Source organism: Anarhichas minor, unplaced genomic scaffold, assembly GCF_050575085.1.
Source record: "Anarhichas minor isolate MPS153535 unplaced genomic scaffold, ASM5057508v1 ptg000012l, whole genome shotgun sequence".
In the NCBI taxonomy this organism is placed as follows: domain Eukaryota; kingdom Metazoa; phylum Chordata; class Actinopteri; order Perciformes; family Anarhichadidae; genus Anarhichas; species Anarhichas minor.
In genome coordinates, this window is record NW_027466458.1 from 2,208,975 (window position 1) to 2,340,000 (window position 131,026).

Sequence of the window (131,026 nt, forward strand, 5' to 3'; positions counted from 1 at the left end):
ATACTCTGTTCTGCTCTATTGTCTTCTGTCTATTCTCGAGGTCACGCTCCACTTTTAGTGCCCGTGGTGACGCTCTCATCAGTCAGCTGCTCCATGAAGACCAGAAGCCTACAACAATACCGGAAACTGAGCGGTTTCCTTTTCAAAATAAAATAAATCACTTGCTGCTTTTTGCTAAAGGACCCGCTGTTTGTCTAAATAACTACGTTTACTTGTTACGTGGTGTATTTTGGAGTCACGTTCCTTCTTCCGTGCTTAATTGTACAAAAATATCTTGTAATTGACGTTAGCGCCTAACCATTTTATTTTGAAGGGTTTGACCGGAAGAGATGTTGGATTAAAGGCTAACTGCCAAATAGCAACGTCCGACTTTGTATCTGTCAGGAATAAACCCGGCTTCTTATAAAGAACATATTCCATCACGCCAGCAACCGCAGGACGGATGTTCATCATCATCATCACCTTCATCCTCTCATTAACATCTGACACCCGGGGGTGAGTCTTGAGTCCGTCAGTAAATGTCATCGCAGTTTGATTTCTGCGTCCAACATAAATATCCCGTATGCTTCCTCGTTTCCCTTAAACCGGTGCACTGCAGATTCTGAGTTTACTGATCTCATGAGACCAAAGTGTCTGAGCACGAGAAGCCAGTTCAGTACTACTGGACCACGTTTATTGATACCGAAATGACGTCAGCATGTGTTGATTGTAGAGAGAGAGACGTTTGCATCTGAGAGAGAGAGAGAGAGGAATTAAGGCAGAAAGACACTCAAAGTTATTGCATCTGTTGCTAAAGCAGGTAAATAAACACATCATACGTTATTTTAAAATGACAAGCAACAAGTGTTGCATTTACATTTTTTTTACTCAAAGTATTCTCAGCAAAAAATAAGTAAAAGCCCCTAGAATAACAGCTTTCAGTAAAAACCTTTGATTTACTTTTGAAGCCAGTCTCTACTGTAAGGGCACCCTAAACGGCACTTTGTAACCTTTTCTCCACGAGAACATTAAAGCAGTGTTTCACAAACTAAATGAGATTTAATGTTATAAGTAGGCTACAATTATCAGAACAATACAAAAGACCGTGCAAGAAATTCTGCAAATGTATTTGGCGACCCAAATGACATCACCTGCGACCCACCTGTGGGCCCTGACCCATGTCTTTGGGAAGGACTGCTTTAGAGGGCACTTCATCATCTTTTCTCCGTCAGAAGGGCACACTAGACTAGGACACCAAAAGTACTGTACCTAATGTACTTCTGGGTGAACTCAATCAAATGGCAACTGTAATATGACTCGAATCACAGAAGCATTGTTTTAATTGCATTACTGAATGTCATCGCAGAAAGTATAAAGACGTTTTTTTTTTATTTACTCATCCCACAGACAGATTAGCAGTAATTTGGAGCTCATGAATATTTTGTGATCGGTTCATGCTTGTAGACGTGTAACTGTGATTGCTATTTTGGAGGCTATCAGTCTGCCCACACAGTGCTCTCTCCTCCCTGCACCATGTGTCACCCTCTTCTCTCTCTCTGTGTGCAGTGCAGTGGGGCCAATAAGCAGCGGATGCGGCTGGCGCCCGGCTGCGGGCGGCCCTCTCAATGGTCTCTCCCACCATGAAAGCGTTGGTGGATGCCGCATGGTTGGTGTGGAGCATCGGGGCCTCCGTCTATGACTACATCCACACCAACGCCATGGAGGAGCGCATCCACGCCCTGGAGGACGTCATCACCATCCACCAATGTGCGATTGGACTTCTGTCCGCAGGCGTTTTGGTCCTCTTCACCTACATCCTCTTCAAGAAGCTCTGAAAGCAGACACTGACCAGACAGACCAGGGGGGAGGATTTTTACACATTCGGTACATGTTCTTAACACATTTTAATATTTTTTCTCAGGTTCGACACAAAAAAGTGCCAAACACACCATTATAGCAGCAGTAAACCGGTCAATTTGCTTCTTTTTTCTTTTTAATAGCCCAATAATATATCAGCAAACCAGTACACACACTGTACACTACAGCAGTATTTCAAACTCCATTTTCACGAAGAAGCTGATGGTATGTGTCTTGGTAATTCCCCAATTTGCTAAAGGGATCATTATTTGTCATAACAAATTCTGCCTTTATTTGTCGTCTTCATGTTTGCACTGATTTCCTCAAAGCCTGACAGATTTCGTGAAAAGCTTATTCCCCCTGAAACTCGTATCTTCAGTGTAGAGTAACTTTAATATCTCAGAGGTCATTTCTAAAAATGCCAAATCCCAGGAACAACTCGAGCTAATTTCTTCAAATTTGGCACAAATGTCCACTTGGACTCAAGGTTGAACTGATTAGTTTGGTGGTCAAAAGTCAAGGTGATTGTGGCCATAATTCAGTAATTAATATGCACATTATGTAAATTCCCCACAAATGTCAAATAGGATAAAATGACATTGTGACATTTTTGACAGACATGGATGTAAACTGTTACTTGACTGGCCGGTGGACAACCGTGAGGCGGTGATTCTACTTCCTTTTGTCTTGGAGTGTCGGATGAAAGAAAACATCCTAAAATCCATTGTGATAGAATATTATGGGTGTATTATTCATATTATTAGACTTCATGATCTATTTATATAATGCTTTCTAAATAAACCTCTTATATACCTCACAGTTGATACGTTACTGTAGGTGCCACTGCTGGCACACACACTACAATTTGAAGTACCGTATTTTCCGCACTATAAAGCGCACCGGATTATAAGGCGCACCTTCAATGAATGGCCTATTTTAGAACTGTTTTTATATATAGGGCGCACCGGATTATAAGGCGCATAGAATAGAAGCTACTACAGTCAAACGTTTGACTGGGGTTGCGTTATGCATCCACTAGATGGAGCTGTGCTAAAGGGAATGTCAACAAAACAGTCAGATAAATCATTCAGTCAAACTTTATTGATTTTTGATTTCATTCACAATACGGTAACTTAAACGTAGAGGGGAACTTTTCCCTGATTCAGTAAACACGTAAAAGAAACAGTCTGATAGTCTGAATTCTCTAGCTGCTGCTCTATTCCCATGTTCGGCTGTGTAGCTGACAGCCTTGAGTTTGAACTCAGCGTCGTAAGCGTGTCTCTTGAAAGGTGCCATTTTGGGGTCTTTATACACACAAGTGGTGTTGGACTAGGAGTAAGCACAGTACCGGTGTTTACCGCGGTGCGGCTTTGTAGTTTACCAGTCGTACTGAAACATTTTGACAGAGCGCCGTGTACAACCAGTATGGATCAACCAATTAACCAATTGATCCATATATAAGGCGCTCCGGATTACAAGGCGCACTGTCGTTTTTTGAGAAAATTAAAGGCTTTTAAGTGCGCCTTATAGTGCGGAAAATACGGTACATGGAAAGTATTTTCGTAAGCTGGCCATTGAAATGTTTCAGAGATGTTGAACTATCCCAGAGTGCTGCTGCTTGATGTTTATGGATATGTTGTTTTTAAGGCAGCATTTTGTACCATGAAAGTGGATCTAATTAATTTTAGAGTACAAAGAGTTTTTTTTTGTTACAGGAACTTAAATTAACTTCCCTAACCTGCAAAGAGAAGCCGTTTAAAGAAGTAGTGCCTCATTGAGATCTAATGCCGCGTGCTGTGTTTATCTGTGTACATTTGTAATGTCACTGCCTCAGAGGGACCACAACAGAGAAACACCCCACAATGAAAGACTGTTTTAATATCGCCACAAGAGCATCACAGCGTGTCCTCTCCAAAGGTCAAATAAATGTGGAATTCAAATAAAACGGGACATCTTTACGATACATGTGACCAACATCAGTCTGGTGTCGAATGCAGCGCCAACGACTGTAAATGAAAAGTTATGAATTACAGCTGTAGAATACGGCCGCTTAAAAGCTGCAAATATCAGAGGCAGCTCAATCAAGAACACTCCCCCCCCCAAACATTTTTTTTTTTCTTAATGGACAGCAAACTTCAGAAACTGCAATACTGGCATAATAATAATAATAATAATTCATGGATGGGCACAGCTCCAATGGTCTACAGGACCGGGAGGAACACCCGCTTCTTCGGCTGATGAACTTCTACCTACTACGCTCTATACTTGGACACTTCGTGGCGACTCATAAGTGTCCGGTCTGCATCAGCGTGTACTTGGAAGTGAAGCTCTCCACGCTCTCCCCCTCCAGGAACTTCATGGCTCTCCAGTGGATCTTGCCGCAGTTCTCTGGCTGTCCGAGGGGCCCCAGCTCCTCCTGGATGTACTGCAGCCACAGATCTTCGGGGGAAATAAAAACAGAAAATATTTAAAAAAAGAAAAAGGCAGTGCTGTTTGCTCGATGGAAACTTGGTATTTCCTCGATACTTGATTGAGAGGATATTGTGAATAAATATTTTTCAACTAATGCTACTTTTCCTTTTCGACTCCTGTTCCTTTAAGGCTTTTAAACTCTGCTCACCGTCATCTGAGGTACCAAACTCCTGCAGGGCTCTCTCATAGTAGTCTCTCAGACTGTTCATCTTTGGAGTCTCCTGGAAGAACAGACCAAAGTGTTAACACAGCTCAGGATCGTCTCGGCTTATCGCTAATCCAAACAATATCAAAGTCCACCATCTGCCCCTGCAATCTCTTCTTTTTTGGCAGAGTTTAAAGTCTTCTGAAACATTCAGAAGGGTTCAAACTAGAGTCAATATTATCTGTTCTGCACCAAAATCCGAAAGACTGAGGTGCAGTTTACGCAAGAGCTTTCACGTGTGACATACATTAGGCGCTATACGTACTTGTTCCTTCTCGATCGCAAGCATTCTGGTGAAAAAGGCCTTGGACAAGGGACGGTTTTCTTGTAAGCTACAGAAGAAGAATAAAGTTGTTTTCTGTACAGCTTCGTCACAAGACACTTCTCAGGACTTTATTTTGCATTCCTCTCATGCTATTTATCATTTAAATACACAACAACATGAGCAAAGTGATTCTGTTGTTTTTCTTACCTCGTAAAGGTCGTCCTTGCTTTCTTGTAGCCTCCAGTGGAGTACGACCAATCAAGGTAGCTCTCTTTAATCTCCATGGAAACTGCCGCCACTGCAGACAGCAGACCTCTCTGGGAACAAACAGGAGAACAAACGGTCTCATTTCGGAGGCCAAAACAACCGTGCGGGGCGTGAGGGGCTATTCAATATTTTCTAATTCATCTAGTATTCACCTGCAAGTATTTGTCTCGAGCGCCAGCTGACTTCAGCTGATCTGAACGCAGCGCTTTACATTACCGACCAGAGACGTCACATGACTTCTGCATGCTAACTAATAACGACCGTTGGTTGTCATTTAAGAAATACATAACTGTAAATGCCGTCAGAAGGATTTGGTTTGTTGCAGTGTTGGTGCACAGAGTGGTAGTGGACTACCTTGAAGACGGCTTCCGTCTCCTCGGGACTCTGGTGGGCCACGCTCCACTGGAACTGCAGCTGCCACAGAGGTAGACTCTCCTGCCGAGACAGAACAGAAAGGACTTCGCTATCAGTATGTTTGCTAATCAGTATCGGGCTCAGCCGGTTATTATATACAGACGTTATACACAGACCGCTGTTATTAAATACAGACGTTATACACAGACCGCTGTTATTAAATACAGACGTTATACACAGACCGCTGTTATTAAATACAGACATTCTAACAATGAGTGTATCCTCCTTGTAGCATCTGAGAGACAAACTACCGTGCGCAGGTCAAAATGTCTGTGGAAAGTGCATGAGCGTCAAACATGGCGCTGCACCAGGAGAGCACGTCCACATTCTCTTCATTAATCCATCTTCTGCGCCGCATCGTTATGGAAACATTGAATTGTTTGACGTAGCCCGAGGGTTTACACTCTTTCCCAACACTTCGGGAGAGTGTTTATCTCGAGACAAAAGACCTGCCTAATGAGCAGCGTGTAGTAATCCTCCTCACACGGCTACTTCTCAGGGCCACGGTCTTGTGAACACCCCCCCATCACCACCACCACCCCAACAACAACCAGTTATTCTGCTCATTACTGTAAAGGCTGTGTGTCAAAAGTGTATTCATAGAAATACCGCATTGTATATTACTGCGATGTACTGTGCGACGACGTGAAGGGTGTCAGGGTGACGCAAAGTCAAGGAAAGAAATGTGTGGCTCACTGTTTTAGTTTGTTTTTTGTATTAAGCCACACATTTCTAAGGATTAGGTTATTATCCATCCATAGCTTATAATTATATTAAGAGTATGGACTTAAACAGTAAGCCTGCCAATTTACCTGCCATGTTAAATTAAGGTAACACGCGAGTGTGACCTCAAATGATAAATAATTACACAAACTATTCATCTCTGGGCTTCGTCTTGCAAGGTTGCTTTAAGTGCCTGAAGCTCTCCTCACATAGAAGGGGGAGGAGGCCATTTGTGGATCTTTAATATCATGAGACTAATTGGGCCACTGAGATGGCCCACTTATACAGCAGTGCTGGTGGCTTTCATGCGTCTGTGTGTGTGTGTGTGTCCGTCCAAGTGTGTCCATCCTCCAAGGAGAACGATTCGACTGCCGTATGTGCTCAGTGTAAGCAGAGAAGATTGCAAAACTTGATGTGATTGAGAGAAAATGATGTAGAGTCAAATTGTGTGTGTGTGTGTGTGTGTGTGTGTGTGTTCGGTGTACCTTGGGATGGACGTGTGTGAGAGCCTCCTGGAATAGCCTGCCCACATCTGCACTCCCCAGCTGCGTTAGCGTCTGCAGACGCAGGCTCCACACTGACACCGATTGGCTGTAGCGCTGCGTGGCTGCCATGGCAACGCTGGCCGCTCCCTCAGCATCTCCAGTGGAGAGCAGGATGTGCAACTTTATTTGAAAACCAAAGAGAAAGTTAGTACATCAACATGAGATTTCCTCCCGCTTCCATTCACCTTTTTTAATTTATATTATCATTTCAGCTTTACCTCTGCAGTTAAATACATACAGAGTAATTAAACAATAGAGATCAACAGGAGATGTGGTCTGGCATGCATAAAAAAATAACTAGTTTGAAAACCAAGATGGCTGCATGGTATTAGACTTTTCGCACTCTCTTCTTATCGACCGTCTCCGATCTTGAACATCACTGCAGACGGCCGTCTGGTTGCATTTCGTTACGCTCGGACTTCCAAGAACGAGTAACTACAGACTCACGGCTTCCGATGTAAACATTGATCTCCCCGAGCTGATCCCACCTTGTGTTTTGAGTACTATTAAGGCTTGAGGGCCCCTATGATTGCATTTAAATGAAGCAATTATCTTACCCAGTTCTTGTAATAATCCTCCTTCAGCAGTGAGGAGTCGTGGGCGCGCTGCAGCACTCCCAGCAGCCTCTGCTGCCTCTGACACACACACACACACACACACACGTGTAAACATACACCTCCAGGAACACTGAAGCCTGTGACATTTTTTCCGTTGTACACTCACTTACCTTTTCCTTCAGTTCTTCGACGTTGGTCTTTCTCTTCAGCCTTTCCAAGCAGAAGGTCACATAGCAAGACCACATGGGCTCTAGAGAGCACAGCACAGGTTTCTTATATATATATAGACACACATATATAGGAATGTATAAGCAGTGTAATAATGCAGGGCACCCGTAGATTTTTAGAATGCCAGATTTTAGATGTTTAAAAACTTGATAGGCTACCTGAATCGGATTATTATTATTTTTAACTTAAACTCCTTATTCTAAGGCACATGCAACGGGAAGAAATGTGTCATTGCATCGTGATAAAACCTCAACTGTAATTCAAATTTGTACTGCTGCTAATACTCAAGTAGTGATTTTTGCCTTTTTGAAAATAGCCCAAGTAGCATGTGTGTCTGAGCACCTACCGGTGTTGAGGCTCTTGACCCCCTCCTCGTAGACCTGGCAGCAGCGCTCCTCTCTGCGGTTGATGTCCGAGGCTCGGCCTTTTGCGGTCTGCAGCTCCTCCCCGGCCCCCGGAGCCTCCAGCTCCCTCTTAGCCATGAAATCCCACGTCAAGCTGTCTGCTGTGTAGTTAGCCTGTAAACTGCAACACAACAGGGGGGGTACATTCATGCTTAGCAGTGAAGTCCTGTTTGAGTTGAAAAATAGGTGCACAAGCTGGTGCCTTACTCTTGCAGGATGGAGTCCTGGAGCTCTTTGGTGAAGTCGAAGATAGCTGCTACGTTCAGAAGTGAGATGACAAACTCGGCTTCTGTTGGACAAAAAAAACAAAAAGAGCAGTGATACAAAAGTTAAAGGGACCAGATCTGGGGAATAGTCGGACATTTGGCAGAGAGTCGTTCTCATGTCTGCTTCATAAATACGACGCTGCAGTCCGGTTAGCTTATCTTAGCATATAAAACGGCTCGCCTGGCTCTGTCCAAAAGTCAACAAAAACACATTTGTATAAATCCCTAAAAAAGACAATAGTTTGTGGTTTCACGAGAAGGGTATGTGTGATATCTTTGCCAAGTGAAAAAGAAAGATGCATCAGTTACTAAATGTAGAAATAAACCATATAAATTGAATTCTTGTTTAAATGAGGAAATACAATTACTGGTATTTTTGCCTACCTTTGAGTTTCCCTGAAGCAGCGCTGTACACAACCTCAGCCAGTTTGCCACTGAGGATCTCTGGAGAAAACTCATATTCACCCTGGAAGCAGTGAAGAGCGGAGTATTCAGGCACCGAACACAAAGCCAGAGCTTCTGTGCATGTACGTATTGACTTTGTTATTATTATTATTACTTTCCACTGTTCAATTTTACAACACACTCACCAGGTCCATTTCGGCCTTCTCCAGCTCTTCCTTCTGCTTCCTCAGTTTCTCGCAATGCAGCAGCTCCATACGAAAGTACTGACACAGAAGAAGTTGTTGGGAGACAATTGGAAGTAAATATTTGACGAATACACAACCATCGCTCTTCCAACAGCGGCTACCGCTCCTTTTAGACTGAATTTCGTTTGAACAGGTTTCATTGTTTGAAATGGCGCATTGCTTCTTTTACCTCCTGGTAGACTTTCTTGTTGTCGGGATGGAAGCGCAGAGCCCTCAGAAACAGGTGTCTGGCACTTTCAGAGGAGCTTCGATCCTCCAGCTCACTCTTGGCCGCCATGATCCACAGGGCTTAAAGAGGGAGGGGGGGGGGGGGGGGGGGTCACCGTTAGTTACAGTTAATATTGACTTTGTTACAACATATTGAAAAGCACAATCCTGTGTACCTGGTTTGTCGGGGTGTATAGCAAGCATGGATGAGAACACTTTGCTGATTTGGCCTTTGGTCGCCTGGCGAGAGAAACCCAGACCGGAGATCATTATTAGAACGAGAACACGCGGTGTTGGGTCCAAGTTGTACTTAAAGCAAACGGTGAGATAATTACATACCCATTTCTTACAGAAAGCCACATGTGAGAGCCAAAGCTGCACATCGTCCTGTGGGGAAAGAAGACATGTCGCTCACATATGATTCAGTAAGTTAAAGCTAACTATAAAGTATTTATATCTCATTATGTTTAGATTTTATGTGGAGGGAAACAAAATAGATAAGAAGAGATTCTTCAAAAGTCATGATTAGTTTGATTGATAAACTCCAACGGTACAATATAAATGCTTTGTACAGTACCTTCCACTTATTTGTTGCTCTTCTGAAGACGCTATTTATTCGATGGATGACGGCGAACTCAATCTCGTCTCTTTTGAAATGGTAATGTATGTGCTGCAAAAGCAAAGTGAGTCGCGGTCAAATGGTGCAACATCACCTCAAAGTAAACGGTTAGGCATGTACGTTCCACAGTTTACGGCAAGAGTATAAACTGAAACGAGTCTGCCGTCGAATGAATCCCATCTAAAGTGAATATTAGCATCACTTACCGCTCTTCTCTTCTTGATCAGCTCTAAAACGTTGATTTCATACTGTAAAAAAAAAGAAGTACGTCAGTGTTCATAGCTTGTATTTATTTATTAATTAAAAATAGAAAGCAATACATGTGTAACATGATTAAAGCACCCTACCTGAATGTATGCAATGAAGTCCTCTTTGTTTACGATCAACCTGTGAAGCTTGTATTCCAGAGCCGTTGCCCTCTTAATTATGGATCTGAAATATTAATAATAATAATTAAATCTCACGAATCAAAACTGGGCTGTACAGTTTTATGTATTTGTCATTAGACCCACTAACATCAATGACACAGTAATCGTGTTTTTGTCAGGTTTCTCTCCGTATTTCTGCCAGATGTCGTCTTACTTGACTTCTTTCTTGGTGAACAGTCCCACTCTCTCCAGCTGCTCCAACTCGGGGATTCTCTCCTCAATCCGGTGCTGAACGACCTCCGCCATCTCGACGACGCGGCCGTTACGGGTTCAGGTCCGACTGTTATTTGGTGTTGTTAAATGTATTAATGTCAACGTTGTACTGAAATACAATAAGACTGTAGGCAACTAGCGTGAGTCTCTCCCCCACACATGTGTGGAAGTTGTGATTGGCCGCGTTTCCGGTTCCGTCTGCAAATAGCTCCGACGGGAAACACGATCAAGCGTGAGTGACGAAGAAACAAATTCTTAGCTGCTACTGATTCAGGACTCACATAATAGACACGCGCCATCTCTACTGGTTTTAAATGGCACGAAATAACTAATATATTAGTTAGTATATTAGTGAATGTATTAGTTAATATTTTAGTGTAGCACTTAAAAGTAAATACAAAATTGTTGATGGGGGGGGGGGCTAATGGAGATTCGAAAACAGCTGAGTTAATTCAGAAAATTAATTTCGAAATTGTTATTGAACCTAATCAAAGGTATAGGAAAATGAAGAGGCTGCTAAACGAGCGCATACGTATATCTGAAGAACCTGAGAACAAATAAATGCTTTACTTTTACATGACGAATATAAATATTATGTTTTCAATCACCATGTAGCCTGTACTGTACTGATGTACGTACAGTGTCTTCATTTATTCTGCTGTAAAGTTCAGTGTTAATGAGAACGTGATTGTATAAGATATTAATATGATGCAGTTAAGCTGCATTATTATTTCTGGTTTGGAGGTGATGGAGAACATTGACTATATTGTGAAATGCGGCTTAAGAAGATGTTGCAAGCTGAAAAAAGTGTGTTAGACTGTAGTATTAACACTAGTGTGAACCCTGGACATCGGGGCTTGTTTTTGTGAGACATTGGGTATTCTATTCACTCAATACATCCTTGTTGATGTATGCGTGTTCGCTGTCTTGCAGCTATGGTACTGGTGCATTGTTTTTTTGTGTTAGCAATGGCACTGGTATAAGTAAATGTCCTGCATTCAAAGTCTTACTTAAGTAAAAGTGTTGTCAGCAAGTATTCTCATCAAAATGTACTTTTACATTTACTGCACAATCAAAAGTATTGTGCAGTAAATGCAGACAAATGTAGTTAAAAATACAATATTTACCTCTGAGATGTAGGGGAGGAGAAGCGGAAAGTAGAACATAGAAATACTCATGTAAAGTACAGGTACCTTCGATTTTTACGTAAGTACAATAGTTGTGTAAATGTACTTATTTACATTGCTGGTAATGAAGATAATAAAGTTGTAAAAAGTGAGTATTAAAATATTTTGTTGACTTCATTTGTGTAAACATTGAATGTATTGAAAGTTAAGATACTAGTAATAGCTACTTAAGTATTTAACTAGATCAAACTTAATTTTTGTTTGTAGGACCTAAACCATTACATTTATCTGACTGTACAAAAACAAAAAAGGTAAATAGTAATTGAGGTTACTTAATACATTTGAGTATACTGAACATGAACATAGTGAGTAAACTTCACTCAAAAATAGTTGAGGTAAAATTATGAATACAAATTAAGTGAAGTCAACTTAAAATATATATCTGGATTTAGATACGTTTATTTCGTGCAACTGTAACGGACTTGGAATGGCGTGGAAGGAGACAACTCAGAGGGTAGCTTTCCAGCATTTATTCGCTGCAGAAAACAGTACAACACACATAAATTGACGTCTGGTCTCTCTCTGCACTTCTGCTCCCCTCAACAGTACGAAACACCACTGTCTGGGCAAGTCGGGACTAACAGCGACATCAAATGGACAAAACAAACAACTACATGAGGTGGAATGATTAACAGAACCCGCGAAAATTATAACAAACAAAGGAAAATACATACCTGCAGAAAACAGTACAACACACACATAAATTGACGTCTGGTCTCTCTCTGCACTTCTGCTCCCTAAACATGGAAAATAACAGAATTTACACCAGGAACGACCGTCGAAATCTGCGTTGCTACGTCTTTTTCTATATGACGGCGCTCTCTCTGTCTGCCTGACGTGAAAGCAAATAGCGCCTAAAAGGCTAAATTAAAATGGCCACAAAACTTATATTTTAACGGTCAAAATGACACGTAACAGCTAGATAAAGTGATCGTTTTAGCAGTTATTAAAGTGTGTAGCCTAAACAGTTTAATTTTAGGAGAATACGACAAAATAGTACAACAGCATTATTCCACACAATTTACCCTCAACAGTACGAAACACCACTGTGAGGGCAAATCGGGACTACGGGGGCTTTGGAGGTACAAAAGAGGCGAGACGCCGCTTCCGCAGGAAGCATTAACAAAATAAAATGCTAAATAAAAATAGCTCATAAAGATATAATTCACACATACTCAACAGAATAATTAAGTACATTTTTAACTCTGTTACACAACCACTTACATTTAAAAAATGTAGTAAATCCAACTAATCACATAAGCCACACTGTCGCTTTCCTACGTCATATTCTATAATTCGGGCATATCAATGAGGTGTGGGTATCAGATTTCCGTGAGTTCTGGCTGCTTAAAGCCTCAAACAAATATGTTGAAAGTGAAAGTCGGGTCAGTGCTGTTGGAATGAGACGGTTAAAGCGCAGCTGTTGTTCCAGTTTACTTTTCCTAACCCACATAACTGGATGACGATTTAATTTATGTTTGTATTGTAACCCTCACGGAGTTCTTTTCTTTTCCCTTTTTTGTTGTCTTTTCCAAATTGTCACGGTAGAGCGGAGGGACGAGGAGGATCTGCGTAACTGGTATATGAACTTTGAATCTTCTCACTCAGATTATTGGTAAAAAGCTACTTTCCTTTTATACTCATTTATATTTTACTATATATATACTATATAACTTTCTGAATTCAAAAGTTTTAATAGACTTTAAGTATTTTTGTTAACATTTTAGTTTATTTTTGAAAGAGCAAATATGTCATAATGACAGTTGACAATCAACAAGCTATTCTGCTGCTCTGCTCCTCTTCTGTGTGTTTGTTCACGGCGAAGATCGTGCGACAGAGTTTCCTCAGATATTGGTAGAGACGCCAATCCTTCTATTGGAGAACTTTTTCTTGGGGTTATGGTCTGACTTTATTCTCAGTATAACTGTAGAAGCAGATTTATTCTCTGAGGTGGGACAAAACTAAAACATTAATACAAGTTTTTTTTTATAAAAACCCAATCCTTACAGAAATAATGCATATGGTGATATTTCTTTTGTAATGGCAGCTGTATTCCCCTGATATCAATTGAGCTCTCCACTGCCAAAACTTATAAACAACCAAGGTTTGGCAACTCTGGCACTGTTCATACGGAAATGGATGAATTGTGACTGAACCAGTATTCTTCCTCTCGGTAGTCTTCGTGATTCTCCGTAAGGACCCACTGACCAGCAGCTCATGTTTATGCATCAACATTCTTTTATGAATCCTATACACACTGTTTTATAAATGAGACCCTTAGATACTGTGTGTGGAGCGGACCAACCCGGACTCCTTAGTTATTGTCCTTGGTGACTTTAACAAAGGAAACCTTAGTATGAATCCGATATGCACTGTTTCATAAATGAGACCAGATAGAAGTATCAAGTAGCATGAAATGGAAATGCTAAGTATCACAAATTGATTAAACCTACTTAGTTACATTCAACCACTGACTACACTCTCTTGTATTTGTATCTTTGTATCTTTTACTCTTGTGAATTCCACCACATGCTTTGTCTACAGGTTGCCTCCCTTTCACAAGCATCACACATCCAAGATGAAGTCAAAAGTGAGAATTCTCATTTTCCTGCTGGTTGTGATTGGCATCGGGTTTTGGAGAGGAGACATCTCACCATACTTCCCGCCTTGGGATGAAAGACCCTGTGCTTGTGACCGATGTTTATTTGAAAATGATATGTTGATTATGCAGCGTTTCAGCAAATTTGCTGAACCATTTTTGTCAGTAAACTACAATCTCTCAGAGGATAATTTCAACTGGTGGAAGGTAAGTTGTGACCTTGCAAGATAACAGTCTCTCAACCTGCAGTTCAAATCAGGATCAGTAAAATACAATCACATTCAACAGTTGCCATCACTGTGGTGGCTAAACTTCAGTTCTCAGTCTGGTCTTAAGTTAAGTTTGACCACTCTATCTCAATGTGGGCAGTAGAAGGGTGTGTCTGACAGAGAGGTGGTCATGGCATCAGCGGTTGATGTTTAGGGCTCTGTGTCCATGCAGCTCACCAGAGGTTGGATGATTTATACTAAGAAATAATTAATTAAATTAACCTTGATTCTTTATTCGTTCGAAGAAAGAAATATGAATTAGAAAATACAACATTCATGAATTTTACAATATAAAAAACATCTTTTGGCTTACAATCACTGTCAAGTTATTTTACCAAACATGTGCAGTTTCCCTACTTGAGAAGGACCGATGAGTCTACCCGAGGGATTTTAACTGGATTTCATTCAATGACTCAACAACTTTTCATTTTCCTCCTTTTATTTTGGTAGGTTCAGCATATCAGTTCGTTCAGTCACTAAGCCATTAAGCCATTTTAGCCATTTCAATCTTTTTAGGTGAAAAACCGGCTGCCTTTCAGGACTTGTAGACTCGTCAGTCCTGCAGAGTCTTATCTTCTTTACTGCGACACTCTGTCACTGCATATCTGCTTAGCTAGTGTTCCAGGCAGAGTGGTTCCGCCGCCCTGTTTCTTTTCAGAACACTCAGATTGTGTATATTGATTACTTTACTAATTGCTTTACTGATGATTTTATTTACAATTATCTTAAAGTCTTTTTCAATCCTTTATATTGCTTCTATTTACATAAAAGAAAAATCCTGTTTGACTTGACAATCACTGTGGTGACAGCGAATTGGTACAATTCATGTGGTCTAACAGTATGCAATGTTTGGTGTTTCTGACAGCGTCTACAGGCTGAAAAGGGTGATTTCAGTACCTACAGAAATAAAGTGGACAGGATGTTTCAGATGTTCCCAGCCAGTGCTTATGTTGAAGCATCCAGCCCTGAGCGCCGCAGGACTTGTGCTGTGGTGGGGAATTCTGGTAATTTGAAGAAATCACATTACGGACCTCTAATAGATTTCCAGGACGTTGTCATAAGGTAAAAGAGTCCAGACAAACATGAACGTTTTTTTCCCTCAATGTCACAAACTAAAAGTCAAAAATCACACCTTGTTTTTCCTGACAACTAGTGACATATGAAATATATCCCTTTGTACTTTTTAGAATGAACAGAGGTCGCACGAAAGGCTATGAAGCAGATGTTGGGACCAAAACAACTCATCATGTCATGTATCCAGAGAGTGCTGTGGATTTAGATAACACCACTCGTCTTGTGCTGTTTCCATTTAAGATTCTGGATCTTGACTGGATTACGAAGGCCCTCAGCACAGGATTTTCCGGAAGGTGAGTCATGTTTTTTATTTCAGTTCAAGTTGCTACGGTCCGTCCTCTGAAGCTGGCGTTCAATCCTGGTGAAGTCACCCAGCAGTAGGGAGTGAGGCGGACGGACCGCAGGGTGAAATTTAAACATAGCACGACTACAACTATACTGTTCTTACAGTTAGCCCTCTCGTTGGGCTGTATCCTATTAAGTTGTTAGGTTGCAGAGCAGGACTGTGCTAGCAATGGTACTTATTCTGATCCAAGGTCAATTGAGTAATATCAGTCTGGAGCTGCTGTGGAGGCTTTGGACTACATCTCTACAGGAGGACACCGGAATCATTTCAATGAATGCTGCTAACCTAGCATATTCCTCTGCATTCCCACCACCACTTTTGTGGTAATAGGCGTGAAATTCTACTTCAGCAGAGTATTCTCACTGAAGGGCTCTGTATACTTACAGGAGCAAAGGCACCGAAAGTGTCTGTGACAACTGATCTTCAGTTGCTAAAACACCTTGCACCTATCATGAAGCAGAGCTACCCTATTAAAATGTTAATCCATGAAAATTCTTGCAGCATAATTTACATAAAATGCAAACAAGCTATTTCATTATGTAAATTCCTAGTATATCATTGTACTGACAAAAAAACGTACATTTGACATCATTTGATGTTGACTTTAACATTTCATGCTTTTTTCAACAGCTCATATGCGCCAATAAAATCAAACATCAACGCCAACAAGGATTTGGTTTGTGTCATGTTTTTAATGCATTCATCGATAAACTTTATTGGCTCCAAAGGTAATGGTTCATAAAATATGTTTAAAGACTAATTCTGATTTCACAACAGGTGATGGTCCTTAACCCAGCGTTCATGAGGTACGTTCATGACGTGTGGCTGCAAAAGAAGGGCAGCTATCCATCCACTGGCTTCATGACTTTGGTTCTTGCCCTGCATATTTGTGACGAGGTAGGTTTATTTTTAAATTGAGTGAATGTCGTTACACACTGATGATTGACAAGAGGATGCTAATGACGATGAAGGAAAAAACATGTAATCTTGTGTCATTTAGCGAGATTTATTAAGGCTTTTACCACATTATCCGTTTCTAAAATAGTTTACCTCTGTTTTCCCAGATCCATGTGTTCGGTTTTGGAGCAGACAGTGATGGAAACTGGAGTCATTACTGGGAAAAACTCATGAACAATAAGTTAAAAACGGGATCACATCCTGGAGATGAAGAGTATAAAATTATCCTGGAGCTAGCTAAGCATCAAATACTCAAGTTTTACACGGGGTGATGATCTTTCTCTCAGCATTTAACGTATTCAAGCCTTGATAGTGAATCACTTACAAAGCAAAACAAGACGAAGAAGCCTTCAAGAGACATCTGTTCTCAGACTAACTCCCCTGCTGCACACGTTAACACTTTCCAAGATTAAAAATGTGAGTGATAAATCATCCATAATCTAATGGAGAGGGAACTAACACTACATGTATAGTTACTGATCCTGTTGATGTTGGGGTTTAACCTACCCAAACTGCTGCAGTGACATTAACCACAAATGCCTTCGAATTAAACATAATAATAATACATTTTATTTATATAGCGCTTTTCATAAAACTCAAAGACACTTTACATTAAAATCATCATATATAAAAGCAATACACTAAAAACATAAAATACACAATAGTGGTCACACATTAAAAGCAGTTTTGAACAGGTGGGTTTTGATCTGTGATTTGAATATGGAAAGTTCAGTGCAGTCTCGGATGTGTACAACATTACATCACAACTGTTCTATGCTGCTGTGTGTGTGTGTGTGTGTTTTTCTCTGTGAACATAAACAAAGTAGTGATCTCAGGGGGAAAAAAAAATGTTAATTGAAATTCGAACACGAGCGCATTTCACAATGCACAGAGCATTGATTGCCTCTGGAAAAGTTTACAACATCTTTTCATGTTATAATGTCTTTACGAAAAATGGTCTTTGGAAGGTTCTTAGAAGTAAAAGTACATGAAGTTAGTTTTTCCAAGGTTTAAACAAACAATGATCTTTGTGTTTATACATGAAATGTAAAAGTTTCATTCACGAGATGTCAATTTTGAAGTAGTGATTGATGGCTTGCCTATGTTACTGACGGTACAAACACTATGAAATTATAAATATCGATATACATGTATAGATGATATAGCCAACTGTAGAAGTGTCTTCTTGATTGTGACAAAAATATTCTAATAACTGAAGTAGACTAAAACACGTTGGGGTAATGGTGAAGTATACTGGACCTCATGAAATGTATTTAACTGATGTAATAACTGAAGATTTTGTGTATTTTTTGATTTTTTCTTTCCTGTATTTTACTTGTTATAATGTGTTACTTGTTGCCATATACGTTTCACTGTTAAAGGGACAGTTCATCCCAAAATCAACAATACAAATTTTTCCACATACCTGTGGTGCTATTTATCAATCTAGATTGTTTTCTTGTAAATTGAAATCGGCCATATTTCCATTAGTTCCTACACGAAACTGCTCACAAATTCTGTGGATTATCTTGATTAACCAGGTCATGATTTCTGAAAAGAGACATGGCTGTCAAGTCGAGCCGAGTGCCATATAATGTCATCATATTGCAGAGAAGGGAGACATCTAGACTAGAGCATTTAATAAACTGTCTGTATTTGGGGAGTCATGGCTGAGGTTTCCTTTGTTAAAGTCACCAAGGACAATAACTAAGGAGTCCGGGTTGGTCCGCTCCACAAACAGTATCTAAGGGTCTCATTTATAAAACAGTGTGTAGGATTCATAAAAGTGTATGTGCCAACAAAAAAATCGGACTTATAAAACCTTGCGTATGCCTGCCTCTGCGCAATTTCCTTTTATAAATCCCAAATCAACCTGTAAATGTGCACAGCTGGTTCAGCCTCACATCCCGCCCTCTACACGGCCACATTCAACCATAACTACCGAGAGGAAGAACGTTCACTCCCAATTCTCCCATTTACGTCTGAACAGTGCCAGAGTATCTATCGTGCAACATAACACTTCACGAGTGTCACCATAGTATTTATCTTTACAGCAGGCGGACTGATTGCTTCCAAAATGATCGCGACAATTGGTGTTATCCACCACTCATTTAAAAAAAGGAAGTTTGATAGGTGAACACAATTTATTTATTTACTTATGTTTCTTTCTGGCATTATGATCAGGACTGATAATGAGGATACGGTGTGATCGCATGAGAGCTGTCGCTGGCTTTGTTTCCACTCTTTACTTATTTGAATAGTCGTTATTTGCAGGTGGTGACGGTTTGCCAGGTGAGGTAACTGGAGAAGGTGTGTCACGTCACCGTGGTGACTCCTCTGATCCAGATAGCTGTTTACAGTTTGTTTGTGTACACAGTATGCTGTATCTGTCACTATGGAATACAAACCATAAATTAATCAATAAAGTCGTGTTCACTGCAGCGGTTTTACTCACAAACACTTAATGAAAACTAAAAATCGTACTTAGTAATATATCTGCACACTATAGAAGATTATTTGACGTTATAGCTGATGATAATTGTATCAGCTGACGAAGAGTGTAGGTATAGTGATCACATCACGAGAGAGTTGTGATGGTTTTTCCTCAGCAAGAACTTTACTGCAAATGTTTGTACAAAAATACAATCACTGACACAAGAGATTCACAGGAGAGTAGAGAGTGCATACCCTATTTACATTAAACATTACACAAAGTGATATTTCTTGAGCACAAAATAGCTTAATCTCAGTACTTTCAAAATAAAACTCTTCAGAACTCTCTTTAAGTGCATGGACGTATTATACAGATAAAACAAATACAATATCACTACTAAATATTACTGTCTGTGTTAAGCTCTTGACTATGTATTGCAGTGGTGGGCCGTTAGGGCTTGCAAGGCGTTCTCTGCTGGCCTAAACAGAATCACAAAGCTATATCTATTTTATAATTTAATAATTTTTCTTAAATACACTACATGTATTATAATATATAAAAATATTTTTCCCATTATCTTATTTTCTCATTGCACAGCTACTGTCTTCCTCAGTTGCTCTGCTTCCAGTGCAGCTTGTTTTAAGTAGAGCTTTTATCCAATCAGATTTCACCTCTGTGTCTCTAGGTAAGAACAGAGGCCAGAGGCCTGCAGACTCTCAAGTGCATCCTGGTGCAGTTTAAGGGAATGGGGACGATATTGTTGATTGTCATAGTGTTCAACCAATCAGATCTTTAGTTTGACATGTCAGCGCCTGCTAGCCGGCCTATAGCTACGTCAGCATTATTCCAGGTGCAGCTCTGCTCAGATTGGTCAGTGGGCGAGCACGTGACTAAAGTGAAACTTATGCTTGCTAGCAGAACTTAGGTTGTTAGCAGTCAGAGTTCAAGTGGAAAGATATGGAAGAAATTATGGCATTTTTAGTTTTTTTTAACCGAGCTTTGTTTTTTTAACATCAAATGGCGGAAGGAGGAGAAACTGATTTAGTGGCGGAGTTACTGGGAACGCCTTTCTCAAGAAGAATATTTCCGGACAAACTGGACATAGTAAGAAATGGCCGGTCAACCCCACAGCTAGCAGCCCTGACCCAGCCAGGAAAAGGATTTGTGCGCCACTTTCAGTCCGCAAACTATGAACGGTATTCCTGGCTGACAGGGTCAGAGAAGAGATGCAAATTGTATTGCTGGGAATGCTTGTTATTTGCGACTGAACGTCTTGGTGTATGGAGCCCTGCTGGATTTGGTAACCTGAGCTGCCTGAGCAAGACCGCTGCTCGACACCAAAGTACGGCAGGACACGTACAAGCTACGGTGCTCTTGAAAACGTTTGGAGGGACCCGAGTGGATCTCCAGATCAACGAACAAGTTCGCAGGGAAACGGAGCTCCACATTGAAAAAGTTAAGAAGAATAGGGAAATACTGAAAAGGACCTCTTGCTGGAACTGAAACGCACGGATGTACTGCACAGCCGAGTTATTGAACTCTTTGTGGCCATGTATGCGTATGCATACATGGAATTTGTCTCCGGTTTCCACTCCGCTCTCAATGTACATACAATACACTATTTTACAATAAACAAGGAAAAATATATAAGAATAAAAAAGGGCAGCAAAAAAGTAGAACAGATGTAGGTATAAACATTTAACAGTTATAGAAACATTTAACAGCTATTTTGCTCCCTGATGTAAATAATATTTGAATGGCCCTTGCTCTTTAGTGTGAGCGTTGCTGGATTGTTTTGTCATGCTTTGTTGTGAATATATGTGACGGTTCTTGTGAGTTGGCTCTTGTCATTGTGTTAATTACATCGATTTTGACCATATGCATTGTCCGTTAATTACGAAGCATACCGTCCTGCGTGGGTTTAGGGTCCGGATAATTGAATCAGATTGGGCTGTTTTCTTTTACAAACAAGAATTATGGTCTGGAGAAATGGGGATTGTGTGGCGATTGCTTTAGCCCTGTTTGAATCAGTAGGGAACAGCTAAACGCTGCGGGGAGAATGTAGCGCGAGTTTGTGTGTGTTGTTTTGCTTCCGGGGTCAGACGCTGACCCGGAAACTAAACAGACAGACAGACCGGTGTCCACCGAAAACGTTATATTTACCACAATTTAAGCTTCTGCATTTTCCAAATGCACCAGTATTATTGTTCGGTTTGTAAGCCTTGTACCGAACGGTTTAAAACGAATACGTGATGTTACACCCCTATAAACAAATAACCGTAGCTGTGGCGCCATCATGAAGGCCCAGGTATAAAATGCACGGCCCGCCACTGGTTTTTACTAGTAACGTATACATATAGCTAACACATAGCCCACTGAATCTGTCTCGACTGTGACCACCGTCGTCTAAAGGCAACGTAGCTAGTTGGCTAACATAAAAGTAGCTTAATTATACATTTAAAACTGCCCGAAGTTCGCTGCACTGCTTACACATCATGGAATGGATGCTCCTCCCCGAATTCCTTCAAGTGTTTCTTCTGTTTTTTAGTTAAATTAGTGAGAAGCTGCTTAGTCTGCCTCCTTTTCCCCATGTTGACAGTGGGTTGCACGTGCGATTCTTGAGCTTCTTCGGTGGTGGTGAGTCAGTAGCTGCATTACTGCCACCTATAGGTCCGGAGTGAATTTACATGTGTGCAGTTCGGTCCTGGTCGGTGACAAGGGTTGATGCTCTGTTGCTTCGTAGTCTTCTTAGATATACTGTATAATATGCTCATCTGTGATTTGAAGTCCTCCTCACGTGAGCTTGGCTTCACACAAGACAGGCACACGCTAGAGCTTTCAACAAAGTCTGGCCTTTGTCTTTAGTGTCCAGAGGGCTGGGTAGTGTAGCTGTCAAAGAAATGCCTCACACGTGTTAAAGCCACATGCGAGCCAAGCTGTCAAAGGACCATAACCTCATACTAGTGTGTTAGCTCTGGAAAATCCTACCCCTACAAATGGCAACCAAAATGACGTAATTTTTTGCCACAAAGCTATATCACAAAGGTGCCATTTTAATGGATAAGGGTCAAAGTCATTAAGGAAGTGCAAATGTGCATTTCAGATACAAAGTTACCTACATTTCAATGGTGTTCCTTGTTATAAACTGAATTTGTTTTAATATGACTTATTTATGACTTAATGAAGAACACAGTTCAGTACAAAATGGACGGCCCAAGGTACAGGGCAACAGTATGTGTATCAAGGCTGCATTGTTTCCAGTATAAGAGATGTATACACATGTATATTATCCACTATAATGACTTTAATGCCTACTTGCTGTTAAATCATGGTGCTGTATGTACAAATGTCCCTAAACCTGAAGGATTTATAAATAAATATATATAAATATAAATATATATATATATATATATATATAAATATAAATATAAATATATATATATACAAATGTCTTTGGTTTATTTCTTTGCAGAGTGGTATCCAAGAATAGCAATGTTTTTTTTCCCTCAATTTTTCATCCTTCAATGTTTTTTGTTTAATGATCATCACATCTTTACTGCCAGCATGGCCTGTTAGTTGTATGTGTGGAGAAAGCATTGTTTTTTCTGTCTAACAAACCAAACTTAATGCTTAATTACCTAATGAAATACTTAGTATTATTCCTGAAGTGTTTACAATCCGTCTTATGTGTTCATCTTCTTACCTCCCTGACCGTTGATGGTTTCTCAGAGCTGTTGGATATGTGGCAATGCTTTGATCTGTATATGGACTGATTTAAAATCCTGTGTTCTACAACGTAATCCTCATGACTCGGTGTAGCTGCTTGTTGACAGATGCAAAGCTGTTTTAAGCCACTATACATGTTATATTCACTATTTAAGAAGCTTCACATAAACTCAACATGACTGAAGTTGAACCAAAGAAAATCTCACAATACAAAAGTGTCACTTTAGATGACTTGAGTGTTTTATTGAATGCAACACAAAACCAGTGAAGTTGAGAAATGAGTCGGAGCAGTTCACACAATCCTGCAGAAGAATGACCAGGAAACATCTGTAAATAAAGAAACGTCCTCATTAATTATCTCAGTGTTTCTGTGTTTACACAATAACACACATTACTTTATATATAAATATATATATATATTTATTTATTTCACTAACAAGGACCACGGCAATAACAGTATGAGTTTCGAGAGGTTTATTGCTTAGTGGAATGATTGTTAGATTCAAGAAGCGGAAGGGGTCGAGGGATGAAGGGATGTGGGGTAGGGATGAAGAGATGAAGGGATGTCGGGTAGGGATGAAGAGATGAAGGGATGTCGGGTAGGGATGAAGAGATGAAGGGATGTAGGGTAGGGATGAAGAAATTAAGGGATGTAAGGAAGAAGAAACAAGGAGGGTTTGTAGAAAGGAGGTTAGGCGATCGATGGGGGACCGTTGATGTCCGGCGGCTGGCGGGAACGGGGGGAATGGAGACTGTAGGGTGGGGGCCGTCTCTTCGGAAGCTCCGGCGGTGCAGAGTCCCCTGTTGTTCCTGTAATCCTGCAAGAGAGAGAGAGAGAGAAATAGGAGGACAAAAACGGGGTTGGGGGGGAGGGATGTGAAGACAGAGTCGAAGAGGAAGTGAACGGGTTCGTTTGCACAGAGTATTTAAGCACGAGGAAATGAGCTGTGTTCTGGGCGTGGCCCTGTTCCTGAACTAAGTTTATAAAACTACATATAAGTATATATACATATAAGTATATATGCTCATACTCTTCTTTTAGTCCAGCGTGAAAGGTAGCGGCTCAGGAGGTGGAGTGAGAGAGAAAAATAAAAATAACGGTAAGACAAATAATATTGTATTGATTGAATCAAAGATACTAAATGATTCATATAGTAAGTAAGACGGACAAATAATCTTTGAATGATTTTCAAAATGAATGAAATTAATTATGAACAAATAGACGTAGCATACAGTTTGTAGGTATGTTACATAATATTACTTTGTTTTTATATTGTAGACTATTCTAGGTCACTTTCTCAACAAAACAGAAGCTCCTACTTACTTTTTCCGGCCAAAGGGAACACAATGTCAGCCCGTCCCATTGTAGAGTCAATCCGAGTCGCTCTCTTCGGACCACCTCGTCCTCTTCGCAGCAGCCTCCTCCTCGTCGTCGTCGCTCTCTTCCCTGCGTCGTTTTGTGGAGGAGTCGTCAAGGCCGACGACATCGATCTCAGGGTCCTCCTCCTCTTCAGGTAGCCCACACCTGTACCTGTCAATAATACACTCAAAAGCAGCATTAAAAGCATCACCATCATATGGGTCAGCGTTAGGGAAATCAGGGTCAGCGTGAATCAAAGACAGTAAATGATTAATATATTTTATAATATATTTTGACGCTATACCAACCTTTTTTGTCCACGGTGAACGGCAGCAGCTCAGGTGGTGGAGTATTGTAAAAGTTAAGTATGAGACAGAATGGTTAATAAAACAATATTTCAATTATAAAATAAACATACTAAAGGCATAAACAGATTAACATTATAATACATTGAGCTATTTCTAACTTTGCCTTCACATTATAGATTCTAAATCAGAAGCTCTGACTCACCTTTTCTGTCCACGGTGATGGAGTAAGAGAGGGAACAATAAATCATCGTAAGTAAGACGGACAAATAATCTTTGAATGACCAAATAAGAAATGAATTGTGAACAAATAGACGTAGCATACAGTTTGTAGGTATGTTACATAATATTACTTTGTTTTATATTGTAGACTATTCTAGGTCACTTTCTCAACAAAACAGAAGCTCCTACTTACTTTTTCCGGCCAAAGGGAAAACAAACATGGTTAGTAACAGAAATGATCTTTGAATTATTGAATTAAGAATTTAATATATTTTAAATGTTACTATACCTTTTTGGGCAATATTATTAAGGCAATTTCAACCCGCAGACTTTAACCAAACTGTCTTTGGGGAGTTTCCCTGGTCCCGTTTTCATGAGGTTTGCTCGTATTGGATGTTCTGTATTTAGGTGTCCAGCGCAGTGCCAGTCAATTTTCAAGCAAAGGTGGTAAGTTCCTCTTCTCACATAAGCTTTCAGTGATATCTTTAGTGTTGACCTGGAGAGGATTACAGACACTGAGGGGGATGCATGACGTGTGTGATTCAAGCACACCCCCCACTGTGCAGACTGCAGACCAACTACTATGAGCCACTGGTGCTGTGACAAGAAATATTGTGCTCATTGGAACACCGATCAAGCTAAAGGTTCCTTGCCCTGCCAGACGCAAAGGCCGACCCTCAGCGTTAAAGTGGGTCAATCCAACGGCCCCAGTGCAAGGCGCTACATGGGGTGTCATCAGCCCTGCCAGATGCAAAGGCTACCATGAGAACCACTGGTCCTGCTTCGAAGTGGACTCAGTGGTTGCTCCGATGACATTTCCGGGAGGATTGATCCATCCAGCATGCATATATGAGTAGATACTATAGAAAAGCCCCAGTGCAAGACACTACATGGGGTGTCACTAGCTCAGCCAGACGCAAAGGCCGGCCCTGAAGAATAAAGAAAGGTTGAGCTGTGAAAAAATGAAGAGATACTACAGAAAAGCCCCAGTGCAAGATCCTACATGGGCTTTCTCCAGTCTTGAAGACGCAAAGGCCAGCACTCAGGATGAAATAAAGGTTGATCGATCCAGCGTGCAGATATGAGGCCCTCAGGGTTAAAGTGGGTCAATCCAACGGCCCCAGTGCAAGGCGCTACATGGGGTGTCATCAGCCCTGCCAGATGCAAAGGCTACCATGAGAACCACTGGTCCTGCTTCAAAGTGGACTCAGTGGTTGCTCCGATGACGTTTCTGGGAGGATTGATCCATCCAGCATGCATATATGAGTAGATACTATAGAAAAGCCCCAGTGCAAGACGCTACATGGGGTGTCATCAGCCCTGCCAGATGCAAAGGCTACCATGAGAACCACTGGTCCTGCTTCGATGTGGACTCAGTGGTTGCTCCGATGACGTTTCTGGGAGGATTGTCAGCCCGTCCCATCGTAGAGTCAATCCGAGTCGCTGTCTTCGGACCACCTCGGTCTCTTCATAGCAGCCTCCTCCCCCTCGTCGCTCTCTTCCCTGCGTCGTTTTGTTGAGGAGCCGAGGCCAGAAGTTGAGGGAACTGCTGCATCCGTGAGCTCTTCTGAAGAATCTTCCAAGAAGAGTGGCCCGATGTCTTCAAGATCCAGTAGAGGGAGCTCAATTTCAAACTCAAAGTCCTCAAGTCCGACGACATCAATCTCAGGGTCCTCCTCCTCTTCAGGTAGCCCATACCTGTACATGTCAATAATATGCTCAAAAGCAGCATCAAAGGCATTATAATCAAAAGGTTCAGCGTCACGAAAAGCAGGGTCAGGGTCAGCGTGAGGGAAAGCAGGGTCAGCGTAAGGGTCAGCGTGAGGGAAAGCAGGGTCAGGGTCAGCGTGAGGGAAAGCAGGGTCAGCGTAAGGGTCAGCGTGAGGGAAAGCAGGGTCAGGGTCCGCGTGAGGGAAAGCAGGGTCAGCGTAAGGGTCAGCGTGAGGGAAAGCAGGGTCAGGGTCAGCGTGAGGGAAAGCAGGGTCAGGGTCAGCGTGAGGGAAAGCAGGTTCAGCGTAAGGGTCAGCGTGAGGGAAAGCAGGGTCAGCAAAAGCATAAGGAGCAGCGACAGGAACAGCGTAGTAAACAGGGTAGTAAACAGGGTAGTAAACAGGGTAGTAAACAGGAAGAAGAACATAGCCTTGTTGTTGTCCCTCCATCACAAAGTGTGGTGGTGGGAACTGCAGCTCACCCTCAGCCTCCTGAAGCCCGTCCACATGATCCGCACCAACGCCAACCTCTTCCTCCTCGTCATCAAGAAGGACCGGGTCGTCGGGCATAAGGGCGGCATCAGGGCGGACTGAGGTAGGAAGAAAAACATTTATTTAAAAAAAGTCACATCCACAAGCCACCAACTAACACAAAGCCACCGCTAGTCTGCTTCAAAAGGCAACTATTTCAGTATTTATCAGGAGCAAATTATGAAAATGCTATTTCCATGTGAGACCATAGCCACGGTCCAAACTTATTCTGTAGGGAAAGGCCAGTGTGCACATTATCACCAGCCGAGCACTTTTAAAAAACGCTCTTACATTTGGAACTGGATTCAGAAAAAGTCATTCACATACACTAATACAATCAGACAACATTTGCCCAAACTATTTTCCACTCCTTCATAGTGTATATGCAACCTTGTACTGTAAGAGATGTGTTGGTAAAAGCTTTTGTCCTCCATTGTACCATGCTGTACACACTGCAAAATACTACACACAAATACTCCATCATGCTCTTATAGCATCTGTTTCTTCACTTAAAGAACATATTGACTGGGGTGCTGTGCAATAAACACATGTTAAATTGTGATGAATGGATCCAAATCATATCCATTTGTTATTGTTTGTTTAAAGAGCACAGTAGCAGTAATGAAGGGCTAAAGAGCTAAAGTGATGTGGAGTTGTATTCAGTCAGATTTAGTTATTTGGCATACAGTACTTCTGTCTACTTGGTGAGGGAAGAATGGATCAGTTTAACCCTTGTTTGCACAACACAATTCTACATAACAACCCTGTTCACATTGTATAGCCATAATAAAAGTCAGACTACTATATTATAAGTCAAAACAAAGCGTGTTGCATCATAGTTTGGACCTTGTGGTGATTCTGACTCTATTCAGTGAGAGATGACACTGCCTCCAATACTATCTAAAGTTTCTAATAAACTGTGAAAAACACTGCGATGAAGCCAAAAGGTTTGATGCGCAGAGACCCGTGTGCGCAATTACGCACACAATTACACACGCCAAAACGTGGGTCCCTGCCATTAATTCAGGCGCTAGTAACAACATGGTTTCTGCAAAATATCCACAGTGAAATATGTGCGTCTTGGCACCTCAAACTAATTTATTTTATTTAGTCCGCCGCATGACAAACCACTTTACAGATAAAACTAGATGAACCACAAATCACAATGTTATGATGACACTAACATGACTGACAGATGACTGAACGCTTTGGTTTTTAGGTCCATTAACTGTCAGACATTTACGTTCACTAACGTTAACGCTACATCTCTTTCATTCAGGCTCGTAACAATATTGATCCGTTGGTGAATTTTAATGAATATCTTGAAGCTAGCTCTCAAATGCTCCTTCTTTTAGTTATATCCTTGCCATGGTGCTAGGAAGGTTCTATTTCTCAAAATGGTGGAGGCGCCATTTTGTTTCTGAGATTTTCAACACAAAAATCGACGATTTGATCCCCTCAAACAAAAATAACGGTGTTTTCATGTCCCTACACATGTGTTAACACATTCCACACCTATTTCGAAGAAGAAAGTCCAGTCTTAACATATAATTATTGTTTTACACCAGAAACTGTGAGTGGCCTGAAAATCTGAGTTTTTGTAATTAGCTAGCTTACAATTCTGAACATTCTTTAGCTTAATATTCAACAATTTAACGTAATTAAACGCACATTTTGTACTGAAATGACCTTTTATGGATTCAAGGAACATTAATAAACACATTTGGCATGAAATTTTAAAAAAAAATTATAATCTTTACCTGTAGGTCTGAAGATGCACACTGGTCTGCACGCCGGGGGTCCACTGGAAGCCATTGTATCCAACAGGTATTGTTTGCTGTAGGTATTCAACTCAGTTCTCCAACAGTTTGTTTTCGAGGTGATCAGATCTCTGAGAGCTCAATCTTTTAGGTGCTGCAGGTAAACTTGTTAGGTTGAAGTGCAACTCAGAAAGGCCGTTTTTCGATGACGTCACTATTATGTGGCCACGCCCCCTCCACTAACGCAGACATGCGTGTGTGAGAGAGATTTTATTTTATAGTAAATTGTGTAAATGTAAATAGTTTGGACTGTGTGTGTGTGTTTACAATAGGTGTTTCCATATATCCGTGATGTGTGTGATGATCTGTGATGATACACTTCACATCGTCTTGACCCAGAGCATACATACAAGGTTCAACCAAGAATGAAACATGTCAGCAGTTTCATTTGTGTTGTTGTTGATTTAGATATAAAATAATGAATAGAAAGGCAGTAGACATGAGTAGACATGAACTAAACTAAACTTGAATCACTGCATGCTTCCATCGACATCATGTAAAGATTGCACAATTCATGAATCCCAAATTTATCGCATTTAATTGAGTACCATGTGGGGCTTTTTATTTGTCACTGGGATGATACCGAGCAGCCCACGGTCTGTGATTTCATTGCTTTGTGAAGTAATACAAACACAGTTTTATTTTTGAATTGTTATTAATATTCAACTTTATATGCACATAGTGAGAAGATCACTTTGTGGTGCATTTTGCGACATATTTCTAAAAACAAGGGAAACTAATCATGCATGTATGTCATCTGGACAGACTCCACATGATGGCAGTATTGTAGCTTCATTCATTTTTATTCACTGATATATTTTTGCCAACAGATGGCACCACAGTCTCACTTGCAGTACTACAAGTAAGACGCCCTCTTTTCTTCTTCCAAACACAATCATCCCATCTCCCCAATTAAGCAAGACAACACTGTGCGGGGTGAAACTGTAACATTAACTCAGACTGCAGACTGTGTTGAAAGTAAGACAGTATTGTTCTCAGTCGTGACCTCATTTTACACGTTTAGTCTGTTGCTCATTATCAGTCGGTGGGATAAGTCTGGGAGCAGGAAGGGTGGGAGAGTCTTCCTCTCGCTTTACTGTCAAACTTCTGTGTGTGATCATAACAATCCAACTGAGAGCTGGACTGAGATTTCTATCCAGTAGATATCATGCAAATTGAACACTGATTTGAAACAGCGTCTCCCCCCTGAACCAAATGTATTTACAAAACTCTCAGTTTAACTGATGTGGTGTTATATTATGAGTTATGAAAATACTATAAGGTCACTAATGACTGTTGCTAATTGCAACAGTTAGTACCACAGTCACATTTATATCATATTAATACAATCAGTGATAGCTGAATACTTGAAATGCTACACATAAAGTGAGCCTATATGTGATAATGATAAATGCTAAAACAGTGAACATATCTATTTAAAGGTTACATTTAAACATTCGCCGCCCATAAACTACTGGTCATACCAGACCAAGTAAGCCTGTTGCAGAAAACCCCTGAATGTATTGAATTAATGGTGTCTTTTATTGGTAAATAATTTACTAATTTGTAAGGGATATAATGTTTTATTTCTTCATTCAAAAGCCTTATAGTCTGGCATGAAAATAGTTTGGAATCTTGGCCACTCATGTGGGTCGGTTTCTTATGCTCCTGTATTGTTCTTATTTATTTAGCACTCTTCTGTTGTTTTTAGACCTTACTAATCAAATTGTAAATACTCTTCAAAAAACATTGAGAAAAGAATCATCGGCATTAGTGACTTACGATTGTAAAACCAGCAATACATTCCAATGCAGAGAAACTGGTTTTAATGTATAGCTAGTATTTCTAAGGTTTCTCTGGAAACGGCCACAGTGAGAGGATGATTGATATGCATTTATCCAACATTCCAGATGTTGTACATAATTACCTGTTGTAGATCTGGAATAACTATAGTGTACAATATAATATGGTAATCCATTTTTTCTCTCTGTGAAAAGAAGAGTTTTAGCTGCACGGTCGTCTTCATGAGAACTCTGATCAACTTGATTTCCCGCAAAATCGCAGAGAGCGAGAGCGGGTTGTGTGTCATCTCCGGATGTCAGCAGCCAATCACAGCGCTGGATTCTCCGAGTCCGTCTCCTATTGGCTCACAACTGACTACTGCTCTGTTGTTCAGTACAAATTGAAGGAGTCCTCACCGACAATAAATTACAGATAGATAATCAATAATTACATCCAAAATACTCTTAGCAGCTCTGATATCGAACGATATTTGTGACTGTGATCGGTGAGCCTCAGGCAGACGGAGGTTTGTTTTCTAGTAAACAATGCTAGCATTGCTAGCTAACTAGCCAGCGTCTCGTCGCCTCCTCCTCATCTCCATGGGTCTCTCCCGTTGAGTCTGCCAGGCTTGAGCTGGAGGCAGCGAGGCTAACTAATTAATGCCATCGGCCAGGGTGGGTTGCCTTTATTTACGAAGTGTCGATTGTCGGATTTTTGTTAGTTCGTGGTCTGAATAAACGAATCGCTACTACGCTGAAATACCAAGCGAACTAGCTAAACATGTTAGCATTGTGCTTTTAGCAGAGCTAGCTAGCGCGACTGCTAACGCGAGTGTTTGCCAACTGGCTAACATGTATTGCCACCATTTGTCCTGTGATAATGTGTATGTATGTGTGTTAATATGTGCCGTTGTTTCTCGCGCAGAACTCAGGTCATATTATGAGTGGGGCGAGTTGCAAAGCGAACGGGGCCGTGTACCCCGCCTCATCCGCGATGATGAACTCTGTGAAGAAACCGAAGATGGAGCAGATTCAGGCCGACCATGAGCTCTTCCTGCAGGCCTTTGAAAGTGAGATTTTAACACTCTTCACTTTGTTATGCTACTTCTCCCCCCTCCCCCGTTTTTATAACACCAGAATAACTTTCCCCTGCAGGCAACAGGTGACCCGTTTAACTTTATGGTGACTTATTTTGTTTTCAATGATTGCTAATGGCTGACAGGCCTCCCTAGTTTATCTGGCACTCTGAAGGCAGCTCCTCATATTGTTTGTCTTTAACGAAACGGATCTCATGCTAACTGTATTTCAGTAGCCATTATCAGACTACAAAACACGTAAATTTCTTATATTTTCAAATCTTTTTTAATTGGTGGGTGTCAGCCACCACCTGTCAACACCCCTTTTTATTCGGTATGTATAATGCGATGATCTGGATTTATTTGTGACACAGAACAATCGACTGACAGCAGACTGCTGGAGGAGAGCACTTTGTAAACCCGAGACCAGACTGTTTCTTTTTTGCACTTACTCTCATGTGTCAGATTTTATTGGATTCATTGTAAAGTTATCCTGAAAACATAGTGACGTGATGTAAATATCACAATTACACTTTTTTCTTTTTCTATTTCCAGAACCAACTCAGATATACAGATTCCTCCGCACAAGGAATTTGATTGCAGTAAGTGAACAACTGTACTATATTTTCTTTTCAGTCAATATATTGATTAGCTAGCACACTGAAAATGAGTGATTTTAATGAATTCCTTTTTACTTCCCTTTTCAGCCCATATATTTGCATAGGACGCTCACCTTCATGTCTCACAGAAACGGCCGATCAAATGCCAGAAGGTATTCAGATGATGATGTTCTGAGTCAAATATTTGTTTTTCCACCACAGTATTAATGACTTCATTCTGAACCTGTCTGACTTGTAATCCTTCCTCCCAGGAAAACGTTCAAAGTGGATGATATGTTGCAGACAGTCGAGAGGATGAAAGGAGAGCAGGATTCTCTAAGGTAACACGGCTCCGCCTCTTTCTTTCTTTTTTTTAATTGGCTGGGTAGTTTTTAGGGACTAAGACATCAGAGAAACCACATTGACATAATTTATGACCATTCGTATTAATCACTTGGTATTACCCGACCTTCACCTGTGCATTTCTCTGTTGGTTCTTCAGTTTGTCATCACATCTACAGTTAACCTTCACTGGGTTCTTCCATAAGGATGGTAAGCAGATTCTACTCAAGTGCTTGTGTGTAGCATATCTGTGCAAAGGGAAATACTTACAAATGGATCAAAAATGGGCTGAGTAAATAAGTTTTTTTGTTTTTTTTAAACTTCTAGTCACACTGTTGTTGTTACCTGGATAAGACCTTATTCTAGTGTTGAGAATCCTGGATATGTTACCCGGAGTACTCTAATAGAAACCTGGATTATTGTGGCAGGACATTAAGGCCCTTATTCAAGTCCCTGATCCTGTTCCTGAGTGGCTGATGTGGTGAGAGGTCAAGGCCCGACTGCACACAGATGATCAGATGACTACGAAAGTCACGTGATGCTTTAGTTTGATGTTATCTAGGATTTTGTTGTGCAACAAAAATGGACACTAGGATTGACACCCTTTGTTTTTGTTTCTTGCCGTACAGAAAAGCCATCTCAGAATTCAGAAAATGAACAAAACTCTGTGTCCTTAGAGGTGCTACTTGTCAAAGTCTGCCATAAAAAACGCAAGGTAAAGTCAAATATTATCGAGACAGTCTGTCGCTTCAGCAGCAAGTAATGAAATCGTGCTTACTAGTGGTTCTGTTTTGTCAAATTTAAGATTGGTTGTATATATTTTTTCCAGGATGTCAGCTGCCCGATAAAGCAAGTGCCTACAGGTAAAAAGCAGGTGCCTTTGAATCCTGACAGTAACCAAACCAAGCATGGATCCTACCCTTCCTTACTGGTCTCCAGCAACGAGTTTGAGCCCAGCAACAGCCACATGGTCAAGTCCTACTCGCTGCTGTTCAGGGTGTCGCGCACGGGGCGGAGGGAAGCGAATGGTCTGGTCAATGGAGAGGCCAACGAGAACATTGGTAGGACAAGCCCCATCCAAGCCTTTTCTGTTCCGTTTTTGGGATAGTACAGTTTGGGATAGTTATTTAACAGTTTGTTATGAGATCAGAATAGGGAGACAAGGTGCTGGTTGCTGGTCTTCGTCTGGGCACAGCATCTGATCAATAATGTGAGATGTAACGGAAACGGTTGCTGGTTCTAAAATGAAATTTCTCACTCTATTTTGTGTATTTTCATTCTCTTTTTTTTTTTTTATGCAAAGATGTAATCGAGCCTCCGAGTAGAAAGAAGAGAAGTTCGTCCCACAGAGAGGCGGGAGAGACCACGGAGACCTTTGTTGCACAGATGACTGTCTTTGATAAGAACAGGTGAGGTTTCCATTCAAGTTTTAGGATCACTTCTTTGCCATTCCTTTGACTCGACCTGTAAAAGTCACTGCTCTTGATTTGCTCTCTGCAGGAGGTTGCAGCTGCTGGACGGGGAGTACGAGGTGTCGATGCAAGGGATGGAGGACAGCCCCGTCAGCAAGAAGCGAGCTACGTGGGAAACTATTCTGGATGGAAAAGTAAGGGGGGGGGGGGGGGGTTTGTTCATGTGTCTGCATGAAGCACCTGAGGATTTTTCCTTCTTCTTTTGGCCGCAGCTTTAGGCTCTCTTTCATATCTTCAGGATTCGTTGTCCTCACCACTGATCATTCCTCTTGTATGACGCTCCCACAGAGACTGCCACCATTTGAGACATTTTCTCAGGGACCCACATTGCAGTTCATGCTGCGTTGGACAGGCGATGCCAGCGGAAAGTCCACTGCCCCCGTGGCAAAACCCCTTGCTACGCGCAACTCGGACAGCTCCAGCCCCATGGAGACCCGAACCAGCAACCACCGAGCTGCCCTCATGAGTGAGTATGAAAACGGCACAGGGTAGCTTTGCCTTTTTAAATTAAAGACCAGGCTGAATTAGAAATATGCTGTGATGTGGGTGATTTCTGTCAATGTTCTTGTGTGGAAACTAAAGTCCTTATATTACATTTAGTCCTGTTTTACATTTAAGAGCAGGAGGCAGAAGCTCAATGGGTCATATATTGGTGTGGGATGATCTATTTTTATAACTGAATCTGTCAGAAGTCATCCAGTGAGTCACAGCTGTTGAGTCCTTTTTGAGACTTGCACTTGACTCCACGAATGTGCCGGCAACATGGCGGCCACTGTTTTGAACAAGGCCCCCCCCCCCCCGAGTCATGTTTCTGTGCAAGTCATGAAGTATGTATGAGCGTCAAGCAAAATGTTTGTACGCTGCATATGAGGATATAGGAATAGCATGAGTCGCTACCTAACGTCCTGTCATCTGAAAGTCTGTTTGGGCAGAATTCTTTAAAAACTACAGGGTTGCTTACTGTAGGCGTAAGTGAGAAGCGGGGTCAAGTCTCAGCTCTCACGATGCTTTGGTGGTCATTCATTGTGCAACAGATAGACATTCAATTCAACTGAAATATGTTTTTTAAATCCATCACTGATGCAGCCCATTTGTAAACACTCAAATACATAAAAACATGAAATCCCTCCTATTTCATTTCAACTGTCGTGGTAGGAGGGAGCCCAATACTTAAGACCTGTCCTGTTTGAATGCCAGAAAGTCATTAAATTAACAGGGTGTTGTAAATGTAGCATGTCTGAATAAGGGCTTTAGCAATAGTGGTGTGTGTGTGTGTCATTTCAAATGTTTGATGTACTGGGCGCAGCGGTGCAATTTCTAAGTTTTTCCCAAATACATGTTGAATGTATCAAATAGATTTTGGAGATTCTCCAAGAAATAACCTTTTTCCGTCTGTTCCCGTCAGCAGTGAAAGAGTCGGTGAGCACAGACGTTCAGACGAGGAAAGAGCAGGTCCTGTGTGAGCCGCGGCAGAAGCTCCGTATATTTTATCAGGTACGCCGCACCACAGTAAGAAACACAACTGGGCCTGGGGACACTGACTTACATGAATCCTCTGGTGAAGGGGCTGAAATGCAAAATGCAAAACATGTTTGGAATTACTGTCACATTTGTAGGCTGTAGGGAGAAAAAAATGTTCCTACATCTGCTTTGTGACTAATGTCGTCTGTCCATGTTCAGTTCTTGTACAACAATAACACGCGTCAGCAAACAGAGGCAAGAGATGATCTTCACTGTCCCTGGTGTACCCTGAATTGCAGCAAACTCTACAGCCTGCTCAAACACCTCAAACTCTCCCACTCCCGCTTCATCTTCAACTATGTGGTAAGGAACCGAGTGAGTCGCGTGTCTTTCATGCAATGTTTAAGTCTACAAACATAAAGTAGAGCGAGTGCAGGAGCTTTGGTCTCCATTGGGTGTGTGTGTGTATATAATGGAGATTTTCCAATACCAATTTATTTCCTTCCTGGTACCCATTGTGACTAACTTTGGCATTTAGTGCAGGGTTCCCCTTAATCTTAAAGTGTCTGGCCAATTTCCAGTAGAATTTCACTGATGTTTTTGTTTGTTTTCTTTTTAAATGTGCAGCCTCATCCCAAAGGAGCCAGGATAGACGTGTCCATCAATGAGTGCTATGACGGATCGTACGTTGGCAACCCTCAGGACATCCACAGCCAACCCGGCTTTGCTTTCAGCCGCAACGGCCCAGTTAAGAGGACCGCTGTAACTCACATACTGGTCTGCAGGTACGCCTGAACTCATTGCCAGACAACGTCATTAACTTGTTTTGAATGAACTTCAATGAAGCAGTGAGCGTGGTTAGAACTTATCGAGAATATACAAGAATATATCATGAAGAAAGCGGTATTGAGGTTATTGCCGCATCATTACATGTGACCTCTGACAAATGAGAGCAAGAAAGATTTGAGAATGCCAGCGTTCGTAGTGCACAAGCAGGATCTGTTGTCTGTCCCCCGTCCTCTAGGCCCAAGAGGACTAAACCGAGTCTGTCCGAGTTCCTGGAGACCGAGGACGGAGAGTTGGAGCAGCAGAGGACGTACGTCAGCGGACACAACCGCCTCTACTTCCACAGCGACAGCTGCATGCCGCTGCGGCCCCAGGAGATGGAGGAGGACAGCGAGGACGAGAGGGACCCGGAGTGGCTCCGAGAGAAGACCGGCACGGTGAGAGGCCCTTTGCTCGTTGCGTCGTCCTCTCTCTGGCTTCACTGTTGAATTAAGTTGTCCCACCACTCATGGAGACACCCTTAAAGGTCAATTCCTCAAGTTTCGTCTCCACTTAGTGAAGCAAACATAGAATCTCACCCTCTTTTATTGGGACTTGATGTTAAAGTTTAGTTGAGACTGACACGAGGAAGCATTGTGTGACATTTTTAAGGATAAGAGTTTACTTTACATCCTGTCTGTGTGCAAAAAGAGGCCTGAGTAGCTTCATTGGTTAGACAATACAGTTAACTTGGAACACAGCGTACACTTCAGCTTCCATTATAATGCAATGTGCCGAGATGTCCTGCTAGTGTCGTCTTAATATATATATTTTAACTACCTATAGTATATTTCTGGCACTCTGTAAATTGAATATGAACTCACTGTACTTTGTGGCATTTTATGTGCTGTTGTATCATTATAATAGTTTTATTTCTAAAGGTACCACAGGCTCATTATAAGTTCCCTTTAGAAATAGAAGTATTATAATGATGCAACAGCAGATAAAATACCACAAAGTACAGTAAGATGTATAGTGACCCTACTCTCCTTTTTACCATTTAGATCTACTATTGTTTTCTATCAGTTTAGACAGTATTGTAATATTCCTACAGTGAGTAATATTGGATCATGCTGTGTAGTTTATAGTGGCCATATTATTCCCATATAGTACCTTATTTGTTTTCAATGTATCTATTGCTTTAAGAGTCTCTTTATGCTGAAATATTTATGATTTTATATGTTTAATAATAATTGAGAAACTGTACTAACTGAGTGAGGCCAGGGAACTACCGCTATCAGGCTCTCGCAGTGTTTGAAATGGAGCATAAGTGGTTGTGTGAGTGAGTGTTTCTGCAGTGCCCAGAGAATGAAAAGGGGGGGGGGGGGGGGGGGGATTTAGCTTTGAGTACTGATTTTGGTGTTGGATTACCATGGCAACAAAGGGTCAAAAGCATTTGGGTCAGCCCTGCTCCCCATAAATAACTTAAAGCTACTAAGAACTGCTGCCAACTCGGTGCTCTTGTTCGGCTTCTTACAAACGTTCACAACACTTCTATCACTTCAGTATTGATTTCCTGCACCTGCTAACACAACCTGCTGTGTAGTGTCTGTCGGTATTACAGTGAAGTCACTCTCAGGGCCAACAGGAAATGCCTAAAAGGAATCGGTGGTCATTAAAATAGTTCCATCGCTCTCAAGACAAAAGGTTTTAAACATGACACGCATTGTACCGTTAGGCGCCACAGGGCCGTGCTAGTTGGCTCCTCTTCGGGGTTGCGGTAATACTGCGTCACCATAATTATATCTTAATTTGTAAATACTTTGTTGTTGTTTACATACAGCAACTGGATGACTTCACCGACGTCAACGAGGGAGAGAAGGAAGTGATGAAGCTGTGGAACCTACATGTCATGAAGTACGGGTACGCGGGAGGTGGTGAACCTTCCCGCCATTAAATATTCCTGATGCTGAGATTAAAAGCGGTTGCGTGATTGTGTAATGTGGATATTTACAAAGCTTTTATTTTGATGGGGTAACTTTCCTAAACTCTGAAGAGAGGAGAAGAGGGTTTGACTTTAGAAAAGGAAGCCAAAGCCCTTAGAAGTGCACTTGTAATCTCTCGTATGTCTGATGGAGCTCAGTTTAGTCGCATATACAGGAGTTGTACTACATTGTAGTCCCTGCTACTATCGCCCCATCCTACTTTTGAAACTCTAAGCTCTTCTGTTTCTCCGTCTTCCACTTTCCAGCTTCATCGCCGACAACCAGATGAATCAGGCCATCATGCTCTTCGCGGAGAGCGTCGGCCCTCACATCGTCCGCCGCAACCTCTGCCGCAACTTCCTCCTGCATCTGGTCAGCATGCACGACTTCAACCTGGTGACCACCGCCACCATTGACCGCGCCATGGCCCGCCTGCGACAGATCCAGGAAGAGCTCCCGGACGCCGAGGAGGAGGAGGAGAAGCAGCAGGACCAGACTCTGGCTTCAGCGGCGGCCTGCAACGGCAATGCCATCACCTCCACTGGGGGGAAACGGGGCAAGAGGACAAAAAGCGCACTGACAGACTGATGTAGGACGGATGGAACAACGATTGTCGTTTTTTTTTTTTTGTTTTTTCTGTTCTTGTTTTTTTTTTTCCCCTTCTTCATTGAACATTTCCAACCCTTTGGTGCTTAGATAGGTGCAAGAACCGGAGGATCTGACCTGAAGCAGGCTAGTACACAAGGTAAACAAGTTTTCGGAACTTGAGAACTGAACCAAATATGAACGAATATAAAAAGTGAAACATCTACACAATCCAGGGATTTGAGGACTGGCTGATGTAAGTGGAACCTACTTAACATGCATTTAGTAGGAGCCACTGAAGTGTGTTTTTGGGTGAGGGAGTGAACAAACAAAGAGTCCTCTGATGTGTCCGCGTCAGAGACCACTGCATCCAGACTACAGTTAAAAATGTACTTTTTAACGGCACTCTTGATTATTTGTACACGTACACAATAACCTTGTTGAGATCTTATCCTTTTAGCTGATTACTTTTAGCACTTGGTGTGTTTGTATTTAGAAACCTTACTTTTTTTTCTTCATGCTGCGCCAAATGTTAAATGCGTTTCCACTGCTGTCAGTGGAGAAACTTCAGTGGGTTTGATATCACTGTTGTGACTGACTTTTGATTTGAATTGCATACATTTGCAGTAAAAACCGACACTATTGGCATCAATGTCTAGAGTATCTAAAGCTCGTGTTAGGACCCCCGACATGGATCGTGGGTTTTGCTGGTAGGTTGCCATGACAATAGTGATATACTGTAAGCATTGGATCCCAAACGAGAATAAATTCTGATTCGGGTCCGTGCTAAAAAACCCTACTTCATCAGCCCTAAGCCTTCTGGCCTGCATTGATAATGGCTCAAGGAAAGCCGGGGAAATCAACTTATTCCCAATATTTTATTTACCGAAACAACCAGCAGCACGTCACCCCCATCACCCCATCCCCATTCGACCATGTTGCAATTGCAACGTGTGTTTTGTTCTTGTTTTTATTTTTTTCCTTCCTCGTGTGTTTTGCGAAGCTATTGACAGAACTGTGTTTACGTGTAATCGCATCAAATGTTGAGCCGTACCCCGTTCTGAATCCAATAATTAACAGATTGCAGTTCTTCTCTTAAAGCAATATGCTGTTTATTCGATGGTTGGCTTTCTGTCTGTCTGTCCTGTTAGGTGCAGTTTATGCCAAAGGCGAATATTTTCACCAGTCTCTTAGTTCTGTATATTATTTAGCATCTTTTCTTTTGTTCGTTCCATAGCAGTAGTGTTTTGTGGTTTCATCCGATTTCCCTTGTGGAAAAACCAAATTAACAATATATTTTTCCCTCCTTTGCTTTTCATGGAAGGTTTCTGTATTCATCTGGAGAAAGGGAGACATATTCACCATTATTATGAAAAACACCCTGTTCAAAATTGTTAACTGTACATTCTGGCTAGGGGGACTTTTATATTTAAAGAAATAAAATGAATTTGTCCTTATTCGTGGCTGTAATGTTGTAACCATTTTGGACTCTTGCATCATTACACTCTCTCCTTCATGGTCCACTTGTCTGAATGATACCATTCCCTCCAGGCTAAAACCTCTGTTTATAGATTTTATATGAACAATTCATGCCCCACAAATAAAAAAATAAAAAGAATTTATTTCATATGCGGCATGAAATATTTGGTTTTTACGTTATAGATCTTTTTGGTTGACAAAATCCGGACCAGCATAACTTAAGTCACTTACTCACTTTTTTTTTTTTCAGGCTTTTGACCGCATCACACTGTCCTCATCACCAGATTGAGTTAAGATTATTGTTTTCAACTGTTGAGGTAAAGAAGGAACGGTCAAGGTCAAGTCATCACAAAACTAATTAAAAAACTATCAGTTCACTAATTTTGCTGAAGTCCTCTTAATGAGCATTCAAAATCAGATCTGTTTTTATAATGAACGTTCACACAAGGCAGCACTGAATATTTCATGCTAAATGAAACATTGAATCTCTAATGGATACAGAAAGAAAATAAGGGTTAAAGGGTTCACCAGAGTGCAGACCGTGCAAATTTCCCAGATACATGAAGTGTCTTCCCTTAAAGGGAAGAAATGCTCCATACTCTTCTGCCTAGTTGTCTCTTGTTTGACTTTTTTTTTTTTTAATGGTTAGTAACGAAGCTGTTCTGCTTCAGAGAGTCTGTCATTCCCCAAAAGTGTCAGGAAAGCTTTTCTCTTTCCGACTCAAGGAAGTTCCCACTGCACAGTTTGTCCAAGAGAGTAGATATAATTCCAGCCAAAACTCCTTAGTCTTTCGTGTTAATTTGGTCAGTCAGCATCTCTCTCTTCGGGTGACTCTTGAGGATGTCTTGACACAGTTGGTGCTATGATTAAATGTGGGTTGTCCTGCTGAAGGTACCTCTACTATCCCCTTCATTTAAAGCCTGGGGCCAGTAAACAGAGTCCTGGTGGTTACTAATGGGTAGGATGGAAGGGGATGCTCCATCTTCCACAGTTACCCTGTGACGAACACATTAAAGTGGGTCACAAATGTAAAAAGCTGATACTGTTCATGGTGGTAGTGAACGCTTTAGAGTAGACCATACATTTCTATTCCCTGTGCTTCAAACTGTTCTTTCAAGACGGATCTTAGTTCCATCTTTAGTGTCAGACAACATGTAAACTTGGCCGTAGCTGGATCTCAATGTCTCAATAAAGAGCATTTTAGACATTGTGACAAGCTGTTTTCTTCTAGCTAGGACAACAAAATGGTTATAAAAAATACATTATACTGTCCATATTTGATATAGTGATTTATAGTATTATTCAGTGTGGCTTTGTGGCACACTGAACATAATCCATCGGGTTTAATTGTTGGAATGCTGTTGGCAGGTTCGCCCTCGGCTGAGGCGGGGTCCTAGCTAGTGAATGTTTCATATTAGTTCAATTTGATAACTCTTTTGTCAGTCAGCTGTTTTTCCAAGCAGTAAACGAAAACTGAACAGCATTAGGCTTTTGATGGCTTCATGCTTGTCTATAACTTCCTCTGAGGAGACAAGAAATATTTAACAATGAAATGTTTTCAAACGTGGAGCAGGTTTTAACTGAGTCTCTGTTTGTAAATGAGGAAGCAAAGTTCACATTCACAGCGCTGCTCCTCTTCCTGGAATGAACCACAGTTTGATAACCCCTCCTTCTTCCTCCTGCTCTCAAACACAGCCGGCTCCACTCTGTCCACATATTTCCTTGTTCCCTCCCCTCCAGATCTACAGTTTTAAAGATGGGTGTAACCAACATGGTGGTGAAGCGATAGAGCTGACAGGCTCCATTCACTGAACAAACACATGTTGTTCAGATCAGAAGTCAAAGCAGAGTCACTTCTAGTGACTCAGACAGTTGTTGTTACTGAGAGGTGAAATGGCGCAGAAAGGAGTTCAGCTGGATCGGGAAACCTTCTCTTGTTCCATCTGTCTGGATCTACTGAAGGATCCAGTGGCTATTCCCTGTGGACACAGCTACTGCATGAACTGTATTAAAAGCTTCTGGGATGAAGAGGATGTGAAGAATCTCCACAGCTGCCCTCAGTGTAGGCAGACCTTCACACCGAGGCCTCTCCTGCTGAAAAACACCATGTTAGCAGTTTTAGTGGAGGAGCTGAAGAAGACTGGACTCCAAGCTGCTCCTGCTGATCACTGCTATGCTGGACCTGAAGATGTGTCCTGTGATGTCTGCACTGGGAGGAAACGGAAAGCCATCAAGTCCTGTCTGCAATGTGTGATCTCTTATTGTGAGAAACACCTCCAGCCTCATTATGAATTCCCTGCCTTTGAGAAACACAAGCTGGTGGACCCCTCCAAGAAGCTCCAGGAGAACATCTGCTCTTGTCACAATGAGGTGATGAAGATTTTCTGCCGTACTGATCAGCAGTGTATCTGTTACCTCTGCTTAATGGAGGAACATAAAGGCCACGACACAGTCTCAGCTGCAGCAGAAATCACTGAGAGGCAGAGAGAGCTGGAGGTGAGTCGACTAAACATCCAGCAGAGAATCCAGGACAGAGAGAAAGACGTGAAGCTGCTTCAACAGGAGGTGGAGGCCGTCAATCGCTCTGCCGATGAAGCGGTGAAGGACAGCGAGAAGATCTTCACTGAGCTGATCTGTCTCATGGAGAAAAGAAGCTCTGATGTGAAGCAGCAGGTCAGATCCCAGCAGAAAAGTGAAGTGAGTCGAGTCAAAGAGCTTCAGGAGAAGCTGGAGCAGGAGATCTCTGAGCTGAAGAGGAAAGACGCTGAGCTGAAGCTGCTCTCACACACAGATGATCACAACCAGTTTCTACACAACTACCCCTCACTGTCACCACTCAGTGAATCTACAGACTCGTCCGGCATCGATATCCGTCCTCTGAGCTACTTTGAGGACGTGACGGCAGCTGTGTCGGAAGTCAGAGATAAACTACAGGACGTTCTGAGAGAGAAGTGGACAAACGTCTCACTGGCAGTGACTGAAGTGAATGTTTTACTGTCACATTCACAAGCAGAGCCCAAGACCAGAGCTGGATTCTTAAGATATTCACGTGAAATCACACTGGATCCAAACACAGCATTCTCATATCTGTTATTATCTGAGGGGAACGGAAAGGCAACAGTTATGAGTGAACAACAGTCTTATTCTCGTCACCCAGACAGATTCACTACATGTCATCAGGTCCTGAGTAGAGAGAGTCTGACTGGACGTTGTTACTGGGAGGTGGAGTGGAGAGGAAAAGGAATTCATGTCGCTGTCGCATACAAGAATATCAGCAGAACAGTGAGCCGTAATGAATGTGTGTTTGGATGGAATGACAAATCCTGGGCGTTACATTGTGGCAAAAACAGTTTTATATTTTTGTACAACAATATCCAAACTCCCGTCTCTGGTCCTCAGTCCTCCAGAGTAGGAGTGTACCTGGATCACAGAGCAGGTATTCTGTCTTTCTACAACGTCTCTGAAACCATGACTCTCCTCCACAGAGTCCAGACCACATTCACTCAGCCTCTCTATGCTGGACTTTATATTTATTACGATCATGGAAACACTGCTGAGTTCTGTAAACTAAAATAGTCAGAAGTGATTTAATTAAGGAACAGCAAATTCATTTTTGTGTTTTAATCCTGAAACTCATTTTGTCTCCATCATTGTCACTTAATTGCTAATTGTTCTTCCCCTGTCAATCAAACATTGTGGGCGGTACTTTGACATCTTCTCACTATTGTTGTGTAAATGTTCGAGTTTCTTTAGGTGGAGCTCCTTTCTGTGTAGCCATGGAGGCTATCACTGCTCATGATGATCTTTGTTGACCTGAACTGATATTTCTCTTCATGAAATTATGTTTATTTTCTATAACAGATTAAATGTTGTTCTTGTTGTTTTCTTAATCATTATACAAAATCAATAAGTAAATCATTCATTACTCTCTTTTACATAACTGAGATTCTGGTCAAACAAATAGATTATGAGGATGAAGTGAATGTGTTCATGAAATCATTGACCAAGAGTCATTTAACAGACTTTACTGATGGGATGTGAACAAACTGAAGGTTTACATGATGAATAAAGTATTTCTTGATTCAAGAATGAACAAAGTATTTTCTTCTTGTCTTATTTACAAGGTTTCATAGCTGATGGAGAAAATGTGAAACTAATATGAGAGTATAACTGAGTCAGTTTTCCTCCTAAAACACCACAAAGTACAGAGTTCATGTTTATCACTTTTTATGACTTATTTCGACATAATCAATTATTCAAGCATGTTATGTGTGAAAACAAAACAAAACAGTCACACCAGCAAAGGAAGAGACCGACTCCATGGGAAGGTGGGCTTTGATACCAGGAACCACACGGGGCCTTTTGCTCATGAAGCTTGGGACCCGCATCCTGCAAGACAAAGAGCCAGCGAGACAGAAGATACATGGACATCTCAGGAAAGGTGTAGAGAGATTCAGCAGCTGCTCATGATGAGGTCAGGTTATGTCTGATTGTCAACATGAGTTCCTTTATAATCAGGACATTTATCTCTACAGTATTTACCAAATCTCTAGAAACTGGAATATTACCAAATGACCAGAAAGTAGCACCTGTGTGGGGTAAATGTGAAGTCCATTGTGTGTCAAACATTGTGAATATGTCTCCTCTCCCCCTCTCTCACCCACCCAGTCCCACCCTTTCAAAATAAAAGCCCCATAGAGTAACTGTATCTTAACATGAAGCTCAGAATGAGGTTCGTACAGAAATGATGGGAGCGCTCTCTCAATTGAACCTGAATGACACTACCGGTAACATTGGCGTGTGTATGTATTGCGATGTCTTCGGGCAGTAGAAGCCACACTGTCAAAATTTCTTGCGAAATGTTCTAGTTTTGTATTTTAATTGTATTTGTTTCTACTCTACATTTACTGTATGTTCCTGTCTTGTGCAGTACCTTGCCTGTATTTTATAAACATTCCTGTTCATGTTTATTGTAAGCACCAAACACCAAGGTACATTTCTAGTAGGTAAAATGACAATAAACCTTGTTCTGGGGCTGATTATGAAAACCAGCAAAAGACATTTACACACATACGATCACACAAAAGCAACAACTGCAGAGCTACCACTCTACACACAGAATGAGTCATGATCGTAGATCAAATATGTCCTCCATGACCATTAACGTTATGTTTCTTCAGCTTTCTATAACAAGGTTTAGGCTTGTGTGGTGCGTTAGCTTTAAAGGCTTCGTCATCTGAAGCGGTTCGTTTTGTTGAACTGCACGAGAGCCTCCGTGTGATTTGTCTGCACACACACGATCTTTGGCCACGCCCAACCTTCCCGCGCACGTTTTAAACGTCATTCCAAAAAACAGTCGGGGACGTTTCTCGATTCAACACCCGCCGTTTAAGTGTTCAGAAGTATGTTTCATTCGTTGCTTTAATGAACTTCGCTAAAAGTCGTATTAGCTAACAGTTAGCTCGGTCGGTGTAAAAGAAAACGGGACACTTTCGCCTCTAGTTAACGTCGCACAAATTGACGTCACCGACGCGTCATGCGTGCCAGCCAACCGAGCGCCGAAGCCAAAAGTCTTTGAATTTGGAGTTCTTTGCGATGCAAAACAAACTCAAGCGGAGCAAGAAATGTAAAAACGTTTTGTGCCCGAGCAAAGAAGTGATAACGTTAGTGTTGTCAGAGTCCAGCTGCTGCCACGATGAAACATCACCAGAAAGAGATTCAGCAAAAGACACGCATGTCGCTGCTGCTGCTGCAGGCATCTCCACCAGAAAAGTTACACCACTTCAGGAGCAGAGAACGACCTTTTGCACAAAACACGTTAAAATTGCGCCAATTTTCTTCCGTAAAACGCAGCACGGCAAAAGCAAACGGAGCAGCGACGGGAAGCTGAACCGGCGGCCTGTGGAGAAGCTGCAGGAATCGGTGCGCCCTCTCCAGATTCCAGATGTGCAGCTGGTGACAGGTGGGCAGCGTTTATCAACAGTTCCTCCGCTGACGGAGAGAAAGAGGTCCCGGAGAGGACAGCTGTCACCCTCGGCTCTGCACAGCTGTCTGGAGGAAATCCAAACATCCAACCCAGCATTCCCAGTCAGAGCAGTGTTCAGCACTCTGCAGAGGAAAGCCTGCGAAAGGCCGCAGGACTCTGAATCCACAGGTGAGATTCTGAATCTGCTTTCATGTCATTCATTATTCGTCCATCAAGCTGGGATGAAGGTTATATTGAGTCATGCAATTGAACATGTGCTGCCATGACCAGTTAAACCTCTCTCTCTCTCTCTCTCTCTCTCTCTCTTCTTTTTTTTCCCAAAGCAGAAAGTATAAGCTCCCCACAGAACATACAAGAGAAGAGGAAACAAGGAAACGAAAGCTCTGAGAGGGTGCCCAAACGTCTGAGGTGTAGTCTCCCTGCAGAGGAAGCCTTTGGCGGGCGTCAACGCCTCACGTCGGCCGTCCAGGAGAGCACCGTCCCGGTGAACAAGCAGCCCAGAGGCAACGAGCTCAGTCGCCCCCACAGACTGAGGCGGCAGAGGGTGAGCCCAGCAGGCCCGGAGCCGTACTCTGGAGGGATGGATCACGCAGGATCTCACAGCCAGTCGCTCAAAACCTCTGGCATCCCCCAAAGAGGTAAACTTGTCACATGATGATTGCTTTTATGCCCTTTTAGATAGCAGGGAATTTACTCCCCCCCCCCCCTTCCTCTCTTTTTGTCCAGATTCCAGTTTCGAGGACGTCCTCTGGACAGACAAGTACAGTCCTCAGCATTCAAGCGAAGTCATCGGCAACTCTGCCTCTGTGAATAAACTGCAAATGTTAGTTTAATACAATGAACTGCCTTCACCCTGTCTCTGATATATTGGACTTGAAATCGGTGTGAGCATAATCTGTTGTTTTTCCTCGATGGAATTCAGTTGGTTGAAGAAATGGAAACTAAGAGCCGACTGTGACGAGAGGAGAAAAATGGACGAGAGGAAACAAGAAGAAAACAACAGCTGCAGTATGTATGAGCTGGCATTTTTATGGAAGCCCATGGATCTCATTATTATGAGATAGTATCTCATAATGACTTACAGGATCATTATTTTTTCCTCACAGTGGTGTAAATGGGCTTCCATACCTTTTGCACACTTCTGTACAGGGTTCCATTTTTAATGTGGTTTCTAATGAACTTAACCAAAAAAATAAAAAATCTGCACATTTTTGGGTAACCAAGAAACTTTTAATGACTCAGGGTTTGTGTCCTCCTGTGCAGACTCGTGGGACTATGGAGACTTCCAGGGTGAGGCTGGGCCAGAGGACGACAGAGAGGCGCCGCTGTGCAACACCGCGCTGATCACGGGACCTCCAGGTGTGGGCAAGACCGCCTCAGTGTACGCCTGCGCCCAGGAGCTTGGCTTCAAGGTTGGATTCAAACTGGACCGATGCCTTTGTGTCCATGCTGCCAATCTTAATCCATATTCATATCTTTTAATACACTGCTCTGTGGCTCATGGAAATTATGTCCATTGGCTCAGAGAATCTGAAATACATCGTGTAGTCGCACAAATCCACAATCACCACACCGCGAATTCTAAATGAAAGCGAGTCAATTTGAAATTGATCGTCGAAATGAATTACGTGTTAATGTTAATATTTTCTGGACAGAATCATGAGTTTCAATAGATTCGAGGCTGCTTTTGCGGTACAGAATAATCTGGACACCACACTTTAAATAAGAGGAATTATCTTTCATCTGTCCTTTTCCTTTTTCAATCACAGGTATTTGAGGTGAACTGCTCCTCGCAGCGCAGTGGCCGCCATGTTCTGTCCCAGCTGAAGGAAGCGACCCAGTCCCACCTAGTGGAGATGTCGGGGAAAGACTCACTGAAACCAACATACTTCAACAACTACGCCATCAACAGCTGCACTCCTAAATCTGAGACTTTACCTGGTACGACATAGATGATGATGATGATGATGATGAAAAACCTCTTTCAACAGAGATTGTTTTGTAAGAAAGGTGAAAAGCTCATGGTGTCAGGTGTGTATGGTGTTTACATGCATATCCGCAGACAGTAACGGAGGCCTTGTTGTATTCTTTTCTTTAACAGGAAAAGCGGTGCGTCCCAAAAATGTCCCCTCCACCTCAAAAAGCAGAGCGGCACGGAAGTTTGGCCCCTCTCGTCGCCAGGGAAAAACCAATCCAGCCACCGTCACGTTGGCCAACTACTTCAAGAGGAAGGCCAAAGCGGATCACGCTCACTTCGGCGGTCCGTCGCCGTCTGAAAAATCAGACGGCGAGAGATCCGGGGACCCATCGGCGGACTCCGATCAACCGGCGCCAAAGAACAGAAAGATGGCCACGTCACTCATTCTGTTTGAAGAGGTAAAGCGCGCTGTAAGACATAGACTTTAATGGAGACCGCACAAATTCTGTCTCGTTTGATCCGTCCCCCCCCTGACTGTCCGCCCCCACAGGTCGATGTCATATTTGATGATGACGTTGGTTTCCTCGCAGCCATCAAGACTTTCATGACGACCACTAAAAGACCGGTCATTTTGACCACCAGTGGTAAATGCACACGCTGTGTAATCTTTAGACGAGAAATACATCGAAGGACGAGCTGTGATGCAAATAAAATGTCTTCCTTAGATCCTTCATTCAGAGAGAGATTCAACTGGAGCTTGGAGGAGATCCTTTTCAAAACCCCATCGGTGGTGAGTCAGGTTTTTTGTGCTTATAAAGGCTCCCCACACATGCAGAATCATTAGAGCGAGCACGAGTCTTGTCGTAAACGTACTCCATCTGTTGTTCCGAGGTGAACGTCTGTAGTTACCTGCAGCTGGTGGGTTTGGCTGAGAACGCGAGACTGGAGTTGGACGACGTCCGCGGCCTCCTCGGGCTGTCCAGGGGGGACGCCAGGCGCTGCCTGCTGCAGCTGCAGCTCTGGGTGCGCGGGGGCGGAGGACGGGCGTCTCGGAGTGGAGGCTCGCCTGAGGAGCCTTCTTGTGTGCAGCGTAAGTTGCTCTGACTAAATAGACGAGGACCAAAAACAACACATTTGCAGGGTTGTTTTTCCTTTAACTAGACTCGAGTGTTCCTGAAAGAGGAGACGGTGAAGACACCCGACATCCTCATCGTGACACAGGCTGCACTGCTAGCATGCTGGGTCTCCATCATGTGACCCAACACCAACTGTTGAACCTACTAAAGGCAAGTGTTGATATCTTCACCCGTTTTATATATATATATTTATATATATATATATGTGTGAACAAACGTTGTTTGTCAATACTTTCTTTAATTCTCCAGCGTCAGTTCTGGTCTGAAATAGACATGAACAAGCTCCTGGGGCTCCTAGCGGAGGGCTGGAGAGGAGGCGTTCCTCTTCTATACTCCAACCTGGAGCTTCTTCTACCCATTGGGGCCAGGGGGACCTCTGACCACGACCCTCTCATCAGGCAGCTGGATGCAAATGTTAACAGAGAGGCACCAGCCACCACTGGCACATCTGTTAAGAACGCATCTAGACTCAGCAGAAGGAAACGTATCCCAGCGACGCTCGACGCCTCGTCGTCTTCCAGTTCGACGCAACATCCTCAAAGAGCATCATCATCACCGAAGGGGGCCGCTAGCTCGAGAGACGAGACGGAAGGAAGCGCAGCCAAAGCGGCGACCGACTGTTTGGAGGCCTTGACGGACTTCTTTGACCTCATGTCATACCTGGATTCCACAACGCCAGCTGCTGCATGCCGACCCGAGGCGTTTGTCTGGACAGGAGCTGAGATGAAGGACGGCTTGTTGGATGAGGTGAGCGAGGACCAGGAGGTGGGCGGGGTTTGGAGCCGGGCGAGGCTGTCGGATGTTCAGGCTGCGGTTGAGGGATTGGGGTGTCACGGGTGCTGTCGGCGAATGTCGGAGGCGTTGACCGAAGCTCGAAAACACAGACAGGAACTGGGAGACACAAAATGGGGGAGGCTGACGGAGGGACTGGTGTTACCTGCCTCTTCAAAAAGACAGAGCCTCACCTTTAGTGCTCATCCACCGTGCGCACCAAGGTGAGTCTGATCGTTTACCGTCCGGCATGTTTGTTTAGAAAACACAAAATATCTGTTCCTCACCACCACTCGTGTTTTTTTCCCCCCCTTCCAGTGTGTCCAAAAGGAGGTATGAGCTGAGCAGGACGATTCTTGGCAGCGCGTCCTTCAGCCTGCTGGGGAACAGACGAGCGGTCGGTGTCGACTACATGCCGGTCCTCCGCCACATCTGTCGCTTACAGAGAGCGCAGGAACAGAAAGAGGAGCCAGTCAGGTGAGCCAGGCCCAATACAGACTTAAATAAAGTCCCATCTCAGGAGGCCAACTGTCGTCAGTACAAGTAGTGGATCATTTAGAATAATGGCACCGTTTTTAAATCACATCAGGGCAGTCGGTGTGACAGTGAAAGGCAGACGATGGAAGTTGTATCCGCACTGCTTCCTTACTTAATCACCTGTTTTGTTAGATCTAACTACTATTGTCAATTAAGTCTTCCAATTGAATAATTGTAGGATAAAATGTTAGTGCATCAAGATAATACTAATAAAATACTAAATTCAAATGATTTATCCCCCACATTAGGTGTCTGAACTACCTCAGCTGCACACACCTGGGCCTCTCAAAGGCAACTATTCAACTCCTGGCAGAAGAGTTCTCATAGAGAGCCTCACATACCTCACCTTTAATGTGCATTTATTTAACCTGAATACTATCTCCACCTAAATACTGTCAAATGAATTGAATGCAGATGAGATGAGATATTGTGTATGTATTTACAGTTTTGTCATGAAAAGTAAAATAAAACAATATATTTTTGCAAATGTCAACCATTTTTTTTTAAAGAATGTAAAGCACTTTGATTGGTGTACTGAGACCATTGCAGTGTGTTTCATGACTTTTAATACAAACGAACCGGAGTGAAATAGACAGACAGCATTTACTTTATGGAAGTGTCCAAATCAAACATGTAACGGTAAGAATATTCAAGACTTGACTGTACTAAATGCACCATGAATCACCACCAAATCTGTTCCAAGAGGTAAAAGTTTGGTTTAAGTCCAGAAGGGCTCAGAGTGCCACCCGGGATGTTTGTTTTGGTGGCCGTAGTGCTCGGTTAGAGATCGGTCCACGTGGTGGCTAACTGGAGGATTCGCCGAGTAGCTCGTAAAAAGCCACAGCCTGAAGCAGAGCGTCACAGAGTTCCTCCCCTCCTCTTCTGCTGCCCATCTGGAAGGAATTCCTGTGCTTCAACAGCAGCTCTGGGGGGAAGTTTATCCTGGGAAGCGTCTGTGTCACCGACTCGGTCATCAGCTGTCGCACCATCTGAGCACCACTGGTCCGCGACTCGCCCACCATGAGTCCAAAGTGACGTCCCACAGCAGGACGCATCATGTTCAAAACTCTGAAGGAAGGAAGGAAGGAAAAGGTAATTTGATGAACCGTCACAGACTTCAAACAGTTGCCACAAAAACGTGTGTGTATGTTCAATATTTTGGTGCCTTTCATATTTAAAAAGTCATTAATATGAAATTCCTCTTTCTCCCCCACCTTGGAGGAATGTTGGACTCGGGTGGTAAGTTTCTGGGCTCAAGCAGAGCGAACAGCATGGCCTCCACGGTCCTCATGTGGGCCATGATGGGGAACAGGGCCGTGTTCTGGACCGAGATGGAGGATTTCTCTATTATGTAGAAGTCAGCCGACGGGAGGAGTGCCACAGCTGCAGAAACCTAATGGAAGAAAAGAAAAAGGACAAATTGTGCAGTAGTATATGGGCTTATATTCGTTTAGTTCCACATTGATGTTAATAACAGTCAAAACAAATGGACAATAGGTGTTGAGATTGAAATAACTTCAACAACATGAACATTTGGTATTTATACTCACATCATTCAAGTAAGCAGAAGCCATGTATGTTCCCCTCAAGAAATTTGGACAGTCCAGCTGTTGCCACTCCAGCACGGTCATCCCACGGTCCACTTGAGCCCAGGCGATTTTATTAGTCCCACATACTAGTGACACAATATTACTGGCGTCCTGAGTAAACAAACACAGAGGCATGACAGGTGGTCAACTGGAATGAAACAAATGCTGGATCTAGGGACTGCAAGACAAAGAGTCTGCTGCACCCCACTTAATAAACTCTGGCGCCACATTGCGCTCCCCCCTCCTCACATAAAGTCAAAGGGCAGGTGTGTGAAAATGGACCAGGACCTCACCTCCAACCAGGACCTGTCAACTTCCGGCCTGATAAACTTGGCCAACTGGATCCTCACTTTCCTCTCCTTCTTCACCGGGTTGAGGATGGAGTTGAACACCGTGACGGCGCTCTTGTGCTTCAGCAGCGGCACGTTCACCACGCTCTCCAGGGTTTTAAAGGGTCCGTTTTTAGTCCTGTACTCCACCAGGTTGAGCGACTTGCGGCCTCTGAGGAGCTTCACGCCCGCCAGCTCTGCCGGCTCGGCGGTGTTGAGCAGCTGGAGGATGGCGGCCCGTTGCTCGGAGGTGTAGCAGGCATCCAGGGATCTGTTGTCCTCCTTGCAGGGCTCAGAAGTGGAGGAGATGGCGGCGTTCAGGGTCTCGAAGCCGGCCACGGGAACCCGGCTCCGCCAGCAACATGTGCACTGGAGATACCGCAGCTCTAGGTCTGGGAGGCAGCCGTGCTGAGGGCGACGGAACAAGCCTGAATGCCCTGCATACTGACCTGCAGGGGAATACAAGAGGGAGCCGACTGGTCATTTCAGACTGTGTTCAGGTGGAATAAAACCTGTTACACGGCGGACTCTCCACATTCGTGAGTAGAGGTCCCTCGTGACAGCTAACTTAACGTTACTGTGATTTTGTCAAACTGACTCAGGCTGTGTAAACTCAAGGACATTGTCTAAAACAGAAATACTATCATCACCTGGATCAGTTAAACTGAGCAATGAAAAGTAGCTAAGTTGAATTAGCTTAACACTGCTAGTCTGTCAATGAAACATGTACGCAAACAGCGAATGAAACGTTTCTACAAAGCTTACTTCTCTGAGCGACAGACGACAGCAATCGCCTGGCGACCCACATCATTTTTAATTCAAATAAATAATCGATTGTTTTATCTTCAACATCATACAAGTTGCACAACTTTGGCCTTTCGGTTGTTGTCCAGCAGGTTTTAACCGACCGGCGTCAAACCGCAACACCACTGCAATGGTTCCGGTGTCATGTGGAAGTCTGTGTGTTTCCCTCCCTCCTGATAAAGAAATAGCGCCCTCGAGTGGAATAAAGGGTAAATAAATATATACTTAAATATAAATATAATATGTAAAGGATTGGTTCAGGTTTTAGGGAGGGGGGCAAACATATGGACAGGCAAAAAAATATTCGACACAACAGCTATACCACCACTCAATGTATGTGAGTTTACAGAGTCATTGCAGTCATTCATATGGCGCTGATTATAGCTACACTCACACACAAGTTCGTTCATATTGGTCTCTGACAAGACCTCTGCTCGGGTTGAAATTTAATGGAGCTCTACTGGGATTTACATGAGGTCACTTCTATCTTAAAAAAAAAAAGGTAAAGCTCTAATTAGTCATGTCCTGATGAGAGGTCAAATCAGGTATAATAATTAATTAATTATAACACGTTTAGGTGGTGGACCAAAAATGTTTAGAGCCTTTTATAACGTCACATACTGAAACAATTAAATAATACAATATTAGAGGTTTTATAGTGTTTTTTTGTTGTTGCTTAAATGTATCTAGAAGCCTCCTATAGTGTGGAGATGTTTTTGTAATGTCTACCCTGCATCTGAATCCTATAGAAGCCCATTTCCGCCAGCAAAAATGTAAAATACAAAGTTTTTTTTATTTATTTTTTTTTTTACTGGTGGAAATGGGCTTCCATAGTTTCATTTAAATCAGTTTAATTTAATATTTTTAAATGTTGACATCCAGTCAAACTCACAGTTGTGAGCAACACACAAGTCGATCAGTCTCTGTAAGCCAGTCACCCTGTTACACAGTGAGATTAGTTTCACTTCCTTTCTCTGTTATTTCTGGACCTCTGCGTTTGTGTGCAGAACAATGAACTTCATGATGCTGTGCTGGTAAGAGGAAATGCTGGGCCACTGGCCAGTGAGAAGAAGTGATGCTTTTCACCTGCTACGGAGCGGAGCAGCACTCTACCATTCATGTGTGCAGTCAGTATGGAGTTAATACCTAGTTGCTCTTTAATTGGGACTCGACAGTCAATCTGAGCGAAGCAAACCACCTTCACCTATGGCCAGTCTGGACAGAAATAACAAAATCCTGCTCGGTTTGGTGCGACAGCAGGAACAGGGAAACAACATGTGTGCTGACTGTGGAGTTCCTGGTGAGTAAGATTCTTAACCACAATATATTTATTTTGATATGACAGCGACGTTGTTTGTGTTTGTCCAACAATGTTTTGTCATAAACCATCATACCTGATTTCTGTGTCAGGGAACATGTTTTCTTTTAATAAAGTTAGAAGAATGATAAACGGTAACCTGAGCCATCAGGCCACGTGATGTTTGTTAACAGAACAATCTCAGGTCGGGTTTCATAATTCATAATCAACTTTTATAAGGGGGAAGTGGTGGCTGTTTTCTGTGGTATGACCTCGTTATATATACATACACACATATTGTAATTGTTGTTGCCTTCCTTTTGCTCACAGAGCCTGACTGGGCCTCCTACACTCTTGGTATCTTTGTGTGCCTGAATTGCTCGGGGATTCATCGTAATTTGGCTGATGTCAGCAAAGTGAAATCCTTACGTCTGGATCTCTGGGATGATTCCCTCGTACAGGTATAGTTTTGTAGTTTGTATATATCTTGAATGGATGGCTAATAATAAGTATGATCATTTATTCAATTTATGTTTTTTATATTGAAAATGGCACAGCCTACTTAACACTACTAAGCCTACTTTATCTATGCATTTTTACTTTTAAAATTTCTTATATATACGTGTCGGAACTAAAATAGTTCCTACCTGAAATTGTTATGATTGATATTGATAAACAGCACTGCAGGTAGAGGAAAATATGTATTTTGTATTTTGGGGTGAGCTGTCCCTTTTGATGCTCTATTTTGGACAAGGTCATTGTTGAAGAGTATACTTTTGTACATGTTTTGGTTATAATGTCAAATCTACAAAAAAAAAAAAGAATTGAATGGAATTAATAAGAACTGCGACTTCTTGTGTCTCACATCTTGTGGTTTCAGTTCATGCGGGAGAGGGGAAATTCTGCAGCCAAGGCCCTTTATGAGAAGTGTGTCCCTGCCTTCTTCTATCAGCCGCAACATAAAGACTGCATGTAAGTGACTGCCATTTGCCCTCCACTCACCTCGTCATCACAATGGAAGGGAAAAGTGAAGTGTATTTCTAGTGGATGGGTGTGGAGAGGTGGAAAGAGGAACAATCACTGAGTTGGGTACCAAGGTGGAGCTATTACTACAGGCAGTATGACTCATACTCAGTGACAGGCCGACACATTTTCTGGTATTTATTTAAACACTTGTCTTTCATCAATGAGGAAACAGTAATGCTTTGTCATAGTGTTCTTAAGGATCAATGGATCCGTGCAAAGTATGAAAGAAGAGAATTCACAGGAGAAAACAACAAGCAAGCGTATTGCTTAGGTAATTAACTGACATTAACATACAAAAATGACTTGTGTATTGTTTTTTTCCTAAATATGACTCTACAAGAAGTTGAGTTGCTCTTCATCTCTTTTATTTATTTGATGTATCCCAGACCAGTTTGAGTCAACACTATGGAAGAAGGGCAAAGACAACAAACAGTTTTTAAAGAGGATCTTCCTGCTGTCCCGGAAAGACTTCACCCTCCGATACTTTATTAAAGAGGACGTGAGTTTTGCCACATCGCCATGTAGTCTACAATGTTGTATGTGCGCTCATGGGTTACACTCAAATACCCTTTTTGTTTCTGATCTTGTGAAATCCTTCCTCGATCCTCTCATTTAACACCAAGTCCAAGTTTCCCAAAGCCGTCATCTCCATGAAGGATCTTAACGCAGTCTTCCAGCCAGAGAAGATCAGTCACGCTCACGGTCTGCAAATCTCCTACGTGCACGACAAACACACAAGGAATCTGTTTGTTTATCACGAGAAAGGACAGGTGAGCTGGAGTTGCACTTGAATGTCTTGCAGTACATTTGAATCTCACATCTGAAGTGAGGTGTATCTCAAAGACTAGAAGTGCAAAGACGATCGATCACAACATAGACAGAACACCAACAAATACAGTTGTACAGTTAAGGAAGTTGAGCAGAAAATCTCCACACAATTGCATTATATAGTGTATTAACAAACACTAATCTATGTGTGTCGTAGTGAAATATAGCTTCTATGTTCAGCTATCCTGGTTTTTAAAGCTCTATTTTTATTCAACCTAAATTGTATTAACTGTCCGGACAGTGTACTTGCATTGATGCAGATGATATCTTCCTGATATGCTCTTCAATATCTGATGCCTTATAGGTAATTGTATCCTTGTTCAATGCCATTCGGGCAACGCGCCTGGCTTACCTCCAGAAGAAACATCCCACTCTTCGAGACAATGACGTGAGACGAAATTTTAAAGTCTTGGATATATTTTTAAAGTCCCAGGTGCAACGTTTGTTCCGTTAACTTTGTTACCTGCGTCTCTTTGCACAGTTAATACCTCAGCTAACGGGACATTGCCTGAAGGAGGGGTACATGGAGAAAACTGGCCCAACGGTTCGTCAATTATCTGAGTTTGTTACAAAAATAAATTTGATTTATTTATCATTTTTGTACCTGACAAATGAATTTGATCAATTTTCTCTCTCTCTCTCTGCCTCTCTCTATTTCTGTCTGTGTGTGTGTGTGTATTCATCTGTGTGTTTTCAGCATCGAGAGCCATTTAAGAAGAGGTGGTTCACACTGTGCTCAATGAACAGAAAGCTTCTATATTTTAAAAGTCCACTGGTAATTAACAGATAACAACCACATAGTCTACAATGTCTGTATAAAGTGACTGTGTAAATAATTAGACAACTACATTTATGTGTATATTTACAACGTTTATGCATTCAAATCAAATGTAGGGTAATATTTTGGAAGTGGACAACATTTCCAGCAAAATACGCAGATATTGAATTGCCTGATTATAAAAATGAAACAATACATAGTTTGTTTTCCCCGTTAGGATGCCACTGAGTTGGGTGCGGTCTTCATTGGCACGGAGGGCCATAGCTACTCCGCTTCAGAGAGCAGCGGGCGGTGCGCGAGAAGAGGCCGGTGGCACTGCGGCGTCACGCTGCACACACCGGACAGGGAGTTTGTTTTTATGTGCGAGCAGGAGCAGCAGCAGAAGGAGTGGTTGGAGGCCTTCAGAAAGGTCATCTCTCAACCTATGACACCAGAGGACTACGCGAGTAAGATACTGTTGTTATCAATAAGGATCTTCCAGTGTTTCCCACATGTGAATATCCACTGCTAACTCTTCCTTCCTTCCTTTCTTTGATATAGACGAAGCCAACATGACGAGGGGGAAATGACTGGAGCAGTTCTACCCGTTGGTTTGCAGGAGTTGAGGATGCAATAAGTATAATTTTGGGACATAACAGACTGAAAGCTTCTGCTTCCAAAAGATACCCCTGAACCTGTCAGTGAGGAAAAACGTTGGAGACAAACTCACATTTAATGACACAACTGCACAGACTGCATCAGTGATGACGCCTTGAGAAGTTGCTGCTCAGAGGCTTGAATTTATTGCATTGTCGTTGCCAGAATAACATCAAATCATCCTTTGCAAAACTACACTGGAACCAAATGTTGTATTTATTAAAAAACAAGGCGAGAATAAGTTTGAATGTATAATTGTTCTGTTGTTATTTTGTATTTTATATTTCACTCAATTTGCACATTTTGAAAAGATAAGTTTCATTTTTTTTCACACTGATTTTAATTGTCTATTACGTTTCATGAAAGCTTTTCATAATGTCTAATGAATTGTATACAGTTGATTCCTGCTTTTATGAATTCTAGAGGTGTATATATTCCTCTTCAGTAACAAAGATACAGATGACAGTTGATTATATCAGGCATTGCAGAGGGGCCTTTATCTGGATGCCTTCATTGGCGTAGGCAGGTTATTTTGATGGGCAGATTAATACAACACAGTACAGTAATTTGAGCCTTTTTAAGACCTTTATTATTCACGTTTATAGTGTGCATGTGGTGCAATTATGCAAATAAATGTGTGCTTATTACAGACACTAAGCTAAACTTATGGTTTCTGCTGTTGGTTTTATTTCTTTTGGGAGAAAAAGTAAGAGGTCTCACTCTACGCCAGGGGTATTTAATTACAATTCAACGAGGTCCAGTTAGAGTTCCTCATACAAAGGTCCGCAACATCACAAGAATGTCTAACTTGCGCTATGATTTGGTGCCATATATATTTGAAGTATGCATGCCTTGTATTAACTTATGTATGTAGTCAGCAACTGACTGTCAAATCAAATACATAAAGTTCAATTGAATAATATTTCAACAATATTTATTGATATTTTTTTAATTGAACTGAGGAATTATAAATAATACATACTCTAATAATAAATACATGTTGTTCTCTCATTTCAAGTCAAATCCCTGAATGTACTTTGGAAGAATTTTTAGAAGACCTGATGGCTGTAAAAAGCTAAGGATGAAAACCCTCAGAACATTTCCCGAAGGTTCTCTAAAGGTTTTAGGAAGGGTTCTAAAAAGCTTCGGAAAAAGTTCATAGAACTTTTACTAAAGGTTTTCCGGACGTTTTTGGTGACCCTCAAAAGAGCATTTAAAGAACCTTCAGAAAAAGTTCTCTTCAGCTTGTCTTAAGGTTTTAGTAAGGTTGTTTTTGAGATGTTCAGAGAGCCTTCAGGGAACGTTCCCTTCAGAGAACATTTACAGAACCTTCAGGGATCATTCCTTAAAGGTTCTCTTAATGTTGTCTAAAGGTTTACAAACCAGAGAACCTTTAGGGAACAAACCCTGAACGTTTTTTAAAAGGTTTTTCAAACCCCTCCGAGAACCTTTAGAGAACATTCAGGAAATGTTCTCTCTGGGTTCTTTGAAGTTGTTTTAGAAACCCCACAGCAACACTTAAGGGAATGTTCCCTGGAGGTTCTCGAAAGCTTCTTTAGACCCCACCGAGCCCAAAGTGTGAGCTGAGTGTGCCCTGTCCACATCTTTGCCCTTACTTGTACTTTCACTGAAATCCAGAAAGTAGGACTTTAATCTGTTTCAAAACATTTTTATAGAACGTAATTGCTACTTAGAATAATATGAGTGTTTATTACGCCACTGATTTGAAGTCACAGTTTTATTATATTGTATTCCTTACTTCAAAGAAAAATACTGCAAACGCTCTCACCTGCGCGAGTGAATCATAGGAATATGATAATTGATTGAATATAATGGGTGGGCGAGTTGTAGTTTTTTTTATGTGATTCTGTTACTAATATACGATTTTTGCTCGCCCATTACAGTCAGAAGGGGCGTGGCGTAAAGCACGCGCGCCCTCTAATGCTCTACCAGTCAGGTTTGAGTGGATATTAGCAGGCTCAACACAGTAGCAGCGGTGACTGCCTGACTGACTCCTGCCTCGCAGGGTGGAGTTTCGTGAAAACACCGTGTCCGTATCCCGTATATCTAACGGTTTGTACAGCTGTGTGAACGGTGCACCTACCGTCTGTTGTGAACCAGCGGAAACCGGAGCTGACATGCGAATGTAGCCCGTTAGCAAGCGAGCCAGGCCGAGGAGCGCTGGCTGCTCGTCTCCTTCATCCAGACAGGAGCGTAAATGTTCAACACGAGCCAGTTAACCGAGTTCCGCGACGCTGAAGAGGATGCGCAAGGACGTGAGGATATTGTTGGTGGGAGAGCGTAAGTAAAGCTATACATCGACAGTGTTTAGGTCTGCAGCGTCCGTGTTCACGTTGCACTGGTGCTGCCAGCTGAGCGAGGACTTCTGACAACCAGACCTCTGTCTCATGATGGTCACTTCACTCGTCCTTATTGTTTTAACCTCTGCTTTATTGTGACGGCTGTTATTCGGTTTTACATTTTATGTTTGGCAATTGGTGTTATTACTGCATATCCTAGGCAGGAAAAAATAATAAATGAATCCTGCATCAGCCATAGCTTTTTAAATCAGTTGGTAGAAATTTCATTACACGACAATCTGCTGTCACTTCATTGTGTCTTGTACGTAGACTAGGAATAGGTTGCTCCTTCTAAATGGATGTTTAGGTGTCAACCTCTGAACAAGATATTGCAGGCTTATTGCCCCATGTAGTGAACACTACAGTCTGCAGAGATCCTCAGATGCTCAGAATCTTGTCTCATTTGCACTGAACTCTCGCTCCTCTTCCTCCTTCGACAGCCAAAGTGGGGAAGACGTCTCTCATCATGTCGCTGGTCAGCGAGGAGTTCCCAACCGTGGTGAGGAGAAGTGATTATTACGTCAGCGGTTGGAGAGACCTTGATGATGCCTTGAACCTAATGCCTCTGTGGAGTTTAACACCATTGACGTGTGCCTGTGACTGGTTGCAAACGTGTCTGCGTATCTTATAGACGTGTTCACGTTTATCCCAGGTTCCCTACCGAGCTGAGGAAATCACCATACCTGCAGATGTCACACCAGAGAGAGTCCCCACACACATTGTGGACTACTCGGGTACGTTAAGCCCACGGCTGTTTCTTTCTTTAGTTGTATATTTGTGTGACACATTGAGAAAGAAGATCCTGGTTTTAACTGTAGTGCACACATCTTTGTCCTGCAGAGGCCGAGCAGACCGACGAGCAGTTGTTTCAGGAGATCTCCAAGGTCAGTCAGCGCGTTGTGCTTTCCTGTTGACCCTCGAGAGAAACGCCGAGTTCAGCTGTAAACATAATGCGTGTCTGTGTTGGTCTCTCTCATAGGCAAATGTGATTTGCATTGTCTACTCTGTCAACAACAAGACCTCCATTGAAAAGGTGAGCTACCACTGCGCCTAGCATTTCCATAATTGGGTTTGTTGAACAGTAAAACTTGTGGCACACTCGAGGGTGATGATCTATTCCATTTGAATCTTCTCTACCGCTTTGTTTCCCACAGGTGACGAGCCACTGGATCCCCCTCATTACTGAGAACAGGGACAAGGACAGCAGGTGTGAACTTGTCTAAAAAAAAAAAAAAATAACTGTTTTCTTTGTCAGCTCAGTTTTAGATAATGAAATATGAGGTGAAGAGGGCGCCTATATATCTCAATTTCTCTGCAAAAGACCGTTTTCTGTAGAAAGAGGCCAGTCATGGAGTCCTTCTGGTCGGGTTTGAAGTGGTGACTTACAGTCACGGGGTGGAAAATGTCTCACAAATGCTTCTCTGTAAGCAGAGAGCTGAAGTGGAAATGCAGCATATTCTTTTTTTCAAACTCGCAGATTCAGCCTTATTCTCATTTTTGTGTTTTCACGGTGAAATGAGTCACGGCTTTTCTGAGAGGGAAAATACAAAAAAATCCATGAAAAGAAAAGTGTTCTTTTGCACAAAACCAAAGGTTACTGTTAGATTTACATGTTTTTATTCTTGTAAATTAAATGGTGTGTGTGTGTGTGTGTGTGCTTCAGGGTTCCTCTGATTCTGGTGGGGAACAAGTCTGACCTGGTGGAACACAGCAGTATGGAGACCATACTGCCCATCATGAACCGGCACAGTGAGATAGAGACTTGTGTCGAGGTGAGAGAGAGAGAGAGAGAGCGGTGGCTCCGTTTACTGTTCCCACTGTTCCTGAATAGTAAAACATTGCAGTTAATGCTGCGAGACTGCTGGTCTGTTTACATTTGCCTGATGAATGCTTCCATATTCAAGTAATGCAATGCTGTTGGTTCAGACCGCAGACAAACAGGAGTGTTTTTAAGTTAACACCCAGACATTGTTTTTACTTTATTGGTGTTGTTTCACAAACTCGCTGAAGACACTTAAGTTGGTGTAAAAATATGAATATCTCAATAAATGGAGTGACATTGTTTTTAACTACAAGCAAAGTCCTTTATGACGTTTTGTTCTTCCATGTTTATGTCGGCTGTTGTCGGTAATGTGATTCTTGAAGTTGTCCAAAGAGGTCAAAGGTCACTTGTTTGGGGTCCATAACACCAGACTTCATATGCTAATTATGACAATTTTTACCCAAAAGTCAAATAGGATGAAGTGATGACATTTTTGGACAGACATGGATGTAAACCGCAACTTTACTGATTGTTGGAGGCAAACAACCGCGAGGCGATGATTCTAGTTTCTACTTTGCATGAAAGACGCTATTTTTTTAATTTTGCTCCTGTTCAGTGTTTAAAACGAGGAAGCACAACAACTGTCCAAGAGGATTTAAATACTTAACACCCGCTGTGACCTGAACGTTTTTTTTTTTTTCAGACTGGTTAATTAAACCAGGCTTGTCGCTCAGACAGATCCTGTGTGTTAATACCCTGACTTAGCTCCAACACACACATGTACAGTATATACACACACAGACGGGGATGGCCGAGCTTTGCCAGGACACTGTACTTTCACAGGGTTGCAAAGGTGTTTTAATGCCACAAGGGTATTTTGTGTTGTAGAGCGTATTGGTAAACAGTATATATATGTATGTTTATTATTATTATTAAACCCCCTTCTTATTTTTCTTGTTTATAGTGTTCAGCAAAGAACCTGAAGAACATCTCAGAGCTGTTCTACTACGCCCAAAAGGCGGTCCTGCACCCCACAGGTCCTCTTTACTGTCCGGAGAGGAAAGACGTAAGAGCAGAAATGCACTGTGTGAACTCTGTGGTTGTCAGGAAAAAAAAAAAGTATGAATACATCACCGAATGTCAGCAGGTGAATAACGAAATCATTTTGTTGAAGGAACTTTTAAAATTTAGCCTTTTTGATTCCCAGATGAAGCCACTTTGTGTCAAAGCCCTGACTCGAATCTTCAAAGTGTCTGACCTGGACAATGATGGGATTCTCAACGATCATGAGCTCAATTTCTTCCAGGTGAGTTGACTGATGACTGCTGTAGCTGACAAAGTTAACAATGGGTTTATTAGAATAAATAAAAAAAACGATGCGACTGTCTGATCGCTCACAGCGGACGTGCTTCAACACCCCGCTGGAGTCTCAGGCGTTGGAAGATGTGAAAAATGTGGTGAGGAAGAATTTGAGCGACGGAGTGTGCGACAACGGGCTCACTCTGAAAGGTAGAAATGCACGGATCGGCCTTCCTTCCTCGCATTTACGTGTACACACACACACACACACACACACACACACACACACATACTCTGGTCACATTATTCCTGATTGTGTTGTTCAGTGTTCCTGTGATGTTCTCCTCCAGGCTTCCTGTTCCTCCACACCTTGTTCATCCAGCGAGGGCGCCACGAAACCACGTGGACAGTGCTGAGAAGGTTTGGGTACGACGATGACCTGGAGTTAAATCAGGACTACCTCTTCCCTCCGTGAGTGTCTTTTTTTTTTCTTTCTTTTTTTTTAGACACACAGCATCCACTCCATCCTTATTACTCTTTCAAGGGTAATACTGTACTTTCCTCCAACCCAATGCTCCCCTTTTTGGTTCAATTTAAACATCTTCTTTCACTTTTGGCGTTTTTTTAGCTCATTTTGATTAAACCGTCAGCATTGTTGAGCCCTTAAAGGAGGTAATAGATTCAGTACCTTACATAACACTGCAGTTATGAGGAAGGAAGGATTAATATGCACAATTTCACCTCACTTACTAATATTTCTACTGAGGACTACTAAGCAAAGTATAACATTTATCCTCTTTTATATATCCTTGTCTCTAGGTTGAAGCTCCCTCCAGACTGCACCACAGAGCTCAACCACAATGCCTACCTCTTCCTCCAGAGCGTCTTTGACAAACATGACAAGGTACAATCCTGTAAACCCGGTTCTGTATTTACTTTACCCTCTGCCCCGGAGAGGCTTTCACAGAAAGCTGCTCAGTGCGGCACAAAAAATAAAAATACACCCACGTAGCCGACGCTGACCACCTGCTGAGGGGTGACTTAACGTGTTGTCGCTGAGGAGGGATTGACGGGAGAATTAGCCGCGAGGTTGGAGTGAAAGTCAAAAGAGTGGAAGTGGCAGCCTTGTACCATGATCTGCTCTCTGTCGTCGTGATTAATGTCCAACTGTGGATGAGTGCTCCAGTCCATCATGTTTGTTTACTCGGGTAGAGATGACAGGCCGCAAACTAAGGGAAATATTTCCCGGCCTGAGCAACCATTTTTCTCAGTAACCGACTTTTGCGTTTATCAGGACCGCGACTGTGCCTTGTCACCGGAAGAGACGAGGGACCTGTTTGATGTGTTCCCCTACATGCCCTGGGGTCCAGATGTCAATAATACAGTTTGCACTAATGACCAGGGCTGGATCACCTACCAGGGATATCTCTCCCAGTGGACGTAAGTGGCGACTCGTTAAGTTTAGGGCTGTGCACGATGTCATTATTTTACATTCAAAGCTTCTATTTAGGTGTTCGAACAAAGCTTAGAATGTCTGTCGCCATATTTTTATGACGCCATCACCCTAAAAGAATAAAAAAACAATCAAATTTACTTCGAATTTTACACATGGACTTTTCAACGTTGTTATCATGAAAACGCCAATGTTCAAGTATTTCCCTTTGCGTATGTATTCAACACAATCTCAGTCACATCGGTTCCTTTACTTAATTAATCTCTCGTTTTGTATCTTTTGCCGTCAACGTTTGTTCAGGTTAACAACGTATCTGGATGTCCAACGATGCCTGGAGTATTTGGGTTACCTCGGCTACTCAATAGTTGCTGAGCAGGAGTCCCACGCATCGGGAATTACAGGTGAATCACACCATCGCATCTTCTTCTCCATACTCATGTTAAATAATCCAGTTGTAGATCTGTGGAGAAGTTTCTTGTAACATCACAAATATAGTTGACATATACGTTATAACGCAGTAAATCAACACAGACATAACACCAGCCATTGGACAGTTAAATCAGGATGTTGCTGCTGACTGACTGCAGGCGTGAGTTGTGTCCAGCAGCAGTCTGAACTGATCCTCTAATGCCCCCCCCCCCCCCCCCCCCGCACAGTGACCAGAGCTAAGAAGATTGACCTGCAGAAGAAGCAGACCCAGCGCAGCGTCTTCCGCTGTAATGTCTTTGGAGACATCGGCAGCGGCAAGAGCAGCTTCCTGCAAGCGTTCCTGGGTAGAAACCACATGGTAAACGGAAATATAACCGGATTACAGATGTATACTATCACAGCATACTTCTCTTTCTTGTATAAATGGGGGAAGTATCGATACAGACTCGAATTGAATTTGCCCACCGCTGCTTTCAATCATAGTTTACAGTCAGCTTTATGTCCTGATCTGCTTTTACACGACGTCTCTTTTCTCCTCCCAGCGCCAAAAAACGATCCGAGAGGAACACCGATCCTACTATGCCATCAGCACCACCTATGTTTACGGCCAGGAGAAATACCTTCTCGTGAGTTTCATAGATGCCCCTTGTGTTGCTTCAATTACTAATGTTATTTTTGCAATTGTGACTTGTGTCTCAATACAGCTTTTCCAGTGCTAAAACAATAATAATAATAATGAACAAATTCACCAATATTATATTTGCATGCTATATTTTATGATATTCATATCAAATCTTCTTTTAGCTAGGCACATTTAGCAATGAACGCGCAATGGTTGAAATAGTATTAGCAAGTTGAAACATAGGTGCTTGAGTAAACTAAGACTAACGCATCAACTGCACTCCTCTGTTGGCACATTTTTTTAATGCCGTGGTTGTAAACGAGGCCCCTCCAGCTGGCCACAGTGACGCAGAGAATATCGGCAACTATCCGACATGTGACTAACTGTTGGAACTCGGCCGTGGTCTTCTGACTCTCCCCTCCGCCCCTCTCAGCTTCACGAAGTGTTCCCTGACTTCGACTACCTGTCTGATGCCGATCTGGCCTGTGACATTGTCTGCCTGGTCTATGATGTCAGCAACCCGTACTCCTTTGAGTACTGCGCCAAAGTCTTCAAGGTAAAACTGTGCGTACGATTACATCAAAAAGGGAACCGACACCTTAACCGCGGTCGCCCCTCTCTTTCCCTCCTCAGCAATACTTCATGGACAGCAAGGTCCCGTGTATGATGATAGCAGCGAAGTCAGACCTGCCCGAGATCAAACAGATGTACGGCTGCAGTCCTCTGGAGTTCTGTAGGAAGCACAAGATGCCACCTCCCCAGTTCTTCACCTGTAACACTGCAGCAGCACCCAGCAGAGACATCTACACCAAACTTACCACTATGGCCATGTACCCGTAAGTAGGGAGACTCGTGTCCTTTTTGCACTTTAGGTGCCCAAGCAAAGTAGAACTCAAGTTTTACCACTCTCTCTGTTTATAGGCCCAACCTTCTGGATTAAAACGTTCTAGAGTCACAGCAGGATATACAGTCCTTTGCTTGCCAATTCATCATATACACCCAGCTAAAACTGATGCTGTGTAATACAATAAAACCTACCTTCATGACGGTTACAATGTTTAGTTCTGGGGGATGTAGTTTGTGTTTTACTGCATTAGTTGTAACGAAGCAAAGCTAACGTGCTATTATGATCACATTTCTTGTTGGTAAAGCAACCAGCTCATTAAGAACTACGATGTTAGGATACTGTATGGTAGTTGGTACAAATCATCACTACTGAAGTCCTGAGAGGCAAGTGGGAGAAAAAAATAAATAATTCTGGTGATCCAAGTCTGATCTAAATAGTTTTCTCTTGTGTGTTTTATGAATTCAGAACAGGTGAAGAAAATAGTTTTTTACCAGGATAATCTTTATTTGTTCTTTAAAAAAGATGTTATCTGTGAAAACTGGTGAAAAACTTTACTGAATACTTCCAAGTGTTTATTGTTGTAGTACTCATTTCAGCCACAAGAGGCTGAAGTGCACCACTACCCCATGGGACTACAAACGTTCATGTTTCCTGCCAAGTTGGTTTTCATTTTCACAACTTTCTCACACACAATATATGTACTTTGTGTTTAGAGCGCATGCAGAGATTAAAACTCATAAACTTAAGTCATTAACACAGGAGAGAAAACTATTTAGATCAGAAAATTGATGACCAATTTTGCTGACACCTCAGGGCTTCCATACATCACTCACTATTGTTCCTAATAGTGTGTAAATAAGGGAATTGCAGTTGTTTCTGCAGCTGGGTCACAAATGGCAGGAAATCCTGTGTGCAGATGGGAAGCCTTGTTTTTTCATAAAGCCGCTCCCTCTGCGGGATGCTCCTACTCTCTGCAAGTGTCAGTACCAGACGTGATGCACTTCAGTCTCCATTAGTCCACTGCACCGCCCTCTGGACACGGTGCTTTCATTCTCTGATGGCACAGCGTTTAGCTCTGTGAGTAAACATGTTTCCCTTGCTGTGCAGTCATGTTGATCTCCCAGAGGCTCACAGGTTGCAGTGCCTCGCTGCACATCACACATTCAAGATGTTTTGTCATTATTCAACTGTATTTTGAGAATAATCCAGGGATTATATTGGTGTACTTGTTTTCCTTGTCGTTCATGGGTTCTGGCTCCCTGCCGATGAGCCACATGCTACTCATTCATTGTTGGTGGCATCTTAAAACTCTTTATCTTGCCTTTCTTCCTCTTCTGTGTGTTTTTTTAAATATAAACTGCGTGTTGGTGTTTTGTCTTCCCCATATCTCTCCTCAGCCACGCTCGGCTGCGCTGCATGTGCACTTGTAACCGGTGCACCTTCTGCTTGTGTCAGAACTTCCTCAACTCTGAGCTGCTGCAGACGGTCAGGGCCAAACTCTACGCTGTTGTACTCAGAAGGTCCTTCTTACCTTTTTTTTTTTTTATTTTTATTTTTTATTATTTTTTTTTTTACAACCCTCTCTTTACACCCGATCAGTCTCTTGATTGGTCGGCATCGTCGCCTCACGCTTCTCACGTTCATTTCTCCTCATTTTTCTTTTTTTTTGCTCGCCATTTTTTGCAAAGTTGTTGTATTTTTAGGCACCGACTTCTGTCGGTGTGCTGTCAGTCCTTTGACATCTAAGAAACCCTTCTGATATCTTCATTTTCCGTCTGATGTTGCTTCCTGTACTGCAGTGGGATTGACAGCATGTACTTTTCTATTCTGTTCTCGGTCTCATTGTCATTCGGTCGGTGTCAACTTCCTTGTTGTCGTCTTTGCTCGTGTCACTGTGCCTCAGCCGCCTCATCTAACGGAGATGTCACAGCTAATTTCTGGTTCTTGCTATCTCATATCCTAACTATAATCCTGCATGTCCGTCATCTGTTTGACTGGCTTTTTTCTCAGCATGTGTCGGCATGTGTCATTTCATCCATATTTTCCTTTGGTTCGTCTTATTTACATTCACATCATCCTCCCCAGCGACACGCCGTCTCTATATATCTCTGTACTCTTTATTGTCGTTCCCTTCACCCCCTCTCTGTATTTATGTCTCTCTCTCTCTGTTTAACAGACATGTAAGCCAAGCAGACCTGAAGAGCTCGACCTTCTGGCTGAGAGCGAGCGTCGGGGCCTCGGTGTTTGCCGTGCTGGGCTTCGCCATGTACCGGGTGTTGCTCAAACCACGGTGATTCTCAGGCACCCGTGTCCAACCCTCTTTACCCCCATGGTACATGTAGAGCTATTTTGACCTGTCACAACATTAGGCTGTCCATCTTGCATTTAGTAAAGGAAAATCTGTCATTGTTTTGTTTTGGTGGGAAGGGAAAATGTGTCAAAAACATCCGTTTGTTTTGCATTTTCATTCCATTGTCGATTTCTCTTCATGGGAATAAAAACAGAACAATATTTAATTTTGTACTAAAATTGCTAATTTCCTGAATCTGTTTGTTTTCAAATGTTTGCAAAGTAATATATCTATATTTATATTAAAATGAGGGTAAGCTGCTGATGAGCTGTAGTGACTAACATGAGGGAGTTGCATACGTATATCGCTGTTTGGTTGCTTGCTGAATGAAATTAACAATTTCAGCTGTGATGGGGATTGCGAAATGTGAGGTTTGCAATAACACTGATGCTTTTATTAGACTGAACTGTGTAAATAGTATATATATATTATAGTAGACTGTATATTGGTTTGTCTTTGTTCAAAAGAGCCATGTCTGATTCAAACTCAAAACACTGAATGCAAAGGTATAATTAGCTCAACAGCCTGGTTATGAACACACACGCACGTTGATATTCACAATGACAGAAATCGGTTTGCCTTTCAGGCCTAAACACCTGGATGCACACTTTATTTTTAACGTCTGTACGTCTCAGCAGGTCAGGGTTTGATCAGTGGATGTGAATGTGTGGAAGGGTCTGCTGCGATCTTGGTCACTTTTTCATCAGCTCGTCTGTGTGTGTGTGTGTGTGTGTGTGTGCGCCAAGATATTTAACATTGACGCTTTACATTCACTCTGTACATTTTGTATTTGCATGCTTCTGAATTTCCGATCACATTCCAGCGTTTTTACGACTTACTGTACAAAAGAACCACCAAACGTTCTCCACATTGCTTTCCATCTCCCAGTAATCCAGGGATTGTAGTAGTAAAGTTTGATAGGAGTGCTGACTGGTTAAGTTTGACAGCCCTTGTTGTGATTCCCGCTCACCTTGACTGATCGCAGAAAATGCAATAATGTGGCCCCAGATGTTAATTCCAATGCAAATGGTCCAGTGTGATGTATTCACTCAGCCCTGCCTTTGTTTACAATAAACAAATATCTGTACGACATCTGGTGTGATGGAATTTCCGTTCAGTTTCCAAGAGATTTAAAGATTTAGCCGAGCAACGGCCTGCTTTCGTGTGAATACATTAAGGTAATTTGTCTCTTTTGTGTTTTTCTTAACAGCTGTGGGACAGTGATGCTTGTAACACGATGCAGACCGTATTCTTTAAGTATCGAAAAGGAAGCTTTGCAAATTATTTGTGACCTTCAGAGCTTCTTTAATATGCTTTTGTATCTGATAATTCACCACTAAATCAACTTTATTTTGATCCTGTTCTGACAAAATGATAGGTTATATTTAGTCAATTCAAATTGTAAGGAACAAGCATGGTACTGACACAAGAGGGCAGCATTGCTTGAATAAAATATCACCAGTGGCTCACTTGTCACGTGGTAGCCATGTGAAGTATACTTAAAGTCTGTTCATGTGATTAGATGAGTATGCCATAATGAGCCGGTCTGCTAGGGAAGAAGGACCAGGGTCAGATGATGAGGCAGGTGAGTTTTCTCAGTATATAGGAAGCACATTCATGGCTAAGATATAGTATCTTTATTGTATTTATCCAACACAGTACAAAGGTATGAAACCCATTTAGCTTTTAAATGAATAGGCCTTCTCTCTCCAAATGAAAGCCACTCATTAAGAACAATAAAATTACAATGTATGAACTGTGCTCATCAAGCGACCTCTGTAAGTTAACAGCACCCTTGGCTCTTCAGTGTGTTTTTATTATTGGACTAATAATGGATTTGACCCACATAGACGGTATTCAGAGCATGTTTTAGTTCATCGTAAATATCAAATCATTTGGGTGATTTAAAAACTGGTACATCTTCAATTCTGATTCTAATTTACTCAAACCATGTTCTATAAAAATGTCTGACATTTTTCTCTCCAAGCATATTAGTCTGGAGCAGCTTTAGTTAAACCAACTGCAGAATGTGGAGGACTTCACGAGGGATGTGGCTGAGCGGATTATCTGGTTTACTCAAAGTGTTGACCTTGAACTTTCATCACTTCCAGACCTTAGACTGACTGACTAACCCACAAACATTTTTTAAAAGCACAACCCAAAATTGTGTTAAATCAAGCAGTACCCTGGGCCACTCAAGCGACCGTGAAAGACCCCCCCCCCCATTGTAATTTGGGCTTGTTAAATCGATAAGTTCTAAAATAGACTGCATTTGGACATCTGAAGCTGAATTTTCTGGTCCAGCTGCTTTGTCAGGACATTTAAAGCACCACTGGTTCTCACTAATGAGCATCTGTAATTATGTGAGACAGTCAGACACTGTGCTGCATGAGAACTCCTATTTAACCATGAAAATGAAGTCCCTGCCAGCACTACCTATACTTTCTGGTGATACTGGTAAAGTAATCTAAAGAAGTGTGTGTGTGTGTGGTTGATACAAAGAGTAACAGCTGTAACACAAGCAGAGAAGCTGACACACTTGGCTAAAAGTGAGGGATGAATGGTTTAAAAAGCTAACAGTAATAGCAGTGCAGCTAAAACTATTGAGATTGAGTAATGGTTGAAATAGTTATCTAAAAGTAATCGATTCATTATTGAAATTGTTAGCTAGGAGTTGTGGATAAATGGCTGACGTTGATAAACTGTTATATAGCTAAGCTATACTGTTATATAGTAATTGGCTGTGGCTCAGAGAACAGTTAGTGCCTGTAAAATACACCCGAGGCAGACTCCTGTCAAAAAGAGGCAACACTCCCCAGCTGGTAATTTATTGTCAACATGAGCTCAGTTTTCCCACACAGCAGGTGTTTTTCCTGCTGTGTATCTTGTCTCTTTCTCTCCTTTTTGTTCACACTCTCTTGCCTCCTCTGCCTCTCATGTCTCAGCTCTGCAGCTGACGTTTGCGGATGACTTGTGAAAGCTGCCACGTCAAAGCTTATTTTGTCCAATTAGCTGCTTTTAATGGAAATTCCCATTGGTGCACTGTAGCTAACAAGACAATAATTCCCTTTGCTCCTTGGTAATATGAAAGATGCAATGTGATCTGTCCTTGGGAGACTGTGACATGGTTTATTTATTAATGGATTCATCTACTTTGTTAATTAGGATTTTAATTTTGCAGCGTCGGTCCTATTATTCATTCTTTCCATACACTGTTTAGTGCGGTTACACCCTGTAATTTGTTTTATGTCGTATGAAGGATTTTATTTCTGGTTTCCCAGGAACAATTGAAAAAAAATGCTGTTGATATTAAAGATAAAAATGTAGATTCTGGTTAAAACTTCATGCAAATAAGATCTGCTATCCCAACAGCGTAATGCCTCGAAGTCCTTATATTCAGTCAGTTTATGTCTTGATGATTATCAATATTTGAGAGGTAAAAGTAAATTATTTTTAGGCTGGTAATATTTGCACAAGTCAGAATTATGGGTGAGGCCACAATAACCAAAAATTACATAAAACTTGTTTCCCATCCACACAAGATCACATGAAAATACAGAATCTCAACATTTGGCCTTGGTTTGCTGATGTCGGAGCATACATGATACAGAATGGCTGCTGGCTCTTCTTTTAAACAATATGTCAGATCCAACTTTAACCCAGCACTGCTGTGTGGGAATCAGGAAACGACCCCCAAGGCTATATTGTTTCCATGGCAATGCTATCGCATATACTGTATGGGGGTGTTTCAAGGATCAACCTCCACACTGCAGACCACACCGCCCTCACATCGCTCCTCCGCATGCATGACTTCCACCCTGTTATTAGTTTTGTTTGATGTCTCTGGAGGTGATAGGGAGGTGTTTGTCTGAAATGGGACCCAGTCATTTGGGTGATTGTAGCGGCAGGGTAGGGGGGGGGTAGGGGGGGACAGTTTACAGCTTCGAACACTCCCTATTCTCTGAGCCTGGAAGCAATTTAAGTTCAGTGGTGGAATGTAACAAAGCACATTTACTCAAGCAGTGTTCTTAAATAATTTGAGGTACTTCAATTCGTTACGTACCACTTATGCTTCTAAGCTACAATTCAGAGGGAAATATTGTACTTTTTACTCCACTACATTTTACTCTACAAGATTATGGCAGACAAAACATAAAGAACATGTAAAATAGTGTGTTGTTTTGATGTAGATCAAACTAATAGTACAAGTATAGCTGGAACAATATGTGGATTGACAGAAATTATACTGGCAACTTTTTCATGCAAAAATATTTCGTGGTTCCAGCTTCACAAATGTAAATATAATGCTATTCCTTTTAATTGTTTTATTTTATCAATATTTTTAATATAATTTTGAGGTTTTCCCTGCATTGGGTATGTTTACTTGCAATACTGAAATTGTCTTGACTACACATACTTTTGCAGGACTTTTGCAGGACTACTTGTATTTTTTACAGGGTGGTATCAGTACTTTTACTACAGTAACTTTTTTGCATAGGCTACTTCCTTAACCACTGTTAAAGAGTTTGTTATTTTTGTGAGACATGATGAATAATAATTTATAACACGAGATAAGATTGCATTAAATGTCAATGAACACCACTGAGACGTTAGTCAAAAGAAAAACAGTGTGGAATATTGACACCTTTGACCACTTTAATATGATGCACCATCTCTAAAGCATTTTAGGTTTAACTAATCCCTTTCTTTTAGGAAGCCCCCTCATGAGACTACTTAACAGTCATTGGACCAAAATACATGAATTAACAACCATTTAATTAAATGAAAATGTGTAAAAAACATGCTAATAACTTATTAAATGGCCTATTAAAATGTACAGCTGCAAACACGACATCTTGCTAGAAAGTGAGGAACTCATGTCCCTTTATTAATGGTTTATTACCAACATTTATATCAAACAAAGAATAAACCAAAGGGATGACGAAACATTCCTCATCCTCTCGTGAATATTGGCAAATTATGTATTCACCATTTATCAGTAAACCCTTTGAACTCTCAATGAAGGGTGCCTTATTGAAAAGTGGTATCTGAAAGGGCTACATTACTGAATATTAGACTGTAATAATTACTGCAACTCAACATCATGCACACGAGAGAACCTCTGAGGCAGTGACGGAGAGCTGTTCAGCCATGGGAGACGGAGTTCCTCGAAACCCGTGAGCGGGAGGGGCTGGTGATCCCCTCCCTCACCGCCGGCCAAATCTCTCCCTGCCTCCCTGCCTCCCTTCTCTCCCTGCTCCCCTCTCTCCCCCCGTGCCTGGAGGGACGCATGCGGCTGGAACACAGTACCGAAGTCTCCTGGAGCTGAACCGAGTAACGTCCCAACACAGGCGGTCGGTGTGTTACCCCCCCCCCCCCCCTGCGCCCTTCTCCCTTGAGGCTTCCTTGAGGCTCCCTGTCGGCACGCGCCAGGGAAAAGCAGACGGCTGTCCCCCGTGCGTGCCAGGTATCATGACGCACCAAACATTTTTTTTGGGGCAACAAGATACTTCTCTCTTTGCCATGTGGCGGTGCCCACGCTGTTTTACTCGACTTTCAGCGGCTCCCCTACGGAGCAGCCATATGAGACTCCGCGCGCCATCTCGTCCGGGTTGTCATCTCTGTGCTACGTCTCATGTTGTCGGCAGTGTCTGATGATGTCATTATTTCTTTCAGATGGATCTGCGCTCTGCCGCCGCTGCTGATGCGTCGTCGTCGCATCTCTCGAGGTGACGAGACTCACTCTGCAAACGCGCGTCCCCAATGCAGCCGCTTCACAAACTTGGACCGCTGCCTCTCTGTTCGTGGCGAGCAAAATACGCCCAGGCTCCTCTCCAGCTCCTGCACTAACCTCTGTCACATGCTGACTGAACGATGAGGCGGACGGTGGCGTGAGACCGCTAAGGGACTTCACAGCCCTGAACTATTACTAAACTGTCACCAAATCAACTTCCCCCCCCGCTGGTGAAGATTTGTTTGCCCGTTCTATGTGGAAGCGCGCTGGGAATAACTGGAGTGCGCACACCTTTTTAATTCATCTGCGTCTATTATTTCACCTGGACTGATCCGCCCGTCCAAAAGCCAAGACAGGTCCGACTCGGAGGGATGCACAAGGGATGCTTGTCGTTGCTAACATAGGGGCCGAAAAGATGGGATTGTGAGCTATGTGGAGTCGCTCCTGAGCACCGAGTCGCTGCTCTCCGCTGGTATATGAAGAGCAGTCCGAGGATGGCGGGCGTAAACCGGGAGGCGCCCGTGAACTCCTCTCCGGCGGTGGCGTCCAACGCGGAGGGCGAAGAGATCGAGGTTTTGGAGAGCACCGACGTTCTCCCCGTGGCTCCAGAGGACGTAAGTTGACATGCAGTAGGCTACAGAGGGACCTCAAGTGCACTGTTACCCTTTTCCCATTTTTGTAAAATTACGCAGCAGGACACCCACTTTCTTTCACGCTGTATGGGTATACGTTTGATTGTATGGAGCAGAATGTCAAAGCATGAGCCAGAAATTAAATTGAGAAGGTTATTTTTTGTAAATGTCATGGTATAACTGGAGATTAAGGGATTTTAAATACTGTGATAAGGAGAGCAGCCACCAAAGACACACAGCACATCCTTTCTAGGAATACTCTCACACACGCGCGCCACTCTTGCTCCATTAGTTGTCTCAAATTCAAATAGCCTCCTATAAGAAGCTCCATACACATAATGATCCACCCTTTGTTGCCTTATTATCTTTTGCTGTGGCTCATTGAACACAATGATCAGATAATCACAGCATGTGATTTCTACCCTGCAATTAAAGGGAAGTCCTTTTGGCCAACACTTAGCATCACAGATGCTCCGCTCCAACTCCGCACCTGTCTCTGAGATTTTTTTGTTTTTTTTGCCTTTCTATCTCTTCCTCTCACTCTCTCCTTCATTTCCTTTCTCTTTCCTCGTCTCAGCAATGGAAGTCTCTGTTTGACAAGGTATGTACTGCAAGCTACCCCAGCTTGAATCACTCACCATTTGCATGTTTTCTTTTACTCATTGTGGGAGCAGTGTTGTCTTCGAAGGCGCCCATCTCTCTCTGTGTGTGTGTGTGTGTGTGTGTGTGTGTGTGTGTGTGTGTGTGTGTTTGGACTGTGGGTGACCTCCGTTATTAGCTTGAACCAACGCAGATGTGTTGACAAGATGAAACACTGCACACATGCTTAAAGGTCATGAAACATGGGGAAGATTTTGGACCAAACTGACGCACCACAAGCATCAGAGGAAAACGAGATAAAGTTACTTTTTAATGTGAAAATGTGCTTTCTATTAAGTACTTTTAATAGCGTATTTATTTTTTATTTTTTACAGATTTTGTCCATGCATCATGGCCTTGCCATTGTAATTATGCTGTAACACTGGCTTTATTACTAGTGGAAGTGACTTAAACCTGCACTGGGAAATTTTCCACATTGGCACCAAGTGGTAGCTGTCAGAATTTCTTTTTTTACTTCAGCACCCAGAACTCATGTCGCAGTGTTAAACTTCACACGGAGCGCTCACGTTTGGCATCCTCGCTGATCCGTGCAACTTAGAACATCCCAAAAGATCTCATGCTGCTGAATACAGACATTTTGTACGCTCACTCACTGCCTGTCTGTGTGTTTTTGCATCACTAATTCTTATTGATTCGTCTCTCTCTCTCTGTTGGTAAACATACCCGACAATTTAATTTGACTAAATGAGGTGAAACAACAAGATCTCAGCCGGAGGAGATGACGCAGTCGTGTCTCCTTCAGGCCCGGTTTGTGATTCAGGCAGATCAGACAAATGTATTTTTAGATCAAAATCTTGCCTGGTGCAGCTTTAAATCCTTTCGCCTGCTGGGTGACAATCACGGCATAACATGTAAGCGAGCCGCGGCTTTGTCAAACCAACCTCCTGCAGGGACGAGAGCTTCAGAGGAGCGGGGAGCACATTGGAGGGTGTGTCGGCTGCTCACATTGACCCTGATGATGCGATTGGGGTGATGCATAATCCTAGATGCATTGATCCATCGGTCAGACCGATCTTGTAAGAAACACACACACGGACACACACACACACACACACACACACACACACACACACACACACACACACACACACATTGATAAAGCCAGGAAACCCCAGGAGAAGAGAAACACAGACTGTCTGATCATGCATGCAGCATGTTCGACTGACAGACGGCAAACGGGCCCCTACTATCACAGGGGGTTGAGTGTGTGCGCGCAGCGGGTTAGTGGGAATGTTTAGGGTTGAATCAGAGGCTCGTGTCAGGCTCATTCTTTCGGGGAGGGACTAAGGTCCCATGGGATTATCTAAAAGGCTAGCAGCGGTGTGTGTGTGTTTGTGTGTGGGCGGGTGTATTAGTAATGGAGCATATTCTATGGACAGGCAGTACGTGGGCCTCTCAATCGGCTGTCTTTATGCGTGCGGCACAGCTTTGAATTTCCTCAAGTGGACATCGGTTTAAAAAACACCAAAAAAAACGTGGGTTTGTCCAAATGGCGAGGTCGCTGCCCCGGTCTGGCAGCAACAAATGTCCTTTCACTCTTTTGTTCTGCTTCGCTCCTTCTTCCTCACAATGAGTTGCACCATTTGTCAAGGGGCTGACCTCCGAGACCCTCAGCTTCTGTGACGCGACTAAGGAAGAGAAATGATGGGCCACTAAAGACGAGGAAAAAGCAGGATTTTGAAACCTGTCTGACAAACCTGTGTCTCTGCATGAGAGACAAAAGACAACGTCTGCATAGAAAACAGAGCAAGGGTCTAGACTGTTACTTTAAAGATAAATGTGCCTCTGTGCATGTAAGTCCAGCGTACGTATAGTTCAAGAATAACATTGTGTAGACTACATTTTGGCCTTCAGAATTGACCCTTTGTGCAAACTAGTCTCTTTCATTCATACTCTGCTCTTTACGGTTACCCAAACTTCTCATAATCCACAGTTTGAAAATGTTCCAGTGAGCGTAATACACTGGCAAAATAAGATGTCCCAAGATGAAGACAATGATGCATCTCTTGTGTTAACTAATTCTGGCATCCCTGCTTCGTCACATTCATTTCTGTCCATCCCATCGGGGATGTTTACACAGCAGAGGAAAGACAGGATCATTTTCCCTCCCTCATCCTTTTTTGTTTTGCTCGGACTCCGACTTTAAAGCAGTTTGGGCTGCGTACAACAGCCTTCTTCCCATCGTATCACTGTTAACGGCCCCTGTGTGGACTCGGTACATACAGCTATCGGTTTCTGGATTGCAGACCGTCGGTGGGCTGGAAATCAAAGTGCTGCGTCGCTCTGTTCGCTTTCCCCTTCACTCCTCTTTCCTGTCCCCGGAGAGGATTTTGTTGCTGTATAAGTGCTTTCCTCCTCTGCACGCAGGAAGTAAGAGAGCAAACCTCAGAATGCTTTGATTGGTGTTGCCCATCGCCTGAAACAAACACGAGGACCGAACACAGACAGAGACAGTCTAATGAAGCGGAGGAGATGCTGTTGGGAGGATAGCAGCTGCACTGCCCTCTCTCTCTCCCTCCCTCATAATCAAAGTGTACCCTGCCTCTACCTGTCCTCTAATCACACACACACACACACACACACACACACACACACACACACACACACACACACACACACACACAGCAATCTGGAAAGACTGCAGTCATGGTAGCAGGATTTATCTGTTGTATTATATGTTTAGATCGGAACCCCGAAATGGACCAAAGACGTTTGTTTTGTACTCACTGGGACGCCTGTCAGATGGAAATAGTGGAATATGGAGAGCCTCTCTGTCTTCTAGTTGTCCTAGCACAGTCAGTGATTTTGTACGAGGTTGATTATGGTGCGCAACACGTACAGCACAGACTCACTAAGTTTTTATCTAAGGGGACTGCATGTCCCAGTGCTTGTAAACCCTGAGATTGGAAGTCCCCATGTGTACAGACTGGAAACCTGGCTCATCTCAAAGTAGATGCAGCACTTGTGTAGAGACAGGATGTGTACAAACTGTGGACTGTATATCAGTGTATTTTTCTTTCTGATGGAAACAGATTTTTCGTGTCGTTACCGCAGCCTTGCAGCAGAGATTTGTGTCTCTTGTTGTAATAGAAGACTAAAAGCGGTAACAGTAAACAGTAACATTTCTTTGATTCTGGACTTTGCGTGGACTGTGTGTGTGTGTGTGTGAGAAAGAGATCCGTACCTGTGTCCACAGTTGCCTTTTGTGCTGACAGCCTGCTCCCAATGGCATGTTGAAATGCCCCAGGCACGCGCCCCCAAGGAGCTCAGTGATTAAACACTTTCACATGGCTGCATACTTTCCATGGAAGTGTCTCCCCCTTCATTTTCTTGCTTGGTGGCATAACAAAGCTTCTGACTGCGAGTTATGATCCCAAAACTCACTCAAACCACAAATATAAGTCTTTCAGATCTTTCAGGAATGTCGTCTAGCCAGAGGGACTTACTGTGTGCCACGTGGTGCATGATTTATGATCGCCACCCCTTCACTTAGCAGCTGAAATAATGACAGTGAGCGCTGGTGTTAGAAAAAGCCCAGCTAACATCATTAATTAAAACAAGCAGAAATTCAATGGTGGGGAAGCCACCTGTTCCCGGTGTCTGTCGTGCTGTGCAACGAGCTTATTACCCAGACTTTCAGTGGTCATGCCCGAGAGAAGAGGAAGGTCCTTATTTAAAGTTGTTTTGTCTGGCAGTGCCGTCTCGCCTCATCGTCCCCCCGTGCACGACACAGCTGGCATCCTTCTCAGTGTCTTTTTCCTTGAGTACACTCCAAATGAATGACCCACCACCAAGGTAACAGGCACTTAATGGATAAGGATCCCTCAGCTGCGTTTACCGGTGAATGCGGGGATAGCATGACTCGCCACGCCCTGTCAGTTTCACCCACATTAAAAGCAAAAGGAGGCTTAGACAATGAGATCATAACAGCGGTCACTGCAGTAATAGAGGCTGTAGATGCAGCTGTTATGTTTTAAGCATAGGTGATTTTTTCCTTTAAGTTTCAGGTGCATCGGCTCAAAGACCATAAGGGTAGGATTTCTACTTCTATTTTTGCTTCAGTTGGCCTCCTCTGAGGATTTCTTTCCTCCATAGTGTGTAGATGCCTCTGTCTTTTTCCTTTTTTACCCATACATCTTTGGTATACTGATATGCGCGTCACGCTAATTGCTATCGACACATACACAGATGGTGGGGTCACAGCCTGCTGACCTGCTCGTCTAACTCCACAGCGGTGATTGACACCAGCTGAGTCTTGGAGATAACTCAACCACAAAACAGTCCCGGGTGATATCCAACCACGTTGTCTTGATTCGGGATCGTGAAAAGTAGTTGAGGGCGGCAAACATGGGCGCCGCCCGACGCTATTGAAAAGCGGGGGCGAGGGGGGGGGGGCTGTGTGGCGATGAAATAACAGACGGAGCCTCAAACATTTTCATTGAGAGATTTAATCAGAGCTCATCTTTCCCCGCTCCTCTGCCTCTCCCCACTGCTGGGCTCGAAATAGATTTCCTTAATGAAAGGCACAGTTCCAGTTGGCGGAGTGTGAAAACAGTTTCTGCTTTTATGCAGAGGTAAAAATAGCGGCTGCTTGCCTGCATGTCGATCTGTAAATTGAGAGAAAGAAGACGTGGCAGTTTACCCATAATTGGCATACAGTGGCATGAAATTGAAAGTGCCTCTTTTGATAGTTGAACGACGTGATCTGGCAACCTCCATGTGCTTTGTGTGTGCACATGCAGTATCTTTGCGCCCGCCACGCCTAAAAATGTAAATCTATTACTAAAGGTCAAGGGAGGGCAGTTGTAGTGACAGCACACAACAACCATTGAACAAGCCTGTGTGTGCGTGCTGCCTTTTAGGACCAGTGTGAGTTGTGATGGGGCTCCCTCGCACAAATTAGCCCTGATTTGTCTGCTTTCTACCTTCTCTTTCAACTCTCTCTCTCTCACTTATTACCTCTCTCTTTCTCTCTCTCATCTTTTTGTTATGAAGTCCCCATCAGCGCTGAGTGGACGACGCTGCAGATGTGAAGAGGCTTCGGTCTCAGTCTGCTCCTCGATGCTTTCATCTTTTTTGATTAGCTCTGTTGAAGGATCGCCACGCGCTAGTTCATCAGTTGTGTAATAACGACTTTATATTCGGTGGAAAAAACATCAAATTCGGGTTTAATCAAGGAGCTTAGAATGTTTTTAGGCGAAGTTACATCTTCTGTGTCTGTGTCACTTCTGGCTGTATCCTAATTGAGTTTGAAAAAGGTTTCATGTTTGAAGCTGATTGAGGCCTTATTGTTCTGGTCCTGGTTAAGCTGCACCAGTTAAAGAGGCCGGCTGAAGTGTTTCCAGGTCTTCTTCCAAACTTCTGTCCTATGTCCTCTGCTGCTCTCCATCTCATTTAGACGTTGTTCTGTGTTTTTATTATCAGACAGCTGAACGAGTATCTGATGTGATTGGCTACCTGGTAACCAGGCGAACATCAAATCACTGTTTTATGAGAGCAAAGTCATCTGACATCATAGATACAGCTAAAAGACAACTGTGCTGTGAGGGACAAGCTATGTTGACATTTAAAATGAGAGTTCATAGAGAGGGTTTTAAGTGTTTCTGCTACAGGGCCCAAGACAATCCCAGAGCAAGTGTACAGCATTGTTTGCCAAAGGCTTATTTTCACCGTCCACACATTTTTCTGGATGTGGAATGACGCAGATTTAGTGTGGACAGTGGGGAAAAAGGATGTCTTCAGGTCTAATCAGGAGTTAGTACGCTCAAAACGAATTAATTCGCACAATGTTTTGTTCGACCCAACAGAAGTGCTTAGAAATGCTCCAAACGTCCAAACTTGAAGGCAGGTTTGAAAGCCGTTCTGCCATAAGAGAGTGGCGAAACGTGTTAACCATCGAAATAAGGGAATAACGGCGCACACTCCACTCTCAGACCATCTGTACTTGAAAGCACTTGTAGTGTTGGACTCGAACAGATGCAAAGCAGTTGTGCTAAGAGTGGAAAAAAAGCTTGAGAGGGAAGTTTAATCTCTCCTTATTTTCTCATCTCTGCACACCTGGCCAATCATTGCATGAAGTGGTGATTGTTGGATTGTTTCGGAAAGTTCCCCTCAGTTGAAACTATGGAGAGGTGTGAGGGTATAGGGGGTTTATTGTGGAGGCAGTGCCATACTCTATCATTAGATTGTTTATTATGGGTCTGCACATGGCAGCAAGACTACCTTTGTAGGTTAGAGAATGACTTCCTGAACTTCAACGAACCAATCAACCAGCACTGTTAAAACAGCTTCCTATTTCAGTCCGTGTCTCTGATCCCCCGGGGATCAAAGACACGCGGCAGGTCCATTCGTTCCTGATGGCTGAAACTCTAATACCTTCCCAGAGGTTATAGTTACGGAGCCGTTGACAGGGTGACATGCTGGTCGCGGCCCATCACGCCAACGTGCGCGTGGTTGTATGTGTGTGCGCGAGATATGTCGGCCTGCTGTTCTTCGTTTTTTCTGGTTCTGTTTTTCTCAGAGGTTCGAGGGACCTGTGTGGAGCACAAAATGGAAAATATCTGTTTTTCGTCACAGAGCTTGAAGTCACCATGGGAATGTTCACCGAGTAAGATCCTGGAAAACACACACGCACACGCACACGCATACATATTTTGAGACCCATTCCTATGCCATAAGCAGTTCAGGTCCGCAGTGAAGCCTGGCAGTTGCACTGCTGACACAGGTACAATAACCCTGTGTTTGCTGTGTGCACCTGTGTGTGTGTGTGTGTGCTTGTGTTAACTGATTTCTGCCTCTTCAGTCAAGCGCTGCCCATTAGGGAATGTTCCACACCGAGCGTACAACTCAGCCAACTCTTTCACTGTCCCATTGGAAGAACAGTTAAGTCTTCACCGAGACAGACGGCAACGTTGACGACCACCACAAACGAAAGCTGACGACTACCAGCGCAGATGTTTGTGCCTGTGTGTGTGCTGCATTTATGATGCCGGCAACACTTTCTGGATCTCCAAATTGTTTGCCGGCTCTCAGATCAGTTTGCCTTTCTATGTGCTTTAGCTGTCCGTGAAGTCACGGCAGGCTGCGGTGTAGACAATGCGATCCGAGACACTCGTAATTCAAAGGTAATGACATTTTTTTGCGGCTCTGTCGACGCCCATGCCAAACCTGTAGGTAGAGCGTTTAGTTTGTGGTTCAAAGCCACTGTTCTCTCCGGATTCACTCTGCTCGTTTTTCTAAAAACTTTGTTCTTTTTCGTATAGTAGCATTTTCCCCCTAAAGTTCTGTCCAATACCACCTCTTTAAAGACATCAGGTACAACCCAGTGAGTATTCTCTCATTTGTCCTTCCTCTGTGTTGCCTTTTTTGGTTTTGTGTACATGACAACTTCCCAGAAGCTTAAAGCTTTCCCTGCAAAGCAGTGTCTCTTTACTTGACATCTCACTTACAGGAATAAAAACAATTTCCACATTTGGTGCGTCTGGCTGACGAGCACTGTAAGATTGCTCAGATAAATCAAGCATGCGAGTGGCTTCCCCCAGACTCTGTGGTTGTCCCAGTTCCAAGATCAGAGTCCTTAAAGAAAGACAGTAGGACCGGAGTCACATGATCTGTTTTAGTAATCCAGGTTAAGATGCATTTATTTTGGTTTGTTTACGCTGCAGTGGTTACGTTTTATTCAAAGTGGCATTATTCTCACTTTTATTACGTGAGATGAAATGTTTAAGGCCCTGGAGAGAAGAATGAAGTTGAAACAGGTCGTGAAAAAATGTCATAATTAGTCTTAGTCTTAATATAGATTTGAAAAAAAGTCAGAATATACACATGAATACAGTACGACACATTTGTTTTTAGATCAACTCGGGTTCGGCCTGTTGATCAAAAGTATTCATCTATTCTCGGATGCCCTGGCTGTTTTGCTGTTGTCATGGCAACCCGTCACGGCCCGGCCCGGCCCGGCCCGGCAGGCTCAGCAGATGCCCAAGGTGAGCGGCAGTGCTTAGCTTTCACCCAGATCTCCGTTCCCGTCCTGTCCCCTCTCCGTGTCGTCTTACAGGGGCACCGCTGCCAAAGCCTGCCAGCAGGGCCAAAGTGCTGAGGTGGCTGACTGTGACAAGGAGAAACCACATCACACTAAAAAACAACAACAACTGACCAATAGGAAATATAGCCATTTTATGACCCTTTGCTCCCCGGTGTGACGTCTGACTTTGTAGCAGTGTTGTCGCTGACTGCTGGTGCGTTTTCATGAAGAGGTAAATGAATCATGACTGCAGAGCACATGCTGCTCATTGGCAACATGGAATTATTCAGTGTGGAAAAACTCGGCCAGATGTCTTGCATGTGATTCAGTGACGAAGACTCGTGCCAAAAAAAAAGATAAAAGCACAAATTGGGTCACAGATGGCGTCGGTCCCGCTGATAATAAAATGTACTCACGTTTACTTTGAACTCTGTGACGACTCTGTGATCCCCTTTTCTGAAGCACATTCATGGCCCTGATTATATAGACACATTATTATTATTTTGTTTTCATCATATAAAAAGTTTAACCTCTGTTCAGCGGTGGGGACTGCAATGATGATACACATAAATGCTGATCTCTTTTGTGCAGAGATTAGTCTACTAAAGGAGGTGATAAGTCACTGTGGAGTATATTGTCACATGTCTTCGTCAAATATATTGTGACGCATTTCATGATTGGGTCTTGAAAATGAATACCGAAGGCCTGAAATCTGAAAAAGGGATGCTCTCATCCAACTTCTTCTTTTCAAATACCGGTTCCAGTAACTCAACTTCAACTGATCCGAGACCAGAGTTCTGTTATTCCCAAATTAACAATGAGTTTACCTCACCGTGACCTCACAGGCTACAACTCAAGGATTCATATGCCATTTAGGACAATTTCACTAAATGTCTAACAGGATGAAATGATCAAGTGGTGACATTTTGGACAGACATGGATGTATCTGCAACTTGACTGGTTGGCAGAGGCATACAACCGCGAGGCGGTAATTCTAATCAGTCATTTTCTGAGGCATGGGATTTCTTTGGAACTCAAAACTGCACCTATGGTCTACCATCACTGCCTAAATGTAACTATTAGAGAAACCACAATTTTATGATTACATTTTCAAAGGAACTATGTAATGTGGGTTGGTCATCAAGCAGATCTGGCCTGTTCAGATCGAGCACCCCTCCTTTAAAGTAAGTAAGTCTTAGTATGGTGTGGCTTTCTCAGAAATGTATTATGTCTTTCCGAATTAACATTTACTACAGCATCCATATAGCTTTTCACAGATATTGTTTCGAAGGGAGATCTTTTGGGAGGTTTTGCAACTTCAATGTGTCTCTGCTGTATCTGAATCAAACTAGCCAGGTTATATAAGCTCTATCTCTAAACTTGCTCAGAAACTATCTTAGTTCCCTGATGTTGTGGCCAGCAGCAATGTGGCTGCACTTTGAGCAGATTCCTCTGCCCAGCCCCTTGGAGATCTGTTATTATCATTTTGTGCAATGGGGCCATAAAAACTGTAATTTATTGCACCAATTTGGAAGTTTCTCAAGAACCTCCCTACTAGCTGTTGAATTCTCACTTGCTGTATGTGTACTGCTGTTGAACTGTCTTGAATACCAACAGTAACTCGACTGACATGGAGGATGTGGCGAGTGTTAGGAACTAGAGCGCTATCCTAATTTTGTAACAGTACATCATGGAAGGCTTTCAGTGTGTGGATCTATCCCAGAACCTTTCCAAATCCACCAGGGAATTTTTCATGTCATCTCCACATGTGGCTGTGGTTGAATCCCAGTGTGTACCTGACGCATTTAGGTTGCAGTCTCACTAATATTTACTGCTGTCTGCTTGGAATCGGATCACATAAGTGTGAAAACAGGGCTAAGGAGAGCCTTTCGGCTGTCCTGTCCAGTGACAACATTATCTCCCTGACAGTGTCGCTGTGTCTAATAGAAATCATCTCAGCATTTCAGGGGCGAACAGGGGGGGAATTCTTATCGCTGAGTTTACCACAGTTGCAGATGCAGCGGCTCATCGGGGTGCCTGTCAGGGTCTGGCACTGAGGGTTGTCGTTATGATAAGAATGATCTCCTTCGGGGGAACAGCTGCCAAGGTTGTGATAAATTACAGTTCCATTACAGGTGGAGTACGATCACTTTTACAGCAGAGCCCTTCCGAAATAAAGTTCACTTTTTTCACGGAGTATATGTAGCAGTGTTTATGTTGGTGTCATAGACTGTGTGGAAGAAGTGACGTCAGCCATTGGTTTGTGGACTACAGTTGCGACGCCTCGAGTTCGATATTTTGGTTTTCGCCATCTTGGTTTTTGGAACGAGAAATGAAACGACAGGGTGGAGCTAAGTACAACCAAACGCTGAAGAAGACATTTTTAGGCCAAAAATGTTACAATTGACTTTCATAAACTGAAAATACACTCAAAGACCGGACAACTTGAAAATGACGAAATGACGAACTGACGAACTGTTACTTTAAATCAAAGGAAAAAGCATTCAGGTACAAAATCGGGAAGAAACTTGTGAGTCTTGAATAAACAGAACGCATTTGTTATTTTCATATTAATTGGCATTAACCTCTTCATTTAAGAAAAATAAGAAAATGATCTCTTTGTAAATAGTTGAATTCTTCTTCATGGTTTTCATGGCATGGTGAATCTCTTGTCTGCTGCACGAAGGCATTTATATCTGCCTGACCTCCTTAGGGCCCTGAAGTGCCTTTCCTGGAAGTTTTTTTCTTCTTACTTCAGTAATGCAGTTTGAAAGAACTCTGCTCTCGCCTTAAAAGGAAAGGGGAGTCTGTTATAGAGAGAGCAGGGACTGTTTCTTGCCCGCTGACCTCTGAGGATTATGGGAATAGGATTATAAAGTAGAGGGTGCCCTAGTGGGGCTTTCCACCACCACCAAGGATCAGGAGACAGCTGACCGCCTGATTGTTGTAGATTAATAAAAGCTCCTACTTGAAGAATTGCCTCCAAAACAGTCCAGGAAGTGAAGTGTCAGTGGTGACAGAGGGCATTTGTCACTTATACTGCTGTAATATGTCCTTTTCTCCCCCATGGCCTTATCCATCTGGTAGGGGAGGGGTTCTGGTTGAAGATTGACAGACAGTTTGAAGGGTCCCACCCGACCCAGATGGCAACCTTGAAAATGTTTTCGACGGCCCCCCCGGTCCTCAACCCCAGCCTCGCTCAGCTCCCCCTTTTTTCGTGCCTTTTCTTCTTCGGATTTGAAGAAAGTAAGTCGGGGGGGGGGGGCCTCCCCTCGAGGCAGCCCCAGCGTCGGGTCCATTTGCCAGCTATTAGAGATCATAAATCTACGTTGAATGGAACCGCTGCCATCAGTGGTGCCGGGTTTTGATGGTGTTATAGGGGTGGGGGGGGGGGGGGATTGACCTCGGGGCAGGCCTGGAGCAGAAGAAGGGACTGAATAGGAGAGAAAGAAAGCCCGGGGACAGCTTGTTAAACAAATGTTTCTCCCTTCTTTTTGTTCCCCTTCTTATTCGGTGAAGAGCTGCTGAATGCGTGCGTGGAGGAGTGAAGGGATGTTTAGTAGAGGGTGGGGCCTGTGGTTAATGAGGGGTTCTCACCTCAGTGTAAATGGGAGGTTCTGGGAGAGAAGGTCACCAATCTCCATCTACGTCTCTGTGGTGACCTGCCTGTGCCCTGTGCTTGATGCTCCATCACAGCTTTATGTGTGTTTGACAGGTCTGTCAGTGTTTTTTTTTTTTTACTTCTGTGCCTTTTGGCAAATAGGTCTCATGTTTGTGTCTCGGTGAGAGCGGCATTAATAGCCACAGTGCTTCGAGCTTTCCCCTCCTGCTGGGTTGTTTGCATGTCTTGGATTCAAGTCTTGTTTGCGTGCGTTTCTGTTTGCGTGTTTGGTCGTGTCTTCATAAATGCTTCTCTCCGGCGTGAATGCTTTCACAAGCAGCGACAGGGGGTTAAGTGTTTATTTGAACACACGCTGGAGTCTGCTGAGGGCCGTTAGGGCGGTCTGCTGCAATCCCCTCGGCTTCTGGAGACAGCTGGGGGTCAATACAGCTCGTTCTCTATCCCTCTCATTTAGTCTGTCTCTCCCTCCAGCTTTTAAACTATCAACCTGTCTGTTTTGCTCCATCTCGCCACCAAACCGTAATCTTTTTCTCTCTCTTTTGTCCTTTCCTTCCCCCTTAGACTTCTGGCTTTAAAATTGAGCTTTTTAAAAATTCTTTCTGAAATGAAGTGTTCAAGGAGAAAACTTTGAAGTTTACAAATATAAAGTGGCAGACATAAAGTATTTCTAAAGAAACCAGTTCTAAAAATCTCTGCAGATGTTATTCCACGCGGCATGATCGTCTGGTGCAGTTCTTCTATAGTGATAGTGCAGTAATGTGCTTTGGTCACCTTTTTGTACCAAAGCTAAGCAGTGTCAGACCTGGTCAGATAACACATGTTGACCTGTTAACACTGAGGGACATATAGGTTTAACCTCAGTCACAGCGACAGTGGCCTTTGGCCTACGTGGAGCAAGCTGAAGCCGACAACCAGCACTGCAGGACTTTGATAGCATCTAGGACTCTGTGTGATTAACAATCTTCCTGCTTTATATTGCAGCATCTGTCAAAATAAAAGCCCTGATGATATTATGATTGCATCTTGTCTCCATAGAAACCTGAGTGCCTCTCCGTCTGGGATGGCATTAAACCTGCAGGGACCAAGTTTGTAGAGGGCAAGCTCTGTGCAATCAAGTGTGTGTGTGTGTGTGTGTGTGTGTGTGTGTGTGTGAATGTTAAGGGTTGAGGGAGAGACGGAGAACAGGGCTGGCGAGTTGGTGGGCTGGTGTAATAGATGTCAGTGGCTGTCTGTGGTGCGAGCTGCTGCGATATGGTGGGAATTAGCAGAGGTGTCGATGGGCCGGAGGCAGAACATGCTGCTGGTTGATCGAGCGTATTGATACGCCGTTGCCTGGAAACATTTCATTTGGATTAAGCTGCACCGAGGTGGTATCAATCCTTGGGTCTTAGCGGTGTCGCGGAAGATATTGTTGTCTGATGCTTTCGTATAGGCTGTTTTTTTTTTTTTTCTATTCAACCTTAATTAGTCAAGAGAGATGAAGAGGATGGCAGCATTATTCACACAACAATGGGCAGGGCCGGTTACAGGGAAAGGAAAGGTTGCACATTTCGCACCCTCAGCAGAAACTAATATTTCATGAGGTTTGCAAAGACCCGCTGAACACAAGGTACACAGCATATTGGCTCCACAGACACCATTCAAACCGTAGGTGTCCATGACAAAGAAAGAAGAAGAGCTAACTTGAAGTAACGTAGACTGGCTGCTTTGATTTCACCGAAAGCTTTGAAGGGAATGAGACACTGATCATTGTCTCGGTGAGATTGCCTGCCATGCACAGATAGACTTAAATGATGACTCTGAGATCTATCTTTCTGATGTCTAGCTGATCCAAGGTTTCATTTTTATGGTCTGAAGTGGATCGTATGTTGAAGGGTTAACCTTATTATAAGCCCCCTGTTCTGTTGAGATTTCCTGAATGATCAAGGTGACATGGGGAAATGTACTTGTAGACAGGTGGCCGTGTTTGCTAAAGGTGAAGCAGCTCCTGTGGTTTGGATATAATTACCTGTTGGATCAGGGTTTTGCAAATGAAACAACGGAAGCTGCTTCCGTCTTGGTATATATATATATAGTCTGTGTGTGTCCGTGTGAGTCTGCATGCTTGTGTGCTGTGTCTACGTGCTTCGGGTCCAGCACTGTGAGGGGATCAGATGCCCAGGGATTGAGAGTAACACCTTAGTGTCTGACACCTATCCACATATCAAACCCCTATCTGTATATTTACTCCAGATGCGCATTCACCCACTAAAGACATCTTCGCACCGACCAACGTTGCCTGGTTACAGGCCAGTTGGCAAGGAAACTGGTGATGGTCCGTGCTAATTTGCGACGGCCTCAGACGTGTGTGTGTGTGTGTGTGTGTGTGTGTGTGTGAGAGATGAATGAGGGCTTCTAATCTGTCAAGCAAGACAGGTGACCCAGCACTCCGTTGATTAGCCCAGACAGTCACAAAGTCAGTCATCCCTGCAGCCGCCATGAAACACGCGTCTCTGTGATAGAAGAGCAATTCTCCACGGTCTGAAATCTGCGTTAGTTATACTGACTGAAAGAGCAATTTAGGTGACTTTTGCAACAAAAATCTTAACTATTGGCAGGAGCTATATGGAATTCTGACAGGAAATATTTGACTTTTTTTTTGATTTATGTGTATTAAATGTACAATGTTTGGTCGGCACTGATTTTGCTTTTCCTTGCTATACAGTGTTTTGCAGTACAGGACTGACATTAAAAGAAAACTATGTTCGTTTTTTTTGCATGTAGAAATGCATCACAGGGCAACAGATGCATGATCTGAAGATTCATTTTGGTCTCTGAATATGGGGCTGTGTGTACTCAGAGTTATCCGTTTTATGGTGAAGAGGATGGAGGAAAATAAAAGTACATTATGCGAGAGAATGCAATTACCTGTGGCAGACCATGTGCATGGGAAATGAAAGAAGAACGAGGCGGGAAAGGGAGGATGAGGAAAATAAAGAAAGTAGGAGAAGAGAGAGGAGGTACTGTGGCCAGCAGGGCCTGCCAGTCACTTCTCTCTGCACCTGCTGATAAATCTAATCTGAGTAAATATGGCTCCACCAGTAATGCCATGCACTTGAAATTTCAATTATTTTCGGACCGATATCAGGACTTTGACTTGGTATAATGTGCAGGTCCAGATAGGAGCAGCTGCTCTGCAGAGAGGACTTTAGCCTCACTGCAGGAAGGAGCTGGATTTGATTCTTATTCTTCCCTGCGAGTTTTTTTTCTCTCCGTGTATTCACATGGTTTTCCTCTCATTTCCCAAAAACATGAACAATTCTCTTAATTACCTCGGTATCAATACGAGTGTGAATCTCTGGAAAACTTCTCTGAGGCCTTATTCAACCCTTTCTAAATCCTTGGGATGTATTCAATTCCTGGACTTCCAGAGACCTTATTTTTAAGTTTTTAGTTGTATACTAGATTTGAGGGTTATTTTTTTTAAATTACCACAATGGCTGAAGAGATGAGAGTCTAAACTCCATAGTAGGCTACTATGTCTACACCGTGCTAAGGGTGGACCAGTGGTTGATAAAAGGTCAATGGAGATCATATTACTTTAAAGCATATTTAACCTATAAGTTGTTTGCTGCCTTGCACAGTAAGCCTATATAGTAGGTGTGACCAAATATAGGAAACATAGAATGTGATGGAATCCATTACAATAACCTGCCATAAAAGCTTATAATGCAAAATATGTTTTGAGAATCTGTCAGAGAGATGTGTATTTAAATCTGTGGTCATTTTTGTTTGTGGTGTTCTATTGTTGTCTTATAAAGAATGTCTAGTGTTTTGCCCCTTATCCTTTTTTCCCTCCCAACCTTTCCATTTAAAAATGACAAACAACACTTCACAATTAACACCTGCTTGGGATTAATCCTCATCTTTTGTCTCTCTTCCTCTTCCTCCTCAGACTTCAAAGCAGAGTGGATTTGGTCTGCTCCCTGCAATAATTAGCTCCTCGCACAATAAGCCGGGGGAAATAACAAGTTCAAGTGTGCGGTCTTTGCAACACTTGCCCCCTCAGTCTTTTCAGTCGTTTCCTGGGGACACTGCTTGTATTCAAACACGAGTAACGAGGGAGAGAAGAAGAGTGGGTGAGAAATTGTGGAGTTGCTGCTGTTTAATGAAAGTGGGTTATAATAGAGTGCTGTGCTGGGACAAGCGAGGCCCTCTCTCAGCTTGTTGATCTTGCTGACGTATGCTTTGTCAGATTGTTGCTTAATTGACTCGGCAGCTAAAGGCAATCCTATCAAAGGCAGTAATTTCACCTGCCAGCAACTCTGGTTTATTTCTGTCCAGCAAGCTATGCTGATTTATTTCAGCAAAGTCTGGGTATTTCATTAAATACTGCTAAAGCACATACTGCATGCATCATTATGGTATGTTATTACAGAGCCGGTCCCTGGCCAATGTGATGCCCTAGGCCATATTTTAGCTGGTGCCCCATTGCATCGCAGCCAGTTCCACCACCAGTTATTGTGTTTATATGCTCACACAGAAACTGCTCCGATTTATGTCTTTGAGATTGAGCTACGGCAGGGGTCTCAAACTCAAGGCCCGGGGACCGAATACGGCCCGCCACGTCATTTTATGTGGCCCGCGAATCCGCTAGCAAAAATAAATAAAATGAATTTAAAAAAATGAATACAATTTTTTTTTTTTTTGTTAGACTTGATAATAAAAATATCCCCATAGTCGAAATTATGAGATAGAAAGTCAAAATGATGAGATAGAAAGTCATAATGATGAGATAGAAAGTCATAATTATGAGATAGAAAGTCAAAATGATGAGATAGAAAGTCATAATGATGAGATAGAAAGTCATAATTATGATAGAAAGTCATAATTATGAGATAGAAAGTCATAATTATGAGATACTTAAACACACAGTCACAGAAGCAGCTCTTTGGCTGGTTACTGTACACTTGAAATGGAAATGTGTTGTGAGTACATTGAAGACTTTAAACGTGGCTTTAAAACACATGAAATACTTCACGTGGGATTGTGCAAACGCACCCTTGAAAGGATTTTAAGCATTGAACAAAGTTATCGTAATAACTTGTGTTTGATATTTGTCTTTGATATTTTCTTTAAAAGTTTGATCTTTGATAGAGTAATGTGGGTTTCTTAACCCTAAATTAAAAGGATTTAAGTTATAATAACAGAAATGTGCTGAAATATTTTTACATTTATATAACTGCATGTACAATATTTGAACACTTGAATAAACAATAATCAAATGCAGAGAGAGTTATTTACCCATATGTTAGGAGAAGTTACATTTACACCGTCTTACATTTACAACCGGCCCTTTGAGGGCGACCGTGATGCTGATGTTGCCCAGAGTGAAGATGAGTTTGAGACCCCTGAGCTACGGAGATCACAGTGTATTTCTCAAAATGATGTTGTAGGTTGTCCCCCAAACACTTGAAACACTTGACAGTTTTTCCAACTTTCCCCGAATGATCTTGAGGTGGGAGTAACTGAAGTTAACTCCAGCTATGTATTAAATTATCGAACGTTGCAATCGTCCAAAGTAATCTCGCAGCACTCTGCTTCAACGGTAACTATACTATGCAATAGAAACTTTATAACTATATATCACATTACCTCAGTCTTTTTCCCGTTTTTCATGGACAGTGTCACTTGCTCACTTTATGGCAGGTGATTAGCTGAACCATCTGTCAATGGAACTCCCACTGAAGCCAGTAGGGAGAAGAACAAAAGCACATTTTCCAATGAGAAAAGCTTTCAGTGCTAATGTAACTGATGCCTTTGCAGCATCCACGCTAACCTCTTCACAAGTTGCTATTTTTGTTTTAAACGAACAGTCGCCTCTCCGTGTCCCCCTTAGCATTGGCCTATACCGCCTATGACTTGGGCTGCCTGTGTGTTATTGTGTCTCATACGTACAAGTATGACATTAACACAATTAAAAGATGATGATAAATCAACAGGATAGCCATTGTTGAATAGCAGCTTCCAGTCCCAAAATGTCAAGTATTGATGTTTTGTTGTTCCCTCGTTCTAAATTCAATTGTCTCATCTGTTCACTACAGGCCAGCTCTGCACACTGCATCATGCTGTTGACTCATCAATTGTAACTGCTCCTTTTTTTGATAATGCTTTTAAATCCTGTACCCCTGCTTTTCTCTCTCTCGCTATATTCTCCCTGTGTCCTGCTGACTGCACCACTTCTCTTCCTCCGTCCTCCCTCCGGTCCTCCCTTCTCCTTCCTTACTCGTCGGTGGCCTTGGCCCTAGCCTCAGTGTCTAGGTGTTGTTTATGGCAGCATTAACAGGCAATGCTGTGGCATTTTGGGGGCTATTAGAAGTCTTGTCGAGGCATTAGTCATGTCTCTGAAGCGTGACGTGGGCAGAGCACTGGCTGGGCCAGCGAGGGGGCCGTGACATGCATGGCGAGCTGATCTTTATGCGAGCCAGACGGCTGACCTTTTCCTGCAGAATCCTCCGCGACGGGAGAGGTGATGTCTGGGTAATTAATGGTGTGAAACCTCGACGGCTCATCACATCCCTCCCCACTGCAACCCGTCCCGCTCCGCGGTCTCTGTGTCACTGTCAAGTGACACCAGTGGGAGGTCTGACTGGGACGAGCGGGGAGGTATTGGAATCTGCCCATCTGAAGGGAATTTGTTCCCAGCTGAGATGCAGGCAAAGTTCATTTTGAAGGCTTTGATGATAATAAAATGGAAAAGAGGAAGGAGAATCCGAGTGACAGCCGGACCGGAAAGAGTCTCCGTGTCACACAAGTCAACTTGAGCTGATTGTTTTTCGTCAGTGCAGACGGAGGGGTTCCTATGAGATTTAAAAGAAGACAAACGCACATGTAGCACAATTAGAAGAACAATTTCCCTCTTGAGTTTGTATTGTTAGATGCTGCAACATTCCTGCATCTTCACTTCTCCTCCTCTGAACAGTACTGCTATTGTCTGAGTAACTCTGAATTCTGTCTCTGTCAGAGAACAATGAAACGACCCACTGGCTGCTGGCTGGTTCCCCCTCAGCATCAGTGCCTGCCCGAGCTTGGAGCTGTCAGGTCAGACACAGACTGTGGTAGAGATTAGACTTGCTCGTGTCAGATGGACCTCTGTGAGCGCGGTGCCTTGTTCTTAGAAACTGCACTGACAGTTTACATGTTTATTTGTGTGTGTGCAAGGCTCCACATCCCTCTCAGTTTGTACAAGTTGCTATTAATCAAAGGATTATCTGTACATTATCTGAACCATACTTGAACGGGTTGTTCGGCTAAGTATGTACGCACTAGGGGAAATACATGGGAAACACAGCATTGGTAGGGTTTTGTTAAAATGCCAAAACAATAGAAAATCTCATCTTCTTTTTCTTCTTTCTTTGGGTTGGTAAACAGCTCAGTCCTCAGTTTTGTCTCAGCAGGTTAGACCTTTGATGATCATGACAACGTAATCACTGTAGACGTTCTTCGCATTGACATTTGTCTTCTTCTGTTTCCATCCGAATAAGTATAAAATAGTTTCATCTTGGCTTTTAAATGATTGCTTTGATGCTATAAAATGCTGAATTTAGCAGGCACAGTGAATGCTAACATTTGCTTATCATCACTGAACAACACACTACAGCTGAGGCTGATGGGAATGGCATTAGCTTTGGTCTCTAACCAAAATATTGGGTGAAACAACCTGATGATGTTGTTCCAGAAAAACTTGCAATTCATCCTTTGGGAAACATGATTGTCTGAACCAAATTTCATGGCAATCCATCCAGTAGCTATTGAGACATTTCACTGAAAACAACAAACATCAACCTCATGGTGGCACTAAAGCAAACGTTTTTATGATGTGTCATCTGGGAACCATGAATGAGAACATTTTGCGCCAAACCATCCAGTGAAATGTCATAAAGATCCATCCTATGGGCACCACAGAAATCTGTACCAAATTTCTTGGCAATCCATCCAATAGTTAGATTCAGCCATCTTTGTGTGCTCATGGCCACTCTCTCTTAAAGACGCCACACAAACCCCCTCACTGGCATGAGGATTTTCATCCATGATGTCTCATTGCCCCACTGTATTGACTGTGTGTCAGCTGTTAGTCTGTTTGACCTTTCACCTCTCCATCACTGCCCCGCCCCTCCCATTCAGAGCCTCCGCCTGCCGACAAGCTGTCGACTCTACTCAACCCGGACCAGTCTCCTAAATGAGACCAGGTCTGGGCTACTCCGCCGGGGGCCGACAATAAGCCCCCAAACCACAGAGCGTCTCCCATCTTACTCTTTCAGCTGTGTCAGATAATGTAACAAAAAGTGTGTGTGTGTGTGTTTGAGATAGAGATAGAGGTAAGAAAGATATCACACAGGAAAACCCCTCTGGTGTTAAGAGCACGGTCTGAAAAGCCTGATTAACATGAGAAGGTGAGTGTGTTTCCATTCTACCTGCTATGTCGGAGCGTGTGTAGGTGTGTGTGTGTGTGTGTGTGTGTGTGTGTGTGATGGCCAGTGAATGAGGTGCCCCTGCTCTCGCCTGTCCTCCCTGGTGCTTCAGTGTAATTAACGGGGAGACTAACGAGCTTCTCCCCCTCTAACGAGGCTGGCTTTTTATTAGAACTGCTAATTGCGCCATATCAAGGGAATACTCTGGCTTTGTGTTCAGGAAGCTACGGGAAGCAGAGTAACTGTGTTTGATGGTTGTGTGTGTGTGTCTGAATGTCTACGTCTATGCTGCTACTCTCAAGTGCATAACCACAATAATAGAGAACTACAAGAAGAGGTCATTTGTAAAGACTGTATTTAAACAGGCATCTACATACATAATTGTGTGCATGTGTATGACAGTATATACTGTAAATGTGTTTGCCTTTTACATGTCTCGCGTTAACAGGAGAGTGTCATAGAGATCTCAATCAAGTGCAGTCTGAACGTGGTCTTATAGTCCTGAAGGCTAATCATGCCAAAGTGGAAACACCTGTGTGGGTGTACCATGGGGGTGTAGTAGCTTTTTATAGACGGCAGACATTTTTCACCTGTCACAGCAAAGAGAAAAAAAAAAAAAGCACAGGTGAAACAGATTTAGTTAACAGTGTCCCGGTAAGCCATGCCAGTGAGCCATCACGCACAATACCAGTCCAGGACCGTGAAACTTGTTTTTTTCCTGCTATGACGATGCAGAATGTCTGCTGTGAAAAAGATCTATTAGTCAATGAGATTAAGATTACACCCTGTTGATCAGTGATTGTAGATGATTATCCACGATACATTGGATACAACAAAAGATGCTACTGTAGCCATCTGCTGGCTTATTAGAAGACATTTTGTGGAGTTGACATGTGAATATGTATGTTTGTGTGTGTGTTGACTCCTCTAACTAAGCTGAGTTTATACCCAGACTTCATAGCTCTAGTTAGTTAACCATCATGCTCCACTGTTTCCTTTACCTCCCCTAACCAAGGCTCTAACGTCCCAGTAGTAATTATGGTCAGAAATACCTTTTGTGTTTTGCATGCAAAATTTGAGTCGCAATCTAAACCGCCTGCAGTCCAGTTGTAGTGGGAAAGCCATTATAAGAGTAAGAGACTGCCAGGTCATTAAATGGGCTGCTATAATGTTAACCACAGGCAGTATGTCTGTCTTGGCTAGTCTGGCTTCATGCACTATAACATGCAATGCACGATCACGTCATACAGTAGCAACACTTCAAATTACAGGCTTGCAATTGTACAGGAATGAGTTGAAAAAAGGGTCAATATGGAAAGTATCCAAAAGAGCCTTGATCTCTAGATAATCCAATAGCTTGTTTTGTCTGTAGGTCAGCAGATCGAGCAGGTAGAGGCTGTTTTTACTGCACCGTCCTTATAATAGCAGCAACTCAGTGGTGCACACAGTCTGACTCAGTGGGGGGGGGATTGGAAGTAATTATTCTGCTGGAAAGGCTGTACGCTGACTGGATTTTTGCCATAGCAGTTATTTAACTAGAAGACAGGCAGTGATAATATTCAGATATCCAAATACATTTTTTCAGCTTAATACCCCAAATAACAGTATGGAGCATTAAGTAAATATTTGAGATGGGCACAGCTTTGCAGAATTCTACATTTATGTTGACTGTGTTTTTCCAGACATGCGACTTATATATGACACATATAATTATACTATACATATACACAGTAGTACTTCTCTGATGCTTGTTAATATGAAACAATGCTGCCATAACTACGCAGTCTCCTGCATCTTAAAGACAGTGTTTATTTCTGGCCCTTTGCCCTCACAACCACCCACAGTATATGCTTGCACACACACGCACGCACACACACACACACACAGACACACAAAATGCTTTCCTCAATTTATTCCTTTGTCCTCTATCCCTCTATCGTTATGGTCATACAGTAACTCAAGGGCTATTGGAGCTCCTGTTGCTTCGGTTACAGGTTATTGCACCCTCACGCCTTGCTGATTGGTCATTCGTGCCCGCTATGCCGCATCAGCCTGGAGGAGGTTATTATCAAAAAATGTGAAGTCTTTGCTGATGCCTCAGGAGGCAGCCATGTGCTGCATTTCACGCAGCGTCTTTATTGCTTTTGAGGCAGGTCACACATGTTACGGTGCTGAATGACTTCTTCATGCCCGTTACTGTATGATCCTGTGCGGTTGTATTAGTTTCCCGTGTCAAATGAGACGTCTTTATATGGGGGATGTATGACTTAAGTTTGTTTCCCTGTCAGTCTGTTTCACTGCATTTCTGCGAAGGGCAAGAGTGAGTGACAGGATGACTCCCAGCAACGGTCTTCATATCAGTTCAAAGCCAACAGTTTGTGATTACATGCAGTTTGAGCTGTTTCCCACAGAGCTCCCAGGGTGCACCCTGTCTGAAATGTTGATGATGTTATCAAAAGATTTGTTCGTGTTTTTTTTGGGATCTGCTTTCTGCTGATGCGGCATTAATTAGTTTATCGTCAGCAATATAGCTACTGATATGTTTTCAACGAAAAAAAAAGAAGAAGATTACTTGGAAGCAAGTATTCACTTCTGAGATGTTACACTGGACAGATATAGAGGGGGGGAAAATTGTAAACATATTTTTGAACTTATGCATACGAGTGTAAAATGTCGTCCTACTGCTGAGCGATTATCCTGCAGCACTGTCATTCACTACATCAGCTCTTTAGTACATGTTCGGTGAAGGTGTAAGAGGATTTGAGAGTGCCCGTCGGCTTGCTGTTAGTAAACCAGGATAGGATTGAGTTTCTCGCAAAACTAACTCTAGACTTGTCTTCACTCACACCCCATGCTTCCTTCTTCCCTTTAGTGTGCACTTACTGTTCCAGACAGCAGCTCATCTGCAGCTCCAAACCCCTGGACAGTGACCCATAATAGTGTGGGTCAAACGTCAAAGGTCACTGAAAGTACCAGAGGTCAGAGAAAAGTTCATCGCAAAATCTCAAATCACCTCCTGCCAAGCCTTTCTCAGGGGATTTGACTAGCAGGTGTAACTCCAAAAAAACAACTTCTCTGGTTTAGATTTTTTTTTTGTCACTTGAAAAGACTGAATGGAGCCAGTTGAGATCCTTAAGTAAGAGAAAGTGAGATTTTTGTTTTGTTTTTACAGTACTTGGTCAGAAAGTATGATATCCACTTACTTTAAAAAAAAGATCTTGTGATCTTTCACCCCGCAGGCTACATTTAATCAAATTCTAAGTTGTTTTGAGTATGTTTTTCCCTGTAGCCTTTTGTATATTTTATGTTGGCCCAGGCTCCAACATTTCTCCAGGCTCTCATGTGCATACTGCAGTATTCAGAAAAAACTCCCTGGCCCTCTACTTCCTTAATATTCAGCTATATGAAAATGAGCCTGAAGACAAAGAGCCTTGCATTGTGTCCAAAATGCCCCCCCTCCCCACCGCCCAGACCAACCCTCCTTTGCTTGCTGCTCCCCACCCTCTGCTGTTTTTCTCCTCTGCACTGACACCACCGCTGAGAAGCCCTTAATATGAAAGCTCATTGGCTAGGAATGTTTTGGGGTAATTTGTCTGCACCAGGATTTGTCTGTTTGTGTGTGCGTGTGTGTGTGTGTGTGTGTGTGTGTGTGCGTCTTTGTGCTTATTTTAATCTGAGGGATTTGCATCACGCTCCCTTTGCTGTTTGCAAAACAAGCCTTATGGAGCAGAGACAATAACATTGTTATGGAAATGGAAAATGTGCTGCGATAAAAGTTCACAATCTGTTGAATGTTCCGACACGCACACGCTACTTAGTATGTAAGTACTGCATTACCCAAAATTCTCTCCTCGTATAAGTGATGCTGCAACTAAATGCAGTCCAGTGTATTTTTAATTATTGTTATGAACAGACATTTAAGACACATTTTTATAAATACCAATAATTTAACAGTTCCAGCTTAGAATTTTAAATATTTGCTGGTATTCTTAGTCATCTATGAGAGTAAATTGAATATCTTTTTGGGGTATCTGAATAACAACTGTTAGTTGCAGCCCTACAGCTGAGATTTGTTCTTAATCCTAAACATGTTTAAAGTTTTCAGTTTGTGGTGAAGCTCGAGTAATCTTGGACGGCGAGTTGTCCCTGTATCATATAATGTCCTCCTCCGCATGGACCTCTGGTTGCATCAAAAGGAAATGAACACTAATTGGAGTGAGGGGATTGGGTGAACCTTGCATGAAATTGCCATCGGAGACCCATTGTTGAGTGTGTGTCCCTCTTCCTGCTCCTCCCCAGCAGCCGGCCTGTTGACTTCAGAGATTGCTCACTCAACTATCAAGCCCGTGGTGGCGCAAAAAAAAGTGGAGCGAGGGAGTGTGTGTGTGGAAAATAACGTACGGCTGCCTGCCTCCGGGAGTGACAGGAAAAGAGATAACGGGCAAATTTATTGAACTATTTATTTTTTCTTCTGAGGGAGCCCACATGTTAGCTCTAAAGAAAGAGAAAGTAGAGGGCAGACAGTGAAGGGGGGTGGGACTGGGGGTATGATTGTAGGGTGAGGGTGAGGGGGCGGGGGAGCAGGGTGACTGGGGTTTTAGGGGTGCGTGTATATGTGTTTATTTGAGGGATAAAGATGGGGGAGGTGTGTGTTGAGGGTCTTGGAGTGGACTGTAATCCTTCAGTCCTGGTTAGCAATAACACCCCGCAGTCTGGGACAAACAATATGACAGGGACACACACAACACACACACAACACATATATTTTTTCGCATTCACATTAGTGGTGAGACTGGCTTTGGCTGACGTTACTTCGTCATCATGACAAAATGGCCTCGACAGAAACTGGCTGATTTACTGCAAGAGAAGGTTGGTTGTTTTTGTAGAGTGAGTAGAATAGTATTTTATGTATTGTGTGTGTGTGTGTGTGTATGTGTGTGTGTGTGTGTGTGTGTGTGTGTGTGAGAGAGCGTTGCTTTGGTGTGCCGTACATATGTAACGGAAGGAGACATTGTGTATGTTGGACTCAGCAGTGCAAGTTTAATCGCATTCAGGAGTTCTTGTTTGTTTGCCTTTGCATTTGCCTCTGTAAAAATGCACAGTCATTGTAAAGTATACTGTCTAGTTGAATGGGGTTATACAAATGATTTATGCAACACCTCCTTCCTCCTCCTCCTCTTCTTCTGTTGGATGCGATGTGGCAGATGGCACACATTCCGACCGGTTGTCATAACTGAACAGCTCACTTCTGGTAAGGTTACACTTGTGATCCCCAAGTTGCCTTTTCTTATCCAATGCTACATCAGATCGCACCAAAATAGGATGTTACTGCCGTCACACTGCCGTCACACCTCCCACGCCAGATATTTACATGTAAGCAAGTTGTCACATAGTCCAGATGCCATTTAGCGTAGACAGCCATAAGTCAATGTAAAGTGGGGAAAAAGCGTTGCAGACAAAGATCCAAAGTCATAACTACATGAAATGACTTCATCTGGTTAGTTTAATGTTCCTCACCGTGCATGTAGGCCTATATATTTTATTAAAAGTTTACGATTTTTTTTGACGGCAAAATGTCTCTGCACCACTCTACTAAAATCATATTACGTTTGATTATTGGGTAATTTTGTCTTCTATCTAGTGCTTAATTTACTAATAAAAATAGTCTTTTATTTAACGTTTGTATCTGCAGTGCACGTTTGTGCTACATGAGGGAGCCTGAATGTTTGTATTGTTCTGATAATTGTAGCCTACTTATAACGTTCTGTTTGTTATGCGGATGAGAAGAAAAAACAATAGCCTGTCAACTCCACCTAAATGCATTTATTTGGACTCATTTATGAAGTATTTAACTCGTGTATTTGTTTTCAATAATACCTGTTAGCCCTCAAACATAAAAAAAGTTAGAATATATATATATATATAATATATATCTCCTCTAAATGGCTGGATTACCTTTTCAAGATAATATAAGGTGATGCAAAAATGGCAGTAGAAATGGTCAGGAACATTTGTTTACGCACAAATGTGGTCTTCTCACAGTTATAGAGAAAGCCTATAGTCATTTTTATAAAGTGGGTCCCCAGAAAAAATACACTAATCTGATTGTTGATGGAGGCTTAATAGAACAGACGGACGGTGACCTCTTCGTGTGTGATCTCACATCTGAAGAGTTATTCTATGCCATATATCTTCCAAACACTTACTGTACCGAGTGTGCTGTATATCATTAGCATACCTGCCACACAGAAACAAGGATGCTTATTTGGAGATAATCCTCTCATCATATACCAAAATACTGCAGCCACACAAGCTGCATAAAATCAATTTTTCAGGCCAAGTGTGAGTGATTATAACCGCCAGATCTCACGGATGACATTGAGTGGAAAGTGTACTGACAACTGCAGCCTTAACAGCTAAATAAACAAAGAAGGAAAAAAAAGCCTTATCACTGTTAGGTAAGACGAGGCAGAGCCAAAACCTCTTCTCCCCGTTGTCATTTGGTGGAGCTGCCAGCCTGGCTTTACTCAGCGTCTGCCAACAGCGGCGTACGGCAAACACACACTCACGCACACACACACACACACACACACACCTGCGTGCATGCGCGCAGCCTCTATTTCTGGTTCAGGGGTGTTGGAATCTGGCAGGCGTCTCATAATGTCTGAATGTCACATCTTTATGCATGAATGCACTGTATTTACACACACAGGCGCGGATACACTCGCGTACGCACATTTGCAAATATACAGATACTGAGACGCACAGAGCTACACATTCATATACACACTCTCACACACAATGCATATAGCAGCTGTCTTCCGCCTGCATCCACAAACAACCTGACATTCAAACCAAATACTCAAGTCCTTCATACATGTATTCCAGGCCAGTTTGTCCTCAGTTGAACAGGCAAATACTGTCACACAGCTGCAGTGTTTTTCTTTAGTTTTATCCTTGTTTTAGAGGATCAAGAGCAGCTTGATTTTTAGGAGTGCAGGCAGAATTACTGGCAGTCTGTTCCACTTGAAACAGAATAGGCTATAATAAGGGTCTTTGCTCATTTCTCTGCAATCTGCTCTCCTTAGATATAGTTTACAACACGAAACACAAACATAATCTACACGTTTACATTTTCTGTATTTTACAAGTGGCACTTTCACTCCAAATTGTCACTTAAGATTTTGAAGCCCAAAGATATTAAGTGCTAAGGAAAGAAAAGAGTGTGTGGGACCAAGACGTCAAAGCCGGAGGAAAGTGCAGAGCTCTTTTCACATTTGAGTGCTTGAGTGATCGCTGCTCTGAAGGCTTTTGGAATTCCCAGATTTTTTAAATATCTTTGGTTTTGTCAGAATGTCTGGTGTTACATTTGAATGCCTACTCTTTTTCTGGCTTTGAATAAGCAGAAGTACGGCCTTGTGGTTAATTGTGGTCATTTCAAAGCGAAATCCAAAGCTGTTAAAAGTCACTGCTGCGTTTCCACCGTTGGGCCTTTTTGGAGCAATTAGGGCTCATTTATAAGATGCTCAAACTGTGACTAAACCACTGCTGATGACTTTGAGCTTTTAATGTTTGACTGCACATAAAATTATGCACTGGGGGGGATATTGCCCGCTCATGAACTTCTCACATGTTTATTTGAATCTGGTGATTATTTGATGTACCGCATGGGCCTGTAATCTATAGAGAGAAGACGTATTTGTGTCTATTCTATTTATTTTACACTTTTGCATGGTCTGTGTTCGTGTTCATTTGCAGTATGACCCAGAGGATTCGGGCTTCATCAGTACGGAGCGGTTCAGGGACCTGCTGGCGACCCACGGCTCTGAGCTTGACCCCCACAAACTGGAAGTCCTGTTGGCCCTCGCCGATGGCAACGCCGACGGGAAGATCTGCTACCAAGACTTTGTCAACCTGGTGAGATGTTTGAACCTTTCATAGGCTTGGTGTTCAGTGGAAATCAATTGTTTATTGGCGCCTCTGCCCTTACTTCTATGTACTTCTATGTGCTTGCATACTGTGGTTTTCATATCAAGTCTGACTCATGAATCTGATGATTTAGGACTTTAACACCAAAGACTCTTGACTTCACTGAGACCTTGTACCTTTTGACTTGTAATCCTCCACAAGCCTCAAAGATTAAATATTACACAAAAAGGCCGCATCAAATCAGCTCGTCATTTTCCGGACAGTGGATATTCTTTAAATCAGTCCGTCAGCAGCTAATCATGTAAGGGGAGGAAGTGCAGACCTGCAAAATGATACCTCCGATTGTCACATTCACATACAAAACATTCAGCTCATAAATTACAAATGAATATACTGTGACTGAGAAAAAACACACACAAAGAAACACTAGATCATTTTGCCTTTAAATACAAACTACACAAACATTTACTTTTAATTAAAAATTGACTTTTTTAATGACTGGAAACACAAATTTTAGGATTTAGTCTTGACTAGTTTCTTGACTCAGTCCATAATAGCCAAGAACTGAGACTTATTTGTGACTTGCAAAACCACATTTGTGTCCCACCTGTCCACCTAATCTATACTCGTTTTTTTTTTACTCTCACACATCAAACTTTTTTTTTTCTCTTTCTATTTTTACATCCAGCCCTAAAAGCCATACTCCAAAATCAGCTCAGCTGCGAAGTGGAGAGACTTCCTCATAAAAAAACGACTCTCAGTCTGGCGATAAATTCCTCTCTCGACGCTCACCTTGCCCCACTTTCAGCTTCACCTTCAAACTGCAGCCTGCTGCTGTTTGTCCATGGTCTCACTCAAGCATCTCCAGCTGTGCTCGCTTGCCTCATAACCTTCTCATTTTCTGTTTTCCGCTGTCTTGCTGCTGTTCCTCATGGGAGGCCGAACTGCTGACCCGGGACGGTGTGGAGTGGGATCGCAGTGGGAGTAGCTGTGTGGCACACATTACACGTCAACTACTGGGTGGCAGTGAGGGGCGTGTGCGTCTGTAGAGACTGTATTGGGAATTCAGTGTTGCCTGCGAGTGTGAGTTCGACCATCTCTCCCTCTCTCTCTCTCTCGTTCCTCAGAGCTGCTTATTGTCTGATACAGTGGGTGAGGGATGAGCCGGGTAGGAAGCTTGAAAAATGTGAAAAGGGCTTTTTGCTGCTAGTTCCCAATTGGTGCATTCATGTCACGTGACAGGCGGTGGGTCATGGCGTGCAACTGAAAGTGGGACAGAGAGGAATGGGGTGCCGGCATCTGTGTGTACATTCACTTATTTTTTTTTTTCTGAGTTGCTATTGTGTCCACCCCCTCACTGGTTTATACATTCACAGAGGCAGCCACAACAGAAGCTACACACAGGGAGGGAGAGGGGCGGGGGGGGGGGGGGGGGGGGGATATAGTAGGGACATGTATTCATGATTATGGTAATATACTGTGCAATGAATGAGTAAGAGCGAATACAATTAGTTTTATTCGTCGAATCGATTAGTTAATCATTTATCAAGCAAAAATGCCAAAGATTTGCTTGTTCCAGTTACTGAAATGTGACGATTAGCTGCTCTCTTTTATTTTTTTAAATAATTGTAAAACATATTTGGTCCTATACGCTGAAAGTAAGAGTGTCCAGCTCTGTTTCAGGAGACGGTTATGGGCTAAATGTTGGGTGTTATCTACAAGGATTTCTGCAAATGTGAACCCACACTAGTGTGAAAAGCTTGTAAATATGATATGAATAGCTCAAGGAATGTAGGGTATGTAACGACATAATGGACCTTCTAAGGGGCAGGCTTTAATGGTCTCCAAAGGTCAAAGGAGTCAAAGCCAATATGGGAGCTTGAGAGAGAGTTATAATTCTTCCAGCGAGTTATTTGTCAGTGCCTGGTTTCTGTTGGTGCATCTCTATCTCTCCAGCTCTTCTGCCTTCACAGAAGGAAGGAAAGAAGGAGAATAGAAGTGGAGAAGGAGGCGAGGACAGACAAACTGTGAGGGGTTTATTTGTCGCGCCATCTCCCCTTAGCGCCGCGGCTCTGACTTCCATCAATGTGATTGTCAGTAATTGCCTGCTCACTGCTTCGTCACAGTCGACGTTCAAATCGCGGCTCACTCCCTCTCTTTACCTTCTCCCTCGGCCTCTCTTCTCTTGCACAAGCTCTAAGTTTCTCCTTCTGTCCATCCATCTTCTGCTGTCTGCCTCTCTCTCATAAAATGCACTGCGTCTGTTCTTGGTAGAAGCTGGCTCAGTAATATACTCAGTATATCCTCAGTAATATATATATATATATATAAATATATATATATATATATATATATATATATACCCAGAGTGGGATGAAATTGTGGAATGATCATGATGGATCTGTACCGGTGCTTACGGCTGCACTCATATATATCCTGTGTGTATGCCTGATGCAGTCATAATATCGAAAACGGCTGACGCTGGTGCGGGGGCGTTATGTCTTCGGGGTATCCGTCCTTCCTTCTGTCCATTTGTCCGTCCATTTCTCGTGAATTTAGGTCCTGTTTTTCATGGTTTGGGCTTCGTAGTACCAATGAAAGTAAATCTTAATGCTACAGCGTGATGTTTTAGACAATAGTTTCCTTCCAACAGTTTATGGAAGCTCCTTTCCTGTTTCAACATCATCAAGTCTGGCTGGGGCCTCTTTGTTGCATGTTGGCAGGGGATACCAAAAAACAAAAAGAAGTTGAAGAAGAGAGAAAGAAGTCTGGCATGTCCTTGCATTGGCCAAACAAATACGTCCAAGTACACATTCCTGGTAGATTATACTTTGTAGAGTGAATGCTGTGTTTCTAATGTTTACGATTGACAAAAGATGAAATGATTGTAACTCATGGACCTATTTCTCAAACTGGAATCCCTGGATTGTATCTTACTGGGACCTGAAACAACATGACCTTATCAACGCAGTCCCTTTAATTACATTTTTGTTGGTCCCTCTTTTCCAGCCTTTTTCCTCTTCCTCTACTTCCATTTGTCCTCCTCTGTTTCTCCCTTTCTCCCTCTCTGGTTTATGTCTCTCTCCCCTCTCCTTCTCCTCTGGCTGTTTTCCATCGATCAAACGGTGAAATTGTCTCTTGCTGGCCGAACACCCATTTGCCCCCTTCACCTCTTCCTTTCCCTTCTCCCCTCTCCTCATGCCAGTGGGTAAACGGGCAGGACGTCATTCTTTCTTTTGTGTCCTACAAAGAGGAGAGGAATTGCAGTCACTTCACACGAAGAATTGACTGTCTTTATGGAGCACAGCTGCCTTGGGGAGGTCTGTCTGACTGTCTGTCTGTCTGTGTGTGTGTGTGTGTGTGTGTGCGTGTATCTGTGTGTGTGTGTGTGTGTGTGCGTGTGCGCACTCTCTTTGCGGTCCAGAAGTGGCCATGGTAACGCGTAATCATTTTCCCACAGTTCTCTGTGCCCAACATAAAGGCTGAAATAATTGGCTTTTTTCTGCCGTTTATCTCCAAACGGTGATCCGTGCGGAGACACTAAAGCCTCATTAAACAGCACCAGAAGAACGATCAGCCAACTGTTCCTTCATACAGAGATTTTATTGATATTCTGATTTGACATCTGTCGTCTTATATCGCTCTTTTCTCCTGGCTGCGTTTTCTTCTTCCAACTCTGTCAAATTGAAATGAATTGTGATGTGTACCTTGGTGTTCACAGATAAGTATCTCCGCTATTTTCCAACTAAAATGTCATCTTATTTCTGTGTTAAGTTTGCGTTTGCTGTTGAATAAACATCAACACTTTAAAGTTGTGGCTTTTGAAGTTGCACTAGTTATATCCATATGTGTTTTTTATTATACTTTTAATGCCGATAGCACATTACATTAATTTATTTTGCCAATCTCTCTGCTTGCTAAAAACAATATCACTCACCTGTGTTGCCTTAAAGTAACATCCACCAACTGACACATCTGGGCTTCCTCCAATCCGAGAGACACAAACACAGTAGTAGGGTTGAGTAATGGAGTGTGACATAAACAGAACAACTAAGGAAGAGTCTGTGGGAGTGGAGTGGCACCGGAGTCATTGCATCGTCATGGAGAACGTTGTGAAACACACAGCAAGTGTAGTAAAAGGCACAAAGCTCGTACTGTTACTGAATTCTTGCCCCTCAAAGAGGAACAGTTTTAAAATGGTACTGTATGAAGCTTGTGATCTTGGGCGGATTATGAGACAATGGGCCGCCGGGCACAGACATGCAAACGACCCCACCACCTCTCCTACATACGAGCAAGGCACACAGACTTTATAGTTTACTCTTCGTGTGTTGTGTTGTGTGGTTTTTTTGTAGTTGTTATGCAATTTTTTGGGGTTTTTTGTGTCCCTATGTGGTTGTTTTGCCCCTTTTTGTAGTTATTTTGTGTCTTTGCAGTTATTTTGCGCCTCTTTGTGATCATTTTGTGGTTGTTCTGAGTCTCTTCATTATCCAGGTGAAGGACAGGGGGGGGACCGCTGACACTTTGGGCCCCTGGGCCTATACCCGTCAAGCCCGTTCAGTGATCCATCCGCGTGTAGATAATAGTTGGTGCACCCGGATGAAGGTTGTATTTCCCTGTATGCCGAGTACATTTTCAACCCTTGCTTCGGGATGAGGAATAGACGCACGCGCTCTGATTACCTCTGCCTCTAAATGTCAAGGACACTATATCAGAGCTATAACTAACCTCTTGGTCCTCTAGGGGACGTCCTCCAATTTGAACATGAGATTTATAATCGAAAAAAACATCTTTCAAATCCTCACTGTGGACATATTCACCATTGTGTGTCAAGTTTGTGCATGTATGTTCAACTGAAAATGTGCGCACGTGTGTGTTTAGACTGCCTTCATGTAGCTGCGCTGGATTTACGTGTGTTTGAAAATGACAAGCCCACCGTTTGAAAAATGTGACACCTGAGCTCTACAAACAGCAGCACTAAATCAAAATAGATGGCAGCCCTCTTGAGACGAGAGCAGAGAAGTCATTTTGTCAGGTTTAAAAATAAAAACTGATACCGACTGGTGGGGATCTTCTCTGAATGATGAACTACTTGTGAGGTCACCGCCCATCAAAAATGAACCTATATAGATGTTTGGAAATGAACTCTTCACAGACAGAGAGGGATTAAGAGAGGGGTTTGTTGGTTGCTCGGTGATGCTACAGTCATTCTGTTGCCATGGCGAGGTGGAAGGGGTCCATCAGCGTGCTGGACTGATGAGTGTGTGTGTGTGTGTGTGTGTGTGTGTGTGTGTGTGTGTGTGTGTGTGTGTGTGTGTGTGTGTGTGTGTGTGTGTGTGTGTGTGTGTGTGTGTGTGTGTGTGTGTGTGTGTGTGTGTGTAGCCTGTACCCAGAATGCATTGAGACTCCGTTTGTACATTGTACATTGGATATATTTAATAAAGTACCTTGGTTCACATGTTAAATAAAACTGGATGATGTTATATTAAAACGCGCTGAACCATTTGTAGTAACCCTCCTCCTTCTTTCTTCCTTTCTGGCCTTCCTCCTCTCTCTCTTTGCCTCCCGCTGTCTCCTCTTCCACCCCGGCATACCCCTTCGTCACCTTCCTCTCCTCCGTCCTCTTTTCTCCAGATGAGCAACAAGCGCTCCAACAGTTTCCGGAGGGCCATCCTGCAGGGGAGCAGGCAGCTAAAAGGCTGCAGTCTCAGAGATGAGGCGGGCTTGGGGCTGTCTCAACGGCTGGTCCGACACGTTGCCTACGAGACGCTGCCCCGTGAGGTCGACCGCAAGTGGTACTTCGACAGCTACACCTACTGTCCCCCACCCTGGCTCATCCTGGCTATTACCATTGCTGAGGTACATTGTTTTGGGGAGGGTGAGACCAATATGTGTTCTAAAGCTTGTCTAAGGTTCGCTGAAGAGTTTTTGACCACTTCTGAAAGCACGCCCGTACACATGTATGCACTCGAGCGCGTGGGTGAGGGACTAAACAGTCCTATCAACTGCCTGCAAGCCACACAACACAGAAAAAACTTGAATATTGTGCATGTAAATGATGATATGATGTCCATGTTTCACATTGTTTCATTGTGCTTATTGTGGCGCGAATATTGATTCCACTCCCCCTGAAAATCACACATTCTGTGTTTATTCACGCGTGTTCTCCCAGGTAGCCGTGTTCATGTACTATGGGCTCCAGCTGGACCGCTTGGTCCTGCAGGTCTCCAGCCCGTCCTTCCTAAAGAGCCCCTTACCTTACCACCCGCAGCTACGAGCCCAGGCCTGGAGATACCTCAGCTACATTTTCATGCACACTGGGTGAGTTCACGTCTAAGCGTTTTCTGGAATTGTTTCAAGGGTTGTGCGTGTGACACTATCGGAGGGCGAAATATCATATTGAAAGTGAAACACAAACTAGAGCTACTGCATATCTATGAGGCCTCGGGTGGTTTGGGTTTGTGACATTTAAAAGATTCAGTGAGCCAGAGCTTGTTCCGCAACAATGTCATTAACAAAAATACACAGTGCAATTAATATCCAGTGAAACACTCCAACTGAAAGCAATTAAATCCTTTTCAGTCATGAGGGAGAAATGCAGATAAGGAAGAGGAGATGAGGGAGTTGTTAATGAGTCTTTGGATGCATTTCGTAATACTCAGTGAAAGAAGTTAGAAAACAAATAAGCAAGTTCCTAAACAAGCAATTATTTTTGGAATATTCTTGTAATGTGTATACTGCAACTTAATAAAACCTACCATTACACTTCCTCAGCTTATCTGTCCTCTCCTCTTCTCTCCTCTCCTCTCTTCTCTTCTCTTCTCTTCTCTTCTCTTCTCTTCTCTTCTCTTCTCTTCTCTTCTCTTCTCTTCTCTCCTCTCCTCTCCCACTACAAGCACCACAGACTATTTTATATTCAGTTTAAGCCAGGTTCATCCAGATTTAATTAACCTTCTGGGTATATGTAGTCTCAGGCAATAGTGAGAACTAATGAAATGGTAATTTAATTAGCAGAACCTGGAGGTGCCAGGGAAAGACGGTAGGGATGACAGTGTGTTGATAAAAGATGAAGTACAAGGATTGAATGGAAGGATAAAGAGAAGGAAGGTGGGATGTTTAACATTCACCGATTACACAGGAACTTATTGAAATGATTTCAGTCCTCAGGGGAATTGGTTGTAAAAAAAAAAAGAGCCTGTGGGAATAATCTTTTGTCCAGCAATGCTTCCAATTTTATATGGCAATGGTTTATTTATTGCTGACATGGAAACATCAGCAACATCTTTCTAATAGTAAAATCATATTCTTTGTGGTTTAGCAGTCATTCTGTACATGTTGTACATGTTACTTTTTAATCCTGATGATTAGAGAAAGAACATGCCACACTGATATGATGATGATGATGAACATTTAAAACTCTCTAAATTGCCATATCGCATCCTTTTGGTTAAATCCTCATCGAGTGCATTTAGTCACCTTGATTTCCTTTAGTCTAGCATATTTTGTGTTTTAGGCACACAACTTCTGAACTATGTGAGGCTGATCAAAAATGACTTTCAATAATTCAGGGGGTATAAACATTTCATTACTGGTTCAAACTGGATCCTTGGGGGTGACGGCCCAGAAGAACATTGGTCGTTACGCTTGCCGGCTTAACCGGTTCGGCTCATTTGCTAATACTGATACCAGAGCCACTGGGAGAGACCTTCATTAGAAGGCACTTCAAGACACATTTCTCAATGTCTCTGTATTGTACAAGGAGGTGAAGTACATGGTAATAAATCAGGGTAAAATCCAGAGCACGGGGCTTCATAAGGGAAGCCAAAGGCGGTGTGGCAGCTCGTGTGAGTCGTACCAATGGCACAATAAGCGCCCCACACTTTTTGTAACATCCTAGAAAAATATTTTCCTTCACATATTCTCTAATTAAATGTATATTTTCTGTGATTTTGAGGCTTTTCAAGAGACCCAAAGTAACTGCGTTCAAATCTTCCCAGATTCAGACCTGTTTCTTTATTTAGATATAATTTACTAGCGACTGAGAGAAATCATCAGTGCGAGTGTGGAAAGACCTTTAGCAAAGGTCACGGAAAGGAATAGAAACCAGGACACTCCATTCACATATCTTTACGTGCATTTTGAAGTAACTCATTAGAAAAGCTGTATTTTTCTCTTGTAGATGGGTTAGATGGCCAAAACGACTTGTTTTGTTTGTGGTTCGCAACCTCTACTTCTTCTACTCTGTTTACTGGCGGATTACAGCCTTGCGTAACCTATAGCGCCAACTTCTGACCAGACTACAGTGTAGATCAACTACATTAGCTCCAAACCCCTTGATGGAAACACACCTTATTGTCATTTCTTATTTGCGACATTTCAAAAGTTTGTTTAAAATTCTCTTGACACATGATCCACCAGTACAGACAGTACTGGGCTGTTTACCATTCAGTACCCAGTGCTTATCATTTTTAACAGGAAAGCTTCTGTGACTGACTGATGCCAATAATATATATATATCACTTTTGCCTACACACACTCTCACCCTCTCCCTCTCTCTTACACACACACAAACAAACACACACTTCTCTCTCTCGCACACGTCTACCCACCATGTAATCCTATCAACAGCTCAGTAGAACTGATCCTTCCCAATTCTCAACACTAAAACAGAGTGTAAATATTGGCCCCAAAACATCACTCAGTAGAGCATTATGCAGACTCTCGCTCTCTTTTTTTTTTACCACTCTTTCACTCTGTATCACACACAAAAACGGTGTATCCGTAGCAGTCCAGGAAAACTTCAGGAAGATTAACTTTCTGCAAGAGTTAACCATGCTTCTATACATGTTTCCGCAAAATATTTCTCTCGGTATGACTGCATCACAATCTTTCCATCAGCTTGATGCAGCTGAGACGTAAAAATAAGTTTCACTTATTTAGTTCAGTGAACTCTTTTATTGAGCACCCTGAAAGGCCGTGGTCATCTGGACACAATAGGACCTCTCATGGGTATCCACAGATCTGCCTGACAGTGCAGCCCGTCCCTCACAGCCTCATTAGCAGTATAGAAATAGATAGCCGTTGTTACCTGGAGTGGAGTTGTCCTTGTGCATTCGGACAGGCCTCTCCAAGCTAATCAATACCCCACATTGTCTCTGTGATCACTGGAACGATCCTGGAACGGCATTGCAGCCGAGGTGGCTGGGGTGTTTCAAACTAAATACATCATCGTCCTTGTCTTGTTTTAGTTGTCTGTGTTGGTTTGTTTGGGGAAGGCTTGTATTCATTTCTGGGATGTAGAAGCTGTTTGTTGAATGACCGCACAGACAGAACACACAGCGCTCAGCCGTTCAGTTTGTCAAACTGTCGAACTGTCAAACTGTCGAATTAAATCTCTCTTTTAGCAATGTGAAACAGAAATGACAGCATAATTCAGAAATATAGAGGAGTGGAGTGATTGAAAGCGAGTGAGAGACAATGATGACGACGAGAGAGAGAAAGAAGGAAGGATGGATTATGCTAGCTGCTGTGTCCGTGCTGCTGACTGACGTTTGGCTGGAAGGATTTTCTAGCCATGAAGGGCATAGTGTGTGTGTGTGTGTGTGTGTGTGTGTGTGTGTGTGTGTGTGTATGTGTGTGTGTGTGTGTGTGTGTGTGTGTGTGCGCATGCATTTGAGAGAGAGAGAACAAGTTTTTCCTTTTTCTCACCACCTAAAATCTTTTTAAACTGGCTGTTGTTTAAAGGTACAGTTCTTCTCTCCAAAATAATGGGACTATATGAAACTGGACTTGTGGTGCTCAGTGCGCCAAAAAATGTGTTCCTTTCAGGCTGCTTGTGATTGCAAGTTTGTAATAAATAAAATAAGTCCATTATGGTTTGAAAAATGATTGGAGAAATGAATTTGTAACAAGGCACTGAGTGAACATTGGTGTGTTTGATTTGCAGTGTCAAGTAGCCACAATGAAAACAGTAAATATAGCATTAAAACACTGCCAAACAGCGTTGTTAACAATTAAGTTGTCATTTTTGTTCGTACTCAATAGCTGCACACAAACATGAATTCTTCCCAGTGTAAATATTTACTGTGCAGACTCGCCCACCATCTCTCTCTCCGTCTTTCCCTTTCTTGTCAAAAGTTTCAGTCTAAAAATGTTTTTTAAGCCTTGCCAGGTTGATTTGCTCAAAACAAAAACATTGTATCTACTGTACTGTACTGCTGAGAATTAGATTTTTTGTCTGCACTGATCAACTGAAAATGAAGCATAAGATTTGATGCCTTTTTGTGTGTGTGGGGAAAAATGTTGGGATTGTTGGTTGGACAAAACAAGACTTTTGAAGACGTCAACTTTGGCTCTCAGAACTATCGGAACTATTTTTTTCAGCAAAAAGTCTCTGCGTGTTGTGTGGATTATTCAGAGTAACTGGGGCAATGGTTCTAGAAAGACACACTGATTCAGTGTCATTTTCCTTTGAGCACAATGAAAAATACTCTACGGGCACTTTTCACTCTATTGAGGTACATTAGTTCATGTTGTTCATTGAATGAAATTGTATTTCTCTTTATTTCACACTTAAATAAGGTATATAAGAATATTATCAGAATCAACAACTAACACCAAATTAGTAAAACTACAAATATCACCTTATCTCTGATTACATTTTATATGATTATTACATTTATGTTATTATTGTGGCTCCTTTTCTTGATTTATTATGGATTAAATTTTAACACTGACTCACTTGGGGTGTGTGTGTGTGTGTGTGTGTGTGTGTGTGTGTGTGTGTGTGTGTGTGTGTGTGTGTGTATGTGTGTGTGTGTGTGTGTGTGTGTGTGTGTGTGTTCTACAGGATTGAACACCTGAGCCTGAACATGGCCATGCAGCTGCTGGTGGGAGTCCCTCTTGAAATGGTCCACGGAGCCCTGCGGATTGGACTGGTCTACGCGTGTGGTGTGCTGGCAGGTGGGCATGTGGTCACACACACACACACACACACATGCATGCATGCAACAATTGCAATCTCAGTCCTTCTCCACTCACTGCATACATTTCCCTCCCTCTTATCTACACACTCACTCTACCCCCGAGACAAACCCACACACACTATAGAGTTTTCCCTTTCAACTCCAACGTTGTTCCATTTGCTTGTTGCATGTTTTTTCACTCATTCAACGGCCTATCGTGTTGCAGCCAGTGTGTTGGTGGATACCGGTCAATGAGAATATTTAGCGTATGTGTGTGTGGGATGTTGAGGACAGATGGCCTTGTGTTTCTGTTTCCCTACCAGACATGTTGAGATGCAGGGGGTGTCCCATCAAAGCCCCCGCGTCCCCCTACGGCCATGTACAATCGGGCCGAGCAGAGAGAGTCATCTCAAATGGAGCTCAGTCGGAAGAACACAAACACAGTAATAATGAAATAGGAAGGGGGAGTGTGTGGGGTAGGGGTGAAGAGAGAGAGAGAAGACGGAGGAGGGTAGATGAATTCATAAGTGTTAATAAGGCTGAGAGGGTTTGGAGAGGGTGCACATGATATGAAAAAAACATCTAGATGAGAGAGGAGTGGAGGTGGGTGAGATTTAGGGGAAACCTGAGCGAGCAACTACAAATTAGTAAAGAAAAACAAAAAAAACAGACATGAATGAAATGTCACCGCTCCCTTCCTACTTCGCTATCAACCCCAGGCACTGATGCATTTTCAGTGCCTAACCTAACCGTGAGTTGCTATTTCTGTGTGCGTGTGCGTGTGTGATCATGAGCTACTGCATCAACAAAGTCATCCACTCCACAATGTGTTGGTTTCCTTCCCCAAAACAAACAGTTTAGGCATTTTTTTGTTTGCTTTTTTTGGTGTCCAGGGGCGACACTTTTAGGTACGAGGTAACTGGAGTGGAATTATTGAGCTACTGTTTAAAGATTTTCAGGTTTGGAAACGTGATGCCTTGTGGCAGTGAGTATGTGTGTGTGTGTGTGTGTGTGTGTGTGTGTGTGTGTGAGAGAGCAGGAAAAAGCAGAGATTATTGTGGGATATTTATTGCAGCCAGTGCGATTTTGTTTAATATTCATGAAAATGATGTCTCTATTTCTCTCTCTCCATGTCTGAGTGTCCATCTGTGTTTGTGTGAGTGTGTGTGTGTGTGTGCGTGTGTGTGTGTGTGTGTGTGTGTGTGTGTGTGTACGTGCAGGGGTCAGTGACAAACACCCTGGGGATACCAGCTGTGGTGGCCTGTAGTATTAACCTCGAATTGAAATGAGAAGGAAACGCGCCATAAATCACACACACACACACTTACGTACGCACACAGACCAACACGCACACACAAACACACGCAAGTCTGTTGTTTTAATTAGATATTGACCGCCAGGGGAAGAGGAGAGGCACGCTTTGGTTGTGTTTGGCTGTGATGGCTGGGTTTGTTGTGTCTGACTTGGCTTTTTTTTTCCATTTTTTGGCAGCAGAAGGACTTTAGCCAAAGTCACAACTCTAATAATATTCAGCATCTAGCAACACGTGGGTGGATGTGATAAGCTGATATTTGCGGCATATGTTTTATGGCTGCAGTTATGTATGATAATTTGTATGGCATGTTTGACTTTATTGGATAGTAAACAGTATAGATAGATAGGAAAATGAATGATTTCATTTCCACTGACATTTACTGTTTTTGAATTCCTTCATATTTTTATTCTCAAATATGTCACAAAAATCAGTTGACTGTAGAGAGAGAGAGAGAGAGAGAGAGAGAGAGAGAGAGAGAGTGTGTGTCAGTATGAGTACATCAGTAAGTGAGCGCGTCACCGTTCAAACATACTTCAGTGTCAATTTCTTACATGCTCTTTGTTATTTAATGCCATTTCAGCCGTTTGGCGTAATCCTGGAGTGTTTTCGACAAGTGGTAGACAACGTAAACAATCAGTTACAACGTAGACAACGACTTTAAATTTGCTACACGATGAGATTGTGTGAACAACAAGCAATTGTGAACAGAGAGGGGCTCAGCTGGCACAGAACAGGGGTCAGGGCAGAGGTCAGAGGCCAAGTAATGACTCAGAGAGACGTCGATGGCCCTCTAGGGCCAACACAAACTCTGACACTTTAATGGAATCAGTGGACTTGCATGCAAACACACAAGTACTCACTTATTGACAGCAAAGTAAACAAAGGTCGGCCTGTACAAAGAGCACAAGACAGGCGCAGCAACAGGCAAGGACAAGTGTACAACAACAAGCGATAAAGAGAACTCAAGCAACCCCAGACTGAACTATTGGCCAATGACTTTGTAGATTCAGTCAACTCAACTCAAAGCCGAACTGTTGACTTTTTTGTAGTTATGAGTGCTGATGTGCGTTACACTTTCCCCTCATGGTCTTCGTCTATGGTTTGGATGAACAGCCAAGATAAATGAGGTGCCACTTTCGACTCTAAAACCTACATGCCTCCTGGGGTCTCCTGAGGGACTATGAGAGACTGTGTCCTTGTGTGTGTGTGTGTATGTGTGTGTGTGTGTGTGTGTGTGTGTGTGTGTGTGTGTGTGCATGTGTGTGTGTGTGTGTGTGCGCGCAGACCCAACCAAACTAAAATAACGTTATCAAATCAAGGTAATTACAGGGATGGAGGTCATCCTGCCAGCTACACTTCCTAAACACAGGAAACAGGTGTTTAAGTGTCTGTAAGCCTGTCTACCTACATGCCTCCTGGGGCCTCCTGAGGGTGTGTGTGTGTGTGTGTGTTTGAAGAGGAAGGAAGCAATGTGGAGTGCTTTAAATAGTGTAATCTAGGGAGTGGCAATCTCTGTGCATGATACTGTTGCATTTTAATATTGACACTAATAAATTGATGGTAATAAGATATTCAGAATTAATTAAATGTGCTACCAGTTTTTTTTCCAGAATTCTCAATATTATTTTATTTTTTAATTTGAGAAAAGGATTCTTACGTGAATCCATTTTTCCTGTTAGAGAGAGGCAGACAGTGTATAAGCTAATGTGTGGGTTGGGGTTTGTAATCATTTAGCTGCTTAGATTATTACGCAGCAGTGTTTAATGACCTGGTGAGTCAGATGCTGTCATTACACCCCCTCGCTGTGCTGCCATTATGGTTCACACACCCTGAGAGGGCCACATATTAGGCAAATAAAGTCCTGTCATTTCACATGTCGCATATTTCAAATCACAGGGTTGGACGCCAGCACACTGATTTGGAACTCAGACGGGTTTATCCATGAGACATTTTTTTATATTTTCACTGCACTTCTGAAGGCTTATCAAACCCAAAGACACCACACAGCCTTCACGGCGGTGATTCAGTATAGACACACCTATACTACCATTTAGAATTATCTTTTGGTCATCCTTATTATATGGTAGTGAGATAATAGGCTATAAAACATGGAACCTCACATTCCCAACTAAATTCTACATCTTACATTCAGCAAAAACATCTTCAGAGTCCACAGAAACAGAGCATAACAAAGAACTGCAAATAAGAAAAGGCAAATTGGGGAGCCGCTTGCCTATTGAAACAAACAACAAATGACAGTGGTGCCAAATTCTGTATATGTTAATTCCAATGTGTACATGCATGCATTTATGTGTTATGCAAATATAGTATATTTGTATTTGAGAAAGAGAGAGAGAGAGCGAGTGGGAAGACCGTGGACGTGGGTGGACGTGGGCAGTCGTGTCTCATTAGCATCAAAAGTGTACACAGGTCAGAGCCGTGGGGAGAAGGGAAGGAAAAGACATACTGAGAAATGAGTGGATGAACAATGGAGAGAGCAAGAAAATAAGCAAAAGAGAGAGAGAACAAGAGAGTTTGTGCTTGCTTATTGTGATAGTAAAACTAAGCACATCTCTATCTCCTGTCTTTCCTTTATCCTGTGTCTTGTACACACACTGTGGTAAGAACACATTTCCCGTGGTGACTCTATCTCTGAATGTCCCCGCATTGAATGCGCGATTGGATCTTTTGTGCACGCGATGAATTGGTACCAAGGTGCTCAACAGAGCAATTCCCTGTTTGCGACAGTCCAATTTGTATGAATGCTTTTTGTCTTGGATAAAATCCCAGTGTGTGCTGGTACAGTATGCGCAAGCCTCTATTCACGAAGGCCTGCTTATGATACACCCACATTAAAAAGCCAGTCGCAAAGCGGCCTCTATGCCATTCAAAATAGATGTTTTCAGTGCACAAATGGTCACAGCTTGTACCAAAAAAACTGTTTAAATTAGTCAGTTAGTCACAGCATCTGCCAACATGATCCTCGAAGAGAAAAAATATTCCCGAATAGTGAAAGCTCAGACTCAAGATTGCAGCACTAGACACATTTCAAATAAACAAATAACACACTTTATCATTTAACATTATTTTGCATTATAGCATTATAACATTTGCACAAACTATATATATATATATACATTTATCCCCAAAATGGCCATCTGGTGTAGTTGAGTAAACATTCTCTCCTCACATCACATCAACTTCATCATCAAATGAAGATTTCCTAGTTTGAACGCATTATAGATTTACATTTTTTTTGTCTGTGATGCGAATGACACAAGAACGTCCTCATTTGTTTGTTTAGCTGAAGCGTGTTCCTCTATCACCACTACAGGGTCTCTGGCGGTGTCTGTCACCGACATGACGGCTCCAGTGGTCGGCTCATCCGGGGGAGTGTACGCTCTGGTCTCAGCACATTTGGCCAATGTGGTGATGGTAAGTTTTATTGCGTGTTATATGTTGGATGATTATCACATCACTACACAGAGCATTGCCACATTGTCAGAGCAGCCTGTTTTGGGGCCCGGCAGGTGCTGCTCTATCTACAGATGCCATACATTCCTCACCTCCAGTCCCCCCCCCCCCCCAAAGATCAGAAAGTGTGTGAGCGGGTGAATGTGACAAATTCCCATCCCACTGCACTCTCTCGACATATCTGCTCTGCTCAGTCAAAACTCCCCTTCTTGTGGGTCATCACAGACACATTAGGCAAAAGGCGCTCAAGGTGAACCTCTGTTATGTGTAATAGGGTCCTCATTATGTACCCTGCAAGATCCTCCACATTATTCCTGGAGTCGGGATGGAAGAGTTTGTCGTCCTCCTCTCAGCTGAAATCACATTATCTACCACGGCAGGAACAGATTGGGGGTCAGAGTGTCTCTGGGGCTTTCAGAGTTGACGTGAATTGGGCGAGATCTCGTATCATTTCATGACAGCATGTGTGTGTGTGTGACCTTCTAGCACAGTTTGTTTTGTCTTTATCATCGGAACTCAAAAAAAAGGGACCTTCTGAATTACTCCATCCTCTCTTTCTCTCTCTTTCTGTAGAATTGGTCGGGAATGAAGTGTCAGTTTAAGTTATTCCGGATGGCCATGGCTCTGGTTTGCAGTAAGTCTCAATAAAGATGCAACACACACCTTTCACCTCATTTTAAGAATACTTTTTCAACAAAATACTTTTAATCTGCTTGTTATGCTATTCCATCAACATACTTTAATCCTGCAGCAAAGATTCCTTATCTGAGAAATGTGATTTTGCTCCAAAGGCAGCAATATTAAACTTTCTGGCTTTGCAGTGTTTAGCATATAGAGGATTTCTAACTAAGTGATGCAAAGCTCGCCCCTATTCATTTTCTATGTGACACGAGCAAATCGGTTTGCAAGGCAGTGTGGGATTCTACGTCCTTACCTGTAGTGGATACATGTCTGTGAAGAGGAGAAGATCATTATCTTTCTTTTGTATGTCGCTATATCCTCCAAGATCACAGATTTAAACAAAAATCAGCTTGGCACAAAGTCAAGTCAATTTTGACTTGAAACTTGGTTGCTTACTTACGCAATGTTTGACAGCAAGTGAACTACTTCAACGTGCCCACAGCAATGAATTATAAAAGGTTATCTGAACTTCATATGAGATTTTGGCAGTTTGAGTGAGAAAAATCTTGTAAATATCTTAGTAAGTTTGGAGCCTTTTTTAGTACAAAATTCCTTTTTTTCTAATATTATCGCTCCACTGCAGCTCAGCATGGAAACGCAAACAGGGACCTGTAAAATCTTTGGCTCAATGGCGCTTTATAGTTGTTGGTAACAAATTAAAAGTCTAATTCCTCTACCTCATAGAATATATTGTTTCATTACATACATAAGTGTGTTGTAGTTGTCTGTAACTCCGTATGCAGACCTTGCTAATATTGTGTTTTCTCTCCCCTCCCTCTGTCTGCTCACAGTGAGCGTAGAGTTTGGTCGGGCGGTGTGGCTGCGGTTCTATCCACCGGCCTTTCCTCCGTGCCCCAATCCCAGCTTCGTAGCTCACCTGGGAGGGGTGATGGTTGGCCTGACGCTGGGTGTGGTGGTCCTGCAGAACTATGAGCAGCGGCTTCAGGAGCAGTCCCTGTTTTGGATCTTCTTGTGCGTCTACACCTTGTTCGTGCTCTGCGCTGTCTTCTGGAACATCTTTGCCTACAGCTTGCTCGACGTGCGACTGCCCCCGCCGCCTTGACTTGCTTGTTAAAGGCAGACTGCGCACCGCATCCCCCTTTATTCATGACCGCCTGGCTGGATGAGTCACCTCAGCCTAAGCCTCACCGTGGGGTCGTCTGACAGCCCCCCTCATCCTACATCCAGCTATCTGATGCAGGGATGCACTTGACATGGAGCAGCCCTTGCTGTCGGTCCCGTCATACCTTTTTCAGCCCACTTGTTCCCTTTTCTGGTTGAGCCTCACAATCGTTTCCGCTTACCATGCAAGCTAACCTTGTCTTGCTCTTTGTCTACATCTCTGTTGGACGTTTGTCCTCAAGCGTATCAGTCGGTGGGACTTTTGTTGCCAGCACAATGACAAATGAGAAGCCTCGAATCTAACTCAACAGAAACAAGCAGGAACAGTCCTGTCCACATGGCTTCACCTTCTCGGCCTCCTCCTCCTCAATCCAACGGTGCCTTCTCATGGAGATGTCAGCCTGATGAAAGTATTTCTGCACAGTTGCCTCTTATGTGGGCTGACAGCCGTAGAACCCTGCGGTTGCAATTGGTTTTCAGACAGAAGAGTTCCTGAAAATCCTGTAATCTGCCTGCACCCTCGTCATCAGTAAATTAAGAATAAGGTCATATGAGAATTTAGGCTTAGTTGGTGTTTTGTCGTCATTACAAGCAGCTCATACGCATGAGTGATTTAGATTACGCAGACAGCAGGATGGCTAAACATCTCCGCGTTTGTAGGGAAAGCATGGAGTATATAGGCTACAGCAACCTTTAAAAGTTGAATCTACCTTTGAAGGAAGTGTGGGTTGATTTTCAGTGTTGCCATCAGCATGTGGCACTTCCCCAGGGAAGGATTCATTTGTGTTCAGCACTATTTCAACCTCAAACTTGTGTCTTTTGACTTCTTTTTGTGTGCAAGTAGTGGGACAATTATACCATTGTGCATACAGATAAGTAAAAAAGAAAAAAGAAAAAAAGAAGCAGAAGTGCCATTTAGACTAAGCTTTTGAAAATGATGCCAAAACATTGCTACAAGCACTGGGGGGAGCACATCCCCTGACAGGAATTGCTTTTGTGCAAGCAAAACAAATCTTTGTCCCTAAGGGGTCGGTCATATACAGAAAATGTTACTGATCTGTAATTGATCTCTCACACCCTTTTTGTCATTTTGTTGTGCCTTCTGGGCATTTGCAGTGATTTTTGTTTTTGTGATTGGTTAACAATAGCAAAGAAGTTGAGAGGTGGTGAATTAAAGTGGGATTAGACTAATAAAACATTCAGCAGTGGGGACAGACCCACTTTCTTTCTGTCTTTTTCTCATTACCAAATGTAGAAGAGCACACATGCCTGACCTCGACTACATCCGGGCTGGGGTCGTTTCACTCCCATATCAGTAGGCAATGGGGGGAAGAAGCAAATCAATGCTCCCTCATTAGTTCCTGTCACAACGTAAATTGTTAATTGATTGAACCGGGATGGAAAACGACCCCAGTCCTAAACTGTCAGTCTCAAACGGTACTGTACTTTAACCTCATGTTACGCTGGTAACTGCTTCGCACAAACATTATTATAATGTAATTATATACAGATTAATATTTTATCATGCATTTGCTGTTGATTTTTCTTTTAACTTGGTGATATTGGTATGTTGTGTGAATTGTTTGGTCGGTCTGCATTGTGATACGCTAGCTATATCCTGTTTGTATCATATTTAAAAGTTGGTTCAAGATGGTCTGGGGTTGTATATAATAAGGGCACAAAAGTGAGGGAGGGGTAAATCGCTGATAGTATTTTAACATCGTGCATATTTTGTAGATTTGATATGTACATACTGGAGTACATTAAACACTTTTATACAGAAACAAAATATGATTTCTTTGGATTCTGCTCTCATTTATATTAGTGTGAACTCATGTCACGCATGCTTGCACGCACACATACAAGTTGTATTTAATATTCTTCTTGCGACAGGAATTCCTCCCCTATTGTGCGAAGACAAGCGCTCAGACCAAGCAGGTTTGCAGCCTTGAAACCAGATTAGCTTCAAAGTCCAATCCCAGTGTTTAGAGAGCGCTCAGGGCCCCCAGTGTGGAGAGCCGGGGTAAGACCCTTTGTGAAAAAAGCAGACGTCAAAGTGATCAATGGTATGTGCGAGCATACAAGAATCAGCCATAATTCTTTCAGAGAGGGGACTCCTTAAGCTGTAACCGAAAGTCTTCTCTGTCTAGCCGGTATAACCATGTGGAGAGTAGCGGTTTTGAAGGCGTACAATGGAAAATTCATTAGGCGGCCAAGGAAAGCTGCCTCAGTTGTGTTCCCCCTTCATAAATCTCCAATTCCAGAGGTAATCACTCACCTTGATGAGAAAGAGAAGACAAGTGAAGCTGCAGGGAAGGAAACATCTGTGCAATTGCATTTGTAGTGTCTCCGCTGAGAGCGGCACTTGTTACAATTTGGCCACATTTTAAGTTGCATTTCAAGTCTTTTTAGGTTACATGCAAGAAGCGGACTTAGGATGACAGTTGACACACAACTATTACCGATGTTTCTAACAAGCTGATGGTGATGCCGGTGTGTGTGTGAGAGTGGCATTGTTGGTGGCGTACTTTAACCATTTTGTCACCATATTCTGCCAACATGTGTGAGTGCTATCTTTGCAGTGTATCGCATGCATGTCTATGTGTGTGCACATGCGGAGGATCAGTGTACTCGGTTAAAATGCAATTCTTTCAGCTTTTACTATTTTGGACATGAAGATGAGACTGTGCCTTGGCCAGTTCAGTGGTAGCTTGTATTTATAGGGCACAGGCATTTATGACACTATGTGGCCAAACGTATGTGGACACCAGTACAATACATTACATTACGTGTGTGATTTTGAACATCTCATTGTGACGCTATGGGTTAATATACAGTCTGGCTGCAGGGTCACGCTCCCATTCATCCACATTAGTGAGGTTGCTGTCACAATGTATCCCAAAGGTGTTGGATGGGGTTGAGGTCAGGGATCTGTGCAGGCCAATAAAGGTCTTCCACACCTAGGGAGACCATTTCTTTATTGACCCCTGTTTGTGCATGGCAGGACTGAAAGGGGGTGAGGTCCTTCCCCAAATTGTTGTCAGAAAGCTGGAGGCAGCTTTTGTCCAAAACAGTACTCAATGCTTGGGCATTATACTATACAAAAGCATAAAACAAGATTGTGGACAGGGGTGTTGCGTCTTTTTTTCCCAATATGTAATTTTGTACAAAAATACAAATACACAAACTTTCAAAAATCCCATCAGATGGCAAACATTCATTCGTGTTGTCGAGGCACGGGACCAAGATTCTATTTCTGCACTGTTGTCGCCATCAAGCGGACATGCAACATGACAAGTTGCAATGCATGTGAGTATTAAAAATAAGTGCAAAGACAGCAAATTGCAAGTATTAAGTTGAGTAAAGATATACAACGTGCCTATCTTTATTTCTCTCAGGTTTCGTTGCACCCACCCATTCACATGTTTGTTCAGCTTCCAGAAAATCTGACAAACTGGACACTGTAGGACTTAACTAACTTAACCCCAGAAGATGTCAGTAGTGCATCAATAAGGATGCAGAAGCTGTTAAGGATGTTTTTTCTTTTGAAGAGAGACGCAAACCAGGTGCCCTGGAAGTTTTCAAAATATATATATTTCAAAATAAAAGTCAAGGCAATAGAATGACCGTATGCAAGAATATGTTATTTACAGTCCATGATGCAAGCACATACCAGACTAACAAATAAATGAATGAGTACAAATAAATAAATCTGGGCCGATGGGAGTCTGTTAGCAACAGTAGTTGACTATAAGCGGTTTAATATTAATTTATCCATGTACACAGAGAGAATAAACTTTTCAATTAATCGCTGCATTGTTTGATGCAATACAGTTCGTAGTACAGTTTAATCAGTCATTTTGTGTGTGCAGAGTTGTTGCTGTTCGCACTGATATTTATTTTTCCACCGTATTCCGTTGCTTGAGTGAACGCAGAGCATAAAACGTGTAACGAGACACAGAGTAAACGTGTTTACCATTTCTACCAGTAGATAGCAGTGTAAGTGTATTTGAACCATAGATTTAGTTCTATTTACCTGTGTCTTTGTGAATTATCTAGGTTATTGATACAGATGTATTTAATGCAGTTCGTTTCATCTGATATTTGATGTTGAGTAATTTGCAACCTAGTTATATACATCATGTATTTCCTTGTTATTTCGATGTCATTTCAGAACCAAACATGGAAGAGTGAGCATGTGTTGATCATGAGGCAATAAATAATGACAGTTGAAAAACAAAGAGACATTTGGTTTATTCGTATTAAGCAGCCTTCAGTGGATCTTGCCTCCATTACCACCCAGTCATAGCACCACCTCTGCTTCCCATCCTTACCTTACATTACTATATCATCACTGCACCATCATCACTGTCACTGTCATCATCATTCAACCTCTAACCTGTTCTGTTGTAACTCTGCTGTCAGCGTCTTAGCACCTCTGGCAAAATCATGTCATCATAATGTCAGCAATTTGGTCTAAAGAATGATTTAGGCACTGTGCTTGTGTGTGAACACTGTTGTAGGATTTGCCTCTAGGAGTTATTGTACAAGAACATGGAGAGCACAGCTATACTCTCACATTTCTAATATGTCTCACAGCGTTGTTGCCTGTTTCTAACCGTATGTCTATCTCTGTGCATGTACATTTAAATAGGTAATATTCATTGTATATGTACACACTTTACGCTAATTCTGATTATATAATTAACAATGTATTGGGGTATAGTTTGCAGTTCCTGTAAAACTGAGTAACATGGCCATTTAGTTCCCCAGGTTGCATGTCGGTCATTAACAAATCAGCAGGTCATGACCTTCCTAAGATAAGAGCAGTAGCTCACATTTACTTCTATATGATCCAATGACATTTGCACCCGTCTAGATTAGCAAAGAAGGAAAATCTTTGGTATTTTCTAATTCTGTATGCCAAGCACAAGTTAAATACTCCCCTAAAAGCAGAAACCTTCAGAATTAGTTGTTGCATTGCATTGTGGTTACATTCCTGTATTTGACTTGTATTGCTGTATCTCAATTCTTCTAATTATTCCGTCTGCAGTTAATCTGCTCACATGATTTTGATCTGTACGAGAGCTGTTCCAAAACACACCACTCGTCTGTTCAAAAATGATTGTCGTCAGTGAAGTTTCCGTGGTCGGAGAGAGGACTGAATCCATCCTCAGTTTGAGTAGATTTCATTTTCTTGACTAAACTGTCACACGTCACAAAGACTATCAACAGTGGATGTTACAGGTCCAGCCTTTTCCATAACAGATTAAAAATGAAATTCATGCCAGACTGTGAAGACATGAAGTTTATCTTCTTTAAAATAAAACTTAGTCAAATAAAACTATACACATCATATTCAAGGGTAACGGAGTGACGGATATATCCTCATCAAAATTAACATTTTTTTCCCTTTCTACCCCCAAAATGTAAAAAACATAACCCCATCCCATCTGCAACATAAACACCATGACAAGACATTTGTCAATTAAACCAATAATCTTACACTTACCAACAGCACATATAAGAACTAAGAAGCTCAGGTGAATTGTATTGCTTCAAATGATTATTCATACCACTGTTAATCCTGTTGTCACTTGTGTAACAATACCGATAACTGTTTTTCACATTCTATATTTGACCTATTTACAAGTGATGCAAGAGAAAATTAAAAAAAACATCAGTGTTATAACATCAATCAGACATTTGAGTTCATCTTTAAAAAGTTGTGGCAGATTATTGACAGCATTGTCCAGCAGTACACACACATCTGGGCACTGCAGAGCAAATTCCGTCTCTGCAGCTTCTTGGTCCTGGTCCTGGTGCACTGTGAACGGGATTTGTGCCAAAGTGTGACACTCGATCTCCTTCCCTAAGAATTGGAATCTTTAACAATGGTTTTCTCTTTGAAATAAAATTGTTCTGATTCTGTGGGCCCGCTGTGCATTCGAGAAGCTGACCTAAAATCTGGCTTGGAGGTGGAACTCAAATGAACACAATCACTATTTTCAAAATAATAACAAATCTGACGGTCTGCCTCCGCCTACAGCTCCAGAGATAAATCTGAGGGGTAACATGATAGCATGTACATCATGTACATCATTACCAAAGACAGGTAACATGATAGCAAAGAAGAAAAGAGAACCAATTCATCTTGTTTTTTGCTCTTGTCTTGTGAGATTAGTAACAAATTTAGAATATTCTAGAGTCAAACTTCCTGTATCTCAATGGCAAAAAACTGAAGTCATTTTATTTGGACCACAGTACTTGACCAACATTATTTCTTCTCATCTTGGCCCTTTCACCTCTTCTGTTTAACCATTCCATTCAGGATTTAAGTGTGACAAATAAATCAATGAGGCTGGTAAATGATGCTTAGTGTAAGCAATAAGAATGCACCAAACGTCTCTTTATTTTTCTATTGTCATTATTTATTGCTTCATGAACACATGCTCACTCTTCCATGACATAAAAATAACAAGTAAATACATGACGTATATAACTAGGTTGCAAATTACCTATGAACATCAAATATCAGATGAAACAAACTGCATACATTTGTATCAATAACCTAGATCATTGACAAAGACACAGGTAAATAGAACATAATCTATGGTTCAAATACACTTATACTGCCATCTACTGAAATGGTAAACGCGTTTACCCTGTGTTTCCTTATACAGTCTATGCTCTGCGTTCACTCAAGCAACGGAATACAATGGAAAATGAAATATCAGTGCTAACAGCAACAACTCTGCACACACAAAATGACTCTGATTAAACTGTATTACGAACTGTATTGCATCAAACAATGCACCGATTAATCGAAAACTTGATGTACATGGATAAATGAAAATTAAATCTCATGTAGTCAACTACTGTTGATAACATCCAAACGGCCCAGCTTTAATTATTTACATTAATTTATTTTTCTTCTAATTTCTGGTTCTCTCATTTTTGTTTCTTTGGACTCAGACAACAAAAACGGAAAAACGGCTGTGCTTTCCCGTTTTTTGGTTTAAAACAGAAAACAGAAAAATGTGGTATTTCTGTATTGTCGTTTTTTTCGATTAAACGATAACACAGACTATCATAGTCCACTCATCTTTGGGTTTTTACTCCAGCTTCTGCATCCTTATTGATGCACTACTGCCATCTTCTGGGGTTAGGTTAGTTCAGTCCTACAGTGTCCAGTTTGTCAGATTTTCTGGAAGCTGACCAAGAATGTTATTGGGTGGGTGCAACAAAACCTGAGAGAAATAAAGATAGGCACGTTGTATATCAACTTGCAATTTGCTGTCTTATTGCACTTATTTGTATGTCTTTTTCCCCTTTAATTAATATTCCTCTTGTGTTTTTTTAACGTTGAGGTTCTAACTATCCAGAACAGCACATTTAAAGTAGAAGTGGAAGAAACAATCTCTCACAACAATGCAGCAGAGGCAAAGTCAGGCAAGAGACACAACAGAGCTCGACAGTGAACTCATCAAGACTATGACGGATGTTCAGAAAGACATGACGACAAAGTCGGAAACATGCAGTCAGGAACATGTTGAGGGTGGTGAGCTGGATGCTGATGTTGGCTGTGATAGCGTTACAGTTTCCATGGAGGGCGGGATCCCTTCACTTTCAAATGAGGCTGGTGGAGCATCGGTAGCCCCACTCATCACTTTGAATGATGTGATGGACAGTTCTCCTTCAGTTCTTGAAGGGAAATTAGAAACCTTATTGACTTTTGATGAAGTGAAGGATTCTTATGCCACCACACCAAACAGCAATGATAAGCCATCAGTCTTGGTTACAAATTGTTTCACAGAGCCATCGCCGCCTGCTGGTGATAGTGGTTCAGCTGAGCGTCCGTCATCTCCCCCTCCACCTCTGGGATCTCCAATAGCCCTTCTGACACTGTCAGCTCCGGCCTTGCTTCCAGCCCACAAACCAGATCCAACACCTTAGCCCCCTCAGATTCCTTGTCAAGTCTGAAAGATTCTGATTGCAGCCGAAAGCTTATCTCACAGACCCAGCTCTCGTTGTCACAGGAGTCACTGCTGGCTTGCCAGCTGCCTGAGGGTGAAAGTGAAAATGAGCCCACCTCAGTGGACTCATTGTAGACCAAGGGAACTGGTGGTGGTCTTTGAGAGGTGTGTGTGCAATACAGGTATGCACAGCAGCAGCAATATATTCAGAGATAGACTGCTATTCCATCAGTTAAAATGGCTGATCGTGTCAGTTGTTTGGTTAATCCATTCTGGTTCATTAGCAGTGTCATTTTGCTTCAGTTTAAACTGGACTTTTTGGCTAAATGACACAGAATGACCCACATATTTTCCTATCCTGCTTTGTCTTTTGGACTTAATAACCGTCTAAATTGTTCAGCTTGACCTGAATTGGTATTCTGCAAGTGTGTGTGTGTGTGTGTGTGGTGCTTTTGCTGTATAGGCCTAATGTTTTGTTTTAGGGACTATCACAGCTGAGAGAATGAAAAAGCGTTGCTTCTCAGCACCCTGAAACCCAGATGTCTGATCAGAGCATTGCTCTCAACCAGCTCCATCTGGGTGTTTTTGAACATTTTGTTTCTGTGTATGTCCTATCCTTTAATTTACACATCTTACTAGCAAGCACATAGTAGGCCTACTTCTCTATTCATTTGATCTGGTCTTGGATCGCCGTTGCCATTGAAGGAACAATAATTGATTCATGCTTTCTTGGTAACAGTGTTGTTTGTGCATTGTGTAAGCAGAACGGTGTAGGAGGGATTTTTAGAACATACACCCAATGTATGCTTTGATCCCTTTTATCTCAAACCATCACAATAACTACATAATATGTCATTGTTATGGTCTTATCTTGCCAGCGATAATTCAGTCGCGTTCACAGTAAAAGTCTCTTATCTGAGAACTGGAACAATGCCAAATGGCCGTCATCTTCCGCTGCCATCTTAAATTATTTTGCCTTCAACATTTTTTTGTCAGGTGTTAAGCCGGTTAGCCCAGGTGTGGCTCAGACTTACATATTGCCCAACAAGTAGCTTACCCTGGATACTCCCAGTTTATGCACTTGGAGAGGAAGGTGGAGGGGCTGCTGAAAGGACTTAAGGAATTGTGGGATAAACTGATTCACTAGGACCAGGCAGCCAAGGCCCAGGAGATGCAGAAGGACATGTCCTACAGGCTGGAACGGGGACCCAAATACTGCTAGGGTCACACAACTTTGGCCCCAGTCTATATCCATATATTTGCATGATAGGTTGTCACTAAACTCACTATATAAACTTGAAAAA

General features: G+C 42.6%; 9 protein-coding genes and 1 long non-coding RNA gene across 24 annotated transcripts; 7 read left to right on the plus strand and 3 right to left on the minus strand.

Moving 5' to 3' along the window:
* Window positions 1–2,917: 2,917 nt before the first annotated feature.
* On the minus strand, window positions 2,918–10,485 carry utp6 (UTP6 small subunit processome component). The gene is made up of 19 exons (XM_076090216.1): window positions 10,241–10,485; window positions 10,006–10,090; window positions 9,865–9,906; window positions 9,617–9,709; window positions 9,379–9,426; window positions 9,216–9,279; window positions 9,002–9,120; window positions 8,773–8,850; window positions 8,567–8,648; window positions 8,124–8,205; window positions 7,859–8,037; window positions 7,455–7,534; window positions 7,285–7,362; window positions 6,668–6,847; window positions 5,400–5,480; window positions 4,986–5,095; window positions 4,779–4,845; window positions 4,457–4,529; window positions 2,918–4,275 (listed from the first exon to the last, which is right to left on the minus strand). Exons 1-19 carry the CDS (start codon window positions 10,330–10,332, stop codon window positions 4,121–4,123), a joined length of 1,788 nt encoding a protein of 595 aa, XP_075946331.1. The 5' UTR covers window positions 10,333–10,485; the 3' UTR covers window positions 2,918–4,120.
* A 2,349-nt stretch (window positions 10,486–12,834) lies between these two features.
* Window positions 12,835–18,156, plus strand: LOC142948285 (CMP-N-acetylneuraminate-beta-galactosamide-alpha-2,3-sialyltransferase 2-like). Of its 9 annotated transcripts, XM_076090223.1 has the most exons (9): window positions 12,835–13,065; window positions 13,312–13,436; window positions 13,534–13,678; window positions 14,031–14,292; window positions 15,220–15,416; window positions 15,542–15,721; window positions 16,405–16,450; window positions 16,552–16,671; window positions 16,839–18,156. In XM_076090223.1, exons 4-9 carry the CDS (start codon window positions 14,065–14,067, stop codon window positions 17,001–17,003), a joined length of 936 nt encoding a protein of 311 aa, XP_075946338.1. In that variant the 5' UTR covers window positions 12,835–13,065; window positions 13,312–13,436; window positions 13,534–13,678; window positions 14,031–14,064; the 3' UTR covers window positions 17,004–18,156. The 9 variants fall into 9 exon arrangements, with proteins under 9 accessions (XP_075946338.1, XP_075946334.1, XP_075946337.1 ...); XM_076090219.1 differs by having other exon boundaries at window positions 12,835–13,436; XM_076090222.1 differs by lacking the exon at window positions 13,312–13,436 and having other exon boundaries at window positions 12,835–13,101.
* Window positions 18,157–30,991: 12,835 nt separating this feature from the next.
* suz12b (SUZ12 polycomb repressive complex 2 subunit b) lies at window positions 30,992–40,361 on the plus strand. 3 transcript variants are annotated; one of them, XM_076090228.1, is made up of 17 exons: window positions 30,992–31,294; window positions 31,545–31,689; window positions 32,251–32,297; window positions 32,403–32,467; window positions 32,567–32,635; window positions 32,797–32,846; window positions 33,266–33,351; window positions 33,466–33,697; window positions 33,940–34,045; window positions 34,137–34,242; window positions 34,397–34,574; window positions 35,514–35,602; window positions 35,789–35,932; window positions 36,197–36,354; window positions 36,594–36,792; window positions 38,178–38,251; window positions 38,586–40,361. In XM_076090228.1, exons 1-17 carry the CDS (start codon window positions 31,280–31,282, stop codon window positions 38,905–38,907), a joined length of 2,085 nt encoding a protein of 694 aa, XP_075946343.1. In that variant the 5' UTR covers window positions 30,992–31,279; the 3' UTR covers window positions 38,908–40,361. The 3 variants fall into 3 exon arrangements, with proteins under 3 accessions (XP_075946343.1, XP_075946344.1, XP_075946345.1); XM_076090229.1 differs by having other exon boundaries at window positions 35,517–35,602; XM_076090230.1 differs by having other exon boundaries at window positions 30,992–31,146.
* Window positions 40,362–40,505: 144 nt separating this feature from the next.
* Window positions 40,506–45,026, minus strand: LOC142948292 (uncharacterized). Its single transcript, XR_012953489.1, has 2 exons — window positions 44,679–45,026; window positions 40,506–40,692 (listed from the first exon to the last, which is right to left on the minus strand). It is a non-coding gene; the product is annotated as an uncharacterized LOC142948292 (long non-coding RNA).
* On the plus strand, window positions 42,177–44,480 carry LOC142948289 (tripartite motif-containing protein 16-like). The gene has a single exon (XM_076090231.1). The coding sequence runs from the start codon at window positions 42,277–42,279 to the stop codon at window positions 43,957–43,959; it is 1,683 nt and encodes a 560-aa protein (XP_075946346.1). The 5' UTR covers window positions 42,177–42,276; the 3' UTR covers window positions 43,960–44,480.
* Window positions 45,027–45,752: 726 nt separating the features above from the next.
* atad5b (ATPase family AAA domain containing 5b) lies at window positions 45,753–51,224 on the plus strand. 2 transcript variants are annotated; one of them, XM_076090226.1, is made up of 14 exons: window positions 45,753–46,537; window positions 46,693–47,007; window positions 47,096–47,192; window positions 47,292–47,377; window positions 47,633–47,781; window positions 48,139–48,310; window positions 48,471–48,745; window positions 48,838–48,931; window positions 49,013–49,077; window positions 49,179–49,377; window positions 49,449–49,573; window positions 49,673–50,418; window positions 50,513–50,671; window positions 50,980–51,224. In XM_076090226.1, the coding sequence occupies exons 1-14, from the start codon at window positions 45,979–45,981 to the stop codon at window positions 51,056–51,058; spliced, it is 3,120 nt and encodes a 1,039-aa protein (XP_075946341.1). In that variant the 5' UTR covers window positions 45,753–45,978; the 3' UTR covers window positions 51,059–51,224. The 2 variants fall into 2 exon arrangements, with proteins under 2 accessions (XP_075946341.1, XP_075946342.1); XM_076090227.1 differs by having other exon boundaries at window positions 45,754–46,537; window positions 46,696–47,007.
* Window positions 51,152–53,573, minus strand: tefm (transcription elongation factor, mitochondrial). The gene is made up of 5 exons (XM_076090232.1): window positions 53,415–53,573; window positions 52,614–53,098; window positions 52,282–52,431; window positions 51,946–52,124; window positions 51,152–51,799 (listed from the first exon to the last, which is right to left on the minus strand). The coding sequence occupies exons 1-5, from the start codon at window positions 53,458–53,460 to the stop codon at window positions 51,535–51,537; spliced, it is 1,125 nt and encodes a 374-aa protein (XP_075946347.1). The 5' UTR covers window positions 53,461–53,573; the 3' UTR covers window positions 51,152–51,534.
* Window positions 53,574–54,072: 499 nt separating this feature from the next.
* LOC142948606 (arf-GAP with dual PH domain-containing protein 2-like) lies at window positions 54,073–58,701 on the plus strand. Its single transcript, XM_076090736.1, has 11 exons — window positions 54,073–54,753; window positions 55,081–55,211; window positions 55,631–55,722; window positions 55,965–56,047; window positions 56,163–56,275; window positions 56,400–56,546; window positions 56,909–56,992; window positions 57,086–57,148; window positions 57,302–57,379; window positions 57,600–57,828; window positions 57,923–58,701. Exons 1-11 carry the CDS (start codon window positions 54,660–54,662, stop codon window positions 57,949–57,951), a joined length of 1,143 nt encoding a protein of 380 aa, XP_075946851.1. The 5' UTR covers window positions 54,073–54,659; the 3' UTR covers window positions 57,952–58,701.
* Window positions 58,702–59,981: 1,280 nt separating this feature from the next.
* rhot1b (ras homolog family member T1) lies at window positions 59,982–70,232 on the plus strand. Of its 4 annotated transcripts, none has more exons than XR_012953490.1 (20): window positions 59,982–60,319; window positions 60,819–60,877; window positions 61,031–61,112; window positions 61,219–61,262; window positions 61,358–61,411; window positions 61,533–61,585; window positions 62,042–62,150; window positions 63,105–63,206; window positions 63,348–63,446; window positions 63,541–63,649; window positions 63,790–63,910; window positions 64,259–64,343; window positions 64,734–64,879; window positions 65,193–65,293; window positions 65,549–65,679; window positions 65,864–65,947; window positions 66,377–66,499; window positions 66,577–66,779; window positions 67,707–67,867; window positions 68,967–70,232. XR_012953490.1 is itself a non-coding variant. In XM_076090233.1 (20 exons), exons 1-20 carry the CDS (start codon window positions 60,283–60,285, stop codon window positions 69,082–69,084), a joined length of 1,983 nt encoding a protein of 660 aa, XP_075946348.1. In that variant the 5' UTR covers window positions 59,982–60,282; the 3' UTR covers window positions 69,085–70,232. The 4 variants fall into 4 exon arrangements, 2 of the variants coding, with proteins under 2 accessions (XP_075946348.1, XP_075946350.1); XR_012953491.1 differs by lacking the exon at window positions 68,967–70,232 and adding an exon at window positions 68,188–68,310; XM_076090233.1 differs by lacking the exon at window positions 67,707–67,867 and adding an exon at window positions 68,188–68,310.
* A 5,136-nt stretch (window positions 70,233–75,368) lies between these two features.
* On the plus strand, window positions 75,369–121,687 carry rhbdl3 (rhomboid, veinlet-like 3 (Drosophila)). The gene is made up of 9 exons (XM_076090737.1): window positions 75,369–75,488; window positions 76,084–76,107; window positions 104,020–104,178; window positions 109,825–110,049; window positions 110,363–110,511; window positions 115,040–115,152; window positions 119,804–119,904; window positions 120,517–120,577; window positions 121,416–121,687. The coding sequence occupies exons 1-9, from the start codon at window positions 75,369–75,371 to the stop codon at window positions 121,685–121,687; spliced, it is 1,224 nt and encodes a 407-aa protein (XP_075946852.1).
* Window positions 121,688–131,026: the final 9,339 nt, after the last annotated feature.

Excerpts from the sequence above, each read along its gene's own strand:
- utp6 (XM_076090216.1), bottom strand. The coding sequence starts at position 10,332 with ATGGCGGAGGTCGTTCAGCACCGGATTGAGGAGAGAATCCCCGAGTTG. Across the intron at positions 8,649-8,772 it reads AGAAGGCCGAAATGGACCTG|GGTGAATATGAGTTTTCTCC; the intron begins GTGAGTGTGTTG and ends CACTGCTTCCAG. Across the intron at positions 5,481-6,667 it reads TCACACACGTCCATCCCAAG|GAGAGTCTACCTCTGTGGCA; the intron begins GTACACCGAACA and ends CTGTCTCGGCAG.
- LOC142948285 (XM_076090217.1), top strand. The coding sequence starts at position 13,070 with ATGAACTTTGAATCTTCTCACTCAGATTATTG. Across the intron at positions 14,293-15,219 it reads ATAATTTCAACTGGTGGAAG|CGTCTACAGGCTGAAAAGGG; the intron begins GTAAGTTGTGAC and ends TGTTTCTGACAG. Across the intron at positions 15,722-16,404 it reads AGCACAGGATTTTCCGGAAG|CTCATATGCGCCAATAAAAT; the intron begins GTGAGTCATGTT and ends TTTTTTCAACAG.
- suz12b (XM_076090228.1), top strand. Across the intron at positions 34,575-35,513 it reads CCACCGAGCTGCCCTCATGA|CAGTGAAAGAGTCGGTGAGC; the intron begins GTGAGTATGAAA and ends TGTTCCCGTCAG. Across the intron at positions 35,603-35,788 it reads AGCTCCGTATATTTTATCAG|TTCTTGTACAACAATAACAC; the intron begins GTACGCCGCACC and ends GTCCATGTTCAG.
- LOC142948289 (XM_076090231.1), top strand. The coding sequence starts at position 42,277 with ATGGCGCAGAAAGGAGTTCAGCTGGATCGGGAAACCTTCTCTTGTTCC.
- atad5b (XM_076090226.1), top strand. The coding sequence starts at position 45,979 with ATGCAAAACAAACTCAAGCGGAGCAAGAAATGTAAAAACGTTTTGTGC. Across the intron at positions 47,008-47,095 it reads CTCTGGCATCCCCCAAAGAG|ATTCCAGTTTCGAGGACGTC; the intron begins GTAAACTTGTCA and ends CTTTTTGTCCAG. Across the intron at positions 48,311-48,470 it reads TAAATCTGAGACTTTACCTG|GAAAAGCGGTGCGTCCCAAA; the intron begins GTACGACATAGA and ends TTTCTTTAACAG.
- tefm (XM_076090232.1), bottom strand. The coding sequence starts at position 53,460 with ATGATGTGGGTCGCCAGGCGATTGCTGTCGTCTGTCGCTCAGAGAA. Across the intron at positions 53,099-53,414 it reads GTCGTCTGTCGCTCAGAGAA|GTCAGTATGCAGGGCATTCA; the intron begins GTAAGCTTTGTA and ends ATTCCCCTGCAG. Across the intron at positions 52,432-52,613 it reads TTGACAGGTCCTGGTTGGAG|GACGCCAGTAATATTGTGTC; the intron begins GTGAGGTCCTGG and ends TTGTTTACTCAG.
- LOC142948606 (XM_076090736.1), top strand. The coding sequence starts at position 54,660 with ATGGCCAGTCTGGACAGAAATAACAAAATCCTGCTCGGTTTGGTGCGA. Across the intron at positions 55,723-55,964 it reads CCGCAACATAAAGACTGCAT|TGTTCTTAAGGATCAATGGA; the intron begins GTAAGTGACTGC and ends GCTTTGTCATAG. Across the intron at positions 56,276-56,399 it reads GATACTTTATTAAAGAGGAC|TCCAAGTTTCCCAAAGCCGT; the intron begins GTGAGTTTTGCC and ends TTTAACACCAAG.
- rhot1b (XM_076090233.1), top strand. The coding sequence starts at position 60,283 with ATGCGCAAGGACGTGAGGATATTGTTGGTGGGAGAGC. Across the intron at positions 60,878-61,030 it reads GCGAGGAGTTCCCAACCGTG|GTTCCCTACCGAGCTGAGGA; the intron begins GTGAGGAGAAGT and ends CGTTTATCCCAG. Across the intron at positions 65,948-66,376 it reads GCCAGGAGAAATACCTTCTC|CTTCACGAAGTGTTCCCTGA; the intron begins GTGAGTTTCATA and ends CGCCCCTCTCAG.
- rhbdl3 (XM_076090737.1), top strand. The coding sequence starts at position 75,369 with ATGGCGGGCGTAAACCGGGAGGCGCCCGTGAACTCCTCTCCGGCGGTG. Across the intron at positions 75,489-76,083 it reads TCCCCGTGGCTCCAGAGGAC|CAATGGAAGTCTCTGTTTGA; the intron begins GTAAGTTGACAT and ends TCCTCGTCTCAG. Across the intron at positions 110,512-115,039 it reads TACATTTTCATGCACACTGG|GATTGAACACCTGAGCCTGA; the intron begins GTGAGTTCACGT and ends TGTGTTCTACAG.